This window comes from Vigna umbellata, chromosome 1 (assembly GCF_029865625.1).
Source record: "Vigna umbellata cultivar VRB3 chromosome 1, Vumbellata_1.0, whole genome shotgun sequence".
NCBI lineage: Eukaryota > Viridiplantae > Streptophyta > Magnoliopsida > Fabales > Fabaceae > Vigna > Vigna umbellata.
This window is the reverse complement of record NC_142165.1, coordinates 82,933,744-83,077,922: the sequence shown is the minus strand read 5'-3', so window position 1 is coordinate 83,077,922 and position 144,179 is coordinate 82,933,744. Positions and strand designations below refer to the sequence as shown.

The window sequence follows — 144,179 nt, the reverse complement described above, 5'->3', positions numbered from 1 at the left end:
TGACATGACATTCTACCCTACACATCATCACTTATTGTAAATCAAGTATTACAAGGACAAAACTCAAGTATTTTTAAAATAGCAGGACCACAAAAACAAAATAATAATAATAATAATAATAGTAATAAAATAAAAACAAAAGTCAAATATTCTAAAACCTTGAAAAAATAATTTTATTTTTTAAAAAATATTAAATGCAGGGTATTCTTGTATTGCTTTCAATTGTATTAGTTAGTTGTCTTATCTCCTTATTTAACTATATATATATATTATATAAATAGATACCCATAATGAATAAGCTATTTTGTGCCACTTTGATTTTTTTTTTTCTTAAGCAGAATTTATTTTTCACAAATGCAACAACTGTAAGAAAATAAATTTTTTAAAACTGTTGCAAATTAGTTTATTTACAAAAGAAAAATAATCAATAGTTTAAAAGGAAGAAAATTAAATATTGAGACGTAAATGTATTATTGGTTCTTAAAAAATATATAAATTTTAGTTTCACTCCTAACTTTTAAAACATGGTTTTAATTTATAATTCCTGGAAAATATAGAAAACTTGTTTTTTATATGCATGTTTTTCTACATTTTAGAAAACTAAATAAGACAAAAAAAAAGTTCTTTTTGTTTTAACCATTTTAACCAAATTTGAAAAAAAGTTCATATACCACTTCTTAATTTGTACTCATTTCCCTCATTTAATTTTTTTTTCACTTATTTAAACATTTAATATCAATTATTTTTGAAAGACAAAGAGTATTAGTTTTGAAAGTTAATAAACAAAGAACAAAGTAGGAAAATTTTAAACTAAAATCATCATTAATTAAAAATTACAAAGAATAAACTATACAAATTATCTTTTATTTTTTTTACATTTTAATCAATTTGGTCTTTATCTCAAAAGATCTTTTCTTTTCTTTTCCTTACAACATAAAAAAATATTTAATTTTTAAATATTAACAATGTTGAATGGAAGATAATAAAAAAATATTACAAATTACTTTAAAAACATAAATAGTAAAATTAATTTTCCATAAAATAAATTAGTAAATTAAATAAGATGTGAAAGGACAAAAACCTCTTAAAAACTATATTTAATAGGGGAAAACACGTTGGAGTGTAGTTATGATTGATTAAGAGGGAGAAACAAATGCATTGAGTGAAGAACTGTGGATGCAGACAAAAGAATCAGAATTAAATTACTATCTTGTCGCGGATTCAGGAGCTATCAATAATCACATCCTAACTTCCATTTTCTTTAAATAACCATCGGTTAATGAATTAATTAACCATTGATTTATTAATTAATTAAGACTTAAATATGCACGAAGTCCAACATGGAATTGAATTTTGTCACCATCTGAAATAATTTTTTTAATATTTCTTAAAAATAAATAAATATAATAATTTTAATCAAATTAATTTTTTTATATATTAAATCACATTGACATTTAAATTATAACAATATATTAATTAAACAGAATAAAATATTCAAACATTAATTGAAAATTTAGAAGTAAATTAAAAATAATTATATTTATTCATTTTTAAAATTAAAATTTAAAAAAATAAATTTTAATTTTATGTAAAAAAAACTAAAAATATTTATAACTCATTAATTAATATTACTGGATCACAACTCTTACTAGACAGTCTCTTGTTTAGATTCAAAATTTACAATACCATTTTTGTCTTTCTGGGTCATCTTTCAATTGACAAGAGAAAAATAAAAGATTTATTTTTTTGTTATGAAAGTTGAGTAATTTCTATGATGACGGATGAGTGTAGTATTTATTTAGCGAGGGAAATAGTGTTGAAGAGAAGACGACATAAGCGAGTAATTTACTGACATGAAATGATTAGTGCAGTGTGAGGAGGAAGCAAAGCACAATCTTGGCCCTCAACAGAGTCAACCATGCCAATTGGACAGTGAAAAAAAACTGTATAATTGAATTCAGTAACACTCGAGTCACTATAATTATTCCCTCACAACGATTCTTCTTTCACTGCAAATAATCACTCATCACTGTCTCTCTTTACCAACAAATCATACCTGCCCCTCACTCCTCTAATTAATTCATCCGCTCTCCAATAGTAAAATAAAGAAAACTTATACTCTAACCATTTAGTTTTCAAATATATATCTATAGTTATCGATTTTTAATAAGTAAAACTTGTGTATAGTTTATATTGTAATAAAATAATACACATTCTTAATTTTTTTACAAATCTATTGTTTTTTAAATATCATATTAACTGAAAATTAAATAAAAAAACTATAAAATTATAAATATAAAAATTATGATCTCTTTTAGACAAGAAAAACTGACTATTTAATTATTATATATAAAAAATGTCATAAAAGATTATAACATTACTGAATTATAAATAAAAAGTCATGTTTGTGAGAAAAAGTATCATTGTTAATATAAGAATAAATATACATATACATATGCGTGCATATATATATATATAATTAAATTTAGTTTATTATTTTTTATGTGTTTTTTTAATGTGAACGTATGATTTGGTCACATAATTAGATTTAAAACTGGTTAAGTATTGGCAACTTACGTCAACTTACACTCATAAATTAAGTATTATTTGATTTTCTTTTTTTATGAGCAGCTAAGTTTTTCTTTTTTGTGGTAATATGCTTTTATTGGACAAAGACTAAGGTAGCACGCAAATACATAGTTTAGATGTTAGTAGATATGAAAACAAGACCATGATTAAATAATTGAATATTTTTATTTTTACATTTAAAAGTTTACTTTTTAATTGTAAGAATTTTTTACTTAAGGTTGAATGAATGTTTTTGAATTAAAATAGAAGAAACAAGTGTCATCATACGAAGAGATTATTGAATGAAGGGGTAGGAGGAGAAAGGTGATAAAAAGGTTTGGGATTGGGTCAAAGGAGAGAAAAAGAAAGAGAAAAACAGTGAAGTGGATGTTTGTTGGGGGACAACAAAGTAGGAATAGAAGTGCCTTTGCCGGGTGGTGACCCCACAACGGACCTCGTTCTCCCTTCTTACTATATTCTTTTTTATCATTTCTTTATTTTTCTTTTCTTTTTTCACTTCTTAAGAATATAATATTTTTATATTACACATCGATAATACTACTTTTCTATAAACATAACGTGTCAATGATATTATTCTTTTATAGATTTATTATAATAGATTATTTTAGTTATAACATGCATATATGAAATAAATTGACTAAAGATCAGTTAGTTATTGATTACCTACGACATGGAAGTTTCTTCATGAATATTGTTTTAAGGGAAATACTAATAATATCATTTAGAATTGTTTCGGCTGTAAGGTCGAACCCTGCAAAAACACACGAGCTTACTGTTGAAGGCGGACGACGAATACTGAGGCCGAACGGATGAATGGTCTCGAACGCCGGGCGGACGAGCGATCACGAACGTCGGAAACGGGCGGACACTTTCAGCTGGATCCCACGAACCGAAGCAAGCTTCGCTGGCGGGCGGCATCAATATGGACGATTACTTTGTGCTCCAAACCGGGCGGACGTCCTCCAACCCGGACGCTCGCTCTCTGCACCAAGCTGGACGGGCGTCCTCCACTCCTGGCGGATGATCCTTGCTTTCAGCTCCAAGCTGGGCGGGCGTCCTTCCTCTCCTCGGCGTTACTCCAACCTCCCAGTTGGGGAGGGGCCGGGTACCTGCTAAAGGCACTCCGACGCTCAAGTCAGTAATATGACAGAGCGATTGTGATGCGTGTATGCATCGTTATCAAGTTAGTCCAGAGTTCATACCTGAGACCTTTATTTATAGCGAATTGTAATGGGCTTTTACCTTTTGGGGGCCTTGGGACGGCCCAATGATACCTTAATCTTCGTTAAGGACTTTAATGTGTCATTAGCATTTAACCGTGTAATCAGCAACGTGCGTCGGTTGGGAATGATGGTCGGTCAGGGATGTTACCCTAGGTGGGTGTCCTGCTCTCGGGCGGACGTCCAATCTTTGGGCGGACGTCCAGCTCTTGGGCGGTCGTCCAGCTCTTGGGCGGTTGTCCACTCTTGGGCGGACGACGAACTCTTGGGCGGTTGTCCACTCTTGGGCGGACGACGAACTCTTGGGCGGTTGTCCACTCTTGGGCGGACGTCCACTCTTTGGGCGGACGTCCAGCTCTTGGGCGGTCGTCCACTCCTTGGGCGGACGCCGAACTCTTGGGCGGACGACGAACTCTTGGGCGGTTGTCCACTCTTGGGCGGACGTCCACTCTTTGGGCGGACGTCCAGCTCTTGGGCGGTCGTCCACTCCTTGGGCGGACGCCGAACTCTTGGGCGGTTGTCCACTCTTGGGCGGACGTCCACTCTTTGGGCGGACGTCCAGCTCTTGGGCGAACGTCCACTCGGGCGGACGTCCACTGCTTGGGCGAACGTCCTTCTTGGGCGGACGTTCCACATTGGCGAACGTCCTTCTTCTTGGGCGGACATGCCAACCTTGGGCGGACGTCCACCCGGGCGGACGTCCACTTCTTGGGCGAACGTCCTTCTTGGGCGGACGTTCCACATTGGGCGGACGCTCCACATTGGCGAACGTCCTTCTTCTTGGGCGGACATGCCAACCTTGGGCGGACGTCCACCTCTTAGATGGTTGGCCGCTCGTTCGGTCCTGATTCCTGGGCGGATGTCCTTGGACGGTCGTCCGGTTTCTAAGGACGGACGGTCCAGACTATTTGGCGGACGTCCGGATTACTGGGCGGGCGTGCCTTATGCCGGGAGGACCTATCAGTACATAAGCCCCCGAAGCCCGAGCATAATTTTATTGTGCGAAGGGGTTGTCCGTGCCTGGATGGGCGTCATTTTGGAAAACCGCTGGATCCATGCAAACTCGGACTAATGTTTATTTGGGCGTTCGGTCTTTGGTGCTTGACAAGGGTTGCCGCTCGTCATTTTGAATGGACATGCCATCTTGGGTGGACGTCCACATGGGTGGACGTCCGTCATGACTGTCATCTTAGGGCGGATGTCCAAATGGCTGGACACTCGGCCAGATTGCTATTTTTTGGGGGGCGGCCTTGTTAACCGTTCGCTCAGTCTATGTTGGGAGGACTTATCAGTATATAAGCCCCCCGAGCCCGAGCGTAATTTGATTGTGCGAAGGGATTTTTTAGATGGTCCCCGAATTGTTGGGTCCATGTGGAGGTCGACTTGGCGTGCCCTCCATATGGAGGACAAATGGTCGGAATGTTGATTGACGTCCTCCTACTCCAGATTGGTGATGAATGCCAGATTCGGCTAAGTTACGGATGGCCGGGTTATTCCTGAATGCCATATTTGGCTAAGTTACGGATGGCCGGCTCTTTGATGAATGCCAGATTTGGCTAAGTTACGGATGGCCGGCTCTTTGATGAATGCCAGATTTGGCTAAGTTATGGACGGCCGGCTCTTTCCTGAATGCCAGATTTGGCTAAGTTATGGACGGCCGGCTCTTTCCTGAATGCCAGATTCGGCTAAGTTACGGATGGCCGGCTCTTTGATGAATGCCAGATTCGGCTAAGTTACGGATGGCCGGCTCTTTGATGAATGCCAGATTTGGCTAAGTTATGGACGGCCGGCTCTTTCCTGAATGCCAGATTTGGCTAAGTTATGGACGGCCGGCTCTTTCCTGAATGCCAGATTCGGCTAAGTTACGGATGGCCGGCTCTTTGATGAATGCCAGATTTGGCTAAGTTATGGACGGCCGGCTCTTTCCTGAATGCCAGATTCGGCTAAGTTACGGATGGCCGGCTCTTTGATGAATGCCAGATTTGGCTAAGTTACGGATGGCCGGCTCTTTCCTGAATGCCAGATTCGGCTAAGTTACGGATGGCCGGCTCTTTGATGAATGGCGGATTTGGCTAAGTTGTGGATGGCCGGTCACTTGTTCCGTCGCCCAACCAAGCTGAGAGTTGTTCTCGTTGGAACACTCTTTCACCAGCTTGGAGTTTGGTAGGGCGGACGGTCCTTTGTTCCTTCGCCCAACCAAGCTGAGAGTTGTTCTCGTTGGAACACTCTTTTTCACCAGCTTGGAGTTTGGTAGGGCGGACGGTCCTTCGCTTTCTTGCCCGGCCAAGCTGAGAGTTGTTCTCGTTGGAACACTCTTTTTCACCAGCTTGGTCTTACTGGGATGGACGGTCCTCCGCTTTCTCGCCATTGTTGACGGTTACCTGCACTATGAAGGGAACATAGCGAATTTCAAGTTTAAAGAAAGATGTGTCCGTACCTTGTAAGGCCGAAAATATGCTATGGCCAAGTGGCCGAGTAAAGGTTGAGGGCGAACGGCTGAGCCTGCTGAGGCCGAACGTCCTTAAATATGTGGAGGCCGAACGGCCGAAATCACGACGAGGCCGAGCGGCCGAAGATAGGTTGAGGCCGAACGGCCGAGACAATGATGAGACCGAGCGTCCTTAAATACGGAGTCCGAACGGTCAACAATCCGCTGAGGCCGAGCGGGCCGATAATATGTTGAGGCCGAGAGTTAAGGCCTTATGGACGAGTGCCTGATGAGGCGTGATGGACGAGCGCTTCGGCCAAGTGGATGGGCGCTTTTTGAAGCTGGACGGACGAGCGCTTGAGTCCCGATTTGGACGAACGCTCTTTGAATCCGGGCGGACGAGCGCTTAGGTCCGGCTTGGACGAACGCTTCAGTCCGGCTTGGTTGGTCACCTGCAGTGTAAGGGAAACATGATCGTATTTCTAGCCTAAAGGGTGTGTTCGTACCTTGTAAGGTCGAAAATATGCTATGGCCAAAAGGCCGAGAAAAGGTTGAGGCCGACTGGCCGAGACTGTACTGAGGCCGAACGCTCTTAATCAGGTGGAGGCCGAATGGCGAAAGGGGCCGAGTCCTCAAAAATGACGAGGCCGAACGAGCGAGACTGCAAAGGCCGAATGTCCTTATGGACGAGGCCGAACGTCCTTATGGACGAGGCCGAACGTCCTTATGGACGAGGCCGAACGCCCGGGACTATGCTGAGACCGAACGTTCTTAAATATGTGGAGGCCGAATGGCCGAGGACATATGTCGTGCGGCTATGAAGTACTGGTGATGGGGTGGTCCGTGCTCATTTCTCGTGGTCACCTTTGGGTAACCGAAGTTACACGACCCCACGGTGGGCGCCAAATGTTTCGGCTGTAAGGTCGAACCCTGCAAAAACACACGAGCTTACTGTTGAAGGCGGACGACGAATACTGAGGCCGAACGGATGAATGGTCTCGAACGCCGGGCGGACGAGCGATCACGAACGTCGGAAACGGGCGGACACTTTCAGCTGGATCCCACGAACCGAAGCAAGCTTCGCTGGCGGGCGGCATCAATATGGACGATTACTTTGTGCTCCAAACCGGGCGGACGTCCTCCAACCCGGACGCTCGCTCTCTGCACCAAGCTGGACGGGCGTCCTCCACTCCTGGCGGATGATCCTTGCTTTCAGCTCCAAGCTGGGCGGGCGTCCTTCCTCTCCTCGGCGTTACTCCAACCTCCCAGTTGGGGAGGGGCCGGGTACCTGCTAAAGGCACTCCGACGCTCAAGTCAGTAATATGACAGAGCGATTGTGATGCGTGTATGCATCGTTATCAAGTTAGTCCAGAGTTCATACCTGAGACCTTTATTTATAGCGAATTGTAATGGGCTTTTACCTTTTGGGGGCCTTGGGACGGCCCAATGATACCTTAATCTTCGTTAAGGACTTTAATGTGTCATTAGCATTTAACCGTGTAATCAGCAACGTGCGTCGGTTGGGAATGATGGTCGGTCAGGGATGTTACCCTAGGTGGGCGTCCTGCTCTCGGGCGGACGTCCAATCTTTGGGCGGACGTCCAGCTCTTGGGCGGTCGTCCAGCTCTTGGGCGGTTGTCCACTCTTGGGCGGACGACGAACTCTTGGGCGGTTGTCCACTCTTGGGCGGACGACGAACTCTTGGGCGGTTGTCCACTCTTGGGCGGACGTCCACTCTTTGGGCGGACGTCCAGCTCTTGGGCGGTCGTCCACTCCTTGGGCGGACGCCGAACTCTTGGGCGGACGACGAACTCTTGGGCGGTTGTCCACTCTTGGGCGGACGTCCACTCTTTGGGCGGACGTCCAGCTCTTGGGCGGTCGTCCACTCCTTGGGCGGACGCCGAACTCTTGGGCGGTTGTCCACTCTTGGGCGGACGTCCACTCTTTGGGCGGACGTCCAGCTCTTGGGCGAACGTCCACTCGGGCGGACGTCCACTGCTTGGGCGAACGTCCTTCTTGGGCGGACGTTCCACATTGGCGAACGTCCTTCTTCTTGGGCGGACATGCCAACCTTGGGCGGACGTCCACCCGGGCGGACGTCCACTTCTTGGGCGAACGTCCTTCTTGGGCGGACGTTCCACATTGGGCGGACGCTCCACATTGGCGAACGTCCTTCTTCTTGGGCGGACATGCCAACCTTGGGCGGACGTCCACCTCTTAGATGGTTGGCCGCTCGTTCGGTCCTGATTCCTGGGCGGATGTCCTTGGACGGTCGTCCGGTTTCTAAGGACGGACGGTCCAGACTATTTGGCGGACGTCCAGATTACTGGGCGGGCGTGCCTTATGCCGGGAGGACCTATCAGTACAAGAATATTTGTTAATATAAACTATCAAAATTAAACATAATATTGCATGTTTGATTTTCTCGTTGTGTCATAAGGCGAGATTAGTTTGGAGGCATCTGTCAAAAGACATTATGTTGAAATCTATTAAATTTGATAAAACTTGTGGAGAATTTTCCTATATTTGTTTAAAATTTTAATTCACTCATACGTGTAATATATATATATATATATATATATATATATATATATATATATATATATATATATTAAAATTATATTTAAAAGGTATTGTGACTCCAAAGATGATAATATTGAATAATAAAAATACTGTTGTGAACTATTACAATTTAAAATACTTAAAAAATACTTAAGAACTTTGATAATTTTTATAAAAAGACAGTACTAGAATATTTTAAGAATAAAAAGTGTAAATTACTAATAAATTTTCTAATAACTGAATTTCTTGAAAAACAACTTAAAAATAACATAATTTTTATAAAGAGATAACATTAGAATATTTTAGTAATAAAAAGTGTAAATTATAAATAGATTTTTCTCTAATATTTTGAGTTTATCTTTTATGTGATTATCAAGTCTACGAGACTTGAGAAACAGAAAAATAACAATTTTCAGTTTTTGGTATTTTATAAAGCAAGAACTATGAACATGTAGTGTAGTATCAACAACAATAACCAACAACAAACAAGTTTAATCAAAAAACAACAAGAAACAAGTTCAATAAAACAACAACAACAAACAAGTTCAATCAAACAACAAACAAGTTCAATCAAACAACAACAACAAACAAGTTCAACAAAAAAAAATAACAAATAAGTTCTTCAAAACGAAAACGAAAATTAACCTTCAAAAGGTGGGTTCGTCGGAATAAAGTGTCGTCACCAGTGACAGAGGAAGCAGAATGCGCCTCTGAAGGACAAGAACACGAAAATAATCGGTCAAAACAAACGAAAATCATACATAAAATAGTTAATTAACTTGCATTTGTATCAAATAAAAGAAATATTACATGTGATGGTCGTCAAACTTCGTCCGAGAAAAGTTTGAGAAGAGAAGAGGGTCTCGCACGCTAAGATAAAGTGAATGAATTTTCAATCTCCCGCTCAAATTTTTATTGAATTCACTAACCTTTTAACGTCTAACGCTGGGGCATTCGACGTTTTATATCCTTTTACGTCGAATTACAATTCTAAATGACGTTTAATAATTGCATTTATTTACAACAATGTCACCGGTCATTTTTAATGTTGGTTATTCAATGGTTTTGAACGCGTGACTTTATATGCTATTTTTGTACTAGTGTGTGTAGGTAGTTAAAGCATTTAATAATAAAAAGAGCTCTAAGAAGCAATTATGAGTTAAATGGTTGTTTAGTCAAGATAAGGGAAACTAGTTTTAAATTTAATTCTTATTAGGGATTAAGGAATTGTAATATGATTGATGATGATTTATGATGAGTACAATGGATGAATCTGTTTTAGAGGGATAAGTGTATATGTTTGAATTAATTGATTGAATTGATGCTTGAGTTGTGAATTTGTTGTGTTCTTTGATTAAACTGTAAATTTTTTATTTTAAGTGGACATCTGACACTTGATTGATTTTGTTCATGTGTGATAAGGGGCTGAGTGAGAAAACTATGTTGTAAGTTGATTTTGATAATTAAATTGTGAAGTTGTGAAATCAATATATGGAATGGTGTCTTAGTCTCTAATGAGTCTATTTTGATTGATCTAGTTGAATTGATGAATTCGATGAGTTGGCTGGTTGGAGGATTAATTAAGTGTGTTTATAAAAAAAAATGCAGTGATGGGTGTGTAATATGTTTAGTTTGGTAGAATTTCTTTAAATATAGGTGAGTATGATTCAATTGGTATCAAACTGTATTTTGATCTTGTGAATATGAATTTTGATGTTTGTTGATGTGAGCTCCTCTATAAGACCTTTGATTGATTAAATTGACACTATGATTTTATAAATTTATTAAGTAGGGAATAACTCAATAAGACTCAATTTTCTCAAGTAAAACTCAAAGATGATGTTTTTGGTTCTAGTATACTGTCGGGAATCGTCGTTGTACCATCGAGTGCCACTTCAACACTGACCACTAACTTGGGAGCATTGGGAGCCACTTCTAGACCGTATGGCACTCTCAAAGTAGTGTCTTCCAGGGGGTTGTAGCATCAAGTACCACCTACCCAATGTCTGGTGCAACCTGGTTTCCAACCTTGAGTAGTCTTGAGAAAATTAGGATTCTTACTTCATTAATGGTTGAATCGAGCTGAAACTTTAACAACGGGTCCTAGACATATGAATCTTTACTTTAAACATTGGGATATTCGATTAGATGTATGTGGTTAGATAAATTATTTTCACTATTTTGATGTAATTATTGGAAATATAGTATTTGAATGTTATGTTAATGTAATATAAAATAAATGATGAATTCTTAACTAGTAATTTGAAATAAACAATAGGTGATTTATGTTAGGAGATGTGTTTAGATTGAATTAAAGTACATATGTATGACATGGTGTGATGATTTAAGATTTTATAGGAATGTGATGAATGAGCTAAGTGTGATATATTGTGTTTGTTAGTTTTCATGTGATTGTGCTTACAGTCTTGGTAATGTTTACTGTGAATTATGATGTGAATGAAATGATGAGATAGTTATTCCTATGGTGGTGATAACTTAATTTCAATACTCTCATGTTGAAGCTTATTAGACTCATTTAGCATAGTTGTTTTCTTTATTTTTCAATTTTAGCTTAGATTTGTATATCTTAGGAAGCCTTAAGTTTTGCGGGGTATCAACCTAGCAGGATGCTATGCTGCTATGATGTTGAGTTGTCGGGTTGCTAAGCTGTTAAGATCGATCTACCGAGTTAACCTAAAGTTGTTGAATAAGCTTAGCTAGTATAGAAGAAGTTATACATGTCGCAACTGGAATCGCGACGGGACGACGATCCAAAAAGAAAACGAGTTTTGAAAAAGAGAATTGGAGTCGTCACCATAGTTTATTCTGGAAAACTACGGAAAAATCATAAAACGATAAGGCATGGTCTACGAAAATGAGATTCTGGGTTCAGGAGTCGGTTACGCGTAGGGAAGGTATTAGCACCCTACAACGCCTGCCCGAAGGCAGTACCTTTAACTAAATACGCGAATGTGATGTGGTTTTCAAAATGTTTAATTATCCCCTAAAATAAAACTCTAAAGAAACAAAATATATTTTTTAGTTTTTTGGGCCCGAATATGATTGACCTCGCTCCTACGTATTCTCATTCAGAATGAGAAATCAGGGTTACGTAGTTCTTTAAAAACTGTTTGAGAAGTTTGTTTGAAAATTTGTTTTGAAATGATTTTGGATTTTTGGGAAGTGAGCCTGACAAGGCCTAGCCTTGCTCCTACGCATCTCCACTTTTGATGGAGAATCAAGGATCGCGTAGTTCTGGCTAAGATATTGTTTGTTGTTTGAAAAAGCATATGTTTTTAATTTTTGAAGATTTATATATTTTTTTGGTATTTTTTATAAAATAAAGAGGAAAGGTTTTTAACACAAGGACGATGCGAGTGATCACACATATACTTAACCTTTAAAACATTTTTTGTTATTTTTTTATAAGAAAGAGAAAAGGTTTCTAGCACAAGGACGACGCGAGCGGTCACACGTATGCTCAACCTTTAAAACATATATTTGGTATTTTTTATAAAAGAGAAAAGGTTTCTAGCACAAGGACGATGTGAGCGGTCACACATGTGCTTAACCTTTAAAACATATTTTTGGTATTTTTTTATAAAAAAAAGAGAAAAGGTTGTTAGCACGATGCAGGCGATCACACGTGTGCTTAACCTTTAAAACATTTTTTTGGTATTGTTTTATAAAAGAAAGAGAAAATTAGCACAAGGACGATGCGAGTGATCACACGTGTTCTTAACCTTTAAAACATTTTTTTGGAATACTTGAGAGTATTGAGTGCTACGCTGATGCGGACAATCGCACGAGCACTCATAGCATTATTTAAAATTTTTTAGGATTGAGGATATTAAGTACTAGGCTGATGCGGACGATCGCACGAGCACTCATATCATTATTTAATTATTTAAGAAGATTTAAGAGTATTGAGTGTTAGGCTGATGCGGATGATCGCACGAGCATTTATACCATTATTTAGTTATTTAGGAAAAGAATATTAACTACTAGGCTGATGCGAGCGATCGCACGAGTACTCATACCTTTAAAACATTATTTTTGTTATTAATTTTTTATCGATTTTTTTTTTCGTGTTTAAAGTCCAACAAACAAACCAAGCCCAATAAATAAAAATAAAAGACAAGATAAAGGAATGAGGATTATCATACAAGGGGTTACATACAGTAAAAACTAATAACCAAACAAATAATGAAAATAGAGAAACAAAAGCCTAAAATAAAGCAAGAGAAATAGCCCAACAAGAATAGGGGTGCAGAGATAAAAACCAGAGGTGCGGAGTAAAGTTGAGGCTCTTTTGGTTTGGGTCGGAATGGGCTTCAGCCCAAACAGAAGGGGGTGTGAATATGAGTTGCGCCTCAATAGAAAGAAAGGAGCAGCCCACGCCGGGCCATAGGCCTCTCATCCCCAACCAGAAACATTAGGGGTCTGCCAGCTTAAACCAATTCATGCCCAACACTCAAGAGACTTAGGGACTCCCTCGAGGAAGAAACAACATATAAAGGATCGCCTTTCCCGCGGGTGCGTGCCGTCGTCCTCACCGGAACTGGCCGCCGCGAGTCACGGCCTAAAGCATCGCCAGCACCGCAGCTCACCGCCGGAGGCAGCGCCAGCCATGGAGTCGAATCCACCTTCTCCCCTCTCCGCGAGAACAGCTGCCCACCGAACCAACATCGTCACGTCCCTTCTGATTGGCCAAAAGTATCGCTGGCGATGCCACTCATCGCCAGACTCATCGTCGGCCACCGCCAAAGTCTCACGATTGTCATGTATAGATGCAACAATGTTACCAATTGTTATTCGATGCATATTACCTGCTTCTGTTAAAGGTATTCTAACATGTATGAGTTTGTTCTTTAATGTCATTTGCAAGAAAGTTGTTGACCCTCGAGTTTTATATGATTTGGAAAATGAAGGAATAAGACTATTGTGCGAATTAGAAGTGTATTTTTCACCTTCTTTTTTTGATATCATGGTTCATTTGATTGTTCATCTACATAGAGAAATTCGAATATGTGGGTCGATATTCTTAAGGTGGATGTACCTTGTTGAGAGATACATGAAGATCTTAAAGACATATGTCAAGAATTAGTATCAACTGGAAGCTTCAATCATAGAGCGAAACATTGCAAAAGAAGCCATTAAATTTTGTTCAAGTTATATGTCAAGTTGTGAACCAGTGGGATTTCGTAAGAGCAGACATGAAGAAAATGTGAAGTTAAGACTGTTCGAGGAGTGAAAATTGAAAGTGTAAGTAGAAAAGAAGTTGATCAAGCTCATTTGTGCATCTTAAACAACATTGTTGATGTCATTCCTTACATTTCTCAACACGTTGATGAAATAAAGGTTGCACACCTAAGAATGAGTGAAAAATGGACTCTTAATGAACATATCAAAACCTTCTTACCATAGTTTAAGAAAAAGATTTATGGGACTCCAAAAGTTTCTAAAAGTCTATTGAGGCTAGGTCGTGGGCCGAACACAGATGTGATCACATATGGTGGGTACTATATAAATAATATTTCTGTTCAGACAAAGCTAAAACATAACAAAAGTAGAGTTCAAAATAATGGGGTTACACTTCAAGCTGAGGTTGTGCACTTTGCTAGTTCTAAAGACAAAAATCCAATCACAGCATTCATGAGTTATTTTGGAATAATACAAGAAATATGGGAAGTTGATTATGTCAATTTTAGAGTTCTAGTTTTCAAGTGTAAATGGGTTGATATAAATTCGTGTGTGGTGACAGATGACTTTGAGTTCACTCTGGTGGGCCATAACAAGATGACATACACTAAAGAACCATTTATTATAACTAGTCAAACAAGACAAATATCCTATGTAAATGATCCAACAAATAAAAAATGGTCAGTGGTATTGTGAAGAAAAAACATGCATAGATATGATGGTGAAGATTCTTTGGATATATTTGAGACAACATCTTTTGCATCAAGACCTATTGAAGACAAGGTCGATGACATAGCCAATGACATCCACGCAATTCAGAGTGAACACAATGAAGGGATCTAGGAGAAAACAATACCTTAATAGGTTTTGTGTTTTTTTATAGGCTTTACAATTTGTTCTATTTACCATATTTGATGTAGTACTAACATTGGTTTTTTAGGTATGTCGAGCTCGGGATCAGAAAAGAGCGGACGTGGTTGATTTGTGACACGATTGTCCGATGTCACATTCCAACGTGTTCCCATGGAGAGGATACATGTTGATATTGATCAAAGATCGGGTTTGCGTTCAAGGTCACACACTGAGAAGTTTAGGAGTTATTTGAGTATATTAGTAAAAATCCATGTTTCTATCGTCATTGCATCTTGGGATGATGTCCCAAAGGTCGACAAGAACCTCTTATGGCAGGACATTCAGGTATGTTTACTTAACAGAATACTGATATATTATTTACCTTGTTTTTATTATGTCATTAACATTTTTTTTGTTTTAAACAACAAAATTTTGATATTCCAAACATTGGTCAAATTAGAAAGAAAGTGTTATCCCACATAGCGATTAGATGGAGGGATTTCAAGACAAGGTTGACACGTCTATATGTCTTGGAGACAGACAACATGCGTCTCCTTGTGCCAAGAGCAGAATAACTGAAGAGGAGTGGATGTAGTTTCGTGCATCTAGAGAGTCTAGGGACTGACAGGTTTGTTTATTAACATATTTCTATAGTCAGATAATGCATTCAATTGTGATTTTACACTTGTGAATTTACATGGTTTGTCAGGGTAAAAGGTTAGCCGCCCAAGAAAGACAATGGCTAAATGATGCACCATACGTGTTATCACGAGGTGGTTATGCATTACTCGAGAAAAACATGAGCAAGAGTCGAACAAATGCCTTAGAACTTAAGTCCCCTGACCTAGCACCTACACCTGCTAAGTACGAGATGTGGAAGGCTGCTCGTACTAATTCTGATGGAAACATGACATCCTCCTCAATTACCTTGATCTCACAAAGAATTGTAAGTACAGTTTTTAAACATTGATTGGTTGTGTATTTATCATATTATGTGTTTTATGTAACAAAGTTTATTGTCATATCCAGGATGAGTTAGTTGAGCAGCAAAATTAGGGTTCCTTTGTTGGCCAAGATAGTGACGACATTTTGACAACGACCATTGGAAAGCCTGAGCACGTAGAGTATGTGTGTGAGGTTGGAGGGATGATTGGTCTTCGTGACTACTTTAGCCCTACTCAAAAAAACACTAAATCCATGAGTCAGTATGCACTGAGGAAGATGGATCTTCAATGGGAGGACAGACTCAATCAAAGCATGAGATATATGGAGTAATGATTCATGGAATAGCTACAAGAACAAAAAGAAATCCAAAGAATGCTTGAAGAAAAGTTGCATTCCATGACATAGGGTATCATGGGGTTGCCCACTGAAGCTTCAACAACACCTCGGGTGAGCACAAGAGGATCATGCTCTGTTGTAGACCCTACTGACTATAGTAGTCAGTATAAGCTATTGGTTGATGGGAATTTCCCACGCGTAGTGGTGGTCAAATGAGTACTTGAGGGAGGACAAACTATTCAAGGTGCTCCCTTATTACCCCACCATGTGCGTGTGATGATTGATGAAGTTCGTGATCCATAGGTTAAGATGCCTGTACTGACTTCAAAAATTCATTTTTTGGGGGAGGCCATAGGAAAATTTATAGCCTGACTTAAAGCATTGATCATGTCACACATTGCCACACCAAAACTATTATATTTCTAGTTTTTGTATTTCTACATTAAATTTATAAACATTGATTGATTACTTTGATTGATTTATTTCAATTTATACATCCTCAAAAGCATCCCATGCATAAGCCAGTGATAGATAAGATGATGACATGGCAGAAGTGGAGGATGATCCTCTAACAAAGCTCATGACAAAATTACTCAGGTTGCCCAAATGACCAATAGAATTGTACTGGAATTTGAGAGTATTTGCCCTCTAGTGCCATGTGCCATTATATATCACATTAAATGATGCACTGGAGGTCATTGGGGGAGACAAGATGTATTTCAATCCTTCAATTATGGTGCATGTAAGATAGGCAATTTTGTCTTCCATATTATTTAGATTTAGATTGTTAGTTTCTAACAACTTAAGTTTCTTGTTATAGGTACATGGACACAGCCATTGTGGACCAAGGTCAGCCTTCTATATACGAATTTGTTAAACCTCAGACCATTCAATTTTCTGGTAACACACTTTAGAGCAAACAAAATTATTTGCAAACATGGATGGTTGAGTCAAATAGAGACATATACCTTACACCATACATTGATAAGTATGTGTTACAAAATACAAAAATCGATTAAAGATTACATAATTAGTCTACTAACTATTTGTGATTCATGATAAGTCTCATTGGAAATTGATGATCATCATTCCAAGATAATGCAAAATTCTATGATTTTGTTCCCTACACAAGAGGATGAAAAATGACTTGAAAAATATGCTACAAGGGTAAGTGTTTATCTTTTTTTGTTTCAAATGTTTGAAATCCATGTTGAACTTAAATTTTTATGATGAATATAATTATATTAATATTGCCCTATGGTTTTAATGTAAATAAAGTTATGGGTAAACCCAAATGTCAACTAGTTCAAATCCTGTATCCAAAGGTTGTAACTCATTTATAATTCTTATTCATTTTCTATGTTATTGTATGATCTACATGTGTGACTATGTAGTTTTTCATTTTAGTGTCACAAACAAATAGATTCATGGGAATGTGGCTACTAGTCATGTATTGGATGAAAACCATCATTCGAGACTGAATTGAGGTAATGATACTTAACTTTCATACATTATAAATGAAATTGAGCTTTGAACATATGAAAACATAATGAATTTGTTTTGATTTTGCAGCGCTTCAAGAATACATCTCCTATATCAGAGTACACAATTAAGAAGATACGACAAGAGTGGATAACTTATTTTCTGCAGAGATGGATTTAGGACCCTTGCTCATGCCTTTAGGAAGACTTTTATTGTTATTGAACATTAATTAGTTTAAGTTTAAGTTTTGATAGTTTAAGTTTTAGATTGTTTAGTACCCTGTTCACTTGAAACACATAAAATATATAATATTTTGATGTGCTAGGATCAATTTCTCTTTTTCAGGTGTGGTTTTATTGTAAAAATAAATTTATTTTAAAAAAATAAACACAACTTGGACGTCGGTTAGTGCACATCTGATGTTTAAATGACATTTGCCAATGCTCATCCGACGTCTATTTAGTCCAAAGACATTCCTCTGGATTTTTTAGCTGAGCTAGGCAAAAACGCACTCAAACGCGTTAAACGTCGGATGCACTCATATTCGACGTCTATTGCAACGTCCGGTCGCATGTAATTCAACATCTATTAACGTATGACCTAGCCTCCAATGTCAAATTGATCTCTCCCAGTATGAAGTTGGGTGGAGTCTAACGTAAAAAGTCCAAAATAACGGACGTTAAAAGCCTTTTTTGCATTGGTGAGTGTTGTTGATCAAAGTTGTTGGGATGATATCTGTAGAAAGTACTTCAATACTAAAGTCAGTAGGTGACCATGCAGAAAAACATTAGCTGCGATGATGCATTTGTTGTGCATACATATGAAAGTCATACCTTAGACTTTTATTTATAATAATTGTTATGAGATTTTACCTATTTATTGGCCTAATCACGATCCAATCATACCTTAATCAATTGTAGTAGGTTGATTTGTGATTAGATATCATTCGTGTTAATCTATCTTTTATTTTGTAACCAGTCGAACATGTCCTTCAGTTAGGGTGATTGACCAAAGGTGATCGGTCCAGAATGATCAATCAAAGGTGATCAACCCAAAATGATCGACTAATGACAATTGGTTCAGACTAATGAGCTTAGAAGATGACCAATTTAGAATGGTTAGCCAATTATGATCCGTAATACATTACATAGAGTACATTAATTAATACAAGTACTATTTAAAGGTTTTTATTGTACTCAAATTTTTAATCTAAATGAAGAACTATTTACTTATTAAAGTTACGATTGTGCTAAGTTATTATATTCTATTCTTTAAAGTTTTGTTTAAATTGGTATCTTATGAAAAGGTAGGTAATTAATGTTGTACAATAATCTGAAATTAGAGTTAGACAATTCTGTCAAGTTATAAAAATATAAAAAATAGAGTTGGAGTATTTTCGTGTGAATACTTGTATTCATGTATTTAATAACAAAAGCGTAAAGCCTCTTTCTTAATACCCGTTTTGTGTGTGTTTATTAGTATTGCTCAGTTTGCTTTAATGGTTGTTGTGTGTATCATACATGAAAACTTTTTTTTTTGTGTGTGAAAATGAATGTCATTCTTGGATTTTAAGAAATTGATTTTAAGAAATTGATTTTAAGAAATTGATGAGGTTGCGAAAATCGGGTTTTAAGAACCTCCCAACAACAATGCCTCTGAACAACAAAAGCATGCGTAAAGAAGAAAATAAGAGGTTGAATGGCAAGGTTTAAACAGTAAGAACTGGAAAACTCTTTAAAGACACATAAACAAAGAAATTAAGAAAAAAAGTACCATATGCAAAACAATACAACTATAAATAATATATTCCTCAATAATATATAAAAATTTCAATGATTATCAATAACTTTTTCCTCCTCTTAACTCAACTAAGTTAAAAAAAAAAATAGAATTCAAAATCTATTAGTATAACAAATAAGTTATCTGTTATTCACGAAAAAGTAAAACTTAGGACCTAAAATAAATTTTAACTAAGAATGTTTTTGCTAAAAATAATAATTAAACTAGTTACTAAATCGTTTGGTTAGTTTATAAATTAGTTTAACTGATACAAAAACTGTTAAATATATTATATTTATTTTATATTTATATTTTATTTTTAATTATTTTATTATTATTTCTTATTTGTATTTTGTATTTTGAGTTTAGTTTATATTTATTCTATTATAAATAAAAGGATTAAATATGTTTTTAGTCCCTAAACTATTGGTCGTTTCTGATTTTCGTCCCTCTTTCAAAGTAAGGTACAATTTGATCCTCATTCTTTTCGAAAACGTTCGTTTTAGTCCTCGAAAACTAACACCGTTTAAAAGGTTGGTCCTCATTTAGCAACAAAATGAGGACTAAAACCAAAGTTCCGAGAACTAAAAGGAATGTTTTGAAAAGAATGAGGACCAAGTTGTACCTTACTTTGAAAGAGGGACAAAAACAAAAAACGGCCAATAGTTTAGGGACTAAAAACATATTTAACCCTAAATAAAAGATATGTATATTCAACACAAGACATATTAATTTTATATATAGTTTTTTATTATATTCAACAAAGATATTGAATAAATATCTACTTTAAAAACATATACCTTAAAAATATGTTACTTCACAAATTTATTTAAATATGTTTTTTAAAATATTTTTATAATTTAATTATATTTTAGATATAATATATTTATATTTAGTAAAGTAATAACAAATTTGTATGACTACTTTAAGGATAAGATTATATAATGTATTTATAAATATAAAACAAATTTTAAATTATTAATATAATAACGACTAAACGCAAATAGTTCACATTATATTATTTTATGTTTGATTTAAAAAGTTCATTTTATAAAAAATATTTAATAAATTTGTGGCATAGTGAGGTTTGGAATGCGAGAAATCTTTGCCGAGTCTGGGCTTTGTGGATTCTGGCAAGGCTGATGCAGTATTGGACAAAAGCTATTGAAGACTTTTTAAATTGGTCATTTTAAATATTTAGAAGTGTAGTTAGAAATTGTGGAGGTGTATAAAGAAAACTTTGCTACTAAAATGGTTTTGGGCTGACTAAGCATTGGAGGTTCGAGATTTAAAAAGCACGATTCCTATTGTATACTTATTTAATCTAAAGGAGATTAACAATTAGATAATGATTCTACAAGTGTCATAACGTAATTTTAGATAATTAAAATATAATATAAACAATATTTTAATTCTATTTTCTAATTTCTTTAACATTTTTTTTCTTTGGTAAGAGATTATGAATTTAAGTTTTTTCCCTAATAATACTTAGAAAGTTATTCCACTAATATAAATTGTCATTAAAAAAGAGAGTTAGATAAAGATTTGAAAGATCAAACATATTCCTTGCCTCACCCACTATCACAGAATTACACCAAATATTTGTAAGAATCTTCTCCTTTTACTTTTTTTTTTCTCCTTCTTTCTATTTTTGCTTGTTAATTTACATAGATTTATTATATTTAGCAAACTTTATCTCTAATTTTAGAGGTTAAAGAAAATCAATTCTACTAAATGTATAGATTCCATTAAAATAAGTTTGATTTTTGAAATAAATAATCACGTAAACTTCATTAGAATGACCATATTGAAAAAGAAAAAAACTTAATTTAAAAAATGAAGTTATATGAAAAAAATATTAAAGGGAAAACAATAGAATTACAAATAATGAATACTTTTTATAATGCATGAATAAATAATTACAAGAACATGATAAGTAATGTGAAAATTAACATAACACGGAAAAAATATAAAGTGTAATGTAAACATAAATTTGAATACAAAAATTAAATGATATTAATGAATAGAAACATAATTAATTTTATTTTTTGTATTCTTATTTTCAATGTTATAAATATTCCATACAAAATATTTTATCACCTTAATTAAGAAATAAAAAATATTCATCTACATGGGATTTTGGATTAATACTTTTTTCTAATATAAGTGTGCCTCGCCTACATTATGCTTGTTGAAAATTTCACCCGTTGTTGGTTACCGAGTCCAGTGCTCACTTGACATCGTGTGCTTTGCAACAATCTCTTAGGCTAAAATGAACAAATAACACCATTTTCCCGATTACTCTAATAAATAACATTTGTTTCTATATATAATTTATTGGAGTTTGGGAGAGAATAAGTTAGTGTTTGTATTTTTGTATGTATATATAATTTAAAGTTTATCATGTTTTTTGTGGAGAATTTATTTTATGAGTTGGTTAATTTAATTTTTATATAAAAAATCATATAAGTAATTTAATATTTCATCTTCATGTATTTATTTAGATTTGTTTTTATAAAGATATAGTTTGTTTATGTTTGATAAACAGGTTTAGTATGACTCTTCATGTTTTGTAATTTTTTAATGTTTTAATAAATTTTCATCTAATAACAAATTATTGATGGACTTTGAACATGGTGGAGATGTCAAATCATAGTGATGTTTAATATTGAAATATTAATGGTTGTGTTAAGGGAACTTAATAATGCCTCCTTTTGTTTTTAATGGGTCTTTACGTGATGGTTTTGGGTGTTTCGTGATGGTTATGGGTATTTTGTGGTGATTGCTTTGATTGCATTGAAGTTTTTGTAGGTCAAGTGGATCATTGAGGTATGTGTTATATATCTCCATCATTCATTTTGAGATCTTAATCACAGGAATTCATGAATATTTTCATTGTGGTTCTTTATCATTTTTCATATTATTATCATTTGTGTTTCATGTATGTAGAACAAAGTCATTGATTGAATTTTTTTTTTATATATTCCAAGTTCGGCTTTTAAGTCAAAACCATTTTTTTAAAACATTAAAAATTTACCTCAAGTATTACAAGGTTTAATTAAATTTACGTCATCAATTTTATCTAAAGTAAATTTTATTTTGCCTACATAGACGTCATATTATTAACATGTATAAAAAGCTAAAAATATCAAAAGTAAAAACTCTCTTTTGCGGGTGTTAAAAATAAATTCCAGAAAAAAAATTTTCAATTTCACCTAAAAAATGTAAGGATTTTTGTAACCTTCTCTTATTACAAATTAACCACACTTTCAATCTTATCTCTTTGCTTTTTTGAAACTTTAGTTCTTTGATCCTCTTTGTATTCCTATATTTTTCTTTAGAATATTCTCCTCTTTTGTTTCCCTCTTATTTTTTATTTTTTTTGGAACCATTCCTTTTGTAACAATGGTGACAACATCTTGGATGCAAAACAAATGTTTGTGTCCACCAAAAACACTTCCTCTTCCTTTTCGACTTGGCGTCACTCTCCTCCAATTTCATTGAAAAAAATGTCAAACTTTAATGGTAGGAGTATGAACCCATTTTGGGCATAAAAGAATAAATGAAGAAAATTTGGGAAGCATGAGTATTAATCTTTTATCAACAAATTTTCATATAAAAAAATAATAAAAAATGAATTATTAGAGTCAAAAGGCTTATGGACACTTATTGAGCAATCATTACATAAAAAATGAAAATATTATAGCTTTTGAAGTTGAACATGTAACCTTTTTTTTTATTTAGTTCCTATATGGTTATACGTGTTCTGCTCCAAATCTATCCAAATTACTAGACCTTGACACATATTTTACATAAACAAACTTCTTGAATATGTTTGGATAAGTGGCTTCTAGCTTATGTAAATTTCATGAGGCTATCAATATTTTGTATTCGTCAAGATCTAATGACAATCCTTCAAGTCTAATGTGGTTCATTCAAATGTGACTATCATTTTTTCTTAAAATGAAAATGCCAAGACTGAAAAAGAAAAATACCCATTATCCTTTTGAAGGTGCCAAACTTATGCAATTGCTCCCAATGTTCTCAAGCGGCATACAAATTTTATGTTAAATATACTTTGAGCACTATCATGAAAACTTAGACCCTTTCTTGAAATCTCCCATTCAGTAGTACAAAAATTTGATTTTATAACGACTTATTATGGAAGTTATAATTCACCTGCCATAATAAGTGAAATAACGACATAATTGTAAATATGATGAGAATTTTGTTACTAGTTATACTTAGAATCGACGTAAAAAGTGGAGACGATGACATTTTTGTAATAAAGTACAAGACTTTTTATGCCAGTTATATTTAGAATCAACATAGAAAGTGAAATATTATATTATTTTTAATTTAAAACAAGTATATTATGTTGATTCTTCACTATAATTTGCATAATATGTTTAATTTCCTTCTTTTCCCTAGCATTCTAGCATTGCATTCACACTTTCCTACTATATACACTATACTCCCAACTTTCCTCCTTATTACACCCTCTTAGCACTATGGTCTGTTGGGAAAAACGTGACCCACATAAATAATAGTACTCTTCAATTCACTGGGGTTATTTTTCATTGAACCTTGGCAACTTTTAAATAGGTGCAAATAGGCCTTGGGCCAAGTACAAATAATAAAAACTAACAATAGAATATCAACTAACTTAAAATAAAATCTACCTAATCTATCTCTATCTTATATTAATAAAACAAAATAATACTCTCCTAAATAAAAGGAAAATCAAAACTACCTATATCTATTTTATCTCTATCAAAATCAAATCAAATATTACTAAACCCAAAACTAATAAAATAAGATTTTAATAAATTCCTAAAATTTAAGTTTATCCCAATATGGTCTATTCCTCACCTGTTCACTCTGGTGGTTGTCATCTCCTCCTTGCTCTCATGGTGCTCATGCTCTCGTTGGCGATGTCACTCTTAGTTTCGCTCTCGAAACTTACTCGAATGTTAACTTGGTAATTTCTTCACATTTAGGGTTTTCTTCATTCTTGTTGAGATTAATGTAGATGTAATAATGTGTTTATTATGTTTGTTATGCTGACACGTTTATATTTTAATTATTTAATTCTCACATAATTTTATTTTCCATATTCTTTTAGTTACATTTTATGTTCGTTCTTTATAAAATTCTTTATTTCTGATTTTCGTCCTTTTTCTTTAACGTTTTATAAAGATTTAAGTTCTTTTAATCGTAGTCATAAAAATATTTTTCAATAAAATCAATAGAAAAATTAATTTTTGTATATCTCAAAGTTAATTTAATGGATATAGAATGAAGATCTCACTAGTACAAAAACAAAGTATAACGTCAACGTCCAACAACTGAATAGCCAACATGTAATATTTATTTCATTTGATACAAATGCATTTTATGTATGATTTTCGTTTGTTTTGACCGATTATTTTCGTGTTTTTGTCATTCATAGGCGTATTCTGCTTTCTCTGTTACCGGTGACGACACTTTATTCCAACAAATCTACCTTTTGAAGGTTAATTTTCGTTTTCATTTTGAAAAACTTATTTGTTGAACTTGTTTGATATTGTTTGTTGAACTTGTTTGTTGTTGTTTGATTGAACTTGTTTATTGTTGGTTATTGTTAAAAAATGAAATTTGTTGTAATTTGTTTTTCAGGTCTCGTAGAGTTGTAAAAAAATATCACAATTAATTAAAAAAAACAAAAAAAAGGTAATTAACGTTATATATTAACAAAATTTGACATTAAGTTAACGTCGTATATTGACAAAATTCGACGTTAACTTAACGTCAAATTTTTTAAATTCGACGTTAACTTAACGTCGAATTTTTTAAATTCTTTGGACGTCAATTTAAGGTCTCCTAATATGACGTCATTCATGAATTTGCCGTTAAAAATCCAAAATTTTCGACATTGTACGCGATTTTTGTACTAGTGTCTATTGATAATCCTTGTCTAAAAGATACTTGAACAACGTTTTATTTGTATTTTTTAAATAACATAAGTTTCAATTACCAAACTTAAATGAAATATTTTTCATAAATATATTCTATATTGTTTATTTCCCTTTTTATTTTATTTCTTCTTTCCGTCCAATAATTCTTTCATTTCTTTATATCACTTTAGAATCCAAACATACTTCATGCACGTGCATGTATTCTCCTAGTCTCAGTCATAATTTCATCTGCAACAAACTTAGCATAAAAGTTTTGACTTTTTGTTAAACTTAACATTTTACTTAATATTTTTTTTTAATGTTTCGGTAGATTCCTATTTTCGTCTAGAATATCAAATAAGTCCCTTTCTTTTTCAGCGTCTCAATTGAGTTCTTATTTTGTGAAAATTGCATCATTTAGACCCTTACTGTTAAATTGGACTTAACCACGTTAATGTAGACTTGACGTGACACGATGAATTGTCTTTTCTACTAACATGGCTGAATAATATGGATTTTGGTTATTTTAAAATTAAATTATTTGATCTTTTATTTTTTTCTCTGCCCTCATATGTTTCTCTCTCTTCTCTCTCATTCACCATCTATCTTCTCTCTCTTCTCCTTATGTTTCTCTCTCTTCTCTCTCATTCACCATCAGAAACTGAAAAAAGAAAATAATTATTACATCTCTAAACATAATTACAACAAAAAAATATGGTAAAACTCGAAAGATTCTATTAGATTTTGATCTCCATTTTTTGTTTCCAAAAATTCCTCTTCACCATCACCGTTCCAACTCCCTTCCAACATCAGACATAACCAATCTTCATCTTCATCATCACAACTTCATATTCCATTTTCCATTTCTCCTCTATTATTCTCCATGGACATCAATCATCGTTGTCTTTTTCATCATGATTTTTCACAAACACAAATAGATACTCCCCTATAGTTCTAATCTTCTTCTCTTCCCATTCATTAATTCCAACCCAATATTAAGGGTTTTACTATGATTGATCATATTTACTGTTCATATTTTCCTTCCTCACCGTTAATAGCCCCTTTATCACCTAAACATTCCTTTTCAATGCTAGAAAACTCATCCCCATTCACAGCAACCGCATCGCACCCCTCCTCACTTCTCAAACCCCCAACATCTTCCCCAACCTCCTTCGCTTGCTCTGAACCTCGAACCCCGCTCCAACTTTCTTGCATAGGAGATAAACTCAGTGCCATGTTGTTGCTTTCATTCGTGCCCGTTTGAAAAAGATCAAATTTTTCTCGACAAAAATCAACCTATTCTGAAAAAAAGAAAACCAAAAAACATGTTAATATGATCAAAGAGTAAAATCACACAGAGGGCAAACATAAGAGTGCCAATGGCCAGTGGCCACCTCAAATCGCCGCCGAAATGGCGGTGGTGCTGTAGAGGGGAAAAATGTCGGTGACATGGAGGAGGACTAGCGTGGTCGTGGTTGAAGCCTCGAACGGCGCAGTGTTGTCTTCGGTGGAGGCTACGCGTGGATCTCGATTTGGGGCTTAGTAGAAGAAAAATGGAATGGTGTCGCCGACAACGGGCTCGACGCAATAATGGACATAGCCGATGGAAGCTGGTGTGGTTGCCGGAGGCGATTCAACTGGTAGTGCTTCAGGTGAAGGGTATGGCTCGCATATTGGGAGAAGGAGAAAGGGGGCAAGCGTGCTTGATGAGGAAGAAGAAGGCATCATGAGAAGATAATGTCGTCAAAGGCTTATCTGGCTGCGAGTTGGTGACAAATCAAGGGAAAACTATGAGCAATTTTTTTAGTTGCAGACACCAATTTCAATCCAGTTTCAATCTATTTCGTTTCTAAACCCTAATTGCAAGTCTTGTTGTTTTTTAGGTAAAGTTGAAATCGAAAATTGCTTAAGCACTAATCAAATAAACTTTTTATTAAGAACTTATTTCAGAAGAAAATATAAAGTCAAATAATTTAAACTTTCATTAACTGAAGATGGATGCAGAGAAGATAGAAAATAAAATAATTTTAAAATAATTTAAACTTTCAAATAATTGTAAAATAACCCAAATCCACATCATTCAGCCACGTCACTTAAAAAGATAGCCTACTGTGTCACGTCAAGTATACATTAACTCTGTTAGGTCTAATTTAACGGTAAGGGTCTAATTGGTACAATTTTTCACAAAATAAAGACTCAATTGAAACGCCGAAAAAGAAGAGGACCTATTTGAGATTCTGAATAAAAATAAGGACTTACCGAAACATTAAACCTATTTTTTTTTTCATGTAGAAATAGAACTTGGCGAATACCTTTTAATCATCATATTTTGGTTTGTGACTTGGTGTGCAAGTTAATGAAGAAAAGTGGAGTTATTGGGAGGTATTGGAGAAGAATTTGTTGAGTCAACATTGAAGTACTCAGAATAACTATGCATTTTTTTTTTCACCTCAACTTCAACATCACAATGCCCCTTAGCACTTCTTTATTCATGAATTAAATTTTATAATCACTGTTATTTTTTTTTTAACTTTTTTTTTGGGATATATAATCTAATCCCAAAAAAGTTTTTATAACTCTCATCTTTATAAATCTTTCTTAAGTATTATTACAAGAACTCTTTGCAATAACGCTTGGTGACTCTAAAATGTCTTATAAATCTAAAAAAGTTGGAATATTTTAGAAAATATGAAACTTGAAGACTATTTTTTTGTCATTATATATATAAGCTCTTTAAATATAGATATGAGATTATTTACTAAATTATTAATTGAATATATGCATGGTGGCATTATAATTCTCATGTAAATGTAATCTATTACTTGTTAATATTTTAGTCTTTTGAGCTATTATGGAGGTACAACATAATAATATAACATTATACAGTATTTTTTTAACCTTATAAAAAGGGTTAGGACATTCCAAATGTCGTGCTATATTTATTGTTCATTTAAACAGAATTTTCGACTATGAAAAAGCTGACTAGATATCTTAACCCACACGAGGTTAAATTATAAGAAAATATATATAACAACTAATTTTAAAGGAAAAAATAAAGTAGTCACTATAGTAACTAATTTAAATAACAATTTATAAATTAAAAATTATTAATATTTATAATAATATCAATTATAAATAAAAAAATATAATTACTTTATAAATTAGATCTCTAATATTTATTATCAAGATTTTAACTACTAATTAGTGATAGTTGATATTGACCCCGTTATTTAAATTCACATTAATTGCATTTCATTTTATGACATTGTTAGTTGAATTTCCTGTCAACTTTTTTATCTAAAGATTTTTCAATTAATGTTGGCAAAAAATATCATAAGTAATGTTGACCAAACACTTTTTTTAATCAACATATTTAAAAGAAAAACTCTAACGAACTATATTAACCAAGAATAACAATTGTATCAATAATAATAACAACAATCATACCAATCGAATAAATCCAGTTTACATTCATAAAGTCTTCCAAATATTGATAGAAAAAAAATTCTAGCTAATACCAAATGACAAATAATAGTGGTTTACAATAATAACAAAAAATATTCTAATAATTTAAATAAATAAAAAAGTTCTAAATGAACATCAATAAAAGATTTTGACATCGAACAAAATGTAACATTTTAATCAAATCAATAACATTCAGTTCAAAAATATGAAAAGTGTACATAAATTTTAAAATATAAAATTTTTTAAATTCTTACTTTTTAAATATAATTTAAAATTCTGTACTTTTAAATTTAATTACTTTCATAAAATTATATAATTTTAATTTCTTTTTAAATTTATGGATTCGAGAGACTTCTTGTCAATTGAAATACTAGGGTTGAAGCAATACATGATTCATAAATATACTAAATTCCAATCAGCTTATAGAATGCTTGATTCTTATTACCTTCATAATTATAAAACCATTTTAACATTTCGTTTAGAAAGGCCAATTATTCCACTCGTCACAGGATAAGTCAGCTGGAATTAATTCTTTCTCGGACTATTTGGTATGCGAAAAAAGGGTAAAAATATCAGTGATTTGATACATTGAAAATGTACAAATCTTTTAGAAAAGCTAATGGGTTTCGCTTTAAATAATTTTTTGTATTTACTCATCCATTTTTAATGAATTACTTGTTTGTAATTTTAGAGCTGTAAGTAAATAAGATCAAGTTGGAGTTTAATGTTTTACAAGATAAAATAGTGTCATTGTCATGAACTTTCTTTTTCTAAGTCCGACTTAACATTTATGAAAGTATGATTTGATTTATAAATTTGTTTAAAAGTTTGTTTTATTGTATACATATAAATTAGTGGATAAATATATAATTACTTTAATAAAGGTCTATTAATAATACTTTTTTTTAATATTCTTTTTTGCTATATTATTACTGAAAACAAAAAATTAAGTGGTGACTTACTGTCTAATAGTTATACGTGACAAGCCAGTTTTTAGAGAAAAGGATGGAACCAAACAAGCAAAGTGCTCGAAAGTCAAAGATTGAGACCTAGGAACTTTCAAAGCACCTAAACAAGTTTCTGAATTTCACACGCCTCTTTTCACCATCCACTGCAAGTTAATTTGTTTAATGACATTTAATTATATTTAAAAGAGTAGAAAAAAAATATTTGACTAAATTGTTTGTCATTAATATCAACAAAAACTCAGTTATAAAGTTCTTTGATCTTAGATAGTAACATTAATTGAAATTAGCATTGATTGGTTATATATATGTTAGCCTAACTTAAGAGGGTTAATGTGTACTAAGATTTAGTTTGCTCGCGTTGTATTTTTCATCAACCATCACAACTAGCGGTTAATAAAGTGAGAAATATATATTATATGATTTTAAAATTAGGAAATCAAAATAAAAATAAAACTTCAAACACTTCTAGAGACTAATATTTAACTCACAATTTAACATTATTATTATGAGCAACATAATTATTGGTTGATGTTATTTGAAGTAATTAATAAATGCTAAGTGCAATATTCTCGTTTGTAACATACTAATATTAATATTAGAATCTTCGGAATTAGTAATTCTTGCAAGGAATGTCAAAAGACATTTTTTTTATGTAAATGCTCCATATTTACACCATCATTTAATTTCTTTTTTCGTTTGATAGAAGAATACAATAAAAGTGAATTTTATAAAGTTAGGAGTCCCACATAAGAAAAGTTTTACTTTGATGTTTACCATTTTTGGTTATAAAAAGTATAATGTTTTTCTAATAAAATGTATCAAAAGTACTTCTTTTATTACTTTAATCTTTTTAGAAAAACAGTTTTTTTTTTAAGATTTTCTCATTAGTGGTGTTTGTTTGGAAGAAAAGTGATAGTATTTTCTCTTTCAGCTTTTAAAAAATATTTTTAATAAATTATATTATTTACTACTTTTAATTTAGTTTTCAATTAAGTTATTTCACTAGTTAAAAAGTTTGATAATCATTTTATCATATCACATTTTAGTATTGGCTTGATATTTTGTTCCATAACTGACAAATTGTGGCCTAATATGAAACTTTTTTCACTTCCATTTGTGAGACATTCTAAAAGCTTAAGAAATTTGGCAAAATCCAAATTGGTAACCTTCAACTTTGCTATTGGGAAAACGTTAGGAAAGTCCTCGTCATCAATTTGTGTACACACCATAGGCAATCTTTTAACACCTAACATTGCAAGTTCATATTACCTTTCCACGTTAGCTTTATCTACTCACTTCACAAACTAACTTCTCACAAATGTCTTTTCAAAAATCTTTATTTTTATTTCCAACATCCTAACTAAGACATCAGAGTATCGGTGATATTTGTCCGGATATATGTTTTATATTTGTTAATAAAATAATAAATTAATTGGTGACTAAGAAGAACGTGAAGATTAAACTAGTGAGGACCTAGTCATGATGAGGATAAACAGTTCTTCTTAAGCTTGAATCAATGAGGTAAAAGAAAACTTAGTTAAATATATTGAGATCACACTATTATGAGTTTACATAATTCTTATACCTGAAATCAATATTAAGGTGAGAAAATGTAATTAAACATGAATATTGAGAGATAAAAAGAAGAAATGTTCACCTTCAATATACATTTATATATTTAGTGGGTGTTTCAATCTTCCCAATAAGAGTTTTGACATTTTCCTTTCATAATTATTAGTTGGGATAGTTACCTATCAATTTATTACTGTAGTGATAATGTTCTCTGTTGAGAATCAGGAGTGCAAACATACGTGTCATCTTATCTATGAAGAAAGTTACGTGTCATTGACAGTAGTTTTTTACACACTTACTATACAACATCACATATAACAAAAAAACATCACATGTAAACGCTAATAACAAAAAAACATCACATGCAAATATTATAACATTTTGAAATAATGGAGGAAATAAATAGGTGGCAACCCATGATTTAAAAATGTAATAAAATGAGAAATTAAATAAGTTTATATATTTAGAAAATGAGTATAAATTATAAAAGTTAAAGGGCATGCAGGTGAGAGAGAGAAAAGAAGGGTGAAATAGGGAAGGGGATAGGGCACAGACAGAAATGGTGGAAGCCATTTATGGCCACAAGCACGCAGCCTTTCATGCATTCGAATAGCCGCATATAGTTACCTTCATCATGTTCCCACCATTTTCTTGCCTCTCACTCTGCTTCATCTTTCTTTTTTATTATTTTGGTCAAATTTTTTCCATTTCAATATTCCATCTTCAATAAATAATCTCATTCTATACTATTTCCCCTCCTCCACTTATGGAGCTATCCATCTTACTCCGCAATCTTAATCACCTGCTCTCCACGCAAAACATTACTCTTTACTATAATATCTATAATCTAATAGTCAAACATATATATTATTCTTACTTTTAATATTCATTATTCCAAATGAATGTAGTCAATATTTTCCATGTTTCCAACTGGCCATGGATACAAATTGAAATCAATATCTTCAATTATTTTTACTGCTAATATTCAATCTTATCTAATCTATGTATTCACTATATTTAATGTGTCCAACCGTCCATGCATGGACACTACTCATTAAAGTAAAAAATGTATAGTTTTCATTCAAGGAAAGATAAGTATTCATGTCTTCTTATCTTATCGTTTTATACATAATGCGAATTTTTTTGGGAAGATAGTTTTAAAAATTATTATAAAAAAATATTTATGGTAGGCACATGCATATATTTTAACTATTAATTGATCGCGATTAAGAGTCTTTTCTACCCTAATTGTGTTGCTAATTAGAGGAGGCTAGAATATATATCAGACACATATGAACCCCGAACAAAAAACTAGAGTTGATATATCATATACACATTCAATCTGATCTTAACAAGTTAAGTTTGAATGATTTTCGTGTTTATAAATTATTCATTTCCTATCCATTTGCATTCTAATATTAATATCTAATTATATTAGGATATAGTTGAATGACATGCAGGAACCCCTGAAATAGATGTGTATAAGACTATGTTCTTCCTCACACCTTCACCCCCTCACATATTTACTTTCATTTAAATATTTTTTTCCCTTATAAAGTGGACTTCACTTTCCTAATATGCACATGTTATATTATCTTATACCTTTTTTTTTTTATTTGAATTCTTTAACAAGTTGTAATTGACTATCCAAAATTAGCTTCGAATATATAAATTCAAAATCTGAATACGCTTTTAATTAATGTGTATATCTAATGTATCTTTTATAACTTATTATCTGCTTAATGATTCAACAAGTAATAACTAAATAAGAGAAACGAATTAACTTAATTTCTTATCTCTTCATCAATCACTTTTAATATTTTTACTTCGAACTTAAATTTAAATATTTATTAAAATAAATTATAAAGATTTATCATAACAATATATCACATTATAACTTATTTATCATAAATCTCATATATAGTATGTATATTTAATCGTAAGATAACTTATATATTTAAAAATATTTATTATTCTAAAGTTTAATATTATATAAACATGTATTTCTTACAATGAAAAAAATTAAAATATTAGTTTATTATTATATTTATAAGAGATTTTGTATAAACTTAAAACGCCACACAAACAAGTGCACTGGTAAAGGTATTAGTTTTAAATAATTGATAGCATCTAATATTTATGACCAGGTAAATAAAAATAAAAATAAACCATTGATATTTAATTATAAATTAGAATACAACTGTTAACTTCGTGTTTAATATGACCCATTTAAAACATAACATTTGTAATATAAACACTAGGTTTTATTAGGAAATTAAATATTTATTGCATGCATAATATATAAAGTAGGGAATGTATTTTCTTTTAGTAAAGTTTTCGTTTTCATTTAATTAAAATCAACACTACAAATTGTTGTCAACAACACGAAAAAGGAAAAAGAAAAAAAGAACCAAGTGTGTATCTAGGTAACCATTCAACTATAACTCATTCAATATCAACAAAACACTCTCATTGCTTACATTTATGTATTGAAAATGTTAAACTTCCATTTAATGCAAATAAAAACAAGCACCGTAACTTTATCTCAACTTTATTTAGTTTATGAAAAAAAAAAGAAATAACTCCTAAAATCATATACATGAAACCAACATTTCCCCCTATGGTTCACCAAATAAATTAATTGAAACATCTCTCGTATTTCTTGAGTAAATACTAAACATGTCATTTTCCATTTATTCCTTCAACTTGACCCCTTTCTATTATTTTAATATTTGACACTACTTTTAAATATTCAATTAAATATAAATTATTAACATTACTGACATCATCTAATTTTATCTCTTTTACTCTTTTCGATCACACTTTTATGTTCTCATCGTAACTTTTTCATTCTTCTCTTTATATTTGAGCTTGCTCTTAATTTAAATATATTCAGAAGACCAGCATTAAATGTAAGCTTTAAAATATGTTTTTAAATATCATAAGAGTTTAAAAATATGTTATAAATTGATAACATATATGTTAATAGCTTAATTGATATAAAAATTAAATTTGGAAGCTTATATAATTTTATTAGTTTTAAGAGGTGTATATGATTTGTGTTGAGAAAGGAAATCGGGAATAAGAAAAGAAAAGAAAAGAAAAACTACAGTACATTATCGGGGCGTCGCGGCTCACTTGATTGAAACGCGTAATGTTTTTGTAACAACCACCGAACAAGAACCTAAATAAAACACGAACAAGAGTGGTCCCCACAATCATTCCGTACTATGGGCAAGACTGAAGGTGACTTCACTCCTCCTGAGTTACCAACTTCAATTTGCTTCCTTTCCATTCTTCCTCTTTATATACTGCCACCCTCTTCGCATTCACCCACTCAACCTTCTTCTCTTCTCTTCTGTTTTCTTCCTCACGCACATGAGAGTGGGAACCACATGATGGAAAGCCCAGATATTTCGCCGCCGCATGTCGACGCATCTCGACCGTCCCTTGGCTTCCCCTTGGGCACTGCCCTTCTCTTGATCATCATCTTCACCCTCAGTGGCGTCCTCTCTTGCTGCTACCACTGGGACAGGATCCGTTCCCTTCGTCAATCTTTCTCTCATTCCGATCCCCAAATGCATTCCTCCGATCCCACCAAATCTAAACACTCCACGGTACCTATCTATATATCCTCTTACCAAATTCCTTTTCTTTACCAAAGTATGCTTTTTTTTTTCTTACAGTTTTTCTTTTCGTTAGGAATTGCGGCAGAACAGGGGACCGAGCTTGCCAGTGTTGATGCCGGGGGATGACGTGCCCAGGTTCATAGCCATGCCGTGTCCGTGCCAGCCTTCAAGGCCGGACAACGTTGTTGTCACAGTGGAATTGGAGAAGCAGAAGCGGCTGCCCAAACCGCCGCAGCTACCGATCCCTTTGTATTTATAATTAGCTGCCTCCCAGGTTGTCAAAAGGGTCAAGGTTTCGCAATGTAAAAATACACAAACAACCTGGGTTCCGAAAACTTGGCTGCTTGTGCTTGCTAGTTGCCACCATTTGTTGTGCCAATGTATATTCATTGTTCACCCCGAGAAAGATTGTAAGAAAACAAAGTAGGAAAAAAGAATAAGGGGATAGATAGGCTTGCAGGTTAATTCGGATAATATTGAGGGCCTTTTCATTTGATTTAGTCCATCTCTGTGTAGTATGTAAACTGTGAAGGAGTTTGTAGATGTTGGTATTGATTGGAAACAAAATTCAATTTGGATGGCTCTTCCTCCTCTTGTTGATTTTGACATGCAAAAGAAAGTAGCAGATGTTGAACCCAATTTGTTTTTTGAGATTGAATTAATGATTTTAATTTTAGCAAGAGCTTTATTTGGTAAAGTTTTTTTCTTTTTATAATGTGGAGGTTTCAGATAAGACAGAGTATGTCACTTTTTCTTCGATTAAACAAGATAAGACCTGGGATCTATTCTAATTTTTGTTCAGGACTTTCTGTGAACAACGCTATATAAAAAGAACGAAAAAAATATCACACGTATTGGTTGGTAAAATTCTTGAAAATCAAGCTCTTGATAGGAACGTACAACCTAATTTTCTGAGGCATTTCTCTGTATGGTGAACTGTGTCCCAAGAATGAAAAACTGGTCAAAGGCATGAAGAACATATATTCTTCTTCAAATCAAAAGGTACTGAGATTTGCACCCAATTCAACCATTCCTATTTAGCCTTCTATTTATAAAGATCATATGTCGTTCTTTTGGTGAGAGGATTTGAAGTAGTGATTTCTTTTCCTTGACAATTTTCTCTTTTAACATGATCATATATTGATTTGAGGCCAGTATATTTCTGAAAAACGTGGCCACATAATCATTTTGGGGAATGTGAGTGATTCAAGAAAGCATGCGCCTCCACAGAACTAGAAGAGACATACTCTGTTGGTGATGCAAACAACTGAAATTTAGTTGCACTTGCACAGTAAGGTGCACTTCCAAATGAATTTTCCTGAGAAAGCAGTTGTTTGAAAGCAGGCTAAGAAAAATGGAAAATTGATCAAGAGCAGAAGTGGTATGAAAAAGAGGTTTTCAAAGGTGTAGAAATAGTGCATTAATTTGACCAAGTGGAGAATGTTGTCCACTCCATGGTCATGAGTTTTGAGAGAAAGCAATTGGAAAACATGATTGATGACCCACAAAGAATGATTCGTATTGGGTTGTCATGACCTAACTTCACTGTGGCTTTAACATGAAAATCCTTGAAGTTATAACCTTTCCTTGTTGGGAATAGCCAAAACTATGTCTCTGGTTTTGTTGGTGCGGTACAATAGTTCAAAAAGGTGTACCTTTCCGTGATTGTTGCCAGTACACACTCCTTTTCCTTTAGCTCATTAATGGACCCAGCATGTCCCCATTCTCCATTACTTACCCTCACATTTCACACAATGTGCTCCTTAAGAAAAGATCCATCCATGTTCACACCCAACCCTTTCTTCGAAATCAATGATTTAATTCTCTCTACCTATTCAGTGTTGTTTCAGATATGTTGTTTCTTCAGATGGAATCAAATATCAAACAGATTGCCAATAAATGAACACACTGAATTTTACATCGTTTCTCATAAGTGGACAGAGGAAAAAATTAAGGTTGCTAGAGAACAAAACCTAAATATTTGATGAAGTAATGAATTAGTTATTTACACTCATTAATAACGTGTGGTCCTCTTCTTTATTACGCAGTTATATGAGTTACACGAAAACTTAATTGTTATTGTCATCTTCTGCAGTTACCTTCTTATCCTTCCTTACCTTAGTATCCTTCCTATGTTTTTCTTGCTGGAGAGACATCCATTCAAGTTTTCAACTCTTTTTCCAATCGCAAAGAAGGATTATAAAATCAAACTAATTAATATTTGATGATCTCACTAAAAATGTTTATAAAAATACCTTTCTCTATATTTCACTTATTTTTCTTCACCAACAATCCAACACATTATTTTATTCTCAATTATTTCTCATTTCTTAATTTATCTATTTTTTTATCATTTTATTTTTTCCCCGCAATAAAAAAAATGGTGTTAAGAATGTATGGAACTTTTGGTTGACAATAATAGAGATAACGGAAATTTAACTAAAATAATTATTATTTTTTCTTTATCTCCTCTCTATATTTTATTTTCTCTTCATCTATTTTTTTATCTCCTCTCTATTTTATTTTTTTATTCTCAATTATTTCTCATTTCTTAATTTATCTATTTTTTTTATCATTTTATTTTTTCCCCGCAATAAAAAAAATGGTGTTAAGAATGTATGGAACTTTTGGTTGACAATAATAGAGATAACGGAAATTTAACTAAAATAATTATTATTTTTTCTTTATCTCCTCTCTATATTTTATTTTCTCTTCATCTATCTTAATTTTTTTTAGTATTTTCTCTTTTTTTAGTGGTCTTTTTCTATATGAATCGGTTCAATATTACAATCTTTGACGTCCGTCCAAACATTAATGTTAATACTCACATTATATTAAAAAATAGTGTCAAAACTGGTCTGATAAATGGTTGCAAAAAGGAATCATATTTCTAAATTAACCGCTTTCATTGTTAATATCTCACATTATATCTATATTTGTATAAAATAAGAATTACACAGTTAATTGTCACTAGTGTCAAAATGACCTTTAACGTTACCCTTTAGACGTTTGACCCTCGAATATCCAACATAAAAAATGATCGGTGACAATTTTTGTAAATAAAACAACTATTTAGACGTCGGTTATGGAAGGGCCCGACGTCTAAATACTCATATACGTCGGCTCTACCGAATAGACGCCAAAACTAAACAAAAAAGTATAAAAAAAATAAGTTTTTTTTTTTCTATTTAGACGTCTGTTATGGAGGGAACCGACTTCTTAAGCACTTTAGACGTCTGTTAATTGGGGGAACGACGTCTAAACCCTAAACCCAGAAATTTAAAAAGTCACTTTTTGACTCCATTTAAACGTCTGATCCCGCCACTCCGACTTCTGAAGCACTTTAGACGTCTATTAATTGGGGAACCGACGTCTAAACCCTAAATCCAAAAATTTAAAAAATCACTTTTTGATTCCATTTAGACGTCTGATCCCGCCACTCCGACTTCTGAATCACTTTAGACGTCTGTTAATTGGGGGAACCGACGTCTAAACCCTAAATCCATAAATTTAAGAAGTCACTTTTTGACTCCATTTAGACGTCTGATCCCGCCACTCCGACTTTTGAAGCACTTTAGATGTCTGTTAATTGGGGAAACCGACGTCTAAACCCTAAATCCAGAAATTTAAAAAGTCACTTTTTGACTCTATTTAGACATCTGATCCTGCCAATCCGACTTCTAAAGCACTTTAGACGTCTGTTAATTGGGGGAACCGACGTCTAAATTTTGGCATTAAAACACCGCGAACGCGAGACAACCGTTACATGCACTCATTGTTCATCATCTTCGTCGCGTTTTCTCTCTACGGGTTACGCTTTTGAGGTTCGTTTTCTCCCTTTTGCACCGTTTTAAATTAATTTTACTCCGATTACATCACTCTTTGATGCATTATCTTTCATTTGAACCGATTACAATGCGTTTTTGTTGGGTTTTGGTGCAGTTATTCTTGTGTCTTTAGGCGGCGTTCTATGACGGCGATTTCTTGCATTTTGTACTCCTCCAATTCCCTCCACTACGTTTTTAAAATCATCCAATAAAAAAAATATACAATACATTCTCTTCAACTAATATATAAAGTTGTAAACTCGAATCACCATGAGTCAGGAGCAACCTCAGAGACGTCTAACCTGTATGGATCGGACGTCTATATAGACGTCAGACCTATATAGGTCCGACGTCTATAGAGACGTCAGACCTATATAGGTCCGACGTCTATAGAGACGCCTGGCCTAAAGGGTCCGACGTCTCATTAACGTCACCCATATAAACGTCGGACAGAGATCAGACGTTAAAAGCCCAAAATAACATACATCTAAAGTCCTTTTTGCACTAGTGTGCCAACATAAATCAGATGTGTTCCCAATGGAATAACTTATTTTTCTTGATAAATTCCTCATTAGTAAAAATCTATGCTCATGTTGAAAAGGTAAGGTTTTTAAAATTAAATGATGGTTTATCATCCATTTGTGGCATGTGATTTTTATAATGGATAGATTTTTTGATCTTATGTTTAAAACAAACATGAAAAGGTCCGTGTAACTGGGATGCATGATGTTACTATGGGCCTATAGCCGACTGATAGGATTCGATGATAAAATGGATGAAAAGAACCGAGCGGTTAAAGCGCGAGAAAACATCTTACGGCCGCTCAGTCCCGACAAGAGTTGGACAGAATTAAGACGCAATTAATGCTACAACGGCTACTGATGAGCAATTAAGGTTTGCATTAATGATCCATAAGAGGTAAATTATTGGTTAGATTCTTCTAAACTCTATAAATAAGAGTTTAATTTCGAGGTAAACTCACTTTTACTCACGATTAAATTACTAAAGGCTTACAGAGAAAGATTCTGAGTTGAGCGTCAGAGTGTATTCTGTCGTTCACTTCCCATACACCGATCGTGCAGAACAAAGAGCCAGACGAACGTTCGGCACACCGAAACTTACACCAACGATTATCCTCATCCTATTTCAGCAGGAGCACGTGCTAATTTCAATTGAATTAGAAATATGATAAGATATAACATGTAAGGTTAAACCAAGTAAGAATGTGAAATGTTCCATATTCTTATTCTTTTGTAAAGCCTCTTGTTCTTATGATATTCTTATTCCATATTCCATATTTCATGGACTTTTAATCTTTAAAGAAAGCACTGTTCTCATATATAGGTTAAGAAAACATGCTTCCACTACTTTTTTTATTTCTTCTTTTTCCTTTTCTTTTACTTTAATGCTTCTTGAGTCATTAAGTAACCAATTTTTCGTTGTTGAAGGTTAAAAGGCAACCAAACTCAATCTCCCTTGTATCATGTTAGTGTTTACTTCTTTACTTAATGTTTTATATAGAATGGTCAACTCTAATCTACCTTATCTAATTTAATTGATGATTTAGATGCTATTAGAAAATCTTTCATAACAGTTTTAAACTGAAGCAAAATACTCAATGAACTTGAAGTTTATACATTACTCCGAGGATATTTATTTTATTGAGTTCATTAAAGCCAAAACTGGTTTATTTTTAATTAAAATTTTTAGAAATCAGAACTAAGAATCTTTTCTTTTAAGATATTAGAGTCGATAAAATGACGGTTGACTAATTTTACTAGGTGTTGAAAACCTGAAAAAAAGAGTGTACACATGAAGTCTAACCTCATAATATTTGACAACGTTAACCATAAAACTATGATATCACATGTGCTGCTTTTATCTCCACAAAATCAGTTGAAAGTTTGTATATTTATTATTTGTTAATCACATGAGATGCATAATTATAGTTGATGAAACTCCCAAAGATAATGGATCTCATGTGCTGTGTCATAAGCTATAAGAAGAATGGCAGAGTCAGGTGAAAATGTTTGATTGGGAGCGTACGGATGATGATAAGGCAGCGTTGATGCGATGTCCAAACAATACTTTATTTAACTAGTGGAGTCTTGTCTTGAGTGGATTAAAGGTAACAACTTTGCTTTTCTTGTTCTGCTTATTGCTTAGTGCTAAAGATTATTCTACTAAACATCAAATATATTTTAAGTCAAAATCTTGTTTTTTCCCCACTTTAAGCTGATGTTAAGCCAAAAAGAGATCATCAAAGACTGTGATTTAATTATAATATCCAAACAGCGGCTGAGAATCTTTTTTGCGATCTTCATGCTCATCTCAGTTAATAATTAAGATGACTGATTAGGCAAGTCATCATTTTTTATTACTATACGTAAACTGCCACCAATTTCATGAAAAATTATTAGATAATTTATCTTGTAAAGAATTTAATGAGTGCTTTTAAGTTTTGAATATGGGAAAGATATTTAACAAATGTAGAAAATCATTGTCAACTAAAATAAGTTTACCGATTATTTTTTAAAAATCTGCATAGTTTAACTTAAAGCATTTAAATTTAAATTTTTTTAAGACTAACATTACAAATGTTTTAAAAGAAAATGTTATTTGAAATTGCACTGATCAAACATCTTGGTTTCTAAAATAATAAAATTGTAAAAGAGTGTCTAAAGTATTGCCACTATCAAGAGAGAAAGCAGAATGTGCATGTACCAGCATGATCGGAAGCCGTACGGAAAGACACACACGTCGCCAAACGGACCGGCCGCCCATGTCATCCTCCTAATTGTCGAGAAGGTATGGCAGGGCGGATGCCCATGTACCAGCAGGACAGGGCGGATACCCAGGCGCCCATAATCAAGACTCGCCCTAAGCCGGCTGCCTAGGCCGCCGACCCGTCAGGGCCGGACGGTCATGAGGATAAGTCCCATGAAGGCGGCCGCCTGCCTTACAGACCAACTTCGCTTAAGCTCCAAGGTCTCCCACCCGGGGAGCGAGGAGGAGAAAATCAAGGAGCGAGGGCGGAGGATCGGAAGCCCAGACGACACAGCCCCAAAATATCCAGGCGATCGTCAGTAAGCAGTCGTCAACCTCCAAGACAGGACGATCCTGTCATCAGGAAAGATAATGTCGAGGCATTCACCGGGCACATGTCAGTAGCCCTCAATAGCGGTCGTCTTAACAGCGATCGTCCTACACCAAGATAAGCGATCGACAGAGTCCAAGGCAAAACGATCCTGTCATCCTCCCAGGGTCGCCTATCCAGACGTCGACAGAACCCCTTCGCATAATAAAATTATGCTCGGGCTTGGGGGACTTATGTACGAGCAGGACCGGACGCCGTACGGAAAGACATCCGCGAGCGGTTAACACAATGCCGCCCACCAAGGTCATGACCGTCCGGGCGCCCAAACTAACGTTATGTACCGACCGATACTCCGCAGTCATGAACCGAACGTTCACCCGGGTCGAGCACCAAGACCGAATGTCCACCCGGGTCGAGCACCAAGACCGAGCGTCCAAGTGAACGCTGCCCGGCCTCACATGGACCGAGTGACCCTCCAAGGTCAGTCATGAACCGAACGTTCAGGTGCGCAAACAGGACCGAGCGTCTAGTGTGACCGGACAACAAAACCAGATGGCCGCCCACCCAGGTTGACATCCCTGGCCGACCATCCTTCCCAACCGACCCGCGCTTGGTTGACTACACGGTTAAATGCTAATGACTCATTAAGGTGTGACTGGGCCATTATCAGGCCCACTAAAGGTAAAAGGGTCGTTATCAGGCCCACTAAAGGTAAAAGCCCATTACAATCAGTATAAATAAAGGTTTCAGGTATGAGTTCTGGACCAACTTTCCTTACGATGCAATACATACATGCATCACAAATTGCTCTGTCATATTACTGACTTGAGCGTCGGAGTGCCTTTGACAGGTACCCGACCACCCGTCTTGGAGTAGGAGGACCACCACCGGGAGCGCAGAGGGAGAAACCCGTCCGGCCTCCAATCCGAAGCGAGGAGTACCGTCAGTCTGTCGCCATACCGTCCGCTACACGCACAGCCCGGCCTTCTTTAGTTCGTGGGATTCAGTAGCGACCGTCCGGTTTTCGTCAGCTTCCAGCGTATCCGGCGCCCGAACCGCTCGATCTGCCTCAACTGGTGAGAAAGCGTCCGCCCGGTCCATGGCAGCTTCACCGTTCGCCCGCCCGCCTTTACCGTTCGTGATCGCCCGCCCGGTCTTCGACAAACAAGTTTGTGTTTTAACAGGGTCCTCACGGAAAATGTCGAAACATTTGGCGCCCACCGTGGGGCCGAGTGGATATTCCTCATTGTAGACACAGGGAACCAATGAGCATTGAAGGGCACCTCAAGAGAACGTCAACTTCCACCGTTCAGCCCTTTGCACTCGGCTTCATCAACCCAACAACTCAGTATCTCGGCCGTTCGACCTCATCTCCCGGTCGTTCGGCCTCAAGTTTTTATTTGACAAGGGTGGCCTTAAAAAATGAATGACTTTTTAATCTCCCGCTCAAATTTTTATTGAATTCACTAACCTTTTAACGTCTAACACTGGGACATTCGACGTTTTATATCCTTTTGACGTTTAATTCTAGGGAATTCGACGTCATACGTAAATACACTTTCACCTTCGCGCCAAGCATTTTCGCAAAATTTACCCAATATAATATATTGACGTCAAATTACAATTCTAAATGACGTTTAATAATTGCATTTATTTACAAAAATGTCATCGGTCATTTTTAACGTTGGCTATTCAGTGGTTGGACGTTGAACGCGTGACATTATACACTATTTTTGCACTAGTGTTAGTTAAGGCCACCCTTGTCAAATAAGAACCTCTGTTTTTCATTTATTTTCTGAAAAAAGGATTGGACATTTCCATAGCACCACCAAAACATCACCACATAACCACATCATAGAGTCGTCGTTCAGCCATACTCAATAGCAAAGGTCCTCGCGATGTCCATCGATGCTGTCGGAGATCAATCGTCATATTCAAAACCTGAACATTGGCCACCACGAGTCCTCTATGTCGTCGACATTCATTGGCACCAAAACAAGCAACAAAGCCGACAAACATAAAAGGAAGCTATGCCCTAAGTTGGCAACACCAAAGATAGTTATGCACAAAGTTGGCAACATCAAGGAAGGCCATGTCCAAACTCAACAACATTAAAGGAAGATGGTAATGTTAAAAGTAAAATTTGCGTAAAGTTGGCAGTTCTAAAACAAAGCATGTCTAAAGATGATGACACCAAGCAAAGACTGGCTAAAATTTGAAACACAAGTCGGAAGAAATGATTCTAGATAACAACTTAATGTGTTCGACCAAGTGGCCATCACATGTATAGAGCTTGACTTAATAAAGCCATTCAAGGAGCTCAGCCAAGTGACCATCACATCTAAAGAAGTTGGCTTGATAAAGCCACTCAAGGAGCTCTACCAAGTGGCCATCACATCTGAAGACCTCGATTTGATAAAGCCACTCAAGGAGCTCGGCCAAGTGGCCATAACATCTAAAGAGCTTGGCTTAATAAAGCCACTCAAGGAACTCGGCCAAGTGGCCATCACATCTAAAGAGCTCAAATGGATTAATCATTCAAGGGGCTCGACTAGATGACCTTCATACCTAAGAGCTCAACTGAATTAGCTAGTCAATGAGCTCGGCCAAATGGTCAACCCATCTAAAGAGCTTGGCTGGATTAGCCACTCAAGGATCTTAGTCAAATATCCAACCCATATAAAGAGATCGACTCGATAAAACCACTAGAGGAGCTCACCCTAATGGCCAACCTATATAAGATCTCGATTAAGCATTGGAGAACTCAACCCCAAGGCCATTTTACTCAAAGAAGCTTAGCCTCAACAAAAAAATTGAATAAGATCGACCTCCTCGACCAATGTACATTGAATAAGCATAACCTTCATAACCAATCCACACCGAATAAGCTTAACCTCCATGGCTAGTCCACACAGACTAAGCTCAGCCTCAACGACCAAACTGAACAAAGCTGAGTCTCAATGGCCAATCTATATTGAATGAATAAGGCCTCAAGGCGAATCCACCTCAAGCACGACCATAAGGTCAATCCACTTGCAAACACAGACGAATGACTCGTCCATCTGCGAATTACACAAGTAGGCTCAAGGTCTTATATGACCTCACACCAAACCAAACTCTCAAGATTTGAGAGCTTATGTTCCTACCCGACCCAATAGACATATTAAAGAGCGCGATCCAATAAAGTCATTTAAGCCTCTTCATTATGGAGTAGCACAAACCTATGCCTTACATATTATAATTAAATCTCGGTATTTTGATATGTTGATTATTATTTATCATTTTGCTACTATTTATTATATTGTTATTATACGACTCATGTAAATATTATTTAAATTAGAACATAGACCCACAACCTATGTTGATCCTATAAATACAACTAGTATTCTCCAAGAAATATTCATTTCATAAACACTCATTCTCATCCTATTCTAAAATATCTAACGTCTCACTAGTGAAAAAAGAGGATTCCATAATAGGCTATTATGATAGGTGAAATTCACCTATCATAATACATTGACCGGTGACAATTTTGTAATAAAACTAAGATATATTATGACATATTTTAAAAAATCTATCATAATAGGTGTAACAATGACATTTTCGTAATAAAAGATATATATATTATGATAGGTAAAAGACCATCTATCATAATAGGTTAGACACGATGGCAAAATAGAAATTACGAGGAAAACATATTATAATAGATATTAAAACACCTATCATTGCAAAACCTCTCTTTTTCATTTCGCTTATCAATCTCGCAGTCTCAAGCACAACATTTCCCATTTCATTTCTACAATCTCGCCCCGTACAACTTTCATTTATTCCGATCTCATCTCCATTTCATTTCTTCCGATCTCGTCCCATTTCATTTCATTTCATTTTTATTTATTTATGAAATTGAAGTAGGCTTACGATTTTCTTACTAATGATGAGTTTTAGGTTAACAATATCATCAAGTGTTTGGGGCATGGTGTTTACTTGATTCTTTGAGTAGCTCAATTTTTATTATAAAAGCTTATGGATTGGCATTATTAGGTGTTTCTAAATACTTTAGTCGCAATTCCTCTTCAATGTTATACTTATTTCACATTTTTTGGTGATTAGTTTGCTGACATGGTATTAAATATTACCCATGGCTGATGCCATGGTCTTTGTTATGTGATAGTTGTTTTGATAGATTTGGTGGAGTCTAAGGTTATTTATAGGATTGGACTATTTTTTTACACGAATAAATAACTTTCCATGTTTGGTGATATGACTTAATATGACGAGAATTTTTTTTTCATTTTCTAGTTGAGTATGGAGGAAGAAAAACATGTTTATTGATTCTTATGCTTTGCATATTGGTGGAACTGTAGCATGTGCTCTGAAGGAAGGTGTGAAACTCTACTTTCTAGTTGGTAGATTTGGCTATCTTGTTGGAACTTCTGATACTTAAGAGTTTCAGGGTTGACTGGATTAGGACCACTTGGTAGGTTTACTAGGAGACACTTTATATTATGATTGCCTTGTTTTGTGATTGCATTGTTTTGTTTTGTTCTTTTAGTACTCTCAAATGATCCAAGTCAAAGTCCCTACTCTTCTGCCCTTCCCCTATTTATCCATTTTCCTTTTCTAACTAAGTATTGATACTTTAATATAGCTAACTTTTGGGGATATCTAACACATTTTATGGAACACAGTTTACTTCAGGAGAAAGTAGCATATCTAAGAAAGCTGCAGTTGCTGCATTAGGATTAGGCTATGCAGGAGGAGAAGTTGTTTCTACCATGGTAAAAGCTTTCAGGGAAAGAAGGGATTTCTTGATTGAAAGCTTTAGAGACATTAGAACTAAGTGGGTTTATTTTATTTTAAGTGTTAGTAAATTGTAGAAACTTGACTACAATGTAGTGTAGGTTAATATTATATTTGGATTTAATATATGGTTTGATGTACAAATTATATATTAAATATTATTACACAATTTAATGTTTAAAATGAATTTCATTATGTTAGTTTAATTGAATATATTCATTTCATGTTATATTGATTATAAATTGATTGATGAGATTATAATACAGGAAATTAATTATAAATTGAATGGATATGTAAAATGTAATAATGATTTTTTTTTACAAAACAAGTTTTTATGATAGGTGAACAATGTATGTAATAAAAACTTGTTTTTGAAAAGTATATATATTATGATAAGTGAACAATTACTTGTCATAATATATTCTACATATTATGATAGGTGAAAAAAATCTACACCATAAAACGCTACATATTATGATAGGTAAATCCAGCTGCATCATAATAAATTCGCTATATTATGATTGATAAGTGAAAATCTGTCATAATATACTTGACCTATTATGATAGGTGACAGAAAGTACGTTATAATACGCTGGACCTATTGATGAAGTTTTCTGTACTAATAAAATGCGGGGTGTTGCTCCCTCCACCACCCTAAGTGCTCCTGCACCTTCCCACTATTTTCTTTTATTCCAAAAATATTTTACATCTCCCCACTATTTTCTTTTATTCCAAAAATACCTTACACCTTCCCACTATATTCAACCATCTTTCTCTTTCTCTCTCTACATCAATGGAGTATTCACATGGCTCAGATTTAAACTTGTGATATATTGCAAAATTTTATTTACACTTTCCCTTAAATAAGTATGATTTAATCTTATTTTCACTGTTCAATATTTTTTTTCTTCAAATTACTTAGTAAATGGTAAAATTTTGTTCTAAATTTCTAGAAAAATGTTTATATATATGTGTGTGTTTTTTTTACATTTAATATCTATAATTTTTAACATTATATTATGTTTTAACTTACCAACATGTTTGACTCAAATAACTTGAATAAAGTATTTAATTTATTAGATAAATAATATAAAAATATTATTAAATACTTAGAATATAAAAGAAAAGTTATTTGTTAAAGATTTGAAATTTATTTAGTTCTTTCGTCATTATAAAGTTAGTATATAATAATAATAATATATTATTTACTATTAATATTATTATGTTTATTATTTTGTATTTGCATCTAACTTTTAAGTTTATAAAATGGAAGTGGTAGAAGCACTAATATTGAAGTTTCTTCTGAATTTTATATTTTGCAATATATCACAAGTTTAAATCTAAGCCATATGAATGCTCTATTAGTGCAGAGAAAGAAAGAGAAAGATTCTTGAGGATAGTGGGGAGGTGTAGAGTATTTTTGGAATAAAAAAAATAGTTGGGATATGTAGAGTATTTTTGGAATAAAAGAAAATAGTGGGGAGGTGCAGAGGTGGTGGAGGGAGCAACACCCTAAAATGCGCACACCTATTATGATGTCTAGAACTATGATATCTGGTTATCTAAGGTCATTTTTACCTATCATAAAAAGCGATATTTTCACTAGCTGACTTTGAGACTCAAAGAGTGTTTTAGGTAAATATTTTTATCTCTTAACAATAAAAAAACTCTTTCCAAACAAAAGAAACAACTGTTAAAATCTCAACTATCCATCCACAAGTCCACACTGAAAATTCAAATAATATATATATATATATATATATATATATATATATATATATATATATATATATATATATATATATATATATATAATTAACCCACTCGTCCAAAGAGGAAACATAAGGCTTTTATCAAACTTTCTCTCATTTATATAAATGTATTTTTATAACAATTAGGAAAACCAACGTACATAACATATTGTCGAGTACCGATTTAATAGCATTAAAGCAATCAAAAAGTTTTATACAAGCTTTTAAAATGAAAAAAAATAAATATCAAACAACGTTTAAAAAAACAGTATAGTTTATTCAAAATTCTGTCATCTTTAATTATTTATATGAAAGAAGTCATTCACAACACTGAAATGTCATTGATTTTTTTATAACAGTGACAGTGACAGTGACGTTTAAGAAATTAATCTCAATTTAAGATTAAAAAGTTTGTAATAGTAAAAATTTTCTTTAATAAAATGAACCAAAAAGAAGAAGCCAAAACTATAATAGCAGTATTTCAGAATTTCAGCATATGCCTTTTAAGTCTTCTGAATAACCGGAATATATTCCTCAATTTATGCCGATGCGACTTCTATTATCAGTCAAAATTATGTGCCTAAACCAAATGCATTTCTTTGATAATATAAACAAAAGTTTACCAACTGATTAAAATATTAAGAATCATAATATATTAAAAAACGTTCAAGCATATACTAACAAATCACGAATATTTTTAATAATCTAATATATCCTCAAACGCATCATATTCAGTTTAAAATATAAGATCACAAGGTTTATACGTAGTAGATTCCGAATTCGGGTATTGCAAAAAATAATATGTGCATATTGTCCATATCCTTACATGAAATTTAATGAGTAAAACAAAATTTACATACAAAATTTATCAAATTTTAGAATTTTAGTTATGATAGAACTCAATAAAATCTATCAGTAATATATGTTAATAAATTAAAATTTTTATTTTTTATAAAAATATTTTTTTTATAAAATTCGTTAATAATTTATAATGTTTATTATTCAAAAATACGTAATTTTTGTTAGTAAAATGGGTATCAAAATTTTTTCCTTTAAAAATAAAATCTATTAGTAATTTTTTAAAGAATTCATGAGTAAGTCTATCAATAATGGATTTAAAAAGAATTCAATAATTTATTTTTTTAAAAATCCATTAACTGACTTTTTTTAAAATTCATAATTAAAATAGAAACCAATTTTATCACTAAATCTAATAAAACATATGTTATATGAGTGAAAAGAAGAAGAAAAACAAAGAAGAGGAAGAGAAAAAGGGAAAAGAATAAGAAGGAGGAGGTGGAGAATGAAGATGATGAGGAGGAGGAGAACAAAATGATGTAGAGAAGGAAGAGGAGATGATGAGGAGGAGGAAAAGAAGAAAGAAGAAAAAAAAAAAGAAGAGGAGAAAAGGGAGAAAAGAAAGATCAAATTTTGAATAGATTTATAGTTGATAAATTATTGACAATTTTGATTAATAGTTGGTAAATTGTTGATAATTTTGATTTATCGACAAATTTTGATAATTATAAATCGATTTTAATTATGAATAAATTTGTCTTTTATTTAGGTCATGAAATAAAACAAAAAGAAAAAAACAAAAATAATGGAAAATCATTCATCCTATACTTTCTTTTGTTTTTCTAGTTCTTTAAAACATCAACCTTTTATATACTTTTCTTTCAAAGATTTTCTTTTTACCAACAAGGATTTACACTAATACATGATATATTAATTAAGATATTCTTTTTGGATAGATTTAATATTTCGATAGGTCCCTATTTTCGTCTAGAATCTCAAATAGGTCTCCTTTTTTTTCGACGGCTCAATTAGGTCCTTATTTTTGTAAAATTAAATCAAATAGAGGTTTGCCATCAAATTGAAAAAACGCTGTTAAGGAGGGTGTTACGTGACATGCTGACAATATACATATGTAAGGGAAGTTGACATTCTAACGTGGCATGCTAACACCCTGGTGGGTGGTCGGCCTGGTGGGTGGTCGGCCTGGTGGGTGGTCGGCCTGGTGGTGCTAGTCGGCCTGGTGATTCGCCACTCGGTTTGGTGGTCGGTCACTCGGTTTGGTTGTCGGTCGGCCTGGTGGGTGGTCGACCACAAGGCCAAGTGGCCGACCACTAGACCGAGTGACCAACCATCAGGGCGACCACCAGAGTGTCAGCATGCCAACTTCCCTTACACATGTATACGTACTACCAGCATGCTACGTAACACCCTCCTTAACGACATCTTTTTAATTTGACGGCAAATCTCTATTTGATTCAATTTTACAAAAAATAAGGATCCAATTGAGATGCCGAAAAAAAAAGAACCTATTTAAGATTCTAAACAAAAATAGGAACCTACCGAAACATTAATCCTTTTGGATATTACTTCATCATAATCGTCCATCTGTTTTGAAATATAACTACTAGATCCTAAGAATCAAAACTTCTATGAACTCTTTCATACATGTAGGTAATTACGTATGAGTCTATCCTTACGCAAATGTGCACTGACTTACTCTTTTAACTTTGCTTTCTTCTTGGTGAAATGATTTTGTTGTTAAGTTTGGGAATATGGAGCTCCTTGACTCGATTGAAGTTAGACTGGAGCTGAGCTCAAAAGGGAACAACTGTGAAGGAAAGATTAGGGAATAAAAGTCAAGCCAAATTAAAGGTATATTGAAGCTAGGACATGGAAAGGAATGAAAGTGACAATAGACTGAAGCTAGGGCACGAAAAAGAATGAATGTGAAGGAAAGAAAAAGAGAAATACACCGTGTTCGTTTATGAGGATTCAAAGCTCTAGTATGACAATGATTAGGGTACATGATAAGATTTTGAGAGCAGAGCGACAATGGTTAGATGACACTAATTAGGGCATGTGAGATTAGAGAGTAGGAAACAAATCGGGGCACACAACTTGAAAGGAAAGATGACATTGTTGGACATCAAAATGCAATCACAAAAACATTTGTAAATTTTAAATTTTAATGATCAATTTGTTAAATATAATTTGTTAAATATGTGGGCAACTCACGCCAAAATTTCATATGTACTAATTATTTGTACAAATAATTTGTAGGAGGGTAATTATTTATTCAATCATAATTTTTCTTATATTTTTAAGAAACTTAAAGAAATACTTACTTCAATAATTATAACATTTATAATATGTTTTGCGTGTTTATGAATATAATCAAAGTTATTATTATTAGAGCAATATATAATGTATAAAAATATAATATTTTAAGTCGTCATATTAGAAAGAAAAACATAAAAATTAAAAATTAGAAAAAAAATATGTACTTAGAAACTTAATTAATAATAAAGTCTCATAGTGAATACTATAAAAATGTAAAATTATCTTTGATTTAGATAATCTTACCACACATCACAAGTCTTATTAAATAAGTCTCTCTTATATAATTTAAGAGTTTATTTGTTAAATTAAAAATGAGTTTAGGGTTAAAAATGCTCTTTTTAATAAAAGTTAATAAGAATTGGTTTTACAAATGATCTTATAATAACATTTTACCTTTAAATATATCAGGAGATGGATTAAAGATTGATAATATAAAAAGAGGAGGTGAGTATCTTCATACATATAGTTTGCGAAAGAAATGGTGTTCATAAATATAACATGGATAAGAAACTAACACTTCCCACCCTTTACAGTGTGACATGACTTCATGCCATCTTGGCATATCGAAGGCAAAATGCTTTAATCCTGCTGAAGCCATCTACAATACTGGAAGGATCCACAGCAAAACTAATTCGAATCCAATTCTTCAGTCCAACCATAACCCCTATAGTATCAATGCTCATCATCAATAAAGACAAATTTACTATGAAACTAAGGAAACTAAGATTGCAGAAGAAGAAAAACATATATTACCAGGAAGAAGAATGACAGATTCCTCTTCGGCTAGCTTGGCACAGAAATCCATGTCATCAACAATGCCCTTAATTTGCGAAAAGTTAATTTTCACCTGCTCCGTTTAATTTACTATTAATTGATCATATGTGATCCAATGTTAATGCCATAATAACATGATGACAACCTTAAAGCTCTTTGCCACTTACCAACACACACATTGCTCCTTCTGGTTTGTTTGGGCATGTTAAGCAAGGAATCTCCTTGCATAAATCATAGAACTTATTTGCTGTCTCCCTCAATATATTAAGATTTTTTACGAAGAAATCATCTTTGGTTTTGCCAATGATGTCAGGTATTGCTGCCTGTAAAACTTACTAGCTGTAATTTTTCTTTCGAGGGGATAGAAAATGAAACAAAAAGGAAATGGGCATGTATGAAATTTTGAATTTAATCTATGCTCAGAAGAAAACGAAACTGATATTTTGTATGATTGATTTTATGTTGGTCTTGTATTTTGCTTATGGTAGTTTTCATTGGTTACCTGCAAGATGGTTGGAAGGTCAGTTGAGATTTCCAAATAGTCGATGATATTTTTCACCAGCTGATAAAAGAAAACAATTGCATAATTCATACAACACAATCAGTCAAACATCAAGATGATAAGGAGAAAGATTTATTTCTTTTGATGTTGAAAATGATAAAGGAGAAATCTAACCCCAGTTTTGTGAAAAATTCCATGAGGGTCACATGTGGCTATCCAACCAGTTCTCCAACCGGGAACCAACCATCTTTTTGACAAAGATCCAATTGTAATGACAGGCACTATTGATGAAAACACTCCCATGGGGACAAATGGGTTGCTTCCGTAAGTTATATGAGCATAAACTTCATCAGAAACAACAAAGATTCCGAGTTTCCTAGCAACCTCAGCAACCTGCAAGAGCACTGAAAAATCATCACATTTCATTTCCAACACTCAAATAAAGATGCATGAAAGAGTATATATGTGTACCCTTTTTAAATGTTGGTATGTGAACACATTTCCACAAGGATTGCTCGGATTGATGAGGACCATAGCCACTGTTTTGTCATCTGTTAGAGCTTCGAGGGAATCGAGGTCGACCTCCCAACCTCTCTCAGGCAAAAGATCATAGTGCCGAACTTCAAGGGCACAGCAAGAAGCACGAGAATCATATTGCGGGTACCCTGGTCTTGGAAGGAGAATGTTGACACCAGGACGTGCAAGAACTGGCAAGATTATATCTACAGCTTGTGTTCCACCAACGGTGATAAAAACATTCTCAGGTGATAACTGGTATGGAAGATCAGCAGAGAGATAATTTGCAATTGCCCTGTTTGGTAATTGCAGTTCATTATTAGCAACTTATAAATCATAAATTGACAGAGTAGTTTGATTTAGTAGATAAGAGATGAGAGGGAAGAAACCTCTTAGCCTCGGGTAAGCCAACGGTGGGAGAGTAAGAGTTGTAGTTATAAGAGTGAACAGAAGCTGCAACAGCATGAGCAGCATCGGGGGTAGTCCGATAGAGTGGGTTATCCGTAGGATCTACACGACAGAGACGAATTAGAGGTTTGTTGTCTCCACTGTTGTTAACTTTTTCCATCAACATGTTATAGGCTCCTCTCACAGACATGGATGAAGCCTTCAGCTTTTGGTTCCCATCAAAATTCCATTTCTTCTCACTTCCATTCTCCATTTCTTTCGGTCTCTGCGGTCAACCAAGAGAACTTCACATAAACAAAAGAAAAGATGCCATGCCTGTGTATCTTGTTTTTACATGCTTTTTTTAGCATGGAGTGGGTGGGGGAAGTCACAGCCTAACTCCCATTTTTTTCAATAATCTAATTAACAATTCTCGAATATCAACAAACCTTCTTAATAAGATTAAATTCTAGTTCGGTGATAATAAATGCAAGAATAACTATCCTCATTTATTACCTCAACTATATATTTCTCCTTCTGTGTTGGATTTTTACTTTTTCCATTTATCTAATCACGTCTCAGTCTCAGCTTAACCTTCGTTTAGCGCCTAATTGGCGTTTTATACTGTTAATGATGTTTTGCTTTAAGTTTATTAGGATACATCAATTGGTCTAGTAAGAATAGGAATGGTAAAAATACTTGGCATGTATTTCTTAAGAACGGTTACTATTTATAACGTAATGAATATTTTAATTTTCGTTTATAAACTTATTAGATGCTATAATATATTATGAATATTTATTACTCATAAAAAATTAAAATTAAAATTATATTTTATTAAATTTAATTTAATTAAAATTAATTTATCTTTTATTACGTTAAATTTAATTAAAAATATATTTAATTTAATTTAATTAATATTATATTTTATATTTTTTCCTATATTTTTATTTTTATTTTATTTTAAAAATTTATAAAATATTTTTTTTTTCTAAAATATATGTGGACATCTACAAATATAAACAGATTTTAAAATATTTATAAATATTTTTTAAATAAATATACAACATGTAACAAATGATTTTTTTTATTACGAATTATACAATAGACATACATTATTTGTCATCTTTAAACAAGACAATATATTTTCATTTTTTTTTTTATTTTTTATCAACTTGTTTATTATTTTTATCAATCTCCTTTTACTCTAAGTGGTTCACTTATCCTTAAAAGCGCTTTCGTTAACGAGTTTCAAGAAATTAAGAAAGAAAAAGACATGTATTAAGATAAAAATTCAATCGATTGATGACAAACTAAAAATACGAATATTTAAATAAAACAACACTATATTAAATACTCAATATAATAAATTAAAAAGAAACTCAATTAAAGTATATAAATTTATAATGTAATTAAAAATCAAGTAATGACTATTACAAGTTGAATCTTTTAGAAAATAAATACAGGGTTAAAGATAAATTAAAATAAAGAGGATAAAGACAGTCTATATTTTATATATACAATACTTTTTTCCTAAATTTTTAGAAAAGTATGTTTTTGTATATTTTTATTTTCAAAAAATAAAATAATTTTATGACAAATAATAATAATTAATTTTATAAATGTTTAGCTTTATTAATAAAACTAAAAAGTTAAGTATAAAAATAACATTATATACATTATTGTATGAAAATAGATCACAAGAACAAGAATGAATGGTTGGTAGATAATATATAACGACAGCAATTTGGAGTACGGCTTTGAAAGGCTTCTTAAAATATTGGTATGTTATTGGCTTAAATTATATTTTTAAGATGTATGATTGTCAGGTGAATATGGGTTGTCTATTGATCTCTATGCCAGAAACGAAAATTTGAGTAAGGCAAGGGATTTTTTTGTCTCCCTTCAAAGGAATGTAAATGTTTAACAACATGAAGATTATAAAGTGTATATGACAATCCATTAAACTTGAATAACTTATTTTATTTTAAACTTGCCACTAATTTATTATTTATTATCATAATATAAGTTTTTTTTATTATTGATAAATAAAAATCACACAAATGTTAATATTATATTTTTATAAAAATAGAAATTATTAATATATAGATTCTACCAACATCTTTTATCTAAATCACAGACTTAAAAGAAAAAAAAAATTAATAATAAATCTTCAATTATTTGGAAGGAAATAAAAGTTTGGAGTGAATTTATACATTGTCACGTGTGAATTATTACCTCTGCTAATGACATAAAGCACGCCGAGGAGTTCAAAAGGCCACATATTACTGATTACAAAAGGTAATAGTAAAAATAAAGGTGTATTCTTTCTCATTCAAGTTGAAGAATAACTAGTTAGACACATTTTGGGCTTACAACATGGTCATTTGTTCCATAATTAACGATCACAATGGGATTGTGGTTTTCATTAATTAATCGTTATTTTAAAAGGAAAAATTCATCATCATCCATTTTTTATATTTAATGTATAATTTTTTTCTCTCAACCCATCTTAAACTTGTAAAACTAGATCTCTAGTGTTCATTTTCTTTACAAATTAACTTTAAATAACCTATGAAAATAAATTAGAAAACAAAAATAATTATATAAGATATTAATATTTTACATAACAAAAATAAGTAATAAATAAAATATATTAAATATTAGTAAAAATAAAATATTTAGTGTTCATTTTCTCTACAAATTAACTTAAGTAACTTATGAAAACAAGAAAACAAAAATAATTATATAAAGTATTAGTATTTTACATGATAAAAAAATATTAAAAAATGTAAAAATAATCAAATGTATGTGTTAGATATATTATTTTTATCTTTTCTTTATATTTTATTTTTAATTAGTTTATTATTATTTCTTACTTATATTTGTGCTTAGCTCATATTTTTACTATTATAAATTAAGTAACCTATGTGTATATTCAACATAAGGGAGATTAATTTTATACATAGTTTTCACTATATTCAACATGATATCTAGAGTTAGGTTCTTTTGAGATTTTTTTTTTGTTACTTCTACCACTACACCTACTATTGACGACAACGCCATATACCATTACTAGTGGCGCCATCGTCTATGGCTACCACTTTCAGAGTTTCAGTTTCGACCAACAATCAGACGATTTTGATCGTCTTGGCTAGGCGACCACAATTCCAACACCTACATTACAGCTCTTACACGCTCTCAATGCATTTTGAAGTTGTGGATATGCTCCTTTTTTCGTCATGTGTGGTGGCACGTCTCGTCTATTTTCAGGCAGCGATTTAGAGCATCGAGATTGTTCTTTTTCCTCTTTCAAGTTCATCATGTGTGGTCACACGTCCAATCTCTTCTCAGCCTCTTTCAATAGAACCTCATCCTTTAATGATCCAAGTTCTTCTCTTCAGGTCAAGCTTTGCCTAAAGTGCTTAATCAAGTTGCCTATAGGTCGTCCTTCTCCATTGCTCATGTACCTCCAAGGACCCGACAAGTTCTTCAATCAAGAGCATGGACAAGTCTTTGGATTCCTTGATAGGATAAACTATATTCTCAAAATCCTTAATAGACAACCTTAGGATCTTCTCCATATGTTAGTTGGCATACAAATCCTCTCCATTTCTACCGAGTTGGTTTGTCATGGCTACTCATTCTCTCTCCTCCATTCTCAAGCTTTCAAACTCGTCTTTGAGAGTTTGAAGTCAAACTTTCCTAACACGGTTATCTCCTTTGTATACCTTTTTTCATGATGCTTCTCTTGAAGATTTTGCATTTATTATCTTCTCAAAGTCAAATTCAGCCACAACTCGATACAATACGTACAAAGCCGATTTATCCTTCGCTTGCATTTTTCTCAATGCAACAAACTTGAGCAACCGTATGTTCTTCATTTTCTGTTGGCTCTTCGTATCAATTCTCAACTACATCCAAAACGATTTAGGGATCTAAGAAGAGCTTTCATATGCACATTCCAATTATAATAGTTGACTTTCTTTGCCTACTAAGACAGAGACACACTCTTTGAAAGGTTGGTCATCTCTCGTTCATTCTTTCTAAAAAAAACTCAAACACTCAAGCTTGCTCTAGCTCACACTTAGACTGTGAAGCTTTGATACCAAATTATTAGAAAAATGACACTCATTACTATTATGTGAATCTAGTGTGCTCTACGTTATGTGTCAACTAGGCTCTTACAAAGTCATAAAATCTACCATTAAGACACCATTATTACTTATTATTGTCTAATAACCATTACATTAAACTAGTGACCCTTACACTCTAAAATAATCTAAACATCTAAACAAATAAACATCCAACTTAATTTATTACATTTAAGTTTATCTTCCAATTCATAAATTTCTCAAGAGAGTTTCCCTTGTTATAATAGCATATAAGTCTCATGCACGGTGTCTGATTTAATAGTTTTTTAAGAATAACTTGGCTGGCTGAAAACAACTACACCAAAAGTGAAAACAAGTCACGTGAAAGCTGACGTGGTGGACAAACAAACAAAACCAGAATGACTCTAATATTGGACTTTTGTGCATTGCAGTATTGCCAAAACCCCATTTCAGCAAAAATGTTTCTGCACGGTCATTTGCCTTTCCTTACAGGCCTTCCTTCTTCATATATGCATACCTTTTCTTCATATAAGGCCTCGTACGGCTTTCCTTTCAGCCGTGAATTCTTAAACAACTCCAGCAATAATTTATCGTTTTGATAAGACCTTGTCCTCATAGGTTGCAGTTTGAATGCACGCAAAGTTGGTTTTACGGTCATAACTTTGTGTACTAATGCAGTTACATGAAAATTGAAACATTGACCAATGCAGGTACGCCGATTCACATGCTGAAACAGAAGCTTCAGCCGCAGTTTCAAGCTTTTGGTGAAGGAGAATTATTACAGGGCAACATTTTGAATGTTCAGAAACTTTATTTACTTCTTCATTTTACGTGCAGAAAGTCTAATTCATTTTGTTTCAATTTTTTATTTATTTCATTAATACTTACTAAGAATTCATCCAAAAAGGAGCTTCGTTTGTTGAAACAAATTATTTGACCATAAACCAGTAATGGAAACCTTGTGCTCTGTGTGAAAGATAAATTACTTTTAACATATGGATTATAATCTAGCCAAAAGAAAAGAAACAAAATAACTGATCATGATCATATATGAAAACAAACCTAAATTTCACTTCACCAGGAATCAAGTGGAAATGAATACTTACAAAAACAGTAACCACAATCTGATTCTTGGTTTGTGTGACATTCAAATGATGCTCATAATTGGCTTTACTTTATGGTGTGACTAAACATCAGAGTCACAGAAAAAATCATGCTACCTTGTTTCTTCGCAACGCATTTTTCAACTTGCTACTTCCATTTACCATATGGAACCAAACAACAAGGAAGCCATACAAGATTCTTTAGTAGCAAGTTTTTTTCAATTTGCAGAACCTAATCTATCGTTTCTGTACTTTTTTCTAAAATCAGGTTCAGTGTTTCTCCGTATATCTTGTGTTATCTGCACTTAGCAGTATAGTTGCATATTCTTACCCTTTTGGGCTTTTCGTGGACACAAAAAAGGTTATATCTACTGTTGATTGCTATGCAGCAAAATAGGAAGCTGCTACATGCCAAAATGATCCTTGGATGGAATGGAAAACCTCATCTTTCCATTCCAGAAAATCATAAAAGCGATATGCAACAATACTTATTTAACTATGAGTAAATCCCTACAATTTTTTTTCTTCAAATAATCGTCTAATCATTCTTCTAATCCTAAATTGATCCTCCGAAGATAACCTTTTCATTGTATTAGTGTTTCAAATTGTCACCATAGTATTTTTCATATGCACAGAACAAGTGACTAAATTGATTCTTCTGTTTTTTTTAAGAAAGTTTGATGCTTCTTTCTAATCATTAGTTTAATCCTTCATAAAAAAATTATAGTACATTTTAAATATTTAGAAGACATGTCATGTGGAAATATTTAAAAGACTAATGCGATAATAGACTAATTTTCAAAAAATAACACAAAAATGTTGACGATTGACTCTTTTTTATAAATGGTTGTTCTGCAATTCTTTCAAAAGTTAACAGCTTTACCTCTCATAACATATCTGACAGATAACAGAACCCATACAATTTGAAAATCCAGTTGGTTGGTGTGTGGGGGTCAAAGCCTGGGCAATAGGAATCAGGTAACAGACATTTATTGTTTTAAGGTCCCAGAAAAAGATATTTTGAAGTAGCAGCATGCTTAGGAATTCATGGAAAATCAAGTTGATTCCACTTAATTGTGGGCTTTGCAATAATTCTCCTTCATTATAAATCCCTTCTTAAAAAAGAACACACTTCTTTTCAAAAGGGGAACTTGCAGCATACTAAAGGATAGCCCCCCAGTATATGTTAAAACACAGGGTGTGGGCTTAAAGAAGGAAATCGTCAATCAAAACCAGCTTATTCTGAATCTCACTAAAACTTCTACTTCACTAATTCCATGTATTACAAACTAAAGAAGGAAAGTTGCTTCTTTAACACCATCTGCAAATTGTTTTATCAATTTTCCATCTTTCTCCTACAGACATTTCCCACCAAACCCAGCATTTCTGAATAGTGATTGTTTTATCTCCTCAGGGCTAATGCTATTTCTCTGTTCACCTACCTATGACCACGAAAAGAGTAAGTTTACGGTAGAGATTCAAGCATGCAATTAAGATTGAAGGGACCAAATAGAATACAGACCTCAGAACAAGATGCTTCCACTGAAAAGTCATTGAAGCTGCTTACAACACATTGCTGAATCTCAAGGCCCAATGCTTCTAATGTATTGACGGTTGATAGTAGCAATCCAGGCTTTGTGGCACAGCAAATGCTGATCCTAGTGTCCTGGTCTCTCCTTTCAACATCAAACTGCAAATACATTTATTGAGAAAGTGGGTCTGTGATAATGCTTTAAGTCAGGGGTTTGGTTTGGCAGAGTACCTTGGGGGAGTTTCTTACAATTGCTTCATTTGGTTTGAGTTGGTCCCTTGAAATGCCCAACAGATTAATCTGACTTGAGCCCTCTTCCACCTCCTCTTCTTGCAACTTGCCAATCCTTTCCAAAAGCTCTTTCATGTATTCTATAGTATCCCCAAGAATAGAGGTCCTGTCCATCTGTTAAAAGTTGATATTGCTCAGTTCAGTGTGTCACACAGCAAAATCAAGAAAACAAACAAACCAAGCATGGATCATGTTATGGATGTAAGCCAAACATGAGAATTCCAATTTTGTTTATACTGATTCAGATATTACTAGTGGGGAAAAGTGAGGGTTAAAAGAAAGCAAAAGATATCGTTTTGGAAATCACCTTGCTGATCTTGGGGACTATTGACCTAAGCATGGAAAGACGGTCATTGAGACGCTTTCTTCTCCTCCTTTCTGCCATGAGATTCTTTGAGGGCTGTCCCTCTAGCTTTTTGGACTTGTGTTTTCTCTCTCCATCATCAGACATGGCTGTGTTGAAGAGTGGAATCTCTGTGGGTTGTGGATTCTCAACACCATGTTCTTCAACTTTGCAGACAGTCTTGATTTCTTGAAAGTTGTTATTGTTGTTGTGATAAAAGGCAATATCTGCATCCTCGAGTGTGGGTGGAAGTGGAGGTGAGGGATGATCGTTGCCAGGTTGAAGGTCTGGCAATGGCATTGTGAAGGCATCGGGAAATGGGTATGGTGGTAGTTCATTGGTGAAAGGGCATTCAAATCTGCGGTCTAATGGTGCTGAAAATGCACCAAAGAGGGTGTTAGAGGAGGGGAAAGATGGGTTATCAAGAAAAGTGTCAAAACTCCAACCATTAGACAATAGCTCCAAGAACCCACTGGACAAAGCATTCCATGTCTCTCTTCTTGGAGCTACCAATTCTTCTAAGAAACCAAGCTGAGAAAGCTCCATCTCTCTTCTTTCTCACTCTCTCACCCTGTGACCTCACCAACTAATAATGTTTTCCCAACTTCAAAATATTATTTACATTTTAGGTCAGTAAGCCAAGCTTTTTACTATCGGTGTCTACATTCCTTTCAACTGAAATTTATTTTTTACATAGAATAACTTTTAAATTTTATTTATAAATTATTTTTTGAAATATATTAATAGATAATCAATTTTTTAATTACATTAATCAAATAATCATATCTATTACAAATTTTTCTAACAATATATTTACTTTTTCTTAATCAGATAGTGTTATAGTACATCCTTATCAATTTCCCTTACTTCAATTCGTTTTTTTTATGATTTTCTTAATCCAATAAAGTGAAAACAAATATAAGAATGATAATAAAAATTTAACTTAATTTTTACATATTTCATCTTAGAAGTTCAAGAGATTTTGAAGTGAAAATACAATTTTGAGGTTTGAAAGAGTTGGATTACCTCTTCCTTTCTTTTGACACGAGAGAAGAAGAGTTTTTCAAAGAAAGATTGATAGGTTTTCTTTGAAAGTTTTGAAATATATTTGAAGTTAAATATCCTAAATTTTTTGTCATAGTATATATCATAATCTCATGGCAAAATATCACTTTCTACTAACTCAAGTCGAAAAGATCAATCGTGTAGAGATTGATCTTTCATCTAGCTATAAGCACGATTTCTCCATCAAATAATAAATACACAAATGTCCTTATTAAAGAAACTCATATAACTATTGTTACATAAATAACTTATGCTTAATAAAATTATATTCAAGTCCTTCAACGTATAAGACATTTTGAATACATACTAGAGATGTATACCTACAAATCCAATACATGATATCTTACATTTCCCAGTTCCATTAATAGGTACATTATCACCTTCATGTTTATAGAAGTTTATGATTGTGGACTTTGTTATGAGAAAAGAAAGTATGAAAATTATGTATGTTATTCCATTATAAGGAGAGAGAGTATAATTGATATATATAGTTGTTTAAAACAATATAAAAACGGAATATAAATATATGAACATAAATACACAGATATGAACGAAAAATAAATTAAATCCAATATTCCCCCTAAAGCTGCAACATATATACCCTTAATGCTCAGTTTGGACAACAAAGATTGAAATTGTGTTGGATGCAAAACTCTAGTATGAATGTCTGCAAGTTGGGCTGAAGTAGAAATGGGCAGGAGCTTAATTACACCAGCTTGAACTTTATCCCTTATGAGATGATAATCAATTTCAATATGTTTTGTCCTCTCATGCATGGCTAGATTTTGTGCAATTGTATAGCAGATTGATTGTCACAAAACAGAGAAACTGGTTGTGGTAGAAGTTGTTTCAAATCATGGAGCAAATACAAAAGCCATTGAATTTCACATGTTATGGAAGCTAAGGCTCCATATTCTGCTTCGGTTGATGATCTAGATATAGTACCTTGCTTCTTGGATTTCCAGCTGATTAAGGATTCACCATAGAACACATTAAAACCAGTCACCGGCCTTCTAGTGTCAAGGTAAGCAGCCCAATCAGAATCACTAAAAGCCTTGAGAACATGTTTTGTGTTGGAGGGAAAGAATAATCCTTGTCCTGAATTGTTCTTGATATATCTCAGGATCCTTATTGTTGTTGTGATCTTCCAAAGGATTGGAAAGAAATTACTCAAAGTACTAACAACAAAACATAAATCTGGTCTTGTGTTTGTTAGATATAATAACCTGCCAAGAAGTCTTCTATAGGCATGCACATCTAAATAGGGTTTCCCTTTTGTGCTTGGCTGTATGGGAGTAGAAACAGGTTGATATCCCAACAATCCTGCATCTTTTAGTAACTCTAAAGCATACTTCTTTGTGAAAAATTATTGTCCTGTTGAGATCTTGCAATTTCTAAGCCCAGAAAATACTTGAGTTGGTCTAGGTCTTTAATCTTGAACTTTGCATTCAATAGAGCCTTCACAGTCTAAATTTCCTGGATGTCATCACCTGCCAAGACTATATCATCTACATAAACAAGTAAGATGGTGATATGAGCATAATCACTTTTGACAAAAAGTGAATAATCTGATTTTGATTGAATGTAGCCCAAAGAAAGTAAAGTAGTTGTCAACTTGTAATTCCATTGTCTAGAGGCCTGCTTGAGTCCATATAAAGACTTCAGTAACTTGTAAACTTGCCTTGGTTTCTGTTTTGTAGCCAAGAGGAAGAGACATGTATACTTCTTCATCTAGATCCCCATGTAAAAAAGCATTATTTACATCTAGTTGATGTAAATACCAATGTTTGGAAGCTGCTAAAGCCAAAACCAATCTTACTGTTGTGAGTTTGACAACACGTGAAAAAGTCTCAAAGTAATCTAAACCTTGTTGTTGTGTGTAGCCTTTGGCTACTAACCTTGCCTTGTATCGTTCAATACTCCCATCAGCATGCCTCTTTATTTTGTATACTCATTTACATCCGATAGGTTGCTTTCCATAAGGTAGATCAGTCAAAACCCAAGTTTTGGAATTTTCTAAAGCTGCAATTTCTTGATCCATGTCATTTCTCCAACAATCATGTTTGATGGCTTGGTTATAGGTTTTAGGTTCACTAACTTGGGAAATATTAAGGACATATGATTTATGAAGAGATGATAATGCATCATATGAGAGATATGAAGAGATATGATATAAGGTACCTGTGGATGACTGAGTGGCGAAAGAAGTAGATAACATGTTGCAATGATAGTCTTGTAGATAAGATGGTTTATGTTTTGGCCTGATTGATTTCCTTTGTGGAGTACGAGTGGGAGGTTCAACAGAAATAGGTTGAGAAGAAAAAATAATAGGGTCTGGAACAATAGAAGGAGGAGATGTAGGTGGTAAAGAGGGTTGATCAGTAACTTCTGAGAAAAGAGGTGATGGAGAGGAAATAATTTTGGTGACAAAATCCAAGGAATTTTGTGTATCAATAGGTGAGTGCTTGTCACTAGTAAGAAAAGGAAATATGTTTTCATAAAATACTACATTCCTTGATAGAAAAATTTCCCTATAGTTGAAATCTAACAAAAGGTAACCTTTCACTCCTTTTTTAAAACCAAGTAAAACACATTTTCTTGCACGAGGTTGAAATTTTGTTCTATGAGCTTGAAGAGTTGAAGCATAGCAAAGTGAGCCAAAAACTCGTAAGTAAGTAATGTTAGCTTTAACATTGTGTAACAGCTGAGATGGAGAAAAATATGCCAAAACTTTGGAAGGTAAAATATTAATGAGTTGCACAACATAACGAACAACAAAAGACTAGAAAATTATGGGCAAATGAGATTGAAACATTAAAGATCTAGCAACATTGAGAATGTGTTGATGTTTTCTCTCAACAACTCCATTTTGTTGAGGTGTTTCAACATAAGGTAATTGATGTTGTATCCCTTTTTGTCTATAAAAATCTGTCATTGCAAACTCATTACCATTTTCTGATCTGATAACTTTTACATCAATGCCAAATTGTGTTTTGATATAAGAAACAAAGCCAATAAATTGTGATCTTGTATCTAACTTACTTGCCATCAATTTAATCCATGTGTATCTAAACATATCATCCACTATAGTTAAGAAATATTTGAAACCATCAACAAAGAAGTACAATAGGGCCCGCAAATATCAACATGAATTAAATCAAAAGGAGCTTTTGAAACAGTAGTACTTAATTGAAAAGGGAATTTCCTTTGCTTAGAATAGTGACAAGTATCACAATGAGTGTATTTTGTATAAGGTAAAGTGGCATACATGGTGCGTAATTGGATATAATAAGAAGAAAAAGGATGCCCTAGTCTAGAGTGCCAAATATCTATAGAGTTAGGCCTTATTGTAGAACAAGCAATATAATTATCAGGAGTAATAGGTGAACCAAGGGGTGTGGATGTAGGAACTATCATGATATACAAGCCATCTCTTTCTTCAGCTTTCCTAATCATCTGCAGCATTGACTTGTCCTGTATTTCACATGAAAATTCAGAAATGGTAATTTTACAAGATAGAGATTTAGTTAACTTTGTGACCGAAATAATATTGACTGAAAAATTAGGAACAAACAAGACATTATGTAAAGTAAGGTGTGGGCTAAGAGAAATTGTGCCAGAATAATGAGAAAATGAAGAGTTCTTGTTGGGTAGTGATACTGTAATTGGTGAGATTCTATGATCAGAAATAAAATGAGACAAAGAACTAGATATATGATCAATAACACCTATGTTTAGAATCCATTGGGAATAGATATTACCTTGATCCTGAGAAGAAGTGGAAACATTATGAGAACTCACTATATCGGTAGAATGTGTGGTTGTGGGATTAGATTGAGGAAGAAGTGCCAATAGACCATGAATTTGCTCTCGAGAAAGTCCAGAGTTGAGGAATGTGACTACACTTGAGAATGAGTAGAAGAAGTGCAAAAGCCATTGAATTTCACAACCTCAAATTGGACAAAAATTTCACAACCCGAATCTCCAGAAAATCCTCCAGATTCCTCAAAAATCAATCCAGGGCTACGAGTGATTAAAACACCCAATTGTTTCTCATTGAAAACCCTAGAAAGCAAAGTCAAAACATAAAACATAACGATGCAAGAGTAACAGAGGGAGTAGCCATAGAAGGAGAATAAATTATAGGAAAGCCAAGAACGAAAGGTAGAATAAGATCTTGGCAGTAACAAAATTGGCTGCGGAAGAACGTGATCAAGAATTAATTTTCTTCTGATATCATGTTATGAGAAAAGAAAGGATGAAAATTGTTATTCCATTATAAGGAGAGACTACAATTGATATTTATAGCTGTTTAAAACAATATAAAAACGGAATATAAATATATGGACATAAATACACATATATGAACGGAAAATAAATTAAATCCAATATTTGAGCCCATTGTATGGTGTGAGAATTCACATATTTTATTCAAGTGTTTTTCCTACACAACAAATTTGTAATATGAATTATAAGTTTTTTTGGTACCTAAGTTCCTTTGGGTTCTTTCCTATTAGTTTTTAAAGTACTTTTATTTTTTATTTCGCACTTGGCACTGAAATGTCCAAACTCGTTGTAGTGATAATAAAAACTTCTATTTTTTTAGATAGATTTTTGTTATATTATTTCTATCCTTAGAGGTTATACCTTAAACTAGACATAATTAGACTTGCATGTCTCAAGGTAGAAATCAAGATATTTAGAGCTGTAAACTTTAAAAAAAAAATTTTTAAAATCATGTTTTCAATATGTTATCTTTTCTTCCAAATTTTTTATTTTGAATACGTCTAATTATATAGTCTTTCTCAAAGTATGTACTTTCTTATCAAATGCAATTTTATTTTGTTTGAGCATTTTGTTTTCTAACAACAATGCTTTAAACTTATGTTTTAAATTTAAATATTGTTCAAACAAAGAGTGTTAAGAAAAGATCATTCTCTCCTTTTTCATCAAATGATGACTCATTAGATGTTGAGAAAAAAATAGAAAAATATTTATAATATACCTCTTTGTCTACATTTTCCGTTAGACACATTTTAGCCTATTCGTCTGTTCCCTAATATGATTTTAATATGTATTTTCCTACGTAATCAAATATCTCTACTTCTTCTTCTAGAGCTTTGAGTACTCTAACTTCCTTTCGTATAATAAAAGAAGGGAGGGTTGAATTATGTTTTTTTCTTGTTTGGAATTTTTATTTTGCGTGATTAATTTGGAAATTGGTTGATTAGGAATTATTTTATGATGTGGAAGTTTACTAGTCATTTTAATGTGTTCTCAGTTATATGGTACTCTTTCATGTTTGTTTTGATTTTTTCTTTCTTTCTTTGGTTTGAAGAATCTATTTTGAATGTGATGACAAGTTTTAAGCGTTATTCAACCATAAATGTCATCCAAAGATTATTCATTAGATGTTTGATTTTCTACCCAATTGAAAGTGTAATTTTCTTAAAGAAATTTGTGATGTTCCATTTTATGTGATGAAGCTACTTGTTTCTGGTTGTGGTTGATTGAATTGAATAAAGCTATTGCTTGCATTGGGTGTAATTGATAGGATGGTGAATTGCGAGAAGTGGATTAGGGATGATAAACAACACTTAGAGGAGTCTAAATCGACGTGGTGGTTGAAAAGACTTATAGGGCACACCAACAAAGTAAATGTTGATTGACCATTCCCATTTTCTCAGGGGAAGATTTTTTCTTACTATTAGTGCTGAGTTGGAGGGGTATCATGTAGCATATTTTTCTTATCGTGCTATGAGTGATATATTCACCCCCTTGAAGTTAACTACTTGGACTTGAAGATTGATTTACTTGATCACTTGATTTTGCATTTTGATTTTGGTAGGGTTTTACTCTTAAGGATGCCACTGGGCTTTCATTGGTGAGAAACATTGAGTGTCTTTGCCTTCATTGCATCCTAGTTTTTCCCCCACAGCGACATCTTGAATTTTCTACAATTTGTCCAACCACTTCCTGACTTGGCATAGAAGTGTTTGTTGGTGTAATCTGAATTGAAAACCATTCTTTTGAGTGGATGGCTTTGAGGAAATGATGTAGTATAGAAAGTGACATTTTTCTATAACAGTTAGAGCCCAACAAGTATAGAATGTGAATATTTGTATATCGTTTAGTGGTTGAATCAATATAAAACATCTGGTCATACATGTAAAACATCCATTCCCAAGTGAACTTTTTATATCGGTTTTTGAAACTAATATAAAAATAGATTTTTTATATCGATTCTAGAACCGATATAAAAAGTTCAATACTTTCTATACCTCACTTCTATATCGGTTCGAGCACCAATATAAAAAGCCTTGTTTTAACTAGTGTAAAAAGACTTTCTTGAATTAATATCATCTTAAATTTTAAAAATAACAACTGAATAAAAACACTAAAAGGAAATTTAAACAATACATAATAAGTAAAAAAATTGTTTAATAAACAAAGTCCTACTCCTTTAATCATACTATAATAACTAGATGTATCAAATAAATTTCTTTTTTTATAATGTCCTAATTTTGATTGAGAATCTTACAAAGTATGGATGTAGGTGATATTCAATTTTTTATTTTATTTAATTTGAAAAACACTTATTTCTTTCTCGTCACACGATTTTTCAACTTGTTCTTCAATAAGTATATGTTAGATATCACTATAAGCTTTGATATCTTAGTTATGTTGACACTCCAAAGTATATTTATCATTTGTCAATGCATGAAAATTTATTAAAGAAAAATAAAAAAAAAGTACAAAAAAACACGGGAGACCATACCAAACCCGTGATAAGAAATTATACTACAAGTAGCATAGACGATATGTATAAAAAAGTCAAAAGAAATATATTGTGAAAATACATCAAATTGCTTATAATGATTTCTATGTGTAAAAGTCATTAACTAACTTATCAACATAATGATTATGATCACAAAAAACATGATAAGCCTTAAATTGTATATGTTGAATGAAAGACAAGCACTTGTGTCATCTTCCTCTAGGAGTTCAAGGTATCACTTGTTGATTGACATAATCTTTACAAATCAAAGTAGAGTTGCTATTTAAACAAAGTCTCCAAAATCCAAACATGCTCCGTACATAAATAAAAACCATAAACTCCACATAAAGTGAAGTTTGTGTCCTTAAAAAAATTTAAAAAACTACCAACATGTTCTCTTTTGTGTCCCCTAAAAATTCCAGCACATGGATCCAAACCAAACAACCCTGAGTTGAACCATCAATATTCACCTTAAGCCAATTAACAAATGGAATCTTCCATACGATTTCCTTAAAGGAAACCACTTTGTTTTCCCAAAGTATAATTATTAAAAAATTTCAACACCAAAAGATCAAAGACATGGTTACTCATTTGTTTCTTTGATTTATCTCGAGTTATACACATCAACTCCTTAATTTAAAAAATAACACAGATAAGTGTAATAGGACATGGAATCTACTATAATTTTAGAACCTTCAAATAAAATTATTTTAATAAATACAATAACTGCAACCACTTTAATCACATTAACTAAAGGAGTCCTCCTAAATGAAACATCCAAAACTAGAGATGAAAACCACAAATCCTGAAAAGGCCCATGTAGCCACTTGCATAATCTTGTAATAGCAAAACAATTGAACAATAAATGAGAGTGAGATTCAACATCATATCAACATATAGTGTTGGGAGTCCAAGTGTGAGTCCAAGTCCCACATTGGATATAAATGAGAAAGTAGAGCACTATATAAAGATGAAAGACCCATTAACTCATTGCCTTAAGGTTTTGGGTAGACAATGGTGTCAATCTCTTATATGGTTAGGCTCATATGTGAATGGTGTAACCCCCTCCTCTTTGTTAGTCCCAACAATGGTATCCGAGTCGATGGTTTGTCTTGGTGACCGGCTCAGACGAGTATAATGATCCCTATACCGAAAGTCTTCCTGGCAAAGGGTATTCAGGTAAGCGAGTTCTGTTAAGATGAACGACGGTTGGAAAGAGCTAGGGAATCCAAATGTGAGCCCAAGTCCCACATTGGATATAAATGAATGAGAAAGTAGAACACTATATAAAGATGAAAGACCCATTAACTCATTACCTCTAAATCAAAATAGTAATTAACTATATAAAAAGTTTTTAAAGAACCAAAGTTTTAGATACATCCAATCAACACATGTCACGTTAAAAGAATAAAAATGTGTTTGCAACTTTTTAAGAGAGCATACCGAAACCCAATTAGATACATCCCTATCATCATTAACAATTAAGGAAGAAAAATCTCATAAATTGGAAACAAAAGGAGAAAATTTCTAACTAGCACCTGTCCAAGCAGAGTTAACAATTAAAACTAATTTAATCCTATCAAGGTAAGGTGTTTTTTTAAAGTTCGATATAAAAATTTCATAACACCAACAATCATTCTAAAAATTAATATTGTCCTATCCAAAGTTCAAAAAGTATTTTCCAAAACAATATCATATCTATCCTTAACTGAGGATGAATTATAGTACACAATTTTTTGATACTTTGATCTAAGAAAACGAAGCCTCACAAGCTGTGTCCAAGTCATCTTGCCATGAAAAAACTCTCTAGCTAAAAGCAACAAATAAGCTTTATTCTCCAATTGAATATAAGTATCTTGCAAACCACCATTCACCTCACACTAAAAGACCATTTAAGTATGAGTAACCCTCTTTTATGTTTTTATGTATCATCAATTCATACAAAAACTCAAATCCATTATTCCACTTCAAGAAAATGCTTAATTGGCCATTTATAAACCTAAGAATTATAAGATAACAAGTCAACAATTACTAAGTTTACTAATTAAATTCTTCTCATCATGCTAAGCATAATTCCTTTTCAAGAAGAAAGCTTAGTGTGAATCTTATCAATTAAAGGTTTTAAAAATTGAGTCTTAGGAGCCCCCAATAAATTTGGGACACCTAAATAATTAAAGGGATTAAATCCTTGGTTACAAGAAAAAAAGTCACTTAAGTTGTCTAACAAAAGAATAAATAAAGCAATAGTGGTGTAAAAATGATTAATAAAATGCAAAAATCTCAAATTTTGAAGTGTTATAGTGTCTCCTATGTAGAATAGGAAAATATCATTAGCATATAGAGTATGGGAAGGAAATTAGAAAGCATAATCTTTCTAAAAAGGAGATTTAAAATGGTCATACTGAACACCTCTTTAGAAAAATAAAAAAGCAAGGGAAAAAATAGACCTCCTATCTATCTCCTCTATCTAAGTGAAATAATTAGTTAAAACAAATTAAAAATTATCGATTTATGGTATCAAAATCATTGATGATAGCAATGAAAACCACATTATCGCGGTTAACCTTATTAGGCAAAAGGTTAACAACCTCATAAGTAATACATATACAATCCTTAAGAGTATTGTCCTTAATGAAACCATTTTTATAGGGAGAAACAATCTTACCAACAATCACAAAAAAACCTGTTATATATAGCTTCTAAGACTTAATTTTCTAGCTCAATTGGTAATTAATAACCTTAAAACCTATAAGCCTGTTGTTATATATAGTTCAATCTTCTAAATTTTTGGTAACAATCTTAAAACAAAAATTCACTACAACTATAGGAATAAAATAAAAACTATACCTTCCTACCCGAAATAAATTTGGAAATAAGATATCATCATATCACAACCTTGATTATATATATTTTTTCTTTATGCTCTCGTTCAAATTATGTGTTGCTTTTAAGGAAATATAAATCTTAATTTTATTAAATCAAATAGTTTTTATGACACACATTTGATTATTATACTTTTTTAACTTTGTTTATTATTTTTTTCTTCATGAAAATATCAACTTTTAATTTTAAGTGTTCAATTACATAAATTTTTAAAATGTTAGTTATTTATTCTTTCAAAACTGAATCCTTAATAATATCATGTTTCTTTTATTATAATTTTTTTTATAAATACACCTATTACCAATAAAAATTAAATAAGAAAAAATTTTCATATTAATTAAATATACAAATAATAAGATAGATTAATTTAAATTTTAAATTCACAAATTTAAAATTTAAAATTAACTTTGTTTGGGGTAAGTTTTTTTTTTCTTTAGATTTTAAGTTTTCTTTTCGCTTTATAGTTTGGTTGTGGAATGTTTTGGATACACATGAGATTTTATAAAAAAAAAGGTGTGAGTTTGTTGCAATATGTTTGTTTGTTAGGTTTTACTTGATGAAAACAATTAAGATGATATTTGAACTTATAATTTTCAGGCAATAAGGTAAGGGAAGTTATATCTATCTAACATTATAATTTATGTTTATATGATGATTTTGACTTTATTATGTAACTTAAAGCTTTTGTATGTATGGATTTGTGAATTTATATAGAGTTGGTTGAATGGTTTGAGTTTGGAGAAGTTTCTATTTTGGAAATTAGAAATTAGGGGTTTAGTTTTCATTTCTTTATTAAGATTTGAGTATTGGAATAATGTGTGGAATTGTTGAATTCTTTTATGTGAACAAAATATATTTATTAAATTGGTGTAATATCGGGATAGAACTTCCTTAGTCAGCTAAAAAGTGTAGTTTTAAGCAATTGTGAACCTGTGAAGCAACTGCAAACATGTGAAGTGAGGACAAAATCAGAAATTAATGAGAAAGTATGAAAAGTAAAAAAGGACATAGGAAAACCCATTACCAATCGGAACCTTTCAGTTGAAAAATTGGAAGCTATTAGAGGGGAAATGAATTTTCTTTATTTACGAGATTGAAGAGACGAAGATTTGATATTAGAGCATGCTATATAGCAAGAAAAAAAAAAGATGAACCGTGTTTTGAGCATATCGAAAATGAAAAAAATAAAAGTTTCATTAAAACTTGACACTACACTTAACATAGGGTTTCATTATAAGATTTCTATATTATATGGAAAATGAAAAAAAAAAAAAAGTTTCACTAAAACTTGACACTACACTTAAACATAGGTTTCCATTACATATCTTTATTGATAGAGGTTGTTATGATTTCTATTAATAATTCTATTAAAATTAAAAGAAAAATTGTATACATGCACTGTAAAAATTTGTAAGAAAATGAGTTTTCTTTCAATTTTGAAAATTTCACGAAATATTTACTAGAAAAATGTCATGAAATATAAAATAGAAATCTTGTAATGAAAAGTTGTACTTTTCATCAACTTACGTTTGGATGGCAAGAAAAGAAATGATAGGATGTGCAGGAAAATTAAGAAAACAGAGAACGAAATACATACAAATAAACAAGTATTATTTGAATGAGTGAAGAAAGTGGAAATGAATGAAAATATTTAAATTAAATTTTTATTAAAAAATGTAAATATAAAACAAGATAATTGCAAATTATTATTATTTTCTTAGTTTAATTAAATTTCACCACATTTTGCTCCCTTATTCTAGAATAAGTTCGTAGGAATTTTAACCATTACACGGAGAATAAAAAAAAAATACGAAAGAACATACCAAACTCATAATAAAATTAAATTTCACACATCATGACTAAAAAATTACCTATTATGCAAAAAATTTATAATTTTGTTTTATGAAAATCATTCTACTTTAAACTTCATATACCAAGAAAAATATAAATTTATCATCATATTAACAAATTTATCATTAACCAATCTTCCATTACATTCCAAAAAAACGTCTTTAAAACGTCTTTACTTATTAAAAGTTTTTTTCTTGGAGGATTTAGTATTAAATTTCTTTTGTCTATCTTTACAAGATTTTCATGTATCTTTTTAGTATTGAAATATTATTTCTCATCACACGTATTAGTACATTTATAAGTTATATGTTTTTAATTCCTCTAAAAAAAGTCTCTTTAAATATCAAATAATTAAGAACTGTTGTTAAACTATTATGAGTGAAATTAAATTGTTGTAAACTCAACAAATTATTCAAAATAGAAGTGACATTTTCTAAAGAAGGCATATCAACTAAGAAATCAGATTTCACTTCCACACCACAATTTATATTCTTAACAAGAGAGATTTATTTACAACACAAATATAATCATGATTACCCAGAACTAGTTCAGACTATGATTGAGCAACATGTTGCACCTCCATCACAAATTCTGTTAGAGACTTCACCACAAGTTTCATCATACTAGAGGCTTCCTCACATGTTATACTAGTTAAACTAAAAAGCCCTTAGTCTCATCTTGTACACCAACCACTTTGGACAATAATGTTGTTTTATTTTTACATCATATGTTTTCCCCACAAAAATAACATTTACATTGTGTTATTGTGTTGTAACCATATACAATTAGATAGATCATAACTAATGATTTTATAATTTGAACAAAATAGAGACAATTTCTCATTCACATCAATAATAAACACAAATTTAACCCTTTCATCAAAATTTGAACAGGTTTTATTGAAATTGAAGCTTTTATTCAAATCCTCAATAATAGTATTTTTGAGTTAAGTAAAATTATAAAATTATAAGATTATATGTGATGGAATATAAGAAAGGTAACAAAATAATAAGAGCTACTCACTCTCAAGTTACATAATTATGATGAGAAAAATATAAGTAGACTAAGAAGTTTTATATCTTTAAGGATTTAATAAACTACACAAATTTAATAGGTATATTCAACTTGAAAGTTTATAAATTTATTAAGTCTAATATTTTCAACTAAATAATCTTAAAAAAACATTTTTTTCACTATTCTGGTAACTTTCACTTGTTTAATCTGTTAGCCAGTAAAAACAAACGCTGGTATTGAAAAACATCCATTCCTTTATGATTGCACCCCAAACTCTCTTTTGTTTTGGGGCAACACCTAACTCATTTCAACTGGCAACAGTGGTACAATATCACATCCTCGTCAACAGAGTTGGCCCTACACAGTTTTTAAGGCTAGGAATATTTCCCATAATTTCCCTCAACTATCTACAATTTCTTACCCACTCCCGAGGCAGACATGAATTTCATAAGTACTATATGATATAACACATATTATGACATGACGACAACTTTATAACATATGATACATAATATGAATGCATGATGGTCCTAGATTTTGTGCAATACCAACACACTTGGCTTCAATGAGAGAACCTACGCTGTGGCTGATTCAGCATTACTAGCTAGGGAACATGTCAATGTGCTCAAATCATCATCACGAGCCTTTTCAAATCATTCACCTGTCGTTGTAACAGTAATAACCCTATTGCTATGGGCCAAACCTTCGTTCCTGCTGTTCAATGCCAACCACTCACTCGATGCATGTGACCAAATCATTAACTCAGTTCAATCACACGCTAATCATTGTTTGCAAAACCAAACATAGCGCCAATCAACCTTCTCACTTTGGTTTATCATATCCATATTTCTTACCAAATTACGTGACATCTAACAAAATACAATTCTTAGAACTATATAGGTTGTTATGTAAAGAAAGAGTCGGTCATGTGTCAATGTCTGATATCATGCAACAGAATTGCTATTAGGTCCACCATCGTTGTCTATTGCGCAATGGGAATATGGTTGTTTGATTGGCTGGAAATGGGTGTTAGAAACAAATTTCTTGTTAATGACCGATGATGAAGTGCATTTGGAGCTGGTTTTCTACAACTTGAAGTCATCATGAACTACTGCATGCAGTGTTGTGTGGAAGGGTTTGTATTTGTAAAGTTTGTGATGGAGTTGATGATTACCGTTTTGACCCTGAATTTATGAGAGGACATGGGTAATTGGATGGTCGGAATGACGTGATGTGAAAGGCCATGGTTGATGTTGGGGGAAGAAATAAAGTTAGGAGAATAATTAATTAAAAAAATAGAATAAAAGAGAATGAGTAATTATGAATTGGTAAGAGTTTCACGTGCTGCTCTGAAAGGAGGTTTCAGCTTTGGGGTCATACACCTTCATCATTTCCCATCACTACACATTCCTTTTAATCCTTCCATCGTAAAAATTAAACTTCAACCTATTTTTAACTTTCTTACGACTCACGAGAACACTCTTTGGACTCTTTTTGGTGTCTAGTAGCCATTTATTCTATATTGGTCCCTTCTTCCGTGATGTTTTCTTAGAACCTTTCTTTCACGTCAATGCTATTATTACAAACATCAAAATATTAATTCTTACCCTTCCTAAACCTTGCCCCACTTCCATTTTTAACTTAAAATTCGATAATTGAAGTTTAGGAAAGGGAAATCCCATCTGTTACATTTAGTCCTGATATCTTTATTTCACTGTTTAGCATTCTCTCTACAGAGTTAGTTACATAATTATCAATGAGACAAGTATAAAAATAATCTTTAAAGAAAGTTTATTCCTTTTTCTTTTACTTTTTTTTCAAATCCTTTTTTCCATGATATTACTATTATTATCAATAGGTTCAAATGTCTCATCAACTTTTAAGAGAAAAACATATTCATAAAACTTGACAATTTTTTATCTTTACTATAGAATTATACTCAAGAATACGAAACCTATAAACAACATTATGTTCAACATATCTTAAGAACATGCAATCAAATGATTTAGAGTCTATTTTTCTTTTCTTAAGATCAGGTAACATTGCCCTAACTAGGCACCTCACACTTTTAGATATTTAAAATTAGGTTGATAACCTCCCGCAACTCATAAAGAGTTTTACCAGTTTTCTTGTGAGATATCATATTTTGTAAAAAAACATGCAGTAAGAAGAGCTTCTCCCTAAAGGTTATCAGGTGCACTAAATCTAATAAACATGACACTTATCATTTATTTAAGGTTCTATTCTTTCTCTTGGTTACTCCATTAGGCTCAGGAGAATATGGTGGGGTTACTTTAAGGATAATACCTTCTCTAACACAAAATTAATTAAACAATATATATTCATCACCTCTATATGATCTAATCCTCTTAAATTCCTTATTCAATTGATTTTTTACTTTTACTTTATAAGTTAAAAACACATCAAAGACTTCATCTTTATGTTTGATTAAGTACACTTTGGTATATCTAGAATAATCATCAGAATAATTTTTATCGCCTCTAGACATGGTTTGTTTTAAATCAGCTAGTATGAATTAACCTTGATAATTTAGTTTAACAATCTATATGATAATAGGTTTTCTTTGTAATTTTAGATTCCACACATGTAACTTACCATTCTATTTATCATGCATATTAATTAATCCTAATCATTATAATTTCAAATCATATGAAGAATTCACATGTCCTAATCTACGAGTCAACAATGTATGCAGAAAAACTTGATTCATTAATAATTTCGAAAATATTTAGTATAAAGAGACCTTGATCACAATATCCCTCCCCCACGAAGACATTATTTTTTTTTTCATAACAATATTGTCATATTCAAATGACACTTTAACCCACGTTTTTCCCCAATAATGCTACAAATATTAAATTAACTCTGATAGAGGGCACATGCAACACACCACTCAAGGTCAGAGTCTTTCCAGATGTGAGCTTAAGAAGAACATTTCATTTTCCTAGGACAAGAGTTATCTTTGAATCATTGAGGTAAACATGTTCTTCTCCATCCCCTATACTAGTATAGGAGCTTAAGATACATATGTTTGCACATATATGCCTAGTAGCCCCAAAGTCTACCACTTACTTGCTTACATTGATCATGAAATTTATTAGTGAAACAACCACAACAATTTTATCTTATCCTTTGGTTATATTCAGTCTAGAAGGATTGTCATTTCTTACTTTATGTCTGCATTGTTGTGCATGATATCTCGACTTTTCACATATAAAGCAACCTTCTTCTTAAAGATGAGGTTTGATCCATTAGGATGAGATTTTCAAAAAAATTGTTTCCTGTTGTGATCAAGTTTTTGTTCCTACCTTTTGGGAGCAGGTTTGAGTTCTACCATTGTTGCTTTTGCTAACAAGGATTTGGCCCTTGTTGTAGCACACTTTTTCTTTTTGGTATATTCAATAATAATGTGCGTAATGAGCTCTTGAAGCGACATCTGCTTGTGTGTGTGTTTCAATTGTTGTTTATTAGTCCAAGATGATGATAATTTCTTGATCAGAATTTCTTCAATCATCTTTCAACAATAGTACTGTGACGAATCTTTGTCTAACAACATCTTCAGTAGTGTATTTGAGAATCAACGAATACCAAATGTATTTTGATTTCTTATAAGAACAATACACATTGAACAAATCATTAGAAATTACACAAAGTAAAGTGTGTCGACATACCTTGTTTGTGTAAATCCAATCTTCAACTAGTTTTGAATTTGAAGGGATATTGGAGTCAAGATTTAGAGATAAGAGGGATGTAGCAACTCCATACATGTCTAAAAATGGTAGACATGCATTCTTTCCATTGCTGAAACTTCTGTCCAGAGAAGATCTCGACTTTTGACACATTTGGGAATGATTTTGCAAAGACTGTCTAAGTTTTAGAAACAATGATTTGACTCTTCAAAATTGGGTTGTTGAAGTCAGCCATAAGTCCTTAAGATTGTTGTTAAAATGCTGACAAAATCACAAACAATATTTCATGATGTGTGTATTTTCATTGTTCTTAAATATTGCACAACTACCCCAAGATACAACAAGAATTTCTAAAAAATATTCAAGGATATAAAAAATAACAAGAAACTTTAAAATGAGTTAATACCTAGGATAATATAGGAGTCAGAAAAGAGAAATGAAAAGAAAAAATAGAACTAAAAGGGAGAGCTTTAGGAATTTGTTTTGAAGAGCAAAAAAATGGAAGGTGTTTTCGTGCTCAAGTTTTCCTGTGTAGATGAAGAGTTTCAGTGAATTTGTGTTGCCTCTCCTAAGAGAGAGTAAAACATTGTTTTTAGATAGAAAAAGGGAATCCGAGACTGCTAACGGAAGCATGTAGTGAGGAAGGAATTTCGCATCTTGTTGCTCAATACAACCATAGAGCAGATTTTCGTGTCTGGATGAGGAAGGGACCCATGAATGGCAATTTCATGGAGTGGCCATGCACCAAATCTCAGTCAATCATGAAGTGATATATTTTTGTAATATTTTTATAAAAGCACGCTTTTTTTATAACAAATCTTTGGTTAAGTTTTCAACTTCTTGGGGATTAGAACTTATAAGGTCGTGATGAAGTTTTTCTCAAACAATATAACAATTTATATCTATGTATTTGATACATTCATGAAAGACTTGATAAGTAATTTGAACGGTTTAATTATCACAATATAAAAGGGAAGTTTGTGTGTGTAATTTGAAGATATTGTATGAGATACCTGAATCATTGTATTTCAAAGGTGGTAGAAACAAAAGCTTTGTACTCAACTTCTGAAGAACTTCTAAATACTATTGTTTCTTTGACTTCTAGGATATAGGAGAATGGTAGTCGAGATAGACTATGTAACCACTAACAAAACAGGGATAATAAAAACAATCGGCCCCATCTGAGTCATTGAAGGTTTTGAATTGATTTTCACTATTGGCAACAAGAAATATTCCTTGTTTAGGAATTTGTCTAAGATATTGGAGAATACGTAAAGAGTATGATGAAGATGAGTAATAGGACCAACAACAAATGGGCTTAGATGGTGTATATTATGTGTTATATCTAGGCAAATATTGGTGAGAAAGATGAGTCTTCCATAAGAAGTAGGATTTTTTGAGAGGTTCTCTATTACTAAAACTAGTATGCTTGGAGAATTCATGGAAGTATAAACAATTGTAGAAGCAAATATTCTTGTTTATGCAAATATTTCTTTATTGCTTGTTTTCACCTTAAAGTTGAGAAAATAGACTAAATTACTCTTATTTTTTTATCTTAAAAGTTTGATAAAAGTAGGACGTAATATTATGAATTTTAGAAATATCATTTCTCATTATAATAACATCAACATATACCAATACAATTATTTATTTTAGTAAAAAAAAAATAAGACATGCAAAAGCTTTGTTTGAAGTCATGTGAGAAAATAAAGTTAGAAAGTTTAACATACCATTATCCACGGGCCTATTAACCTCCACAAATAGAGTTGTTTAAATTATAAACTTGATTTTCCTTGTGTTTCAAACTTTGAAAAAGTTTCATGTAAACTTGATTTTCCTTGTTGTATTTAGGTTAAACCCCTTTAGTTGTCCCTAGCTATGTGGGTTTTTTCCATTTTAATCCTCGTTTTATTAGAATCTCCAATTGAGTAATAAAAAGTGCTAATTTGAATCAATTCAATCCCTGCCGTTAAATTAGCTTAACGGGGTTAAGTTTTTTATGAGGTGCGAGATTGACTGGACAATTTTTTAAACGTGTCATTGATGTCGTGGAATTTTTACATTATTTAACATTTTAAAAATAGTAACGTTTTCAAATACTTGGTCCTCCTATCTCTTCTTTGAGAACCACTCTGGTTCACTGAACCCCTGAAACGCCGACTCAAATGCTGACGGGAACACGATCGTCCCCTTTGGTATCGTGTACGACTCTGTCAGCGCGAACCTCTCCGTCGCGATATGCGGTACCAGCGTCGCCAGCTGCCGAAACCTCACTACCTCACGAGCCACCACCCACAGCAGCGACGACGTGGACTCATCTTGTGTCGCAAAGAGAAAATAAAAGAGGTAACCACCAATCTCGGAGTCGGCGGAGAATGGTGTCGCCAGCTCTCCGGTGAGCTTTGCCTCCTCGATTTCCCTGAGTGTTTCCTGCATCCAGTAGTCAATTAGACACGAAGGCTCTTCCCTGTTCTGCATCTTGGTTTTGCTCATCTTAGTGTAGGTGGCCAACGTTTTGATGAGCCGATCCACAGCTGAACAAATTTGGGCTTGACTGGAAAACTATCAACATTAACAGCTCTCTATTGTCTATTAACAAACAGGGAAACAGGGGCACAAAACTGAGCACCTTTATTCCTTACAGCAGGTTGCACAGTTCAATCTATCGACCTCTGGTGGATGGTTTCGTGAAGAAAGCAACGCTTAGGAAAATGAAGAGAGTGGCTTCGGTGGTGCCGTTTGGGGCGTGCTTCAGTTCGAGAACAGTTGGGAATGTGCCAGCAATAGATCTGGTCCTTGAAGGTGGGGTTGAGTAGAGAATCCATGGGGCAAATTCTATGGTGAAGGTTAACAAAACAGTGCAATGCCTTGGGTTTGTGGATGCAGGTTTGGAGCCTGGAAGTCCCATAACAACTTCCATTGTTATCGGTGGGTATCAGATGGAGGACAACTTTTTGGAGTTTGATCTTGCTTCTTCAAGATTTGGTTTTAGCTCCTCCATTTTTCTCCACAATGCTACATGTTCCCATTTCAGACTCCTTTGAGTTTTCCCTTCAACGTTTCCTTAATTTCGTGACCAATAAATTTCATTTTCCCTTGTAATCGTATTTATCACGTCCTGTATTTTTAGTCAAAGTCATTCACATTCTCGGTTTCGGTCTCTTCTATGTCTGGTTAACTATGTCGAAATAATATGTATTTTATAATGGTTTAATTGCTTTGGCAACTCAGGACTTGAGGTGATCGAGGATGATAATCTGCTGGAGCGCGGTGTAGGTGGAGAGGGCTTTGGGGTGAAGTTGGGGGCGATGCGACGGGGGAGATTCTTGTGTTCTTGACCCATCATGTAGATGAGGTTGTGTTCGTCGAATAACTTCTTGCCGAAGGGGTGGCCCACCAGGTGGAAAGCATTGGGACTGACATTGGCGAAGACCTTGTGAGAGAGTTCGGTGTCTTTGATGAAAACAATGAAGTTGCCGAAGGGGTGGACTTTGCCAACGAGGACTGAAGGTCCCAGAAGTTGGTTGGATTGCAGACCAATGGGATTGTGTTTCCTAGGAAGGGCACGACGAAGGAGGTCCTGGGATGGAAGCCTTCTTGGCAAGGTAGGAGATTTGTTCGAGGAGTTAGGTTAAATGTTAAATGTTGTGAAAATTCCACGTATAAAGCTACATGAATGACACGTTTAACAAATTAGCCATGTCAACTTCCAGGTTATAAAAAATTTAACTCCGTTAAGCTAATTTAACGGTAGGGGCTCAATTGATTCAAATTAGCACTTTTTAGGACTCAATTGAAAATTCTAATAAAACGGGGATTAAAATGAGAAAACGCACATAAATATGGACAACTAAAGGGGTTTAACCTTGTATTTAAGATGCCAATTATTTATAGTAGCCAAAAAGCTAAACAATAGTTAATTATCTATAGAGAAAAAAGAATCAATAAAATTTAGTCCCTTTACATTTTGCAATCAGACAAACTTTATATATATATATATATATATATATATATATATATTTATTTATTTATTTATTTATTTACCGAACCAATTATACTTAACTTGTATACCCATTTCTAGCCAATAACAATTTTTGTTTTCAGGAAGAGAAGTTGTAGTCCAAGTCTTATTCATTTTCAAGGTTACAAACTCTTCACTCATAATTTTTGTCCAAATTTCTTGTTTAATATTGGCATCAATTGAAAGGTAATATGCTTATAAAAGAAGGTGAAAGTCTAGAAAGAGATACAAAAGATTCAATTTGATACTTAACTTTATTGTTATTGTCATAAGTGGTAGAATAAATATGAAAATCATGAAGATATTCATGAATAGATGGATCTTTGAGAGTTAATTGTTCAATATCAGACTCAAAATCTTCAGTCTCATTTTCAACAATAGTTTGATCACTGAAAATTTCAGTAATAGTATCAAACTTTTCAAGAAAATCATTATTGAAGTTGACTTAATCATTAGGACAAACAAATAAAAGAATAAGCAAAGAACAATTGATTTCCTTATAAGAGTGTGTATGAAGAAATTGATCCTCACAAAAGACAACACTTGAGAAAAATTCGTAATACGAGACTCAATATCTCAAACAATACAACATTTAGTAATGAGTTTAGAATTAAGAAAAATTTTACTCGAGGGTAAAGTTTCTTTCTATTAGGATTGATAGAAGACATGTAACATAAACATATGAAAACACAAATTTAAGTCAAATTAACACTTTTATCAAATGAACTACATAATTGAAAGCATAATCCCAAAATTGCATAGAAAGATTAAATTTAAAGATTGTCATGTAACATTTAAAATATGTTGGTGTTTCTATTTTACAGCCATTTTGCTCAAGAACTTCAATGAAACTTGTTTGGTATGTAATGCCCTAAAATTAAAATAAATTTTCATATCAAACTCAAATCCATTATCAAAATTTATGACTAAAATATTTACAAATTAATTTTTTATAAAGGCAATGAAATTTACTAAGTGTATATTAGTTTCAATCTTATTTTTCGTAAGAAAGTCAAGTATATAAAGTATGATCATCGATTATAGTAAGAAAATATCTATCAACATTCAACAGAGAATTTGAACATAGATCCCAAATATCAAAATGAGTTGAATTAAAAAGATTCACGTACATGAGAAATACCAAGAGGAAAAGGTAATTTATTTTGTTTAACAAAATGACAAATGTCTTATTTATAAGTTTTAGTGAATAATATATAAGGATGTTGATGTTTCATAATTGTAAGTATCTCAGGTAAAAAGATATCTAAGTTGAATATGTCATTTACAAAATTAGAACAACAAAATTTAATTTTGCATAATGTATAGAAGTTTTAAACATATAAAGATCAACATTATTGTCTCCTAAAACAATCTTCTCTTTGGTTTTCTGATGCTAGATAACAAATAAATCAAAATTAAAGATAACTGAAAACAAAAATGAACTTGGAAATAGAAATTAAGTTATATGCAAAACTAGGAATATACAATACATCTTTAATCACTAGTAAAAAAAAGGGGATTTAAAAGCGCTATATACGCTTCGGTTTAAGTAAACCCGAAGCGTATAAAAGCGCGGTGGCAGAATCGTAAATAAAGCTAACATATATGCCTCGGTTAAGCTAAGACCCGAGGCAGAATAACGATATTGCACCGGTTAATCTAAGACCCGAGGCCTATATCACTGCTACACCTGCAACTTTACCTGCTACGCCAGACTTAAAGGCATCGGTTCATCAGGAACCGAAATTGTAGATGCTTTCCAGCACTTTATACCTCGGGTTGGCCATTTAACCGGTGCCAAAGCAAAAGCTTATTTTCGCTGTCACTCTGCACTTAGCGTCTTTGCGTCAAATCAACACTTCCACGACTTCTCCTTCCTCAGCTTCTCCTTCCCCAGCTTCTCCTTCCTCCTGCTCTCCATTCTTCCTCTGCGTTGCGGGTTCCTCCACCTCTTCCACGGCTCGCCGCGCCACCCTTGTGCTGCCAGTGCTCACCTCCGTCACTGCTGCCTCTGCCTCCGACACTGCTGCCTCTGTCGGAAATAGGGTTTCATCCACCGTTCCAGATTGCGACCTCTACGTCGCGGGTTCCTCCCTCCACCACTTCCACGGCTCGCCGCGCCACCCTTGTGCTGCCAGTGCTCACCTCTATCATTGCTGCCTCTGCCTCCGACACTGCTGCCTCTGCCTCTGCCTCCGACACTGCTCTAGATCGCGAAGCCCTAAATCAGAAAATCCCAATTGGTCGTTGTTCAACCTCGCGCGAGTTCGTCTTCTCCGCCTCGGCCACCATCGGCGTTTCTCCCCCAACGGCGAGTGGGTTGCCTCCGCCTCGGCCACCATCGTGCGTTTCTCCCACAACGGCGACTGGGTTGCCTCCGCCTCGGCCACCATCGCGCGTTTCTCCCCCAACGGCGACTGGGTCGCCTTCGCCTCGGCCACATCACGCGTTTCTCCCCCAACAACGACTGGGTCGCCTTCGCTTCCAGTACCGTCACGATCTGGGGAACGCAAAACGATCTTCAGTCCCGACGGCCTCCGCGAAACTTGTCTCTTTTGTTGATGATGTCTTTTGTTGATGTTGTATACTGTGCAATGAAGCTTCTGTGTTGTGCATTTCTGATATGTTGTTGTTCTTGCTATGAACCCCCGAAATGGCTGGACGGTTGAGGACGGCTGAGGACGGCTGAGTACGGTTAAGGACGGCTGAAAAAATAAAAAAAAAATACGTTACTGCCTCGGTTACCTGAAAATCGAGGTATAATCCTATTCTTTTTAACTCGACCCGCAACCGAGGATAAAACATACCATTTTTTATCTCGTTTGTATACGCCTCGGTTGTAAAACCGGGCCTATAAACAAAAGTAACCGGTGTCATTTCCTCTTACTGCACTAGTGAATTAAGAAAGTAATTGAACTTGATTGTGCCAGCATGAGTAACCATAACCTTAGAACCATTAGGCAAACTAACAACTATACGTGGTATTTGCTTATAAGGAAAAAAAATCAAAAGAGAAGAAGATATATGATCAATTGTGCCTTACTCAATGATACAGGTGATTAAAGTTTTTCTTTTGATGAAATTATTAGATGTAAAAAAATTTACCTTTGTGGGTACAAGAAGATATGATAAAGAGAACTTGATTAACAATAGATAGGCTTTTTGTTTATTGTCATTATTAGATTGCTCCAACAAGGTCATCAATATTGTTAAGTCAAACCGAATATCTTGGTCTCCATAATTATGTAAAAATTTTGATTTTGTCTCTTGTTTAGTGTTAAAATTGTTGTCGCCACAATGTGTGTAAACCTTTTATATTGATTATATTTCTAGTGTTTATAAGTTTGAAGGAAAACCATGTTTCTTATAAAAACAATAACATTACTTTTAGTTTCTCATCCAAAGAAAAAACTATTTCGAATCACTTGTCTTTCTTATTGAGTAACACAGGAAAATATTTCTATAATTGGAAGAAAATGATCCATAAGAAGAACATGTAACCTAATATTATTATAATTTTTTTTGGCCTTTTGTGTTATCAAAGAAATAACATTGTAAGAAGTTCTTGTAGAAAAACTACAAGAGTAAGGAGGTTAAAAGTTGTGAAGTTCGTCCTAAATAACCCTTAGTTTTGTGAAATTTAGTAACAATTAGATCTCCTTGTCTAAGAGATGTGTCTCGTTTTGAAATTTTCGAAAGATCTCTTAGAAAAGAATATGAATTTTAGCATATTTTACTCATGAGACTAATATGTTATTACATCTATTCTAGATTTTGGTATGATGAATTTTTTTAGAAGATTTTACAACAATTTCATATATGAATTCAAATTATCTTTCAAGAATAAATTGATGATAAAAATTCAAAATTTTAAAGTGAATAATACATGTATATATAAAAAATAAAATTCTGTCAATGATTTTACTCATTTAAAGTGAATAATATATATATATATATATATATATATATATATATATATATATATATATTAAAAAATTAAATTTAAAATTCTCCATAAAAATTCTGTCAGTGATAAATAACCTATCATATGTCATACGGAGACATGTTATATACATCAACGATTTATATATGTAGTTGTGGAGTACACCCTAATATTTAGTTGAATTTTGAAATCAAATGTTTTGTCCTGGTTATAAATTCAAATGTTGCCAAATCGGATGACATTTTGAGTGTGTAGCCCATTTTGGAAAAGGTTGCTTTAATGCAAATCAAAATCTTCTTTATTTCTTTGAATATTCAATATTGAAATTGTTGCATACTTTTACTGCGTCTTTATTATGTCAGAACTTTTACTATGTTAGAACTTTTACTGAAAATCACATAAAAGTGAAAGCTTAAGCAAAGTTTTTGTTCCTAAGAAAACAACTCTTACTACTTTATGCTATACCAACATAAGGTTAGTTGTTGCAGGGCATGCATACTACACACCTTACCTTGGTAAAGTTATCCATCTAACCACAAAAACCAAATCAATACGAAACAACAAATACTCAGAAGGCTTTAGCTTTGCTCACATATGCCTATTTGTGGGAGATAATATGGGGAGAGGATAAATTTTTTTTGTTTGTTTGAGTGGATTTGGAGGTAATTGAGAGTTGATTAAAAGTAAAGTCTCTGAGAATTAGTGTAGGATTTGATTGATGTGAAAAATAAACAAAATTATTTAATTGTAGAAATAAAAGATTACCAAAATGTCCCTGATTATTAAAGTAATATAAAATGATAAAATTTAATGTTATATTTAATTGTAAAAGTGTTTATAAAAAATAAAAAATTAACATTAATTATTATTATTATTATTATTTTAAATTTATATTTAATTATTGTTTAATAATTTGTTAATGTTATATTTAATTGTAAAAAATAAATAATTAAAAATAATTATTAAACTTCCAATTTCTTCATATAAGTGGTAAATGACATGAGGATTCCTCCCAGTCTACAATTCAGAATCCAGCACCACCACATCACCTCTGATTTATCCTCATGAACAACTCCCCAAGTCACACTCTTCCCATTCTGCATCTAACTCGGTGGTTGTGGAGCTGCACCCTCCCACCACACACCCCGAAACGCTTTCATTTTTCTCTCTACTCAGAATTCTCTTCAACAATACTATCCGACTCACCGGAGAAACAAATGAAGACTCTGTCTCACTCCCAAGCTCTCGTTACACAATGCAGAAGAAGAAGAAGCAACCGGTGTAGACCGGTCCACCTCTTCCCCAACCGTTTCAGGTTCACACACAACAACAGCCACCTCAGATCGAGTTTCTTGCTCGGAAATGGCCTCCATATGTGCCCAGCTTTCACACACCCAAAGCTGGAACCAAATACAACGAAGCAGAATCGAATACAGCACCCAACTTTCTTCTCACTCTATAGCGTAACCGAATACGCATCCCATAACCGAATGCATCTTTCTTTTCCTCAGCTGATATCACTATATTTACTAAGGACAAAGATGAGATTTGCTTTCAATTCTCTGCAAATCATCTCATATATGCAAGTGATACAAAAAGCATGTATCCCGCAAATCCTCTCAATTCCGTTGTTGTAAATTAACAAAAATGAACACCACGTTTGCTTCGTTTCATCGCTCACATTCGTCTCTAAACAATAAAATTTTTTCAGGCTAACACTCGTTAAAGATAACGTTTAACCAAGAATGCTTGTAATTTCAAACACAACGTTCATAAGTGCTGACAATAAACTTCAGTAACAGAGATATCCAGAATATAGAAAAGGAAATTAATGTCGACTCATAATGTTTCTCACATCTGTTAGAGACAAAACAGAAAAAAAGTCACAGGAAAGAGAGAAACTTTGTGTTCATTTGTTTTATTAATAGATATACTTTCATCTAGTTTTAGTTTTCCTATTTTTCCATTATGCTTTCTTGAGTTCAATCATATTTCAATCATCATAGACATTGATGAAATTTGAAGAAAGTGCGAAAATAAAAACAAAATTATAAATATAGAATTTAATTTTCATAAATACATGTGTCCATTAAGTTTAAACTCAAAATTCAATAAATGTATAATATATACTATAGTTAAGTAAAAATGTAACCTATTAATAAAATGATAAAAATAAAGATATTACGAACATGATAACAAAACTAAAATTGTAAAATAATAGTATATTATAAAATTGAAAAGATAATAAAAATATAAAATTATAATTTAATATTTAATTAAAATAAATATATATTAGCAAAAATAGTTTAATTAATTTATTAAATATATTGTTTTAAAATTATTTTAAATTTATTATATCAATCAAATCACTAACAAATTTTAATAAACTTTCTCTTTTTTTCTCTTTTTTTAATTCAAATAACCACAATTTTTATTTTATTTTTCTTAAATCTACCATTTTTCACTCCTATAAATTCATCTAAAACAAATCCCAACACAAACTAAATATAAGCTTATATATATTCTACCATTTTCTAAAAAAATAATAATTCTTCCTTTCTATGAAACCTCTGGTGAGGTGATCACAATTACAGCAGAAAGCTCCCACAGTATCCAAATACGTTTTGGGATTTCCTTTTGACATTACTTATATATATATAGACATTCTACATGTTGTGCGGGTGCCTTATATTATAGACTCAAAACTCATTCCATGTTTGGTGGAGATAATGAACAAAGATGAATAATATGGGAATTAAATTTAGTATGGAAGAGAGGATAGATGAAGTTAGGCTAAGATTAAAACAAATGAAAAAATTATATTTTATAAAGTGTAAAAATATGAAATGATCCTATAAGAAAAAAAAAATAGCTTATAAAGGTTTGGAGGTCTACCTCCAGGATCAAATACCTGAAAGAAAATAATCAAAAATAAAAATTTTAATAAAGAGATATTTGGATCTAACCCATCTCTTATTACCAAAGGTTTGGAGGTCTACCTCCGTAATCAAATATCCACCTACAAAAATCATCAAACAATTTTTATTTAAGATGAAATGCTCAAAAAGAAAATCACAATAATATTTTCGAGTTAAACAATTAAATTATAAATATGATTTTAATTATGTATAAATAAAGATAGTCAAACAAACTAACTCATGGATTAGAGATTGATAAAACAAATTATCACAGTTTCTTTGAATTTTAAGATTGTGTCTTTCTTTTGTGTCATCCTATATTCCTTCCATTATTAATGTCATGGTTCTTTGATAAACAAATTTTTCCTAAGCAACAAAACAAAAAAGAAACCAGTTAGTAATTCCTTTTAATGCCAAATTAGGATAGTCTCTTCTTTTTCTCACTTTTCTCTCAGTTTCCTTTTTTCTCTTCTCTCTCTTTGTCTTTCTCCTCTCTTTCTGTATTTTCTTTCTCCTCTCTTGCTCTCTTTTCTTTCTCTTATTTTTCTCTTCTTTCACCCTCTGTCTTTTCTTTCTCTTCTTTTCCTTTATCTGTTTTCTATTTTTCTATTAATTAATTGTTTCTCTTCATCTTGCTTGAGTTTTAGTGTTTGAAGGACAATCTAATGTAAGAGAAAGAAAAATACAAAAAATTAAAAACTCAATAGAATTGGATAAATATTAGAGTTTTTACTCCTTATAAAATTTTAAAAACAACGAACCATACATAATTCAAAACTAGGCATAGAAAAAAAACATTCAAGAATTTTCAAGTTTTTTTTAATATGACAACAAATAAGATAAAAAAGGATATTTAAACTAGAACCAGACTCTAATATGAGATGACATGATTTTGTCCTAGAAAGAGTACAATCGCTTGTGAATTTAAATCCATAACAGACATAACAAAAATAAATAAGAGAAGAATACGAAATAAGACAAAGATGAGAACACCACAATCTAACATATTAATAAGTTAAGGGAAGATTATTCACCACAAAAATGTTAATCTTTGATAATAGTCAAAGTTTTAATACAATAACATAAAGAAACCTCTCTAAAAGAATGCAAAAGGCATATTATATGAATCAAAAGTGTTTACCTCAACTTTGAGTACCACTATAAACTAAAATCTTAAGCCCAAAACACATACAAATAACAGAAAACAACAATTACAAACACATAATTTTTACCTAGCGAGATCTGCTCGCCAACAAACACACAAACTGTAATTAATTAATGATCTTCTTGTTTTTAAGTTTCTCTTCTCATGAAACATTATAAAATTCAAAAGAATCGTGTTTTAATTTTTGGTCTGGTTATAAATTCTTTGAATTATAAATGTTCTTCTTCTCGTATATATTTAGGAAATAGTTATTTACTAGGATATAATGAGAATTATATTATCAAAACGTACAATTTATTTTATGCAATCAAATTATATATTTTTCAAAAAAAATTTCTCTATTTCTATTTCTATTTCGTATAGAACTGAACTTTCAATTTTAGTTTTTACTTGATATATTTTGTCGTCTTATTTATTCTTTATTCAAAACCATACGTGGGGTGTCTTCTTTGATATGAGGAGAGAAATAGAAAGAAAGAAAAAAAAAACTGAAAAAAAGACATTAAACGTTTGGCCCATTCCAGTGTGAACAGTTAGATATTTGGAGATTAGATTCAGCACTTTACATTATTAGGAAATGAACATGAAAAATGTGACTCTAACATAATAAATATAGACCAATTTGAGTTATTAATTTATATCTAAATTTTAAAATTTAAATTTTCTTTCTTTACGTAGTTTAAATTTCATCTACGCTTAAAAGTATTTATATTCCATATTTACATTTTATGTTAGATAATTTAAATGTCATTTAATAGATGTTCCTACACTATAAATAGTCTCCTCCTATATTTATAAAAGAAATTTCGATTGTATTGAATGAAATGAGATTTTTCCATAACATTTATAGAATTCTTTAAAATATGAGAATGTTTCTTCTTGGTTAAAATAAAAGGAGAACATTCTCACAGGGATCTATCCACAGGAATATGCTCGGATAGGTTTAAAATACCTATAATAGTTAACAATAAAAGATATGAAGAGTAAATGATTGAAAATAAAAGAGTGATTAATATACATAGAAAGAGCGTTTGTAAGTTAGAAATATTATTTGTTTGATACAACTAACAGTACTATATTACACTGGTTAATCTTTGGGTTAGACTTTCACAATAAAATATTTCAATAGTGAGGGTTCGCCACCTTTTTTACTACCCCACAAAAATAAGACCCTTATACCAAGGATCCCACACCCCAATCCCTCCTTCCTAAATTAATTTAATATATAACATCTCTCTGCTTTATATAATTATCATCGCTTTTTGTTTATATATTATTCCAAACATTAAAAGCATACTTAAAATTAGTAATATTTGCTCTTTATTCCATGAAATCAATTTTAGAAATAGACATTTGAGTACTACTTAATTAAAAATAAATAAAAGAGTGCTCTTGTAAAAAATTTTGATAGAATTAACTTTCATTATTAGACACTTTTGTATAAAACTATAATGTGTAGGTATGTTTGAGTTTTGAAAGATTATTTTGGATCACATTGATTTTGAATTTCAATATGGTTATTTAAAAAATCTTAATTGCATTATTTATTTTATTTTTATGAATTATATATATACATAAATATATATTTTAAATGTATTTGAATATATTTTACCTTATATATCGCATTTGATACTTATATCGTTTCAGTGCATTTTAATCAATATTTAGCAACCTCAACATTCCCATCTCTTCTACATTAACCATTGAGAAGAAAAAAAGGGTTATGTCTGACTTATCAAATGCATAGTTGTTGTTGAGTTGAACAAGATGAATTTTTTATTTAGGTCTAACCAATGTATCATTTTAACAACCACAAATATCTTAATAGTGTCATTGGATTAGGGACGAAATTGTGATTTTGAAATGCATAAGCCTCGTAGATGTAGAATGAGTAATATGTGACATGATCAAATTCATCTATCATGGTCGTGATCACCAAAATGCTTTCTAGCATCTTATGACATATACAAATATATGTATTTTCTTCTAATTTAATATATGAACACAACAATGGCTTTTTATAAAGTTTTTAAGGTTATAGAAAGATTTTGACAATATTTTAGCACAATTGATTACTTTTCTATTTTTTTTATTCAAATAATAGTTTTATAGAGCTTGGTTGTAGCAAATCATTTTCTGATCATTGAGAACTTTTAAATTAAAACAATTTCAATTGACAAACATGGACATAAAACTACATTAATTTCATTTCATGCAACATTAAATGTCAATATCTTCTTTAAGAAATATCCTGATAATTGGCAATACTTAGGTCATATAACATTTTACTCAAAGTGACATGGACCCTGACTCAACTTGACATAGATTAGGATTGACTGAGTTCAACCTGGGCATGGACCAATTCAACCTAACATAGGCCTTGATCATCTTAGCTTGTTATGGACTAAGAATGATTTGGCTTGAACCAAACATATAACTACTTGGCTTAACATAAGCCTGGACGATATTTTCTTTATTTGGCCTAACTTGGACCCATTTACATTTAGTTCAACTTTGTCGCAATCAAGTTTGGTTTAGCTCGAGTTGGCCAAATTTAGGCATAACCCAACATGGTCTAACTTGGGTTGAATCTAACTTGACCTAAAGAAGCCTACTCTAGTTTGACTTAATGTTGGCTCAATTAGATTTACCCTAACCTTTATTTGATCCAATCATCCTATTATGAGGTCCAAAGTAACTCAACCCAACTTGGACTTAGCCTAAGCAACTTGACATAGTTGTGACTCAACCTAACTAGACTTTGGCACAACTTAATCTATATTGACCTACATCTAGCCTAACCCAACTTGACTTATGCTCAATCCAACTTAAGGTTAGACCTAACTTAGCCTAACCTAACTTGGGTCTGGATTAGCCCAACTTATTTTAGATCTGACCTAGCCTGACTTGAATTTGGCATGATTTAACTTATCTTAGACTCAACACAAACAAATTTTACATGATTTGACTCCAACCTTACTCAATCTTGTATGATTTGAGCCCAACTTAAGCACATAGTGTCTTGTTTATGCCAAACTCACATCACATTGATTTAAAATTTTTAAATTATAAACAATAATCCAATTTATATTCTATCTAAATCTAATTAAATGAATTGGACTTAAATATTCAAGAAATGTAAATTTATATTTGAAATAAATATATTTCAATAAATTTAATGTAATATGAATTGGATTTCAAAATATGAATTTTTTTCACCTATCCATCGTTATTTTAAGGGGTTTCCTTTTAACTTCCAACTAAAAATATTGAATTTAGCTAAAATTAGCACAAGAAGAAAACGTATATTCAAACTGTGCAATTTTTTACACGGTTATCTAATCATAAATTATATATATATATATAGTTAATTAACTTGATAACCACGTTAAAACTCAAATAAAATTTATTTTAATTAATAGACTGGATTCTTTTTGGATTATGAAGCATATCCCATAAACTGAAATAAACTTTGGAGTTTACCGAAATTCTTAAAACATAGAAGCACATGTAAAAATAGATTGACTGAATTTTCAGGGACTAATAAATGGCAGTCTACGACAACAGTCTATGAAGTTCAAATTTCCAATACTGAAAGAGATATTCATGGTCAATGACTCCCTCCCGGTTTGTGAAATTCAAGAGCTTCCCTTGTCTCATTCAATACTTTCTTAAGATCAACTTGGCCCGCTGAAAACAACTACACCAAAGCTCAAAACAAGTCACGTGAAAGCTGACGTGGGTCGACAAACAAACAAAACCAGAATGACTCTGGAATTGGACTTTTCTTCATTACAGCATTGCCAACACCCCATTTCACCAAAAATCTTTCTGCACTGCCATTTCCCTTTCCTTATAGGCCTTCCTTCTTCATATATCCATACCTTTTCTTCATTTTTCTGACCGTTAAAATTAACTTTTAAGACCTCTTACTGCCTTTCTTTTCATCGCTGAATTCTTTCAACAACTTCAGCTATAATTTATTGTTTTCATGAGACCATGTAATAATGCAGGTATATGAAAATTTAATCATTGCCCAATGAAGGTACAATACCTTTTATGTTATCTTCGTAACTTCTACGTACGCAGATTCACATGTTCAAGTAGAAGCTTCAACCGCAGTTTAAAGCTTCCTGATTTTGCGTATAGAAAAGTCTTTTTTGTTTTATTTCCATTCATTTTTTCTTTCATTAGTACTTATTAAGTGTTTATTCAAACAGGAGCTTCGTTTGTTGAAACAAATTATTTGACCACAAACCGGTAATGGCAACATTGTGCTTTGTGTGAAGGATAAATAATTGTAATATATGGATTATAATCTAGCCAAAAGAAAAGAAACAAAATAAGTGATCATGGTCATATGTGAAAACAAACCTAAATTTCACTTCACCAGGAATCAAGAGAAAATGAATACTTGCCAAAAGAGTAACCACAATCTGATTGTTGGATTGTTTGACATTAAAGCGATGGTCATAATAGGCTTTACTTTATGGTTGACAGTAGCATAATAGTCACAGCAAAAATCATGTTACCGTGTTAATTGTTCCACTTAAATGTGGGCTTTTCAAAAGGGGAACTTGCAGCATACTAAAGGATAGCCCCCCAGTATATGTTAAAACACAGGGTGTGGCTTAAAGAAGAAAATCGTCAATCAAAACCAGCTTATTCTGAATCTCACTAAAACTTCTACTTCACTAATTCCATTTATTACAAACTAAAGAAGGAAAGTTGCTTCTTTAACACCATCTGCAAATTGTTTTATCAATTTTCCATCTTTCTCCTACAGACATTTCCCACCAAACCCAGCATTTCTGAATAGTGATTGTTTTATCTCCTCAGGGCTAATGCTATTTCTCTGTTCACCTACCTATGACCACGAAAAGAGTAAGTTTACGGTAGAGTTTCAAGCATGCAATTAAGATTGAAGGGACCAAATAGAATACAGACCTCAGAACAAGATGCTTCCACTGAAAAGTCATTGAAGCTGCTTACAACACATTGCTGAATCTCAAGGCCCAATGCTTCTAATGTATTGACGGTTGATAGTAGCAATCCAGGCTTTGTGGCACAACAAATGCTGATCCTAGTGTCCTGGTCTCTCCTTTCAACATCAAACTGCAAATACATTTATTGAGAAAGTGGGTCTGTGATAATGCTTTAAGTCAGGGGTTTGGTTTGGCAGAGTACCTTGGGGGAGTTTCTTACAATTGCTTCATTTGGTTTGAGTTGGTCCCTTGAAATGCCCAACAGATTAATCTGACTTGAGCCCTCTTCCACCTCCTCTTCTTGCAACTTGCCAATCCTTTCCAAAAGCTCTTTCATGTATTCTATAGTATCCCCAAGAATAGAGGTCCTGTCCATCTGTTAAAAGTTGATATTGCTCAGTTCAGTGTGTCACACAGCAAAATCAAGAAAACAAACAAACCAAGCATGGATCATGTTATGGATGTAAGCCAAACATGAGAATTCCAATTTTGTTTATACTGATTCAGATATTACTAGTGGGGAAAAGTGAGGGTTAAAAGAAAGCAAAAGATATCGTTTTGGAAATCACCTTGCTGATCTTGGGGACTATTGACCTAAGCATGGAAAGACGGTCATTGAGACGCTTTCTTCTCCTCCTTTCTGCCATGAGATTCTTTGAGGGCTGTCCCTCTAGCTTTTTGGACTTGTGTTTTCTCTCTCCATCATCAGACATGGCTGTGTTGAAGAGTGGAATCTCTGTGGGTTGTGGATTCTCAACACCATGTTCTTCAACTTTGCAGACAGTCTTGATTTCTTGAAAGTTGTTATTGTTGTTGTGATAAAAGGCAATATCTGCATCCTCGAGTGTGGGTGGAAGTGGAGGTGAGGGATGATCGTTGCCAGGTTGAAGGTCTGGCAATGGCATTGTGAAGGCATCGGGAAATGGGTATGGTGGTAGTTCATTGGTGAAAGGGCATTCAAATCTGCGGTCTAATGGTGCTGAAAATGCACCAAAGAGGGTGTTAGAGGAGGGGAAAGATGGGTTATCAAGAAAAGTGTCAAAACTCCAACCATTAGACAATAGCTCCAAGAACCCACTGGACAAAGCATTCCATGTCTCTCTTCTTGGAGCTACCAATTCTTCTAAGAAACCAAGCTGAGAAAGCTCCATCTCTCTTCTTTCTCACTCTCTCACCCTGTGACCTCACCAACTAATAATGTTTTCCCAACTTCAAAATATTATTTACATTTTAGGTCAGTAAGCCAAGCTTTTTACTATCGGTGTCTACATTCCTTTCAACTGAAATTTATTTTTTACATAGAATAACTTTTAAATTTTATTTATAAATTATTTTTTGAAATATATTAATATATATTTTGAATATACTTTATAATATATATAAATGAAGGGAAGCATCATCTTGTAGTTATTCTTGACCAGCCAAGAAAAAATATTAGACGTCTGAATTTATTTTCCAAATATTTGTAATACTTTTTAGCATGTTCAACCATCGTCTTTATACCTCTTTTTCTTCTTATTCCTATATTTCATTAACTATAGTTTCAAAATAATTAAAAAGGTTTATTTAAATTATAAAATTTATTTTATTTACAAGCTTTTATTTTTATTATAGAAGTTTAAGGAGTTGGTATTGGGAAAATTTTAACTTTGCTTGATTGTGAATGTTTCAAAAAACCCTTAGAAAGTGAGTAAACAAAAACTTGTTTTTATACTAGTTCATTTCAATTGAGTTATTTTTAGTTCTTCTTTAAATACTCTTAAAGGATTTATTATTTTTTAGAAGACAACGAGTTTTACAAATTCTAGTATAAAATAATCCAACTAACTATAATGTTTAACTCCCCCATAATTAAATAACAAAGTGTTTTAAATAAGTTTTGATTATCTAAAAAAACAAAATGATTTTAAAACAAGAACATATTGATAAGCTCTCTTAGAGAGGAATTAAATCAATATAAAGTTTATCTGAAAACTTATTACAAAGAGTTTTCTTTATATGCAATTAGTTATTTTTCTTCTCTTCATAAAGTCTTCTTTATACAGGCAACTTTAAGAAAGATTCATTACTCAGAAGCACTAACTTAGATGTAGATGTTGTAGCATTTTGTACTAGGTCAAATGCTATTTTGCTTTTGTAGAGACAACTGTGTTGCTTGTATAGATTAGGCAAACAAAAGACATTGAAGAAACATTCCAAGAATGTCTTCGCATCTCTTAATGTTCTTCTGAACCAGCGTAGAACTTTTGAATAAAACATTAATCTTTCATGTATCTACATTAGATAAAGAGAAACGGACAAATGAGTACTACTCATACATTTGGATTTAAAACTATAGGCGTTCATTGTAACATTTAGCAAGGTCCATGTACTATAACATTTATGCTAGTCTATTTATCAAATCGTTGCGTCTAGAGTAAACTATTATATTTATGCTAGACTATTCTCTTTAGCCTTTAGGATAGACATTGCATTCAAGATTTTGTTTAATCATATATAGCGTTTAGCTCGTTATCCTAGACGATCACTTTTATAAATGCTTTTATTAAACTATAAAATAAAGGGTTCCTAGACAATCTTGTATTAACAATCTCTTCCATTTTTATGTTTAACAAATACTTATACTAATGCGAAATAGGCATAAGAGAAAGAAGACAAAATTGATCATATAAACTTTATCATGCTAGTAGTTTATCTAGTCTTTTATACATTTAGTATATCAGTTATTTATAGTAGAACATTTAACTAATCGTCTATATCAGCTTATGTGATGGATATTCAAAATTGATCAGAGCGATTTCTATCATACTAGTCATTTATGCACATGATATATAAGAGCATATAACATGTATTCAATAAGAGAATGAAATGATAAATGACTTCCTATAAGTCATAAATCATTGTTTAGAGAAAATGTAAAAATGAATGTACCAAAGCATAAATGCATAATTAATTAACCAGAGTAAGAGAAATATCACATCAATGAAATAAACATATAAGCATAAGAGCATGTAAAAAATTCTAAGTATCAGAGTATATAAAAAATAATTGCATTAGAACATATCAAATTATTATTAGAGAAAATCATATAAGTATCAGAGAAAAAAAATAGTTATAGGGAAAACAAAAATAAACAACATAAGAAAATATATGATTTTCATAAAAAAATGTACAAGATTTAAAAATAACTTCTCCCCTTATCATAAAAATGTTTTCTTCCCTTAAACAAAATTGTTTAACATATTTTCCTCCCCCTTATTTGATAAACATCAAAGGGTTTAGAGACCACATCACTACCTAGGTGGTGGTGGTGGTGTTGGGTCAACAAGTTTGGGTGTGAGAAGTTAGCTAGTTAAGGAATTGATGGAATTGATAACAAGGTCAGCTTCACACACTTTTTTTGCTAATTTGCTTCTATCATTGCAACAATTTTTACTTCTTCTCGCACATTATTTTCAATAATGAGTGAAGATACTTGATCCAGGATGGAGGAGGTGAATATGACATTGGATAGGGCAAGGGTGATTTTTGGAGGGAGCATGGCGAGTGGTTGAGTTTGTTGGGTGGTAGTGGTTGTTATGGGGATGTCAGGTTGAGGTGTGAAGATAACACGTTGAGGTCTAGAGATTGAAGGCTTGTTGTCTGATGTAGCAAAGAGTATTGTCCATCGACACAAGTACTTCCTCTTCAAAGGTCTTCAACAATAACAAGGGTCGTTGGACGAATACAACAGTCTTGATGAAATGCTTCTTCAATCGCATGCATAACAAATGTTAAAACCAAAATATGTGTAGCTTCTAAAAGACGATCTTCTAGTAAGCAAGATTGGAGAGAAATGTTTTTTTTTTTGCAGAAGAACATTGGCAGGAAACATCTAGAGGAGTCTTACTAACAACGTTTGGGTCCATTACGAAAGTACCATTGGTATCATCAAAATGATGAATTTTACATGATTCCAAGACATTGGAACTTGGTGGATGTTCTCCTTTTCTAAACTCGACTACGAAATGATTGTTGGTGCTTGTATGGCATGACATGGGCGTGTCTATCTTGACTAAATATTATTTGTCGCTAGAATAGAAAAGCATCGAACTCTGTATAGAGAGTCCTTCATTCAAGGTCTTGAACTTTTTAATTTTTTTATGTCTTGATTTTTTTTACATTTTTTCTCTCTCTCTTCCTCTCCAAAACATCCTCAATAAACATTAAGATAAAAATATTATTTAGATATTAAGGTTCACTTTAAAGAGATGATGAATTCAATATAACAAAGAAAAGAACAACATACGAGAACATCAATATCATAGATGATTGAAAACGATTATGATCTTCCAATAGAACACCTAACAGTTCAGATTGATCAGACTTTGAAAGTTCAACAACTCTTCAAGAATCTTGATTTGATTTCTTTCTAAATGAAATTCATCTTGATTCTTGGAGAACAGACGCTCCTACAATTATGAACTCAACAAACTTTATCAAATATGAAAGTTATGATTCAAAAAGTTGTTTAATGCAAAGAGTTATGCGTCAATTTATAGAAATGATACTACTGACGCAATTTAATCGATTATGTTATTAATGTAATCGGTTAAGCAATTAATACTGCTTTAACAAAATTACATTTAACGCATTTAACAGTTTAAGCATAACATGTAATCAATTAAGTAATTAATGCAAGTCATAGTATTTAAAAATATGACCATTAAGGTAGTTATGACTTATCAAAAAACAAGTTTTCAATGCATACATGTTTTAACCGATTAAGAAAAGACTGTAATTAGTTAAGTATCACACTTAAACAAATTTGAAAACTTTTTCATCCAAAAACTCATCAATGCACTCAGTAATCAAGTATATGCAAAGACACAAGTTTTAATCGATTATCCACATAATGTAATCGGTTAAAACTAGTAGTTTGCCACAATTAATCATGTACTCATATATCAAATGACTTGAAACAAATTTTATAGACTGTGTAAACAATTTATTCATCCATATATACAGGGTGCAAAGAGTTTTATCAATCTTTAACCAAATATGCATATCACAAATATAATCACATATCACAGATTTAAACATGATGAATATCCATAACATATAGTCAAGCACAATCAAATATATAAACAACAACTTTGCTTAATGTGTGCAAGAAACTATTAAAACATTTTTGTTGTTGTCATCATCAGAAACACATATGGGATATATGTGGGTTTAGCTTTCACATAGCTCCGCCTATCAACACTAACCATTGACTCTGTTACAATTGACGAGTCTTACGAGGGTGGATGTTCATTAGGAAGACACAACACTAATAAGATTTCAGCCCAACCCACATAAGCATTGACACTACTTCCAACAAAAACCCTTAAGACAATGAGTTTTTGTGTCTTCATCCTTATATCATGCTCAATTTTCTCATATCGATCTAACGTGGAACTTAAACTCATATTAGATTCTTTAGAATCTCCACATCTTGAAGCTTTTGTCATAAAGACTTGCGATATTTGGACCATATTGTACACATATAAGCCAGTCCCTAAGGTGAATAATTAACTCTGATACTACTAAGGGGTTTTATGAGTTGGTCACAAAGACTAACCATCGACTTTGATCCCACTAATAAATCTTTCGAGGAACGAGATTCATTGGAGAGATAAACCACTTAAATTTAAGTTCAACCTACATAAGAGTTTATACCACTAGTAAAAAAAGAGGATTTAAAATCGCACAATATGCTTCGGTTTAGGAGCAACCGAAGCTTATCAGAATGCGGTGGCATTTTTGTAGTTTAGTCGAACTTTTCTGTCTCGGTTCAAGGAGAACCGAGGCATATACATCATATGATCTCGGTTAAATATTCAACCGATGCATAATATCTTGCAAAATTTCTGCTGATTTAACTTTTGGCCTGACAACTTTTTTAATCTTGATCTACAGCCTCGGTTCACTTGAGACTCGAGACATATACACATCATATGACCTCGGTTAATATTCTAACCGAGGCCTAACACCCTAAAAAAGCATTTTGAATTCCATGCCTAACACTGGACTTCTTGTTTCTTCATGGACCAGCCCATGGGTCGCGTCACCAGGGAGAATTCCTCTCCTTCTCGCACATCCAACCCTAAAAAAGCTCACGAAAATACTTTCTCTCTTTATCCTCATCCCGCACAAGCCAGGGAGAATTCCTCTCCTTCTTCCATTTCTCTTCACCGTAGACGACCACGTTGGAGCAAGGATGATCGACATCTTGAGAGGAGACAACGACCTCACAGCGACGGTGTGGAGATGGCGTGACAGGCGGCGTTCGTGGTTGCTCGCAGCGGTGCTCGTGGTGGCTCATGGCGGTGCAATTGGTCATTCTTCTTCTCTTTCTGGTTCTATTCTGGTTGCAGGGAAGAGGATGTGAAATCGATGGAGTAGGCATCTCAGTGGCGGAGGCGACAAGAGCACGGCAAAAGTGTGCCGAAGGAGCGGCGGGACATGGCGATTGAGAAAGTTAGGGTTTTTAGTGTGGGGAATTTCTTTTTGGGGATCCGGTGAGGGTTGTTGATGTTTGCGCCAGTGGAGTAGCCATGGGGGTTTCGGTGGCTAGCAGCGGAGTCCTTCGTAGGCTGCGTGGGCTTGATTGGCAGAGGCGCATGGTGGTTGTGAAGCGTTGGAGAAGAAGACTTCGCATGGTGGCCTGTGGTGGTTCGGTAAAGGTGGCACAGTTGTTGGTTGGTGGTCCGATGTGAGAATGAAGTGTTGAAGATTTGTGGGCGCCTTGTTATCAAGCTTCTCCAGAATGCCGATGTCATTGATATGTGCCCAAAATACAATCTGGTGTGTTCATTTGAAAAGGTTTGACATTTTTGTTTAATCTCAAAATAAAATATGTCTGGCTGGGATTCTAAAGAGACACTTCAACTTTTTGACAACGCAGAGGAGAAGATGAAAGCTTTTTGAAAGATCCCAAGTTGAATGCAAATTAGGAATGAGTGGTTGGAAGGAAAACCTTGATGCTGGAACTGAACGCTTTAAGCTAGCAGGAGCTTCTAAGGTATATATTTCAATGGTTCTAAAGAATCATTCCTCAAATGGAGATGCTAAAAATGGAGATGATAAAAAGGTTGAGAAAACACGGCAGAATAGGACCATTAAACCAGAGATCAGTAAGGCTAATCAAGTATGAGATGGTTTGGATTCGAAATCTCTTATGCGACTGTTATTCAGTTCAGCGTTAAATGGAGACCCTGGACAAAGAATATCTTTGTTGCTTGGAGTTTAGAAGAGATATCTTATTTCTTTTAAACCAGATGCTAAGAAATAGAAAGCGAAAATGCAAAAATTAAAAATAAAAAACACTCTACTGCCTCGGTTCAAGTCCCAACCGAGGCAGTAGAGTCTGAGATACTACCTCGGTCTAAAAGGAACCGAGGCGAAAACATGTCCCTTTTTGCCTCGATTTTTAACCGAGGCAAAAAGTCTACCTCTTTTTTTTTTTGTCTGTATATGCCTTGGTTCAAAAATCGCTGTCTATGGGCGAAAATAATCGCTGTCATTTTCCTAACTACTTTTAAAAACCTTAAAATAATAAATTTATGAGTTTTCAATTTTATATCGAACTTAATTTTATGAGTTTATCATCCTTTTATCGTACTCAATTTTCTCAATTTAGACTTATGTATTTCCAAATATGAATCTCCGTATTGATTATATTAGATTTGTAACAACAATTCAATCATTATTCCATCTTTTTCACTAAATACGATGAAGAAAGAAATTATCTATATATGAAAATAAAAACAAGTTTTTTTTATATAATTGATAGATACAAAAGAAGGAAGAGTAACAGTTGCATCAGATGTAGGAGGAGGAGAGGATTGCACGAGGAAATGGGCTGCTGGAAGGAGAAAAGCAAAGCTATACACATAAGCGTTAACGACCTTTGTCAATGAGACATGAGAGTCCAACATGGAGTAATTTCAAGTTTTATATAAATTCACTACATAAACATTAAAGAAAAAACAAACTTCAAGTGATAGTAATACTATCCTTTATTATAACTTATTGATCTACGGTTGATGTAGTGGGTACAAAGATCACCCTTACAATAAACCTTAACTTAAGTACTATAAGTTGAAAGCCAACTTTAAGATAAACACAGAGGGAAAGTTTGGTGTATGTAATCAAAGACAGCTGGTAATAATTCAAGCATTGGCCAAAAGGTAAGCCTCGATGACCTTGAAAAGAGCATCACTCTTGGCCTTGCCAGCTTTGAGCTCATCTTCATTGGGTGGAGCATCTCCTTTGCTGTGGTATTTTATACTCAGCTTTACAACTGAGCCTCCGTTGGGACCATCGCTAAGTTTGGAGTCAATCGTGATCTTCTCTGCAGTGTCTGGCAAAGCAGCACCTCCAACAATGCTGTAACTGTATCCCAAATTGTCCTCATCTATTCCTTCTATTTTGTGCAACACAAACTTTGTCTCCCCATCTGTCCATTCGTTCGTTCATTCACAATTGGCAGTTAGATATATAATGGTATAATGCAGATAGAGAAAATATGTAAAAAAGGAGTGAAGATGTATCTTACCCTCAAGGAAAGAGATCTTCTTGATGGTTCCTGGGCCACCGTTGCCCTCAACGATTTCAACACTCTTAAAGGAATCAACAGCCTTTGGAACGATGTTGTCGGCGTCTTTTACAAGAGCTTTGTAAAGGGTGGCAGGAGCCACGGGAGAGGTGGTTTGGTCCTCGAATGTGAAAACTGCCATGATGGATGAATTCTTAATGAGATTGAACGGAATGAAAGACTGTATAATATGAGAATAGAAGGAGAAGATGTTTGGTGTGAGTATTTAGGAGAGGAGAGTGGTCTCTATTTATAAGCACAATGCATAGCTCATACCATTTGTTACCATAACACATCAAGTGTGAAGCCGATATCATTGGCGGTTCTTTGTTTCTGAATAAACAATTTTTCAGAGATAGTATGTCATGATTCTTTCATCTTTTTGTGTTTGTCCAACATTGTGTCTCGAAAAACTTTCAAAATCAAAGAAGTCAAATTGCATACACGTCAGTTTCAACGATCAACGATGGCGACTGTTTGCTTGCCGGAATGGATCATTTCGAAGAGAATTACGTTAAGAGTCTCTCATGTTTTCTTAAATTATAGACATTTCCTCTTAAATTTATATATATAAATATACCTCCTTAAATTTTAAAAACATTATATTTATACTTTTAATGTAAAAAACAGAGGCATGTGTATGTATTTTTTAAAATTAAATAAAATAGGATATGGTATCGTATAGGTCACTCTTAATTTTGTATTATATAATAATAATTACTTTAATTTATGGCTTACATTAAATAAGCTATACTTTTTAAAAAGAAAAAAATAGTAAACAAATATTTTAACATACAAATCGTATATGAATTTTTCTTAATTTTTTTTTCTAAAAATAATATTTAATTCTTTATATAATTGGAATAATAGTTTTCACTCTTTACTATCATAAATTACTAATAAATTGACACAATGCAATTAATAAAATGTCAATCAAAGTATTCCTTTGACGGAATGTGGGATAGCCTGTGATGCTTTCCTAGACGCCTTCTAGATGCTGTTTCTTTTATAAAGATTTTTTAATAACCAATTTCCAGAAAGTACCCTTATATATAAAAGTAGTATTAATTTATACTAAATATTAATATCGTTTCTACAATTTCATACCGTATATATTTTCAATAAATATTTTTATTTTAAATGAATATTCTAAAATCATTTATTAATATTTTAAAAATGTATTCCTCATATTTATTTATAAAATAGATTTTACTGTAAACTTTTCTATTACAGATGTTAATTTAAATTTACTCCACAATTAATATTGATAATTTTTTGTGTAATGACTAATTGATACTTTATTAATTATATAAATAGTTAATAAGTAATACTTATAAAATTTTAGAGAAAAAAAATGAAATGAGTAACCAAGATAGATATTTGTCCAAAATAGAACTAACTATTTAAAAATAGATATTATAAATTTAAATATTATTTATTTTAAAGCTCAAACTAAAAGAAGATTCAGGTATTGATATAAAATCGTTCATTCCTGCAAATACAGTACACGTGCAGTCGCCATAGTTGAACGTGATGTATGCGCCACTCAATCTTTTTATGAATAATTTCTTAGGAAACTTTTTCTTTTAGTTTGAATTATTAAAAAATCACAGTAATTGCGAAACAAATGTAAAATTTATAGTGTTTAACACTAAATAAAAAAATTGGTTGAAATATCACAGATTATACAAGTGGAAAAAGCAATGTTTGAAAATTTAAAATTACTGAAATAACAGAAAGAAAGACAACATGAAAAATGGAAAAAGGTAACAAATTATTACTGGAGTATTTGCAAACATAAGGTTGTTTGGAAATATCGTCCCATGATGACTTGCTATTAAACTACTTCATATGAAATTTGTTCAAAGAAATGATTTTCATTGAAGTGTGTAAAGGATAAAACGAGACATACGCATCATGTACATGATCAATATTAAATTAATGAGTGAGTCGGCACCTTCGTTGAAGCATTGTGAAACCATCGAGAGGCCTTGCTTTCCTTATAAATAGATGGCACTCCTCTGCCAAAGAGCCACACACAACACAACACAGCAACAAACATCTTCACCTTCAATTCTTCCATTCCATTCACCATGGCAGTTTTCACATTCGAGGACCAAACCACCTCTCCCGTGGCTCCTGCCACCCTTTACAAAGCTCTTGTAAAAGACGCCGACAACATCGTCCCAAAGGCTGTTGATTCCTTTAAGAGTGTTGAAATCGTTGAGGGCAACGGTGGCCCAGGAACCATCAAGAAGATCTCTTTCCTTGAGGGTAAGATACATCTTCACTCCTTTTCTACATATTTTCTCTATCTGCGTTATACCATTATATATATAACTGCCAATTGTGAATGAACGAACGAATGGACAGATGGGGAGACAAAGTTTGTGTTGCACAAAATAGAAGGAATAGATGAGGACAATTTGGGATACAGTTACAGCATTGTTGGAGGTGCTGCTTTGCCAGACACTGCAGAGAAGATCACGATTGACTCCAAACTTAGCGATGGTCCCAACGGAGGCTCAGTTGTAAAGCTGAGTATAAAATACCACAGCAAAGGAGATGCTCCACCCAATGAAAATGAGCTCAAAGCTGGCAAGGCCAAGAGTGATGCTCTTTTCAAGGTCATTGAGGCTTACCTTTTGGCCAATGCTTGAATTATTATCAGCTGTCTTTGATTACATCTTTGTGTGTTTATCTTAAAACTTGGCTTCCAACTTAACGCACTGTTTACTTTCTTATTTTTGTTTTGTCCTATTGGGAAATATTTTTCCAATATCTTTTGTATCTCAGTTCATCAATAAATTATAATAAATCAAAGCAAATTTTAATTTTTTTTTGTTTACTGCCATTTTAATTCAATATATTTTAGTAATTTAAAGTTCGGTAGTGCAAAATACGAGAAATATGTGTTTGATCCCTATCCAATCAACCGTAATCGTAGATCATAGTAGTTCAAATTTAAATCAGATTAAAAACTATTGAGTGAAAATTGTACACATTAAATTTCTTATTTAAATTTATACTATCTAAGTTCATAATTTGATTTTAGGTAAGGTTTTATAGTATTTGTATCATTTTATAAGATTTGTCGTATGAGTGGCAAGGAGAAGTTGATGGATTTTTAAAAAACTTATAAACAACTCTGTCCCGTTTTATATTTGGTGTGACTTTAATTTCAACATCTTTAATATGACTTTAAATAAAATATTGTTTGGAATAATCTTGAATAAGACATGATGAATTAGTCTTGACAAGACATATTTTTGTCGATCTTAGCATACTTATATCTTCAAACTTTAGTTTTAACCAATACAATTCTTTATCTTTTAAAATTGATATAAGTCTAGACAAAAACAACGTAGAATAATTTGGGTCAATCTTGTAAGTCAAAGATGTAATAAATTCAAGTTAAATTAGGTTAGTAAACTTTCCACACTCAATTATTTTACTAAACCTTTAGATTGAGCAACAAAGTGATATTTTTAATTATAAAATAAATCTTAAAATTGTAAAGCCAATGTATAAGGTTTTATATACTTTTCTTGATGTAAATTTTTTTCCAATAAGTTGAACAAAGTCACATCTCGATTTCTCAATTGATTAATTGCATTTATAACTAAAGACTTATTTTTCTTTTTGGATTTAGTAATATACCTACAGTGGTTTAATTTTCTTAAATAAGTCTTTTACTTTTTTTTTAATCGAGTTTTTTTTTTTTGAAAAATTGAAGCAATTAAATTATTATTTAATTCTGATAAGTTTTTAAAACCTAAATTTACACTTAATTTAATAAAGTTAATTACGATATGATTATTAATTGATGTACTATATGACTTAATCAACTTTAGTCTCATTACGCTCTATGTTCAACTCACATAAAATCTAAATATATATTAGACTTTTGTCTCGAAGACTTGAATGTAAAAGGATTGTAACCATTAATTCAAGATAACAAATCTCGGTCATAGAACGACTATAAGAGGCTTAATTGTATACCAAGTACGAGACCCATTTAAAATAGAAATAGAAAACTCTATTTTAGTTTTTCATACTTCATAAGATCAACTAGTGTCCTAAAGCTTTTGTGTGTGATGGAGTCGAGAAGGTTTGGACAATGTCGAGCGGGCAATATGTCCGGTCGGACAGATGTATAAAACTGTGGACTGGAGACAATAGTTGAATGCTCATGAATGTGTAGTTAATGAGGTAACGGTAATTGACGAGTATTTAAGGTGTGCATTGAAAGCCATTAAGAGGTAAATTAATGGGTAATATGCTCTGAAATCATATAAATAGCAGTCAAAGGAGAAGGTAAACTCTCTGTTCTTTGATAATTATATAGACTTGCAAAAGCCCATTCTGACTTGAGCGTCGGAGTGTTTGCTATAGGTCAACCCATTTGTGTTGAGAACAAGCGCGAGGAGAGCGAAGGGAGAAGGACCGATCGAGCGAGGAGGAGTGTTTCCGGGCGGAGGCAGCAGGAGTTTTCCCCGGTCTCATTCAGCAGAAACATTTTTGCGTCCACCGTGGGGCCGAGGATTGTTGAAGACAACCTTTACGACCGTAAGGATGGAGCAAGACCCGGTAGCGTTTTTACAGGAGATGAGAAGGAGAGTGGAGGCAATGTAGGCGGAAATTGAAACCCTTAGGGCCGAGTGTGATACGGCCAGAGGGGCGCAAGCTAATCATCCATCTTCCACACGCGCCCAATCACCGCCAATTATAGAGATGCCAAAAACCGAGCCAGACTCAGAAGAGGACACAGATCCCATTCCTGATAGTTATCAGGGAGAGGAGCAGAGTGAGGCTGGCTCGCAGCGGACCACAAACCGTCCGGCCCCGACCGGTCGGGCTAGAGCGTCGCATCCATTCACAGCTGCAATCATGGAAGAGCAGATTCCGGAGAGAGCATTTTCGGCCCTGGAGAAGTATGATGGGTCAGGGGATCCGGAGGAACATTTGAGATCCTTTGTTGACGCTATGACTATTTACTCGCCCAGGGAAAATGTGTGGTGCAGAGTTTTTCATTGTCAATAAAGGGAGAAGCGTTAGCATGGTTCCACTCGTTGAGGCCTCGAACCATCAATAACTTTGCCACTTTAAGAGATATGTTCGAGCGGCAGTTTTCGGCTGGTAGAGCGCGAAATCTGACATATCTGGAGTTAAGGAACATAAAGCAGGAGAAGGGAGAAAGTCTCAGGGACTTCATGGATAGGTTCAATAGAACCGCACTGCAAGTAAGGGGAGTAGGCAAGAAGTTTACTATCAGTACTCTGGCTACTGCGCTAAGGCCTTCCCCATTTGCCGATAACTTGTTTGTAGAGCCCCCGTTAACCTTGGACGAATTGCAGGAGAGGGTCGCTCGGTTCATCAGAATAGAAGAAATGAGGGCGGTCTAGAGGCGACAACAAGAGCAAAACGCGAGTTCAAGGCAGGAGAAAAAGGAGGGCAAGAAACCGTTCGTACCGGGCGAGCGGTCGAAGGGTCAGAGGTATAGAGATGGCCCGAAGGGGGCTAGGTACGAAAGATACACCCCGTTGAACACGCCAAGGGCTAGAGTGTTGGAAGAGGCCCTGAATGCAGATTTGATAAAGGTAAGACCCTCCCGGTCATCACCCAAGGCAGATGGAACTAAACATTGCACCTATCATCTAAACATAGGGCATAACACCGAGGATTGCACGATGTTGAAGGATAAGGTGGAAGAACTAATCCGAGCGGGTCATCTGAGGAAGTTTGTTAAGGAGGAACGAAAGACGAGAAGTCCACTCAGGAGGAATAGGGTGGAGCGAAGTGACAGGAGAGAGGACATGCGTCCCGACCGTAGGCGGAGTAGAAGTCGCAGCCATGACCGATCGCTGCGGGGAACGATAAACACCATTTCGGGCGGATTTGGGGGAGGGTCGTGGCGTCCGCGAGGAAGAGAAACCTGAGGGAGCTTAAAAGCGTCCATAGGGTAGATGTGAGAAAGCGCTCTATGCCGCCAATCACGTTTACGGATGAGGATTTCCACGCTCCCGATCCGGATGAGGACGACCCGATGGTAATAACGGCGGTCATTGCCCGATATAGCGTGGGAAAAGTGTTGGTGGACCAGGGCAGCTCTGTTAACATTCTGTATTGGAAAATGTTCCAGCAGATGGACATATCCGAAGATCTGATCGCCCCGTACAACGAACAGATAGTAGGATTTTCGGGAGAGGATATGTGGACCTTAGAACATGCTTGGGAACTGAGCGGAGTAAGGAGGTAAAAACCAGGTTCTTGCTGGTGGACGCGAATACCTCTTATAATGTGCTGTTAAGACGACCATGTCTGAACGCATTCGGGGCAATTGTTTCCACACCCCATCTCACGCTCAAATTTCCGTTGGACAATGGAACTATTTGCACTGTTCGGTCCGATCAGAGGATCGTGCGAGAATGTTACATGGCTGGATTGAAGGTTCAACCATCGTCGTCGGATCCACCCAGCCGGCATAGGAGGAGACGATCGGAGGTAGCCATGGCAGATCTAGACCCACGGACTAATACTGACGATCAGATAGAACCGATGGGTGAGACAAAGGCCTTCAGTCTTGGGCGGAAGGAGGAGCAGGTCACTACCATCGGAAGTGAGTTGGAGGAGGATCAGGCCAGGTTAATAGGCACTGAGTTGAAGAAAAACCAAGACTTATTTGCTTGGACTACAGCTGATATGCCAGGAATCCACCCAAAGGTTATGTCGCACAAGCTGGCATTGTTCAAAGAGGCCCGACCGGTGGCTCAAAAGAAGAGAAGATTGGGGGAAGAGAAGCGGTCGGTAGTGGCAGTCGAGGTGAAGAAGTTGTTGGAAGCAGATTTCATCCGTGAGATCAAGTACACAACTTTGCTGGTGAACATTGTGATGGTGAAGAAGATGAACGAGCAGTGGAGAATGTGTACGAACTTCACGGATCTAAATAAAGCTTGCCCCAAAGATTCTTACCCACTACCAAGTATTGATGCGTTAGTGGACGGGGCTTCAGGGTTGCATGTGCTAAGTTTCCTGGATGCGTATTCAGGATACAATCAGATCCCTATGTTTCCCTCGGACAGCGCCAAGACAACGTTCATCACCGAGCGGACTAACTATTGTTATGAGGTTATGCCGTTCGGGCTGAAGAATGCGGGGGCTACTTACCAACGACTGATGGATAGGGTTTTTGCTGACCAGATTGGCAGATGCATGGAAATGTATGTAGATGATATGGTGGTGAGGAGCCGCTCGGTAGAAGACCATGTGAGAGATCTTGCGGAAGTGTTCCACCAGGTTTGCAAATATAACATGCGCCTTAATCCGGCCAAGTGTACTTTCGGGATGCCGGCGGGAAAATTTTTGGGATTCCTGCTGACAACTAGAGGCATTGAGGTGAACCCCGACAAGTGCAGAATAATACTGGAAATGAGAAGTCCGCAGAAGCTGAAGGAGGTTCAGAGGCTGGTGGGGAGACTGACTTCATTATCCCGCTTTATTCCAAAGTTAGCCGAGCAGATAAAGCCGATAGTGAGAATCATGAAGAAGAGTACGGGTGCTGATTGGGACGACTAGTGTGAGCAAGCTTTTAACGAAGTTAAACGCATACTGGTCAGCCCATCGGTCATGGGACGACCCTATGCGAGACATGCGTTACAACTCTTCCTGGCGGTCTCGGAGGACACGGTCAGCTCGGCTTTGGTGCAAGAGCAACCTGAGTTCAAGTTCGTGTACTTCGTCAGTCGAACTTTGCAACCAGCGGAAACCAGATACAAGCAAGTCGAGAAGATTGCTTTGGCACTTGTGATGGCAGCGCGGCGCTTAAGGCCATACTTCCAGAGTCATCAGGTGATAGTTCGAACAGATCACCCGATCGCGAAAATCCTGCGCAAACCAGATCTGGCCGGGAGAATTGTAGGATGGTCCGTGGAGTTGCCTGAATTTGGACTCCAATTTGAACCGAGAGGGTCGATCCGAGGACAACATTTGGCCGACTTTGTGGTCGAGTTACCCTAGGAAGACACTACAAGAAAAAATTAAATTACATACCATCAAAATCCGTATATAAAACTCAAAATCCGTATATAACACTTGATTACATACAGCTTACATACGGACAAAAATCCATATATAAAACTATCGTAGCTAAATTATATACGGATTTATCCGTATATAAATTATATACGGATATTTCCGTATGTAATTTATATACGGATATATCCGTATGTAACTTATATACGGATATATCCGTATGTAACTTATATACGGATATATCCGTATGTAACTTATATACGGATATATCCGTATGTAACTTATATACGGATATATCCGTATGTAACTTATATACGGATATATCCGTATATAATATCCGTATATAATATATCAAAAAAATAATTTTCTTTTACATACGGATAAATCCGTATGTAACATAAAATAGAGAAAAAAAATATTTATAAAAAACAGAAAGCTTTAAAATAAACAAAAAAAAACTTACAAATATAATATTATATAAGGTTATTGCTATTAGTTTCAACTTTCAACAAATGTAAAGAATTTATAATATATAATTATGCTTAAAACAAATAATTAAAACATAAAAATTTTATTGAAAGACTTTATAAATAGAGTTCAAAACAAACCGGCCCTTGTACAATATAGAATTGAATATTAACTAAACTATAATTTACACCTAAAATATAATCAAGCTCTACTCAGAAAGAAACTCTGAAACAATTGTTGCTAGCTCTGCAAATGTTGCACAAAAAATTATTGGGTGGAAGACCTTCTTCAAGCTTGATGGAATCTGAAAACAAAGGGAGGGGATAAGAAATGACATAACTATAGTAGACTTGCAAGGGAAGCAGAAAGTAGAGACATCTATATAAAAGAGCCATAGACATTTCTGACCTCTTAGATTGAATCCTTTTGGCTGAACATAAACCAACTTGGGAACATATGTCATCAAGTTTCACCTACAGAACAAGATCAAACTCATTTAGGTCCAAAGAGTGAAAATGCAAATCGAAAAAATTTCACAAACCAAAAACCATGTTCAATTGGATACCTACCCCTGATACCAAGAGAATCTCCAGATATATCGAAGCACATATAGTTGGACTAGCACATCTCTAATAATGAAATTAGGAACAGATGAAACAACAAAAGAAATATTGAAACACACCATAATGGAACAACATTGGCAATTGAGATCATCCTAGAGTTCACAGTAGTAACATTTGTAAGCATAGCTATCTACAAATATATATTGAGTGGAAACTCACAAAAAAGTACTCACCAGCTGCTTGACAATAGCGTTGCCAACTTTAATTCCCATAAAAATATTAAATTAAATAAATTCCTACAAAAATATCAAATTAAAATATCAAAGTAATAGGAGCGAGAATTTCTGCTGTGAAAGGAAAAAGAAAGTGAAGACATGAGATGAGATTGAAGGGTAGTAGAAATGGGAGTGAGAGGTCATGATGAATACTGTGAGAAATAAGTTATTAAAGCAATTACAATGGTTGCAAGAACATGGCAATACACCACAAACACCCTTGGGTTCGTTCCTGCTGAGAAAACAAGTATCTGTGAAAGTGGCAACTTTGAATGAAACTTTATTCCAATTGAAAAGTTAACAGCGAGTAGTCTTTAATTAAAAAACAATAATTACAGTCAAACCAATATTGGAAAAAAAGTAATAAAGTCATTTAATTGCAAATGAAATCTATAACTTTTAACATATCAATAACACATTGTTAAAGGAGAAAAGAATTAAAATGTATAATCAAACATTTTATCTAAAAAGAAAGAGAAATGCAACTATTCCATCATGAAACAATTGGGCTAACAATGGCCCATAAAGACAGATAAACAACAAAAGAAAAGTTATTCTCATATTCAAATATCATTATTTACATGAGTTATTCATAATTCTTACCATATCAGGTAATTCTCTCATAGATGAGATTTCCATAAGAAAGCCAATTTTGCAATCAAAAGAGCTAGAAGTAATATCCTGGAAGAAAAGTTAACAGTTATGGAAAGCCAATTTTGCAATCAAAAGAGCTAGAAGTAATATCCTGGAAGAAAAGTTAACAGTCAGCTTAAAGTTGATAAGCTTTGGTACTTTAATTTTCAACTAGTTCATGAAGATTTGTGTTACAAGTGATCCCTAACCAATACATGCAGATTTGGCCATGGACATGTATTTTTCCCAATTCATTGTACCTGCTGGTTAGCAACAAGGCCAGGGCACTTTTAGTTACTTTTATTTGATATTCTCCCTGTATATAGCCTACAATCATATGTCACATTGAAGAAAATTGAACTTGTTTATGCATATCTAAGCATACCCTGCACCTTGGTCGATTATGAAATCACATAAGCAAACCAATTGTCATGTCCATTAGCAGGAATTGAGATCATCAAATCATTAAAATCTCCAAAATTAGGATTCAAAATCTCATAGATACAAACTAACTTATGAATCACTATGGTAAATTTCTTGTCTTATTAGTAAAATACAGTAGGGTACAAAAAAGAGTATGAATACTAGTAATGAAAGGTTACTTTGCCAAATTAGCTTCTAGGATAAAGTTTTCTTTTGTTTCTTCATTAATTTCTCATTCATGAAAAACACAAATCTCTACTTTCTTTCTCATGGAATGCTAACAACAGGTGGGTTTCACTTCCAAGCATGGTATACTTTTACTTGTAACAACAATGGTCAACTCATTAGGAAATAGTTACCAATATAACAGTAAAAACCTGAAGTGCCAATAAATACCACAAATAAGGCTAGCCACTGAACATGTTAACTCCACATAAAACTCCTTACCTGCATATCGTGTTTGCAAATAAGGATGAATCCATCGACTTGGTCAATTGCACAAAGTTAGGCTCCTGAATGCCCACTAATTAATCCATTAAGACCTAAGAACATGTCCAAACCAGGTCAGAGAGAATGATGAACAAAATAACATAACAAAAACCTCGTGAGAAAACAAATATCACCGAAACATACCTTACTACCACTTCGAATGTTTTCAAAATGCAACACCCTCGCCTCAATCGATATCTGGTAACAATGGAAGAACGTCTTCCGAACTACACCACATATCGTTACGTGCAATAGGAAGAAAGAAGAAACAAATTAGGGTTTTCGAGTTTTGCAATTTTAGGGATTTATGAATCAAAGAAGAAAGGGATTACTTAATAGATGAAGGAACTTTGTTAGCGTGACCGTGAGTGCAAAAAGAACGAAGCGTGATGGTCATAAAAGAGTATTTTCCTCTGGGACAAGTTTTCCATGATCTAAGGCATTTGCTGGTTGGTGATAGAGGTAGGAGCAAGGGTTGAGGTTCTGGCTGAAGAGCATAGCCATGGAAATGTGAGGAACTTCTAGAACCTTCGAGAGCCTCTACGCTAAGAGGTTCCTCCCAGCTCTAGGCTTCCCTATCATTACCCACTACACTCCACGCTTCGGCTTGCAACCCTGTGTGTCAAGCATGCCGTGTGTCGCACACTCCTCTTCTCGTCATCCTTGTAGTAGCACTATGCAACGGCCGTCGATCCAAACCCTCGGTTAGACCAGAGCACGAGGGCCCTCAACGGCACCACGATCCCGTTCCCTTTCTCGAAACCTCATTAACGAAAAACACGTGACGATGGTTTGTGATCGAGAGGGAAAGAGAAGAGAGGGAAAGCTCAGAGCGAAAGAGATGAGAGGGAAAGCTCAGAGCAAAAGAGATGAGAGGGAAAGCTCAGAGCAAAAGAGATGAGAGGGAAAGCTGGGAATGTCTCGAGAACTTTTCAATTAATTCTCAGGCTATTAGGTTTTCACTTAGGGTTAAATTTTTAATTTTTTTATTATTTTTTAACATCCGTACATAATATCCGTATGTAATAGTTTTATTATATACAGATTCAGATCCGTATGTAATAATTCGTATCTAAATGGCCTTTTTCTTGTAGTGAGAAGGTCACCAAGAGTGGATCCTCTATGTGGATGGCTCTTCTGAGAAGTCCGGTGGTGGAGCAGGAATTGTGTTGGAAGGACCGGACGACTTTGTTGTCGAACAGGCAATTGTCTTTCGGTTCAAGATAAGTAATAACCAGGCCGATTACGAAGCAGTACTGGCCGGGCTCGAGCTGGCTAAGGACTTGGGGGCAGTCTCGGTCAAATGTTGAACGGATTCCCAATTGGTGGTAGGGCAACTGACTGAGAGCTTCCAGACCAAAGATGATCAGCTGCTTCGTTATTTTCATAAGGTGAAGGAGTTGGTAAAACAATTCCGGGCGGTGGAATTTAGGCATGTGCCAAGGGAACAGAATGCGAGGGCGGATATCCTATCTAAACTCGCCAACAGCAAGGGGAAGGATCACTTGTAGTCGGTCATAAGGCAGGTTATGATGAACCCTTCGGTGGAGTGTCTGGCAGTTCACGAGGTCTCCGATCGACCTGATTGGAGGAAGGCCATAAGAGAATCCATTCAAAGGCAGGAAAATGGCTTGCACGTCCGAGTAGCTGAGGCAAAGAAGGTCACTCGGTATTTGTTGATAGGAGAGGATCTGTATAAGAGAGGCTTTTCATCACCCTTATTGAAATGTGTATCTTCGGAGGAAGCCGAGTATGTGATGAGGGAGTTGCACGAGGGGGCGTGTGGAAAGCATACAAAGCAGCGAGCTTTGCGTGCCAAGGTCATAAGAGCGGGCTATTTCTGGGCGACGATGGAAAGGGACTGCAAAGAATTTGTGCATAAATGTTTGAAGTGTCAGGAGCATGGCAAGAATCTCAATCTTTCACCAGTCGAGTTGCACAGTTTGATGTCACCGTGGCCGTTCGCGCAGTGGGGAGTAGATATTGTCGGACCCTTTCCGGTGGGCCGAGCGCAAAAGAAATTCCTACTGGTGGCAGTTGATTATTTCACTAAGTGGGTGGAGGCAGAACCGCTCGCAGCGATCACGACCGCGAGGGTTCAAAAGTTTGTATGGACGCTCATCTGCAGATTTGGAATTCCCAAAGTCATAATTACGGACAACGGGCGGCAGTTCATTGATAAAGGCTTAGGAGAATTCTACAAAAAGCTGGGAATTAAGCATGTCACGAGCTCGGTGGAGCATCCCCAAACAAACGGCCAAGTGGAAGCGGTCAACAAGGTAATCGTCTCTGAGTTGAAAAAAAGACTGGGAGATGCTAAAGGAGTTTGGGTGGAGCAACTTCAGGAAGTTCTGTGGGGGTATCGCTGCACGCCGCACGGTACAACTAGAGAAACCCCGTTCAACCTAACATATGGAATGGACGCGATGTTGCCGGTCGAAGTAGGGGAACCTACCATACGAAGGGAAGTGCAAAGTTTGCAGGATAATAATGACGAGCTGCTTGTGGAGCCAGATACCCTGGATGAACGAAGAGAGGTAGCAATGATCCGAGCGGAGGCTAAGAAGAGACTGCTGCCGAGGCGTTACAACACCAAGGTCAGGCCGCGGCAATTTGTTGAAGAAGATCTTGTGTGGAGAAAAATGGTTGAGGCCCGACGAAACCGATCGGCGGGAAAATTAGCCGCGAATTGGGAAGGCCCCTTCAGAGTGGTGGAAAGCTTACAAAATGGAGCGTACCGCTTGGAGCACTTGACGGGAAAGGCTATACCTAATACATGGAATGCATCCCATTTAAAATTTTACTTCAGTTAAGAGCTGTGTACTTATTCCATATCAATAATATTATGTTTCATGAAATTTTCACCATGTCTTAACAGCCGAGCGGGTGAGGCAGATTTCTTTTGTGAACTCTCACCTTGGTCTTAGGGCACGCTTCTAGAGAGCTCCTAAGACCTAAACCGAGCGGGTGAGGCAGATTTCTTTCGTGAACTCTCACCTTAGTCTTAGGGCACGCTTCTAGAGAGCTCCTAAGACCTAAACCGAGCGAGTGAGGCATATTTCTTTCGTGAACTCTCACCTTGGTCTTAGGGCACGCTTCTAGAGAGCTCCTAAGACCTAAACCGAGCGGGTGAGGCAGATTTCTTTCATGAACTCTCACCTTGGTCTTAGGGCACGCTTCTAGAGAGCTCCTAAGACCTAAACCGAGCGGGTGAGGCAGATTTATTTCGTGAACTCTCACCTTGGTCTTAGGGCATGCTTCTAGAGAGCTCCTAAGACCTAAACTGAGCAAGTGAGGCAGATTTCTTTCGTGAACTCTCACCTTGGTCTTAGGGCACGCTTCTAGAGAGCTCCTACGACCTAAACCGAGCGGGTGAGGCAAATTTCTTTTGTGAACTCTCACCTTGGTCTTAGGGCACGCTTCTAGAGAGCTCCTAAGACCTAAACCGAGCGGGTGAGGCAGATTTCTTTTGTGAACTCTCACCTTAGACTTAGGGCACGCTTTTAGAGAGCTCCAAAGACCTAAACCGAGCGGGTGAGGCAGATTTCTTTTGTGAACTCTCACCTTGGTCTTAGGGCACGCTTCTAGAGAGCTCCTAAGACCTAAACCGAGCGGGTGAGGCAGATTTCTCTCGTGAACTCTGCCCTTGATCTTAAGGCACGCTTCTAGAGAGCTCCTAAGACCTAAACCGAGCAAAACTCTTACGAGACAAACCAAGAACAAAACGAAAGGGCTATGCGCGAAAAGATAAGTAAAACAGGAACGTGCAATAAACATGGAGAAAGCAAAATGGCAAAAGGACCTTGTATTGTCATTAACTTCAAAAATTTGTTACAAGTGAAGTTCAAAAGCGGTAAAATCCTAGGTCTAAACACTTAGGATTGGTCTTCAGCTTCACCGATCTCTCCAACCACTTCAACGGCAGCGTCGGCATTTTGGGCGACCGGAGGAGAGGATGGGGGAATGTGGATTGGAACTAGTTGGTTATCCACCACCATCATGCTCACGTCAAGGCGGGTATCGTCGGTAGGCACTTGAAAGAGGAGGTTGCATTGGGCGAGGGCCTTGTCAAACCTGAGCACATGCTCGTTTACCACTTCATCACCCAGCAGCTTGTTTTCTGCCTCTAACTTTGTTACCCGATTGTGGAGGGAATCCCGCTCGGCCGTCAAAGTCGTGTTGGAAGAGGTGGCCTTTTGGAGGTCAAGTTTAGCATCGTCCAAAGACCGTTGCATACGGCGCTGAGTAGCACGCGCCTCGGCCAAAAGAGTGCTGGCTTTCTTGTTGTCCTCTTCCGCTATTCGCTCAGTCTCGGCCAAGCGAAGGGTCAGATCCTGGTTGGCCTTAAAGGTGGCATCGAACTTCGCTTGAAGGGCTTGAAGCTCTGTGGAAGCGGAAGCTCTCTTCTGAGCAGCATAGGCCAAGCACATGGCCGACCGCGCGGTCAGCTCCAGAGCCATGTTGGAGGCCTCTTCCTTGGTCATCCCACTAACTAGGGCTTTTTACTCAGCAAAGAGGTCAAAATGGATGCGCTTCGCCACCCATGAGTTCGGACTCAGCAGACTGGGGAGAGGAGGCCCGTCGGGCAGACGCCTCTTAGCATGCTTGGATTCAGCCGATGCCTCCCGAGCGGCTTTTCATTTTTCCTTTTTCTTTAGGTTGGACTCGACCTGGGGAGCCTGATCGGGAACAACCTCAACCGGAGGTGGAGGAATGGAAGTCTACTGGACTAGCTGGGAAGTTGCAGGTGCAACGACAGTGGAGGGGGCATGGGACGAGCTCCCGCCCGGTTTCCTTACTTTGCCCACTCTCTGAGCGAACAGGCGGGCGAAGGTGCTGTTCTTGGATGGATCCATCTTGGACAGATAATCTGCAAGGCGAAAGAAAATTCAGATAAGTTCCAAACGGTTGCTCAACAAAAGGCTGTCAAAAATAGCTTACCGAACACATTAGAGGGAAGGTTCTTGTTGTCCAGGAAACCGATCAGAACACGGCAGGAGGACTTAGGGGGTAGCTAACAGAGTTGATTTATCAAGTCCAGGTCCTCGGAAGTCATTTGGGGCTTAGGCTAGGAAAGGACCTTCCGGGGATCTCGGGTCCAGTAGAAAGGAAACTTGGCCTCCTTGGTCGGGGAGCAAAAGCTCTGGTATCCAGTTTCCGTGGCATGACTTTAAGAAATGCCCTTTAAAGTCTTTATAGGAGCTGTTGTAAAGGGATAGCAAGTACTTGTTCCCGACCATCCGAAGGGAAACCCAAGGTTTGTACGGGTGAGGCTGTACATGAAAGAAGTAAAGGAAGGCTGCGGGCATCGGTTTAAGAGCTAAACCGGAGCAGATGGCGGAGAACGCTTGCATGAAGGCCCAACCGTTCGGGTGAAGCTGGGTAGGAGCCACGTTGAGCATTCTCAGTACACCCATTTGAAAGTCAGAGAAGGGGAGAAGAACCTTCAAGTCTTTGAACATGGTGGCATAAATGTAGAAGAAGTCGGTGGGGTAGTTACCCCGATCGTGGCAGACGCGCTCGGTCATTTGACAGATGGCCAGTTTCAAATGCCTAGCGTCGGCAGCCGCCTTCACTAGAGAAATGTGGCCGATTAAATCCTGGAAGGGTTGACGATGGTGAAAGGAAGAGGAAATTTGCCTAACTTCAAGAGGCACCCAGTCGTAGCCGGGGACAGTTGGCCAAGCTCTAAGTTTCCCATCCCAAGCGCCGGTGGAGTCCACATGGATGGCAACTTCTTCAGGAGCGTCACTGTCGACCAAGAGATCGGAGGAATCCCCTGAAGGCGAGGCCCTAGCGTCGGTTCCGGTAATGGCAACCAAGGATGAAGATGGACTGGCGATGTCATCGTCAACGTACCCCCTACCCTCATCGCCGGAAAAGTCAGAAGACATGGTTACCTGAGGAGTGGAAAACGAGAAGGACAGAGGAGGTAGAGAGGAAGAAGATGCTGGCGACGGCGAGGAAACTGAAAAAATTAGGGTAAAAATATGGGTATTTATACAGAGATACGGACCGACTCAAGGGAACAGTCGAAGCGTCAACCGCCAAAAGATTTGACGGTCCAAGTGACTTGACGTTTCAGATACAAAAAGATCTGATGGATCAGGCGATCTGACGTTTTGTGTTCTGCGTTTCCCGCCTAAAAGTTGCAATCATGACTTTACGTTTCTCGCCAGAGCAAGGTTCAGACAGAGAAAGAGAAAGGCCGAGCGGAGATCACTTCAAAACCCTACGCAAAAAGGTATTTTTGCTAGGGCTTGGGGGACTTGTGTTACTACTTAGGGCGGTCAACCGACCGGGAAGGTTTGGACAATGCCGAGAAGGTGGAAGCAAGGCTGATATGTCCGATCGGGTGTCCCAGCCTGATAGGTCCGATCGGATCTCTTAAGCGCAATATGTCCGGTCGGGCAGATGTATAAAACTGTGGACTGGAGACAGCAGTTGAATGCTCATGAATGTGTAGTTAATGAGGTAACGGTCATTGTCGAGTATTTAAGATGTGCATTGAAAGCCATTAAGAGGTAAATTAATGGGTAATATGCTCTGAAATCATATAAATAGCAGTCAAAGGAGAAGGTAAACTCTCTGTTCTTTGATAATTGTATAGACTTGCAAAAGTCCATTCTGACTTGAGCGTCGGAGTGTTTGCTGCAGGTTAACTCATTTGTGTTGAGAACAAGCGCGAGAAGAACGAAGGGAGAAGGACCGATCGGACGAGGAGGAGTGTTTCCGAGCGGAGGCAGCAAGAGTTTTTTCCGGTCCCATTCAACAGAAACAATTCCCTTTTTGACCCTGAATTTATGAGAGGACAATGGGTGATTGGGTGATCGGAATGACGTGATGTGAAAGGGCATGGTTGATGTTGGGGGAAGAAGTAAAAGTAAGAAGAATAATTAATGAAAAAATAGAAAAAAAGAGAATCAGGTACGTATGAATTGGTAAGAGTTTCACGTGCTGCTCTGAAAGGAAGTTTCAGCTTTGGGGTCATACACCTTCATCATTTCCCATCACTACCCATTCCTTTTAATCCTTCCATCGTAAAAATTAAAATTCAATCTATTTTTAACTTTCTTACTACTCACCTCTTTGGACTCTTTTTGGTGTCTAGTAGCCATTTATTCTATATTGGTCCCTTCTTTTCAGTGATGTTTTCTTAGAACCTTTCTTTCACGTCAATGCATTACAAACATCAAAATATTAATTCTTACTCTTCCTAAACCTTGCCCCACTTCCATTTTTAAGTTTAAATTCGATAATTGAAGTTTAGGAAAGGGGTAATCCTATTACATTTAGTAGTCACTTTTATATTTTTCAAGGAAAACGAAAGTTTCACACCATTTTTTCGACAATTTTTTTACATGTATCAAAATTGTCCAATTTTAACTTTTTTTTTATGTTAGACATGAAAGATTGATATTTTACCGTGTGTTCACGTTTTGTTCCAAATTTTTTATTTCAAGTTTTCACGAAATTTAGGTTTGGAGTTTCGTTCCAAAACTTCCTTTTTAATCGTTGCTTCCGTTACTTGTTCCCTTCACTCAACATTGTTCCTTTGAGATACAACATTTCACCATCATTTATTTGAGACTCAACATTCATCATTGTTTTTTCTGCTATTACAAGTTTTTTAGGGTTTCTTTCCAGGCATGAGTTGTGGATGGAAAAGATAGCTTCATCTGTTTTGATTTGAACGTGGAAAACCTAACTTCCTCTATGTTGTTTTGTTTTGTTTCACCAGTACAGAAATTACATTTTATGACAGGTAAAATGGACATTTTATCAATGTCATAATTTTGGCATAAGGTTCGCGTTTTCTATTACAGCAAAAAAAATTTGTCATATTAGGTCCAACTTACTATGACATACCTGAGATTGACTATCATAGACGATTCAACTTTCTATGACGTATTTTTGATTACTTATCATAATATATCTAAGTTACTATGATGTACTTCTCTTTACCTGTGATAGTATACTCACCTTCTATGACATTTCTCTTCATTTGTCATAATATATCCAGTGTTATATTACATACATTCGTTCACCTATCAAAAAGAATTGAAAAAGAAGAAGAATGAGATTGGGTGAGTTTTCCTCCAAACTATAAGTGAAGAGAAGAAGGTGGAAGAGAGCAACGTAGATGAACTCAGAAACAGAGAATTCGTGAAGAGGAGGATGCGTGAATCAGAAAGAGGAAATGGGAAAATGATCTGAAAGAAATTAGGGATTTAGAGTTTCTATGATAAATGGTTTATAAACTGTCATAATGTTTTGAAGTTTATTATGAAAATGTCACCGCAAGCTAAAGGTGATGAATTAACCATCATAGAAAAGACGTACTATGACATGATTTTTTACACCTATCATAATACGTTTTGAACATGATTTCAATTTTGTTAGAGCGTCCACTTATTATGCCAGGTCTTCCAAAGTATATAATAATAACCCTTATTTTTATTACGAAAATATCATTGATCAACTTATTATAATAAGTGGATTTCATCTATCATAGTAAGTCATTAAAAAATCTCTTTTTTCCACTAGTGTTTCGTTCTTTAATCTTTGTTTAGGGGTTTTTCAATGAAGTCCAAGAAGACATCGAAAGCTAACATAAAAAACTAGTACTACAACATAACTAGATAAGAAAGACCAACTAAGTGAGTAACAACCTTCAAGGTTTTGTACAAACTTAACAAAACTCAATAAAACCAAGGTTCATGCAGCAACTATAAGGTTATGTCCTTCCAATCACCACAAATATGAACAAAGTTACCACATCCCAACTCAAAGTGCACTAATTTCATGGTTGTTCTCAAAGTTAACTAATTTTATGGTTATTCTCCGTGAAAACATGAAAAAACAACATTCAACATAATTAGGGATCAAAGAACAAATAAGTATATAACAGCCTTAAAGTTTTGTACAACCTTAACAAAATTCAATAAACTAAGTTTCCGAAAACTTGAAATCGAAAATTTTAAACAAAACACTAACACAACATTGAAAATGTGAAATATCATTTTCACGTGAGCAAAAAAATTTAGAATTAGACCAATCACATTTTAACAGGTGATTGTGTAAAAGTATCGTTTTCCTATTTTTATTTACTAATGCATTGATTCACCGGTCAGATAGGTGGATAATATTCACTATATATCATCGGTGTTGAATAAAATTGTAACTATTTCTCTTCTAAGATTTCTTCATAATTTTCTACTTTTTTTTTTATATAACACAATTTAAGAAGTCTTATACGGTCTTTACATGTATCTAGTGTAATTTTAGTGACTAAATTGAGTAGGAAGTGGAAGATGAATATATTCATATTCATCATAATACTGTTCAGACTTTGTATCCGTTTTCATCTTAAATTAGTAAAATATTTTTAAGTAATAAGATAATTTAATTAATTCATTTTTTTCATCTTTATTTTTAAGATTTAAATTTAATTATTTTTATTTTTTATTTTTTTATCTTTATCTAAATATTATTTTAAATTATTTTTAATATTTATATAGATTATAATTTCTTTCTTAATAGTTTACTTTTATTTCTTAAAATAATATTATTTAAAAAATAATATATATTTATTAGCAATATAAATTGTTTATACTGTTATATAAAATATTGTCAAAAGAATTATTTTATGTGTTATATTAAATTATAGTATAAATATTTTTATTGTTGAATATTTTCATATTTTTAGTATGTAAAATTTAAACTGATATTATTTAATAAAAACTAGCATTAATCATATATAAATATAAATTAGAATAAAGTTTTAAATAATTATATTTGTGAGAGAATAAATTAAAACATTTTACTTAATAGTTCATTTCAAAATTTAAATTATATATTTGTAACAAAATATTCACACTTCTTAATATTATAAATTTTGTTTTATATTCTTTGAATCATTTTTTACTATTTTTAACTTAAAAATGTAGAGTTTAGGACTTTAGTTAGACAAAAGGTAAAAACTTACAAATTAATTGTTTTAAAATATACCACTAATGTACATATATGTCATTAGTGAAGTCTAAAAATATATATATTAAACGTATATTAATTAGATGAGTCTAGCAACACACTTGATAAATATAACAAAAAACATTGTATGAGTCTAACAATATACACATTAGACGAATGTATACATACATTGATTATACGAGTATAACAAAAGCTATTAGATGAATCTAGCAATACATAATAAACAAGTTTGTCCAAACATCAATTTATTATAACAAAAAATTACTGAATGAGTATGTTCATATATTAATTAGATAAGTCAAGAATATATTGATTAGATGAGTATAACAAATTAGTGAACGAGTCCATGATTAAACAAGTTTAATAATGCACATTAGACGAGTCTGACCATACAATCATTAGACAAGTATAGCCAAAATATTAGGCAAATCATTCCACACATTGATTAAACGAGTCTAGAAATATTCATTAGAAAAGTTTATTAATATATATTAAATGAGTTTGTTCATTCATTGAATAAATGAATCTTGCAATAGACATTAAACGAGTCTACAATGCATTAATTAGATTACTATGGCCATACATTAATTAAACGTCTAATAGACATTAGATGAGCATGTCTATATACATTAGTTTGTCTATACATAAATTAGACAAGTATATTAATACACATTAGACGAGTCTAATAATACACATTACACAAATTTAAATATACACATTAGATGAGTCATTCATATATTTATTAGACGACTCTAGGAATATACTTTAGATAAATCTTTCCATACATAAATTAGATGAGGATATTAATACATATTAGACAAGTTTATTCATTCATTGATTAGATGAATCTTGTAATACACATTAGATGAGTTTGTTCATACATTAACTACGTGAGTATAGTGAAAAGTATTAAACGAGTTTAGAAATACAAATTATAGACGAGTTTATTCATATACTGATTAGATGAATATAACAAAAAAAAACATTAGATGAGTTTAGAAATACAAATTATAGACGAGTCTATTCATATACTGATTAGATGAATATAACAAAAAAACATTAGATGAGTCATTCCATACATTGAATAGATGAGTCTAAGAATACACATTAGACATATATGTTCATACACTAATCAGACGAGTCTTGTAACACACTTTAGATGAGTTTGTCTATACACTAATTATACTAGTCTAGCAATACATGTTAGACAAATTTGTTCATACACATATTAGATGAGTTTATTAATACACATTATACAAGTCTTGTTATATACATTAGACAAACTTGTGTTTATACTGATTATACAAGTTTAACAATATACATTAGACAAATGTATCCATATAATGATAATATGAGTCTAAGAACACATATTAAATGAGTTTACAACGTATTCATTAGACAAATCTAACAATAAATATTAAATCAATATTTTCATACACTAATTTATATTTTTAAGAAGTCTATTCTACATATTCTTACATATCTTTTATATTTTTAAAAGTCTACTTTATTTTTTTTATATGTTTTATCCTTTATATGTTTACAAAGTCTACTTTTATATTTTTATAAACATATTTACTTTTAGACTTATAAATTTTTTTATAAGTCAATTCTATTTAAAACTTAATTATAAACTTTAAAATATTTATTTTTTCACTTGTCATCTAAATCATTTTTGTAATAAACACACCAACAATCATCAATAGAAACGCATAGGTTTAAAATTAGTTTTACATTAAAATTAGGGTTAAATATGTTTTTAGTCCCTAAACTATTGGCCGTTTCTGGTTTTCGTCCCTCTTCCAAAGTAAGGTACAATTTGGTTCTCATTCTTTAGAAAAACGTTCGTTTTAGTCCTCAAAATTTTGTTTTTAGTCCTCGTTTTAGTCCTCAAAACGTTCGTTCTTTCGACTAAAACGAACGTTTTTTAAAGATTGAGGACTAAATTGTACCTTACTTTGGAAGAGGGACGAAAACCAGAAACGGTCAATAGTTTAGGGACTAAAAACATATTTAACCCTTAAAATTAATAATGTTCACAATATATAAATAAAAAAAACGATTTTGGAACATTTCTTATTGTCCATTTCTTTTCTTAATTTGTTTGTTTTCTCATCAAATTTTGGTCGGACTTCCCTTTTATTAATATTGCTCAGTGGATTTGAGAATAGAAAAAGAGATGAAAGAAGAGAAATATACTCAAAATTGTTGTTTAGATTAAGGTAAAAGAATAAAAAATATAAAATACTAAGTATTAATAAAAAGAAAATAATATTTTTCTTTCCTTTTTAAACTCTTGTTAAAATAAACAAAACATTAGTTTATTATTATTTTTTAATAATAAAATATTTACATTCAGATTAGTCACTAAAAATAAATATGTAATTAAAAATAAAACTTTTAAGAACAATTATATGCTAGATATATGAAAAATCATATACTAGATATATAAAATAATTGGAACATCAAAATATCTGAATTCTTACCGATAAAAATGTAACAGATTCCCATACTTATTTTCTAAATAGTTTAAAATGAGTAACATTCTCGCATTAGGCATCCATCAATCAAATCTATTGTAGTAATTATAAGATGTACCCTAAGATACAGGGACTCGACCTGGTATTTTCAGGATCGATTTTCCAACATTCAAATATGAAATGACACATTTTGGAATTTTCACATTTATAATGAAATGGCACCTTTTGAGCTTAGCTCTTGCTAAAATATCACTAATCCATTGCTTTATTGCTTTTCATCGATAACTCAGAAGCTAAATGATATTCATATGAGGTTCTGCTACAAAAAAGCACCGCACTTCTCAATCTTATCTCAATGTCCTTCCGTGAGTACCCGTCTCTCTTCCTCCTCCAACCTTGCAAGCCATTTGAATCCAAGCTCACACCCAGCTTTTGCAGCTATTTCAAACTTTTCTCTTGCCATCTCTACCGGGTCAATTGCAACACTTCCCTTACTCTTCCCTCGTCTATGAGCTGCTGCACCTCTCTTCTTACTGAACTTTGTTAACGATTCTGGAACCTCAACACCTGAGGCACAATACAGGATAATCAAAAGTTGTGCGCAATAACCACCTCATCCAACCACAAGTATCTTCCTTTGCACGGAACAAGGAATACTCAAAGGAAATCAGTCAATTATTTCAGGCACCATCAATCTTATCCCGGAATTTGACATTACTTGCTTGGATAACAACAACCTATGTTTTCTCCTTACTCATAAAAACTGCTTTTCCTCTACATTCATTTATATGGACATTCTACATGTTCTGCGGGTGCCTTATATTATGGACTCAACACTCATTCCATGTTTGGTGGAGATAATGAACAAAGATGAATAATATGGGAATTAAATCTAGTTTGGAAGAGATGATGGATACAGAATGGAAGTTGGGCAAAGATTAAAAAACAAGTAAAAAATTAGTGTTGCTGTATAAAGTAAAGGATATAATGGAAATTATATTATCCAAACGTACAATTATTTCTAGTGTCAATCAACAGAATCAGACGTCACGTCCATTTTCCCAACCATTCATACCACAGAATCAGACGTCCACAATGTTGGATAGATACTCTCCTCCCTAGGCTTGGTGTTCTCCAACCACACCAGGTGATAAGGTTAGGAGACTCATAAGTACATGGATAGGGAGTATTTTAAATAGTTTAAAAACACTAGATGAGAAATGTATGCGCGCATCCACTTTATTTTTACTTATAATTTTTTTATTAAATTATAAAATAATTTAGTTATTGAAATAAAAAGAATATTAATAAATTATAAAGTAAATTTCCCAAAAAGATAACTATAAAAATAAATAATTTTTATAATTTTATTATAGAGAATTCTTTTATTGTGTAAATGGTTGTTTTATTATAAATAATTATTTGAATTAAATAAAGTAGTAACTAAAAAAGAAAATCTGAAAAAAAAAATTGTGTACACCAAAACAAAGAATCCCCTTTGTTAATGGTATATAGATAATTTTATTATAGGTTATTTTATTTTATTGTATAAATGATTTTTTTATTATGAGTAATTACTTAAATTCAAAAAATTAATGACTACAAAGATAAAACTGGAAAACATTTACACTAAAATGAGGAATACCTTTATTAATGGTATAGATAAAATACTTGTAAAGTGGAGTACTATTTTGATTGTAAATTTTAGAAATTAAAAATTTACTTTTTTTATTTGTTAAAATATGTATAAATAACAATTTCTTAATTGGACTATTAATTCCAACAAAGTAAAGGGTGTCAACATTGAACGGCAGAGAAGCAACCATTATTAGCCCAAATCAGTCCACTCAAATTTCTGTCAAGCAAGGAAGTGAAAGACAAAGAAAGATCAAGAAGAAGCCAGGCAAGTAAATGAAGCATGAATAATGACTCAATAATGGGAATAATTTTGAATTTCAAAATTTAAATTTTCCCTTTGTCTAGTTTAAAGTTCGTCCATACTTAAAAGTATTTAGATTCTACATTTACATTTCATGTTAGACACATTAAAATGTCATTAAGAGATGGTTGTAAGCTTAAATAGCCACCTCTTATTTTTGTAAGAGAAACTTTGACTATATTGAATGAAGTGAGATCTTTAGAACATTTCTAGAATTCTTTGGAGGGAGAGAGTTCTATTCTTGCTTAATTAGTTTTTATTTATTTTTTAACTAAATATTATGTCATCTAGTAAATAACCTTTAATCTCAACCATTGAATGAGCCTATGAATATCTAACAGCACTAACTCCCTGAGCCATGGTGGGATATTTATTTTACTCGTCCACGCCAGAATCCTCCAAGATCTAAAATTGAATGTTTAGATGTTGGGAAGTAGAAATGAACAAAGTAGATAAGAAATAGCGTAATGAATTCCATTTTTTTAAAGATTATTTTCTATATGAATTCTCTACCTTCCTTTCTTCTTCCTTCATTCTACCAAACAAGTAGTTGAGTATGAGATCAATTGGCAATGGCATGCTGTTCTTCTAAACATGTATCCACCCACATATCAGTACTAGTATTCAATGTACAAAAAGAAATTTAACCTCTAAGGTAGACATTATCATTAGTAGAGCTAAAAGGGCCTACAATTGCCAATGATGTACTTACTATGACCATAAAGTCGCCCGTAACGATGATATACCACATAATTGGGTGAACGGAAGTAGAGAGTAACATAGAATGACAAAGCTTACCCTTAAGAAGAAGAGATCCACATGCTATAGCTGCCCCCGCATGGCCCTACATGAATAAAACCAGAAACCTAAGCAAACTCTTGAAACAAGCAAGTAAACATTTATCATGTTTACACGTGCATATAGCACAGACAATAAACCTCTATTTGGGTTAAACTCTTGTAGATTAATAGGGCCAAACAATTTTCAAGAAGCACATATTCAGGTGCAATTTTTCTCTTACAATAATAAAACTTTTAAAGTGAAACATTAAGTGCTAAAATTGGCTAAACGAGGATGTATTGTCATTATAGATCATTCTGAAGTAATTAAAATAAAGTCATTAGCTAGGTAAAGCCTGATCATGAGAAATATATACATGTACAGCTATGCATTCATACAGCGCCCAAGCATTTCCAACTAGATGGAGTTGGCTACGTGGATTAAACAATGCCACAAAGGTGTCATATGTCATGTCTACAGACAAATTATTGACTATAAATTTGATTTGACCATAGTTTTTCTCAGTCTCCAACTTCTAAAGATTTGGCTACTCTTAATCTACTGTCCGTATTTGGGTTTTATAAGTAGTCACGTGTCCAAATCACATTGGTCATCTTTTCTATAACAGGAGCTATGCCAGCTTCTTCCCTAATGCATTCATTCCAAATCTTATTATGTCTAGTATGTCCAGCGCCTTGATGCACAGATACGTTTAAAATACATATCAGTAGTGTCAAAATGTGTCATATATGATACTTGTTTCGTCAGTGCATTTTAGTCCAGCAACTACCAACTGCAACATTCTCATCTTTGCTACATTGACCATTGAGTAGAGCGGAAGGTTGTGTCTGGCTCTTCACCGGCATAGCTGTTGCTGAGTTGATCGGGGTAGATTTTTCATTTAGGTCTAATCAATGGCATCATTTTGTTGTGGATAGGGGAAAGTGTTGTTACCCAACCCACAACAAAATCTGTATATAAATTTATGGCTTTGGACACCTATGAACTTGTGTAGATTAAGCAACTACTGCTGTAGTTGAAATTTTGTGAAGTTGAGCAAATGAAACTATGTCGTGGTAATCAGATCATCTTTTATATTGTCTTCAATCCGATGCTTACAGAACCAAACACAGACTAATTGTCATTTTGTTAGTTGTCATTTTGTTAGTGAGAAGTTGTTGTCCAAGGAATATTGGATTCACCAAAACAATAATAACCAATGTGAAAACATTCTAACTAAGTCTTCAAGACGACATTGAATTTAGTTTATATTTCTAAGCTTAACGCATACTAGTGGAGATCTCACACCGTCTAGAAATATGACCAAATAATCTAGACCAATGAATAATGTTATGTAAAATGCAAAATTTACCTTACAAAACCAGTTTGTGAAGTTTCGTTAGACTTTATCTTTTAAGATATAAAAGTTTATCCTAGTAAAATTTGTTAGATTTATCATTTTAACCACTATTGGGTCCGCACTATTTCACACTCGAGATGTCCATTTCAGTGTAAGAGGGTGTGTTAAATTAGAGATATGGTTAAATAATATTTAAGTGGGTGCAAACCTCACTTAACAAGAAACTTGTGATATTGAGTTAGGTTTAAAGTCTATATCCTAAGACATACAATTTACATGCTCAAGCTCGAGAGAAGATGTTGAAATAGGTGTTATTATTTTGTTGTACAGCTTTTATAAAAGGTGTTTTTGGGTGTACTTAGTTTCTAAGGAACATAGGTTGTAGCCTTCTTCCTCTTTGAGATCTTTCTTTATATATATACATATACTTCAGCTGAGATGAAAGTCACTGATTTTTGGTCATCTCTAAATTCAAGTGTGTGAACCAAATTAACCATAACAGCATATATGATCAAATGATATCTGAGTTCCAATATATGTTGAACTCAAAGTCTAATTGACCAGACAGATGAGAAAATAGCATAAAGAAATCAACAGTGAATAAAAATATAGAACCAGTTGCAAGCATTTTGTCGAAAACCAGTGGCTTAAATTTGATTAATTGGTATATAGTGCTCCTTATCACCTTCTCAGACGCTCTATGGAAACACCACAATGCAGAAGCAATATCTTTCTTGACACAGTCGCCTGTCAAATATACAGCACCCAAAAGGTATAGAGCACCTGGATGCAACTAGAACATAGCACAGTCCAACTAAGGTTTAGATGAACATTATTAAATCATGGTAAGAAGACACCTTCCATAAAGTCACGTACCTGGTCCACAGCCTTCTCCAAATAATAAAATGCTTGTTGATCAGAGTGGACATAATCATTCTGTCTCCAAAATTATTTTTTTGAGAAAACATTTTAGTAAAAAAAAGAAAAAATAGGGTTCTCTGGATCTTCATGTTTCCAATGTATCGAATAATGTAAATATGAAAAAAAAAAACTTAAGATTGAAGAAGATTACATGGTAGAAATTTCCAATCATACTTCGTAAAAATCTAATAGATCATGCAAAACAAACTATGTATACATACTCTGTATATACATACATACATACACACATAATATATATATATATATATATATATATATATATATATATATATATATATATATATATATAAGATGAGAAAATATAGTTATGTATAAAAAATCATAAAACATTAATATATAATTTCACTTCTGTATATCCAAATTGAGAAATATTTCTTGAATATTATTGAAAACAAACAGGAATAGTATAAATCACATTCCTTTCTAGAAATTATCCAGAAAGAGGACAATTTCTATTTTTGGTTCATTAAGGGTTTTATCTCATATTATACACGGTTTTGTCTTATGTATCAAGATCAGATCAATAAATTAAAGAAGTGGTGCTCTATAATCAGGCAGAAAAGAAACAAGAAACTAATAGTAATTCACCATTATGATTACATTATATTGCTGTCAGGCCCTTTTTTCTGCACTTTAGCCTATCATCACTCTCCCCAAGCCAATATATCTCATTTATTAACCACAAAAAACAAAATTCAAAATTCAAATCTGAACTCTGCAAATAGTATTGATAGTCGTTAAGTGAGTCAAGAAAGAATCAACAAATGGTTATAATCATAAACTCAAAGTTAGCAAAGCTTGCAACATATATACTTTATCAATTTCATCACAATATAAAGGTCAAGAGTGCCCTCACCTCAACTCTTAAATGACAACCCAATGCATACTGTGCATCAGGATCACCCATTTCTGCTGCTTCTACCAACAATGCAGCACCTCTGTTTGCATGGGCAAAGGGAAAATTTGATCATGAATTCATGGTAGATAGAACTGGAAATATATTTTTATTTGACTTCAATAAAACAATCAAACAAAACAACTCAAAATAGTCATCACTGATCAGTGGATAGGTCCACTACACAGTCAACATAAACTGTTTAAAAAATTATTAAAAAACACATTAGATAATAAAACTTCAAAAGTGACACAGGACATTCAGCATTGATGACAAAAAGGAAAAAATTAAAAGAGAATTTCTTAAAATCTGTTTCGTTATACTATGCAAAATGAGATTTATAATGAATTAAGGCATTCCTTTCCAACTCTAATGTTTACTTGGCCTTTGTGGATAGTTACTCAGCTAGGTTCACATTGGAAAGTAGCCTGACTTGAACAATTTTCTAGAGAATCATAGGCTCCGTGCTTATTAATTTAAAATAAGTAGTAGAAATAGAATAGTGGCATAGGAATTCTGCACTTAATGGAGTATATCAAGAGCAGGAAGAGAAAAGACACATACACAGCTTTATTAGCTCCTGGAACATGGTACTTCATATGCAATCTGGACAACCAATACCTAGCATGGGTATTGGTGTTATCAGCTTCCAAAGCAAGCTCAAAATTCTCCTTAGCTGTCTAACATTGTACCTCAAATAAGTAACTTATTTGTTTCTCTTGTATGAAATCTCAAATAAAGAAGCAAATAGCTACAGGTTGATAAAGCACTCATTACCCTGAGAAGAGGAATGAGGCGCTTATCATTGAGCTCGCAATAATCTATCACTCTATCAACCTCCTTCAAAGCATTCCAGCCTTTAGCAATGAATTCCAATGCTTTCTTATTCCTGCTATGCAATGCTCTCTGAAAAATTTCAAAACCCATGAGATAAGCATAGATTTTGAAACAGGACATTAGTACAGTAAAACACAATAATATGCCTGTTGATTGAATTGGAAAGGAGAAACGGTGGATGATTTTTGAATGAATCTAGCCAATAATGCCCTTGGCAGCATCTTCTCTCTCAAAAACAATGAAACTGTCAACTGGGCTTTGAATGGAACAGGCTGCTTCTGTCCCACAACTTACAAACTGCATAGACATAAACATGTTCACATGAGTCATGTTTTCTATAAATAGGTTAAACAAATAGAAATAAAGGGCCTTACATTGAAATTATAAAACACAAATTCATTAGTCAAATTACATTTTACACCCTATTGACAACACAAGTAGCATTTTACTTTATATGCATTACTAGGTCTAACACAGGGTGCAAAGTTCACACCTTTGATAATTAATACCCTTCTTTGCTTTTGTTTGATCAAAGTATCAAGACTGCCCATGCTCAAATCTAAATCACGTCATAATAGCAGCCACCATTTTTACAAAGGAAAGAACATTACACAACAATATATATCCTTTTCATGGGTTGTGTAACATCCCAATTGCAGGAGTCACTCAAAAGCATCAAAATCTAAAATTTTTTCTAAGACAAAGTTGAAAATTTCGAAAGAATTTAATTTATTACAACTTTAAAACTCCAATATTCATACACCAAAATAGATTAAAACGTCAAATTAAACTTATAAAGAAATTCCTTTCATACAACTCTAAGGAATCTTTAATCTCCTCAAAGCACATCCCCTCTCGCATCATATATTCCAATCCATCGGCTTCAACATTCCTATATGCTCCCGTACAACACACACACATCATACGATCATCGTAGTAAACACACAGAAAACATGGGCGAGCTAATGAATCAATTGCAATAATAATGGTAATAACATCATCAAATATAACAATAACCCATTCACTTTACTTTCATCTCAATGATCGCATATCATCCATCATCAGATCACACAGACGTCACTCAATGTATAAAGTCACACAGACTACAATCACAAAGACTAATGTCAATGGTCTATTGTCACACAGACTAAGATCACACATACCAACATCCCTACAAGGTGGTTGAGTAGTCCGACACACACAGTTAAGGACTTGTTCCTCTTAAAGAGCCAACAACTTTCCTCTCGCGGTCACACAGACTAGAGAGTACGGTACTCAAACTTACTCTTATTGTCTCACACAGTCTGAAGAGTGCTCCTTCCCAACACACAGGAAAAATAGAGACCCTGATATTAAGGGAAACTCATCCTATACCACTTCCCATTCTTGAATACATCAAGAATAGCTCTCAATTTATTTCATCTCTCACTATCTACAATTTAACATAGCCAAATCACTTTTATTGACTAAACTATAAGGTTTAGTATCACATCAACCAAACATTCATATAACCGTGTAACTACATCAATAATAATAATATAACATTCTCAACACACCTTTACAGTCAAAGCTACAACATAAACACAACCACACAGTCACAGCCTTTCACACAGTGTATAATAAACCTCCAATTTCCATCATCCGAGTGTTTCCCAATTTTAAACCATTTTTCCACAAGCCCCAGGTTCAATTTATATTACAATTATTCCATTATAATACACAGGCCGCCACTTATAATATCATAAGCCGCCATAACCAATTATGTTTATAAAAACCTGACACCATCATTTACGATTTCAACATTATAACTCGAAGGACCCCACTTTTAATACCATAAACCACCCTAAACAAACTTCATCTATAGAATCCCGAAACCATTCTTTATGATTCCAACATCCAGAGAAAAAAAAAACTATACTCTCCTAATTGAAACCATTCTACACCACACATAATTAACTAATAAAATAATTCATTACAGTACCCAAATCATTCACGCACTTAAAAAAAACAAGCCTATATGACTAATTTTGTTTCAAATTAGATTTCTTTTCTTACTCCAATTCTTACAACTTTCTCCTTACGCTCACAGGCCCATATCATTACTTAAAATTATATATTCATGCATTAATTATGCCTAAACATTAACTAACGTTAACTAACTTTATCTAGCATATAAAGTAATCTTTAACATATTATACCATTATAATTCTAATCCATAAAATTAGCATCCTACATGTAATAATAGGGAATTTCACTCGGTAATCTACACCACTCAAAATAAACAACCATTTCCATAATTTTATTATAACCGTTCATTGTTTTAACATCTGCACACCTTGAAAGTAACCTAGATACAAGCAACATACTCAACTACCATGAACCAATTCACCCTAATATCAGATTAAAAGCCTTAAACACCTCAAATCAAACCCACGTGACCGAACAAATTTAGAATTGATCTTAACAGCAGTTAACTATCTCACCATAAACTTTCATTCTCTTATTAAATAGTTCAAACAAATTAACAAATAGGTTTAATCTCATTACCCCAATATGATACATTCATGCATCAGTATTTAACATTCCTACACATTAACTTAGTCCCTAAAACCACATGCTTATGACCATATTACAGAAACATCTCTGCATCTTTATTTCCTAAATAACCCTTGCAACTACACCATTTGCACTACTTAGTTACATTCAAACTTTTCATCACAGCAGCTAAGAGTAAAACCAAATTCAATAATCACTAGCCATCATACAATATTCTAAACTCAAAAGATATAAATTTTAACTTTATTTCAACAAACTCAAACTAGATTCCCTTCATCAATTAATAGCGCCTAGCTCTCAATTAGTTCAAATACTACATCCAGACAAATTCCAAATGCCAAACCATTATCCCAACCTAGTTTTACTTAACAAACATAGATATTGCAAAATATAGACAAGCTTTCAATAACTCTTTAAGACTTGGATTCTGCCACACAAGGTGCATAGATTACTATCTTTAATTCATTTCACGCTCCAGACCGAATAATATCCTTAATTTAACACTTATATCATCATTCTTTCCACCCTTATTCCAATTTCAGAATTCATCATTAATTTCAAGCAATACCCAATTCCCAATTCGACCCAACCACCTTTCATCCTTCTTCATTGAAACCAGCCATATCATTTAATATACTACCGCACCCAATTGTTTAGTGGTTTATAACATTGAGAAGATTCCATGCGTTACCAACATACATTACCATTTTAATCACAACCTATGCAACATTCCCAATCCAACAAGATAATACTAATTCAAATATAGTATTCATTCTTACAGTCATAACAGGGTATTCACTATTTCTAATTCATACTAGAATATATGTGAATTCCTATTTTACCATAACTCTGTACACAATTTTCCAGATTATGATAGAATAACTCAAAGTTAACATCAAATGCCTCCAAACAGAAATTCCTACAACCCTCATCCCATGTAATTCACGTCATAAAGTTTCCAGAAAAAAAAAAAACCCAATTTGACGAAATAAAAACCCCAAATCAAGAATACCAATTTCACAACCAATACAACTGACTCAACAAGAAGAGAATAGCTCCCCATACCTGGCCAATTGTTCCTTCACTCAACAACCTGAAATGCTACACTCCTACGAACTCCAAACTCCACACTTCTCAGCTCTCTCTCAAACCCTCACTCTCAAACTTCATAGAATCGTTTGTTTTTGGTGTCTCTACCATTCTCCCATTCGCCCCTATTTATAGGTTCTTCGCACAACCCCAAAAGAAAGACTCTAACCCTAAAAGTAACTCCATGAACCTCGGATTCTTCTTCTCCATTACTCACCTTGAAACCGCGCTTTTCCCTCTTTTAATTCTCCTTGTCCGTTATTCTTCAAGGCATAGGATTCCCTTCCTCTAGGGTTTCAAAAAACAAAGAAGAAAAGAGAAGGGAGAAGAGGGAAAACGAGATAACCAAAAGAGAGGAAATGAAACTCCTAAATCTGACCCTGTCTACCTTTCTTTGCTTATGGGGTTCGTAATTTTGGCCCAAAACAAAACTCTGATGCAAAAAAATAAAAACGCAGCAAAAAAAAAAAATAAAGAAAATAACAGTTTTGCTTCTAACTAGTTCCGAACACAAGCACACCAACAGGATAGCACATTGCCACTAAGCTAAGCTCACTTTGCTGATATTATACTCATTTAATATCTATTTAACATATCTGATTTCGTCTATTTCCATTTTACCTCAACCAATTATTATTTTATTTAAAAACAGACAAGATTCTCTTACGACTTAATTATCCAATGGTGTCTATAACCAAGGTCTTACATTCCCCAACTTCAAAAATTTTCACCCTCGAAAATTGAGTTACCTACATAAGCATTCCAATATCCTAAATTCTCTTATCTCTCAATCAGAAACATTTCCCATCAAAACTTCTCCATGTTCAACCATCACATACCACAACAATAGCTACATTATAGTCATCCAAGAATCAATATTTGGCTAGCCGAAAGCAACAAAATAACTCAGAACATAACCCAACACACCTAACATTATAAACAGACACAAAAAAAAAAAAAAAAAAACCATTAACTCCGTTTTAGTCCAAACTGGTTTTTAATTCAAGGTTATACACATTTCTCTGTCATATACAATCTTGCATCAACAACCAAGGTTTACAAATGACAATAATCCACTCTAACAGGTGTAAACAATACTAGCCATACAATACAAATGAATCCAACACATCATCAAGTTATCTATACTATTAAACCCGTACTCATAAGCATTAGTAATCATATTAACTCATTACTTCACAGTTCAAACAAACTTAATATTTATTTTTCAACGCCAGGCATCAATACAACAACGTCAATCAATGTGGACAGTAGCAACTCACAGTTCTAACCTACTTTTATCATTCAAACAAAGTTTAATCCATTCCAAATATATTTCTCAGTCAATTAAACTTACTTAACAACAACCCAAAGTCCAGAGAAGTCTGAATTTTCTTAACTGGGACCAGAACATTACTACACATCAGCAAGTGAGTTCATAACAATTTCAGGATTCCAAACAGCCAGTTTGTAGATACGAAATGCTCATAGTAACAACTTTTAAATCATTCAAACAGTTTTCCCAACCATCATGCCTAAACTATACCAAATTAAATGACAATCATGTCACAAACACAACATAACAGATACACATCTCTTTTATAATACCCATTACAGCTTAATAATTAAAATTGGCCCACAGGACTCTTTTATGCAAGACAAGTGATTCACATTGGATATGACCTCCCTTATGTCTATCAACTTTTATTCACTCAAATAACACAACATACTTGCGGATTCAAGTTCTAAAACAAAAATCTGGCAGAAATCATCATAACCTAACCATGAATTATGAATCAATCTAACCACATCAAGCATCCCAACTATTTATAACCAAATAAGTACCTGCTTTAATTTACCACTTATTTCACTCAAAACACATTGTAAAATTTACTAATCTTTACCATATAAAATCCAGCACCTTAATAACTAACTAGGAACACCATTTAATTCTCTACCTACACCAAATTCAAGCCTAAAATGTAACCATACAACAACACCAGGTTTTCTTCCTCTATATGCTAAAAAAAAAATTGTCCCCACATCTATAGCTTTCACATGTAACAAAATTTCCTTTTAATGAACAACAACTCCACATCACCAAGGTTCGTTATAGCATGCATTTCAAAAGGAAGAATTATGGCTAACGTGAATGCACTGAACAGACCAGTCACCTCCATAATCCAATCATAAAAATAATCCTCATGGTCCTACATCTTTCTCCAACATTATATCTTAAAACATAAAAATTCTAAGACTTTACTTTTCCTTTGCATCAACTTCTAAGGTGTTGAGAAACCAACAAACCATGAAAACAGCCAAGAGAGATGCAATACGTTAGTTTTTCCACCACCATACAATCCTCAAAATCAATTCCTAGCAGCTGGACAGTAGCATAGTTAAGCCAGTTAACACCTAAGACAAAATCTGCACAACATTAATTCATCCTACAATCATAATTTACGTTTACACCATGGTCTTCTTCACTTTTTATGTTTGTCTATAAAAAAGAAAACTTTAGGATCTCATGTTGATAGCAACCTTTGAACCAACCACTAACCATACTCAAGGCAACAAGTGTTGCACGTTCCAGAGAAGTCTTTCTTCTCATGCACTTAATCTAATTTCATTCAGCTACTGCATATAAATTCTTTTTTCCTATCTAGAAACATCACTAACCCAACCTCTTACCATGCATCCACTTCCAAGAATTTATTCATTGTTTTAATGGTTGTAACATCCAAACTTTTTATTGTTGGAACAACCAACTACAAACATAAAACAACACATAAAACCCTGCACCATGATCTCATATTTATGTGAGTTCTCTAAGAAAATATTTCAAGACTTAGACCACTTAAATAACCAAGATTCTGCATCATAAAATGTATAACATGACATGCCTTCATTCTTTTATTTAATTAATGTATTGCTTCTACGTAGCAATTAAAAGATCTGGTCCATATGTGTGCCACGGTCCTACTTCTCTCCTTTTTATTTTTCTATACCTATCTAACAATCTACAACGAAACCAATGTGCACTTAAATTTTAAATAGCCAAAACAGCCCCCACAACACTAGTTTTACAGGTCACAACCCCACATCAAGACTTACTCATTCAGCTTTTTACGTAAACAATTCCAATAAACTCACTCATATATCAACTTAAAACAAAACCCATTGACTACTGAAATAGAACCAATTGCATTCATAAACCAATCCAAGAAAGCCCTTCACGGTCCTAAACTTGTTTCAAATCAGTTTTCAAAATATAAAAAAAAAAAAACTTTTATTCCTAACCTGTTATACAAATTTACACCTACATTGTATATATTAAACCTAGAAACTTAAAAAATCCAGAAACCAATGACAATGACGGCACAGTGACACAGAAATTAGACAACAAGATGCAAGTGACTCCGGATCACAAGAAGCACCAATGCCAACCAATTGACTGATGTGGCGCCACCAACATCAGAAATAATAGGTATTTAAACAGTAAACCCTAATGGGTGTATGAACTACTTTAATCGAATGACAGAAGTGTTACCTTGGCAATTTGACAAAGAGTTAGGTTGTGGCCATGGGGAGGCAGAACGAACGGGTGGGCGATGAACTTGACAGTCACGACGACCTTGCTGATCACTGCGAGCTTAGAGGTGGCGAGCTTGAATGCAAGACAAGCATCAATTGGCTATGGAACTGATGAGACCGTTTGGCGCGATAAGCACCACCAGAGTACGGGAACAAAGGGCATTTAGTTTGGAAATGAAAATTACACTAAAAAAATTTCTAACTACACCTCCACTGTCATCATCAATATTTACTTTTCCCCAATCGTATTTATGCTCCGCGTTTTATATTTTTCATTGACTGTATATTGATGAAAAATGTTATATTATTATTCCCCAGAATTTACTAATGTTATATTATTATTCCCCAAAATTTACTAATTATCTAATGAATGTGTTCCTTCAGGAGCAGGCAAGTTTTCAAAAAAACATTTTATTCCATTACTATAAAACTTACCTATAGAAAATATATGTCTATAATATAAACTATCCATTCTGTATTAAATTTCTCTCCTAGAGTACAATGATTATATTTCAACATTTTGATTTTATATAAATATGTGTGTGTGAAAAAAGACATATTTGACATTTTTATATTTTAAAAAGTAAATTAAAAGAGTGATTAAAAGAAATAAAGAATTGGTTGTGCTATGTTGAACATGCTTTTGTATTGGGTTTATTTCCTATTTATTGTGGTGTCATGTACAGTGGATTACACATTCTATCATTTCAGATGTGCCACCTATAATGACAACTAGATCGATTATTTAAGATGAGTTTTCTTAAATATAAAAGAAAAATAACTCGAAAAACATAACAGAGAAAACGAAAAAGTAATGTGTACATTTTCGGTATTTCTCGAATTGTATCCCTAGTATTTACGAGGAACACATCCAACAACAAAATTCTTACATCATAATCAATAAAAAAAAATGACAAGTGTAAAGAAAGAAAATCTTTGACAATTTTCATAATTACAAAAGATTTTTATTTAGTCTCTAGATGATAAGTGTTTTTATCTTTTACCATTATCGATTTTGGTATTGTTTCAGTTGAATAGGTCCGAGGATTGGTCGTCCTTCCTTACTCTACTCTCTTTTGATCTTCCACTCCAATGGGTTGTTGACCTGCAGAAGACACTTTGACGCTCAAGTCAGATATGTTTCATAAAGAGATCTATATTTTATTGGGATCGTAAAAAATGATTGTACCTAACATCAGTTGTATTATTTATAGAGTGTGTGACACTAAGTCCATTGATAAGTTATCCGTATATTTTTAGGGAATCAAACTCAATGATCAATAATTAATATCGTATATTTGTAATAATTAATACCGTATATTTGTAAAGCATAAGTTAATTTGACCTATTAATACCTGATAATTGCCCATGAATGACCATTAATTTCGATCGGTATATTTCATATACATAAGCCCCCAAGCCCAAGCAAGCTCTTTTATTCAAAAGAGGTGCGTAGGGATTATTATGAGTTTTAAAAGAGGTCGCTCACGTTGTATTTAGGGAGTCTATCTTCTATGCTTTAAGTCTTCATAACTCTCTATACCGAGCGGCGAACTCTAGGAGTTCTCTTTGAATATGTTCCCTAGACTGAACAGAAAATGCTAAGAGTTCTTTTGACACTTTTTTCTAAGAGATTTTCACTCCAAAATATATACTTTTAAAAAAAATAAAGTAAATGCTTCAATATTTTATAATTTATTTTTATAATGAAAAGACATTGGAACCTGACAAAGCTGAACTTGTTGAGTAGTTGACTGATAACAGTTCTTTTTCGAACTTCCTGCGTTGAGCGTGGATTTCTGAAGCCCTTTTTCAGACTTCCCTCGAGCGGCTTGCGGCAGGAGTTATTTTTCTAACTTCTTGCGTTAAGCGGGGATTTCTGAAGTCATTTTTCTAACTTCCCCCGAGCGGTCTTGAGGCAGGAGTCATTTTTCTGACTTACTGCGTTGAACGGAGATTTTTGAGGTCATTTTTCTGACTTCTCCCCGAGCGACTTGAGACAGGAGTCATTTTTCTAACTTCCTACATTGAGCAAAGATTTCTAAAGTCATTTTTCTGACTTTCCCTTGAGCGGTCTTGAGACAGGAGTAATTTTTCTGACTTCCTGCGTTGAACGGGAATTTCTGAAGTCATTTTTCTGACTCCCCCGAGCGGTCTTGAGGCAGGAGTAATTTTTCTGACTTCCTGCGTTGAGCGGGGATTTCTGAAATCATTTTTCTGACTTCTCCCTGAGCGGTCTTGAGGTAGGAGTCAATTTTCTGACTTCCTGCGTTGAGCGGGGATTTTTGAGGTCATTTTTCTGACTTCCCCCAAGTGGCTTGAGGTAGGAGTCATTTTTCTGAGTTCCTGCATTGAGTGGGGATTTTTGAAGTCATTTTTTTGACTTCCCCCGAGCGGCCATTATAACCTGACACAGTTGATGGTAGGTCTTTCTGCACATGATATCTTATAATTTAAAATTAAGAGTTCGTAGAACTTGACCAAGTTGAGGTCTGCACCTTCTTGTAGATAATATTTTATAATTTATAATTTAAAACTAAGAGTCAGTAGAACCTGACAAGGTTGAACACATTTTTGAACCATCCTGTGCATAATATTTTATAATTTATAATTTAAAATTAAGAGTTGGTAGAACCTGACAAGGTTGAATGCATTTATGAACCATCCTATGTATAATATTTTATAATTTATAATTTAAAATTAAGAGTTGGTAGAACCTGACCAGGTTGAATGCATCTCTTA

The 144,179-nt window shown here is 33.8% G+C and overlaps 7 protein-coding genes, 1 long non-coding RNA gene and 1 pseudogene across 38 annotated transcripts; 2 read left to right on the top strand and 7 right to left on the bottom strand.

Moving 5' to 3' along the window:
• Positions 1 to 34,551: 34,551 nt before the first annotated feature.
• LOC124822005 (uncharacterized protein At5g65660-like) lies at positions 34,552 to 35,552 on the top strand. Its single transcript, XM_047293961.2, has 2 exons — positions 34,552 to 34,953; positions 35,039 to 35,552. The coding sequence occupies exons 1-2, from the start codon at positions 34,567 to 34,569 to the stop codon at positions 35,222 to 35,224; spliced, it is 573 nt and encodes a 190-aa protein (XP_047149917.1). The 5' UTR covers positions 34,552 to 34,566; the 3' UTR covers positions 35,225 to 35,552.
• A 16,438-nt stretch (positions 35,553 to 51,990) lies between these two features.
• Positions 51,991 to 54,171, bottom strand: LOC124821981 (nicotianamine aminotransferase 1-like). Of its 2 annotated transcripts, none has more exons than XM_088104441.1 (7): positions 53,760 to 54,171; positions 53,326 to 53,665; positions 53,029 to 53,247; positions 52,855 to 52,914; positions 52,520 to 52,675; positions 52,332 to 52,398; positions 51,991 to 52,242 (listed from the first exon to the last, which is right to left on the bottom strand). In XM_088104441.1, the coding sequence occupies exons 1-7, from the start codon at positions 54,029 to 54,031 to the stop codon at positions 52,124 to 52,126; spliced, it is 1,233 nt and encodes a 410-aa protein (XP_087960567.1). In that variant the 5' UTR covers positions 54,032 to 54,171; the 3' UTR covers positions 51,991 to 52,123. The 2 variants fall into 2 exon arrangements, with proteins under 2 accessions (XP_087960567.1, XP_047149887.1); XM_047293931.2 differs by having other exon boundaries at positions 52,332 to 52,425; positions 53,760 to 54,169.
• A 5,864-nt stretch (positions 54,172 to 60,035) lies between these two features.
• On the bottom strand, positions 60,036 to 61,733 carry LOC124821991 (transcription factor bHLH61-like). The gene is made up of 4 exons (XM_047293942.2): positions 61,105 to 61,733; positions 60,738 to 60,911; positions 60,498 to 60,665; positions 60,036 to 60,417 (listed from the first exon to the last, which is right to left on the bottom strand). The coding sequence occupies exons 1-4, from the start codon at positions 61,684 to 61,686 to the stop codon at positions 60,331 to 60,333; spliced, it is 1,011 nt and encodes a 336-aa protein (XP_047149898.2). The 5' UTR covers positions 61,687 to 61,733; the 3' UTR covers positions 60,036 to 60,330.
• A 19,935-nt stretch (positions 61,734 to 81,668) lies between these two features.
• LOC148206617 (cytochrome P450 710A11-like) lies at positions 81,669 to 83,290 on the bottom strand (annotated as a pseudogene).
• An 11,422-nt stretch (positions 83,291 to 94,712) lies between these two features.
• Positions 94,713 to 96,672, bottom strand: LOC124826110 (transcription factor bHLH61-like). The gene is made up of 4 exons (XM_047298871.2): positions 96,043 to 96,672; positions 95,676 to 95,849; positions 95,436 to 95,603; positions 94,713 to 95,355 (listed from the first exon to the last, which is right to left on the bottom strand). The coding sequence occupies exons 1-4, from the start codon at positions 96,622 to 96,624 to the stop codon at positions 95,269 to 95,271; spliced, it is 1,011 nt and encodes a 336-aa protein (XP_047154827.1). The 5' UTR covers positions 96,625 to 96,672; the 3' UTR covers positions 94,713 to 95,268.
• A 6,778-nt stretch (positions 96,673 to 103,450) lies between these two features.
• LOC124826023 (pathogenesis-related protein 2) lies at positions 103,451 to 104,299 on the bottom strand. Its single transcript, XM_047298787.2, has 2 exons — positions 104,055 to 104,299; positions 103,451 to 103,955 (listed from the first exon to the last, which is right to left on the bottom strand). The coding sequence occupies exons 1-2, from the start codon at positions 104,233 to 104,235 to the stop codon at positions 103,669 to 103,671; spliced, it is 468 nt and encodes a 155-aa protein (XP_047154743.1). The 5' UTR covers positions 104,236 to 104,299; the 3' UTR covers positions 103,451 to 103,668.
• A 1,806-nt stretch (positions 104,300 to 106,105) lies between these two features.
• On the top strand, positions 106,106 to 106,932 carry LOC124826033 (pathogenesis-related protein 2-like). The gene is made up of 2 exons (XM_047298794.2): positions 106,106 to 106,367; positions 106,467 to 106,932. The coding sequence occupies exons 1-2, from the start codon at positions 106,187 to 106,189 to the stop codon at positions 106,751 to 106,753; spliced, it is 468 nt and encodes a 155-aa protein (XP_047154750.1). The 5' UTR covers positions 106,106 to 106,186; the 3' UTR covers positions 106,754 to 106,932.
• A 5,744-nt stretch (positions 106,933 to 112,676) lies between these two features.
• LOC124826125 (uncharacterized) lies at positions 112,677 to 115,918 on the bottom strand. Of its 29 annotated transcripts, none has more exons than XR_015783626.1 (9): positions 115,308 to 115,918; positions 115,120 to 115,202; positions 114,934 to 115,028; positions 114,034 to 114,111; positions 113,613 to 113,665; positions 113,389 to 113,451; positions 113,162 to 113,307; positions 113,001 to 113,065; positions 112,677 to 112,896 (listed from the first exon to the last, which is right to left on the bottom strand). It is a non-coding gene; the product is annotated as an uncharacterized LOC124826125 (long non-coding RNA). The 29 variants fall into 29 exon arrangements; XR_015783647.1 differs by having other exon boundaries at positions 113,162 to 113,221; positions 114,273 to 115,028; positions 115,308 to 115,914; XR_015783644.1 differs by having other exon boundaries at positions 113,162 to 113,221; positions 113,613 to 114,111; positions 114,273 to 115,028; positions 115,308 to 115,915.
• Positions 115,919 to 127,439: 11,521 nt separating this feature from the next.
• Positions 127,440 to 141,699, bottom strand: LOC124826143 (binding protein). Of its 2 annotated transcripts, none has more exons than XM_047298904.2 (9): positions 141,394 to 141,699; positions 134,348 to 134,498; positions 134,142 to 134,270; positions 133,929 to 134,044; positions 133,326 to 133,407; positions 132,404 to 132,463; positions 132,213 to 132,320; positions 130,186 to 130,231; positions 127,440 to 128,015 (listed from the first exon to the last, which is right to left on the bottom strand). In XM_047298904.2, the coding sequence occupies exons 2-9, from the start codon at positions 134,420 to 134,422 to the stop codon at positions 127,801 to 127,803; spliced, it is 831 nt and encodes a 276-aa protein (XP_047154860.1). In that variant the 5' UTR covers positions 134,423 to 134,498; positions 141,394 to 141,699; the 3' UTR covers positions 127,440 to 127,800. The 2 variants fall into 2 exon arrangements, with proteins under 2 accessions (XP_047154860.1, XP_087960565.1); XM_088104439.1 differs by lacking the exon at positions 141,394 to 141,699 and adding an exon at positions 137,823 to 138,161.
• Between the last annotated feature and the right edge of the window lie 2,480 nt (positions 141,700 to 144,179).

Bases quoted from the DNA above. Each gene is read 5' to 3' on its own strand.
- LOC124826110 (XM_047298871.2), bottom strand. From the start codon at position 96,624: ATGGAGCTTTCTCAGCTTGGTTTCTTAGAAGAATTGGTAGCTCCAAGA. The intron at 95,850-96,042 runs GTGATTTCCAAA...AACTTTTAACAG, and splicing joins TAGTCCCCAAGATCAGCAAG to ATGGACAGGACCTCTATTCT. The intron at 95,356-95,435 runs GTCTGTATTCTA...TCGTGGTCATAG, and splicing joins TGGAAGCATCTTGTTCTGAG to GTAGGTGAACAGAGAAATAG.
- LOC124826033 (XM_047298794.2), top strand. From the start codon at position 106,187: ATGGCAGTTTTCACATTCGAGGACCAAACCACCTCTCCCGTGGCTCCT. The intron at 106,368-106,466 runs GTAAGATACATC...ACGAATGGACAG, and splicing joins GAAGATCTCTTTCCTTGAGG to ATGGGGAGACAAAGTTTGTG.
- LOC124821991 (XM_047293942.2), bottom strand. From the start codon at position 61,686: ATGGAGCTTTCTCAGCTTGGTTTCTTAGAAGAATTGGTAGCTCCAAGA. The intron at 60,666-60,737 runs GTACTCTGCCAA...ATGTATTTGCAG, and splicing joins TTGTAAGAAACTCCCCCAAG to TTTGATGTTGAAAGGAGAGA. The intron at 60,418-60,497 runs GTCTGTATTCTA...TCGTGGTCATAG, and splicing joins TGGAAGCATCTTGTTCTGAG to GTAGGTGAACAGAGAAATAG.
- LOC124826143 (XM_047298904.2), bottom strand. From the start codon at position 134,422: ATGCTGCCAAGGGCATTATTGGCTAGATTCATTCAAAAATCATCCACC. The intron at 134,045-134,141 runs GTAATGAGTGCT...GTACAATGTTAG, and splicing joins GCCTCATTCCTCTTCTCAGG to ACAGCTAAGGAGAATTTTGA. The intron at 132,321-132,403 runs GTACGTGACTTT...GCTATGTTCTAG, and splicing joins TGGAGAAGGCTGTGGACCAG to TTGCATCCAGGTGCTCTATA.
- LOC124821981 (XM_047293931.2), bottom strand. From the start codon at position 54,031: ATGGAGAATGGAAGTGAGAAGAAATGGAATTTTGATGGGAACCAAAAG. The intron at 53,248-53,325 runs GTACACATATAT...GTGCTCTTGCAG, and splicing joins CATACCAACATTTAAAAAGG to GTTGCTGAGGTTGCTAGGAA. The intron at 52,676-52,854 runs GTAACCAATGAA...TAAGTTTTACAG, and splicing joins ACCTTCCAACCATCTTGCAG to GCAGCAATACCTGACATCAT.
- LOC124826023 (XM_047298787.2), bottom strand. From the start codon at position 104,235: ATGGCAGTTTTCACATTCGAGGACCAAACCACCTCTCCCGTGGCTCCT. The intron at 103,956-104,054 runs GTAAGATACATC...ACGAATGGACAG, and splicing joins GAAGATCTCTTTCCTTGAGG to ATGGGGAGACAAAGTTTGTG.
- LOC124822005 (XM_047293961.2), top strand. From the start codon at position 34,567: ATGGGCAAGACTGAAGGTGACTTCACTCCTCCTGAGTTACCAACTTCA. The intron at 34,954-35,038 runs GTACCTATCTAT...TCTTTTCGTTAG, and splicing joins CCAAATCTAAACACTCCACG to GAATTGCGGCAGAACAGGGG.